Source organism: Rhamphochromis sp. 'chilingali' (assembly GCF_963969265.1).
Source record: "Rhamphochromis sp. 'chilingali' genome assembly, chromosome: 10".
Lineage (NCBI taxonomy): Eukaryota > Metazoa > Chordata > Actinopteri > Cichliformes > Cichlidae > Rhamphochromis > Rhamphochromis sp. 'chilingali'.
Window position 1 is genome coordinate 25,743,256 of NC_137937.1, and position 121,314 is coordinate 25,864,569.

Below are 121,314 nucleotides of genomic sequence, written 5' to 3' on the forward strand. Positions count from 1 at the left end.
ACACATCTTACACATTTCAAACTTTTAGTTTGGGATATAAAAAACTCCTTTATTTGAACTTTTTCTACAAGTTTCCATTATTTCTATAGCAGCTTCATATAAAGTATGCACCAGGCTTTTAATCTCAGTGTGGATGCATTGCTCACAGCTCTAAAACTAGACATTAGTCAGTGCCGCTTAGCTTGCTGTAAATGATGGTTTAAGAAAATCTGTGTTTATTACATACTTCTGGTCCACTTTCCCCATACATTTCAATTTTAAATTATTTAGATCAACTTACATTGCATAAGGCTCAGAGACAAGTGTTTTTAGCTGGTTTCAGAGCTGCTAAGAAGTTGATTGCCACAAGATGGAAACTTCAAATGCTCATTTGGCAGCAATGGCTGCTCACTTTCATGGATGTGCTTATCTTAAACTCTCCATAGCCTAAATCTGTGGAGCTAAAGAAGGTGTAGTTAAACTTTGGGCCCAAGCTGTGGAGAATCTTAAATCTTTACTGAACTGATTGCTTCATTGGTCTCTGCTCTCTAGCCGTTCATCTCCCATTTTTTGTCTTGCCTCCTTTTGGACAAGTTTTTTTTTTTTTTTTTTTTTTTTTTTTTACATTTTTTGTGTGTGGCTGTTATGGTTCTCTTTGGTTGTTTGTTTTTTGCTGAACTTTTACTGTAGTTGTTCATACTACTGATATGTTTATGGGTTTTTGTTTGTCCGAAAACATTGATCACAAAAACTTACTTTAAACTAATTGTCACTATACAGTAAATATCACAAACTAATTCTCTGCCTTGCCTTTTTTGTGCCACTAATATATGTGATTGCGTCTTCAACTCCACACGCAAGTCTTCCTTTGTGTTCATGGTAATGCATGTCAGGAAGAGCACTCCATACACATTCACTGATTTATTCACAATATCTGCTGCAAACTTTTCTATTTGTGGTTGTGAAAAGCAAGGAGAGAAAAGCACTCATCAACAGCCAGTAATTGATTCTGGCACTCTTATAGTAAAGCGGTGCCCATGCTGAAATAACGTATTTCCTGGATGATCTTTTGTGGTGTAATCAGACACACACACACACAAAACGTTTATTGATCAGTTACACATCTATATACTCATAATATATATAGTAAAAAAATAGTTTGTCTTTGTGCATTTTTAACTTTAATGTATATCTCAACCCCAACTGTGTTTTAGGGTCTGATGATAAAACTGCATTTTTATTAGTCGAAACGAAGCTAAATCTTGAACTATCCAAAATGTAAAATAAACGATACACTATCTACAAGCTGAACGTGCACTTTTTTCCAGTTAAGTAACGGTAATATAGCTATAGCCCACCCTTTTCATTCTTTATGTTAATTATATTCTTGTAAAGGTAGACGGACACACATGTAACAACAGAAACTTAAGCACTTGTTAAGTTAACCTGCATGTGAGTATAAACGCAGTAATAATTTGTGATATTAAAAACTAAAGAGAATCACTTTAGGCTCATTTTTAACGGAAGTGTTCAATTCATTCTTTTTTGTCTCCACTCGGTACTTGTGGTGGAGGTAAAGTGGCCAGTGACCTCAATTTCATACGTACAGGAGTTGATATGTCAGCATGGGGGAGGAGGGGGGTTGAGTTGATGGGCCCTATTAGTATTCGCGTCCTTTGGGTGCGCAGTGTTGCCAGCCACGTCAGGCCTGTAGCAACTGTTCTTCTACTGCCTCTCCAAGGTTAGATATAGGCCCTTCCTAATAGCTGGAAACACTCAAGGAAACAGACTGGGAGCCGACTTGAGACCGCGAGAGCAGGAATTAAGTTTTTCGACGTTTTCCGGCACAGTTGTACGCTGTGAAATTGTCGCCGTGGACACTGGCCGTGTTATTTCGTCTTAATAGGAGGTTGTATAGCTAAGAAAAGACTGTTACCGTCCGTCTTATTGGTGCTTAATGGAAACGCGCAATCATAAAAAATGGTTGCATTTGGAGAATATCCGTGAATGCGATCGTTCCCTCTTGACATCGGTGCGTCAGAAAAGACACCTCAGCTAGCTGGAGTCCGGGTTGGGTGTGAAGTCTTCACTGTGCACCGTGTGCTGCTGGAGTGAAGGTGACTTGCGCCCCGTCGCAGTCAAGGCAATGCGGAGAGGAGTCACGGGCTCTCATCCGGTACTTTACCTGCGCTCTAGGGCTCTTCTTGGGAAAAAATTGCTACCTTTCCCACATTAGGGGGAAAGAACGTAAGACATAGAGCAATAATAGCGTTCGAGTTTCAACACAGCCAATAGCTGGCGAAGGTGAGCTGAGCGTAAATCGAGGAGAGAATAAGGTGAACAGTAAGGTGCAGGGTGGTAAGGCAGGAAGAGAGAAAGTGGTGGAGTTTGGGGGGATAAGACCAAATCGTTCTGTCTTAGGGCTGTTTTAATAGTGGATGTGTATGCATGAGTTCTGCATCGAATGGGCGCAAAAATCGCCCCAGATCCGCCGGGAACATCTTCCAGATCGGCAAGCCTCCTTATCGAGACTCACAAAGGAGGGAGAGCACCGAAAGTACCCGCAAAGCCCAGCGCGCCGTGGCCGACTGCAGAATGGTAGGTTTGCGGCACGTTAGTGCCTGCATGGTGCCTCTGATAAGGAGTGCTGTGCTATTATCGCAACCTTTATTTGTTTAAGGATGTTCCAATACCCCGTGCATGCACGCCGCACAGGCGACAGCTCTTAATAGCTGCAAAAAAAAAAGAAAAAAAAAGATTCTAACCCGGTCTAGCAGCCTAAAAATAGCTTTATGCATTTGCATTGCTTTGTCGGCAGTGAAGCCAAACAGAACACCTCGGCGTGCAGATTGACTGTGTGATTTGCATTTAAAGTGTGGAAAGCTGCTGGTGATTTGGAATGATTTCAGCATTGCCCGAATGACAAGATTACCCATGGTGGAGTGCATGATCTTGGCACATATGTGCTTTGACAGAAGCTGACAGGAATGATAAAGCCTACTTCACCCTTTCATACATCAGTGATCGTCATGGAGCCTCGCTGTTCGTTTACAGGACTACAGCAGGATGCTATGCAGGAGGTGCACAAAAAGAGCAGAATACTTGTGCCCCAAGCTCAAATTTCGTGGTTGTGCAGACAACCAAATTTAGCATGATGGAAAACCAACCAATTCAACAATCAGCTGGTTTATCGTGCAGTCTTACTTTGCGGGCTGTGCTTCACTTTCCGCGTTTTTCGCAAGGATCGGTGACTGCACATGTGCAAGGCTGCAATTTTCGAAATGAAGCACATGACAGTCTAACTGCACATGGAGCATTATTTGTCCCCATTAGTCTTTTTTTTTGGGGGGGGGGGGGGGGGGGGGGGGGGCTGTAAAATGCTGCTCAGCATTTCCTTCTTGGCTGACGCGTTTTCATGTTGACAGGTCGGACTGAGGATAAAGACTATCCTGCAATTTATTTGTGTGATGCTTACTTGTCTGGTTCGTTAGGTAATAACTTTTTGTGTCTGTGTGACTTATTATCGCACTGTAATGCAGATCGTCCAAGAATTCAATACACTTGTGGCTCTGTACCGTGAGCTGGTCATCTCAATTGGCGAGATCACTGTCGACTGTCCTTCGTTACGGGCCGAAATGCTGAGGACCCGAACCAAAGGCTGCGAAATGGCGCGAGCGGCACACCATAGTCTCTCCTTGATATCGGGGTGAGTTGGCACAGACGCTGTCCGTGGTCCTGAAAATGAAGAGCCATCAGTGGCTGAACGCTCTGCAACACTGCAGCGCCGGAAGTTAAAAAAAAAAGTAGCTAATTTTACCAAAGTAAACCTGCACAAGTATCAACATTTGAGCTGCTGAATATTTTTTTTGTGTGTGTTTTTATAAGAATGTTCTTTCGATAGGCCATCTAATGCTTGTCCCATTAAAGGACTGATTTTTTTTTTTTCGTGGTGGGCAAAGTATGTGGGAAAACAGAACATGAGATCAGCTTTTAAAAATCATGACATTTCTAATTTGTTAGAAGGAGAGCTTTACCAGGAAGCAATCACAACAACATACTGTAACTGATCACTTCCCATTAGCTGACCTAAAACGTTAATGCACAAAGTGGAGGGAAAGTGGAATGCTTCCCGGGACTAATATCTGAGATAATAGTATCAATAATGTGGAGCCAATGACGTTTTTTTTTCTTCTTTTTCTTGTAATTTATTGAGAGAGTGGCTTCTTCAGTACAGATTTTTTTTAAGAATCGGAATCCTTGGGAGTTTTTTTTCTTTTGCTCATCAAAAACAAATGATATCACAATGAAACAGTAAATTAAAGTGGTTGGATCCAAAGTTTGTTCACTGTTTAGTGATTCTGAGTAGATTTTCATGTTAAATTAGATTTCAAGTGGTTTGTTTGTGATGAAAGCTTTGATTCAAGATACAGGAAAACAGCTGTTTTAGGAGCCTGAAAGGACTGCTGTTTTGGCCCACAATATCTCCTCTACAATAGCGCCAGTAGAAGAAGGGCAAAGGGAGGCTTGGGATTTTAACATCCTCAGTGAGGCTAAGATGCCAGCCAACTTGGCACACTCAAACTTACTTAAATAACAATCGGACAGACTGAAGCCAGTGGTGAGAGAGATTTGGAGGACGTCTGCAGTGCCAGCTGCTTGCCAAAGCCTGGGTGCTGCTGGAACAATAACAGCATCATGATTTATCTTGCAGAAGGGGCAAATTCCTACCACTGGACATACTGTATATTTAAACCACGAGAGATCCTTTTCTATTAGAAATTATTTGTCACCATATTTTTTACAAGGTCCAGTTTTAAAAAGTGTTAAGCTGAATTCTTTTCTATTTTAATTCACTCTAGTGGGGTTTTAAAACTACATGTTTGATGCGTGACACTGAATATGTTCAGTGCACATCTCTCATCGTGCACATGCATGAATCATGAATGTAACTTTATTTGAATAGGAGCATTTAGTTGCTTTAAATAATAATATACCTTAATGCAGCAGGGCAGTGGTGGAAAATGAACCATTTCACTGTTGTTTTTCAACTGCATGGCTCATAATTATACACCTAAATACAGTTATACCTGTATCTGCAGAAAAAAGACTATTAGCCATTGAAACTGTGCTCTTAAATGTTCCAGCTTCTGCTGCTAAATGGAGATGGTGCAGTAGCTTTAGAGAGAACTCTTAAATTCTCACTGATAACAGCATCTGCATCATTGCCATTATTATCACCAGCACATATTCTAAAAACTCCTTCCCTAAAAGCTCTCTCGGCCATCTAAGTGTCTGTCTCCGCTACTAGAGACAGAGCTTGAATTAAACCAGTTCATTCCCCTTTAATAAAATAAACCCAGTGTGTCAGAATGGTTTGAATGATGCGAGGTCCCTCCGATGTGCAGGGGGAAAGCTGATTAGAGGGATAGCACTGGTGACAGCTGTGCTTGAGCAACAGTAAAGCGGCACTGTGACAAAACGGTGATGGCAAGGAGAAGCTTGCTGTTGGAAGAGGTGAATTCTAGAGCATGATTTGTGTGAGAAAGATTTGTACCAAGTTTCACGCCTTTTATCGCTGTCACTTTCCCATGTGATATTACACCCACTGGATATCACCTGCTGTTTCCCTTTGAAAACCCGATTAATATAGTTGTGAAGCTACTGCGATGTCTCATAAAAGCTAATGATCAGCTCCGGTTGAATGAAAAATATTGTGACGGGCTTTTGTGTTGCTTGAATCTCTTCAGTGCATTTTATTTATATATTCTCAGGGAGTTAAGTAAGCACTACATATAGACGCTTGCACAATCACAGAGACAGCAGCAATTTGAACTTTGCTGTAAAAAACATGGATAAGAAGCACAGTATGTTTATTATCATTGCAGACTCTATAGGCTTACTTTAAGCTTTGATTAGGAAACACTCTGCTCAAACATTTTAATGCATATTTGAGTTCATAAACCTCTCTGGCCTTAAAACCTGGTATTAAGAATTTGCTGTTATTCTTCAGGTTACAGATTTTCTGTAATCACGCACAGAAAATACCACGAGTATCACCAGGTCCAGCCCTCACTTATTCTCTTAAGTAAAGATATTTCCAAGTAAAAGCATGTGACTCGCATTTGTCACAGATGTGACACAGATGTGCACCCTCAAATTACAAGAACAGGCAGTGCATAAGTTACCAATGTAGGTGATCATATTTCTTCAACAGATATTGCATTTACAGTTTAAATGAGTCAAACAAATTAGACATGTCAGTAACACATCCTTAGAGTGGAATATATTTTTCTTCGTTTTAACTTTTTGGTTTAGTACTAATATTTATTTAAGCTGCTGCTGGTTTCAGACTCAAGATTAGCACATACACGGATGAATTAACAACTACTGTAATGCTCATAGAGACTTGCAGAGACTATTTTGTCTACCAAGTTCCACCTGGCTGGTAAGCTTTGTTCTCTTCATGTGCCATTTCAGGCCAGAGGACGGGGAAATCCACCCTGAGATCTGTAGGCTCTTCATCCAGCTGCAGTGCTGTCTGGAGATGTACATCACAGAGATGCTCAAATCTGTGTGCTTGCTGGGATCGCTGCAGCTCCACAGGAAAGGTTAATACACAGACAAGCCTCATGGATAGTTTATAGATAGTATGCTTTGTTTTGTTTTTAATTTTTTTAAAGAAACATGTGGACAAATGGGATTTTGTATCTCTAACGTCACCGTCATTCCAGTAATGCCATCACTAAACCGATCAGTAAACTCAAATAACTGTGTACAAATGACATAAATAATTTAGGTCAGTATCTAGTGAGGAAACACGATTAAGGCATTTCTCTGTGTGCTTTAGGTAACGACTCGTGTGGCCCTCCCGGCTTAGATGGTAAAACGGAGGAAAGCTCAGACATCCCCATTCTGGAGGACACCTCTTCCTCCCCCACTGACTGTCCTCAGCTCTGCTGGCTGGTGGCCACTGACATAGAAAACATAGAAAAGTAGGTAAACAAAGTGTGTTCTGTTGTGTCCTTCGGGATGTACGTAGGTGCTGTGTCTGCACTTGCGTTTTTATTATGATTTAACAAATATTTCACATATATTTTGGTGGGTAATCTGTTACATTTCCTATAAGAACATAATGCAAAGTATCGTATCACATTAAATTGCATTTTAATACACTGGGAATACATGTTGTATTATAAGATTCATTGGGATGTTTATATTTTTTTATCAGCTAAGGCTTTCTTGAAATTACATTTATGTAGTTTGTGTGGGTCTATAGTTTTACCTCACAGTTGGATTTAAGATTTGAGTTTACAAAACAATAAAAGTATACCAAAAATAATCAGATATTTGTGTCAAAGCTTCAACATTTCAAAACAAAAAGTATACACACTTATTTTACTACTACTACTTATTTTTCTAGACACCGTGTGTGTTTACGACTCCTGCTATGAAATACATTATGAAATAAATTGAAATACAGTCCCTAGGTTAACATTAAGTTAAGAGTTCGAGTTAGGGAGGAAAGTCTCCAGAAAATCCAATAATGGAAACCTGATTTTGTGCTTTTCTGAATGCGAGTATGTACTGCATATATTATGGATACTTTATGTACACAACATAAAAAGCCATTTGCCTTACTGCAGGGATATGAGGGAGATGAAGAACCTTCTCAGTAAACTCAGGGAGACAATGCCTTTACCACTGAAGAACCAAGGTGAGAAAGAAAATGCAAAAAGCAGTAACACTTTCAGAATTATTCATTGTGAAGCAGAGGTACTGGTTTAAGTGGACTGCATCGTAGCTCAAATGAGGAAAAATGCATGACTTGGCTGTGGTGTCTGTGTGTTCTTTCGCCCAGATGACAGCAGTTTGCTGAACCTGACTCCCTACCCACTAGTCCGACAGAGGAAGAGGCGGTTCTTTGGGCTCTGTTGCCTGGTAACCAGCTAAGGGCCCCGCCTTTGTGGGTAGGAGGCGGCAACAAAGACACCATTACCCACTGTCCTTCACCACTTGTGTCTCCCACCAATCTATTACTGCCATTTTCAAATAAATTGTCTCTTTCTCTTTTTTTTAACGGCTGCCCATTTTATAATTTTATTTTGTAATACGAAGAAGAATTGTAACTGCAGTGTAATGAAAACAAAAGTCATGAACATATATTTTAAGATATTTTGCAACAGATTTTCCCCTTTTTTGGTAAACGAAGTGCGATATCTGCTTGTCTGATGTAAAAGGGAATGAGAGTTTGTCTGAAATGATAATATCAATGTTCTGTTACTTCCACAAGCCTGAGTGAATGATGTGGATTTATGTTTTTATTTTTTTTTAAAAAAGGGAATCTAAATGTCCATTTTGTCAGAAATAATGTGATAACTTATGAACAGATGCCATTCACACATCTGAGGACGGCTCTTGCAATGACAAAGTTTTACTGTCGTTTGTCTAAGCTGAAATGACAGGTTTGTGAAGAATACGTTTGTGTATTACAGTCTCCGTTTTCTGTTCCTTGCTGTTTTTCTTCTCAATGTACTTAATTTAGTCTTCCATAAAACAAGAACCTGTACCCAACTTAAACTTTCCAGCTTCAAAATGGAATAGAAGATACAATAGTCAAAAGAAAACTTCTTTGCACACAATATCTATCTATAAATCGAGACATTAGACTTGTATATACACATACTCTTTACGCAATGCTCTCTGAATTATTTTCAAGGTTGCAGGTGGTTAGTAAAGAAGCTGTTGGTATAAGCAGAGAGCATCTCTCTCTCTTGGGCAGTCAAGCAGACAGAGCGCAGCTTATTAAATATAGTGATCACTGTTTATGGCAAGCTGAAGGTACAGTAGTCAAAGCTGATATAGGTCATTTTACATTGTTAATAAAACTTTTGTTATTGAAACTCATCCACCAGTGTTTGTCATTGTCTTGCATGAACTGAAATGTCCACCGGGTGGAGACAAACAATCAACAGAGACAAACTTGTCTAGCACGTTCTGGTAAAGCTCAAACAGTAAAATTACACTGAATTAATTAGATAAATTGACTGTGTTAAATGCAAATTAGGTGGTTTGCATTCAAAGAACAAACATGTATGCCATTATTTGTGCTTTTTTTTCTCTCTGTCCTTCTTTCATAGATAGATAGATAGATAGATAGATAGATAGATAGATAGATAGATAGATAGATAGATAGATAGATAGATAGATAGATAGATAGATAGATAGATAGATAGATAGGAATTTTTTTTTTACCACATCTCACCCAAAAACCATCAATTTGTATGCATTATCCCTTCAAGAATGGCAGCTCAGATGCACTTTTAACACCTTTCCCCCAACTATCAGTCTTTGTGATCAACATCTCAAACCTAGAAAATCATTCTGCTGACCATAAGTATTTCTTGAATTGATGATAAAACATTAAGTAGTTGGTGTCTTCACAGCTATTCACGGACAGGTTCAGACACACATGCAGACGTGCATTCACACTGTGCGAGGGCTGCAAGCCAGAGGCAGGAATAGACTGTCAGCAGGGGTTTGCTTCGCAGGATGAGCTTTGTCGGGTTTAGTAAGCACAAGACATCTTTTGTGAGAAGCCCTACACTTTCTCAAGCCTGAAAAACAGATTTCCAAACATTACCTCTCAAACCCAACCAACAGTCCATTATGCTATGTTTGTCTGTGAGAATATTACATATCTCTTGGTCTCAATATTAGTAATACAAAAGAAGAAAGATCAAACATGACTGATGTGCTTTTTATTTATTGTTAATACAGTATTGTTCTATTTTTACGCATGCAAAAAATGTGCCTTTAAAGTGTGCTAAATCTTAGCATAAAAAAAACAAAAAACATTGGCTACACAAAAAAATTTGTGGAATATTTCAAAGTGGGATAATAAAAGAAGACCAATAAGAGAGGTCAGTCAATCAGCTCCTGCCCTGAATGCTCAGGAGGTGCAGGGCTGGATACTGACAACAAACACTTTTTCTCCCTTACATCGCCGAAGTCCTGCTTCACATTCACTCATGGTCTGTGTGGCCGCAGTCTCATCCTCTCCAACACGGACACACACGTTATACCCAGGGTTCGCACAATCTGCAGAGTCCTTACAGCGACAGTCATTGGCTTGATCTGAGAAAATCGTGTGAAGACAAACAGCATGAATTACTACAAACTGCTGTACATTATAATAGATCATTTGTCACTTCACATGTTCATACCATCGCAGTTCTCCCACATGTGGCAGCCGGTGCAACCTGTTGTATCACGCTGTGGCCAAATGCAGGTGCTGTCCTCTGCTGTCATATATTTCTTCCCCATACATTGCAATGCATTCATTTTGCACACATCCAGAAGGACCGATTTTCTACCTACAGCAGCTGTGGCACACAACTTCAAAGATGAACTGGCCGGTGGGCACAAAGCACAAAAAACACAGTAAATCAGTATCATTAGCCAGTTTGCCAAAACTGACATGACCAAATTATTTATTAGCAGAATAAACATACCCACACTCAATAGGCATTTTGCAAACACATTTTCCTCTGGAAGGCTTCTCCCACAGTTTACACTGCACTCCAGGAGCAATGCTTGGTTCTGGTGCGCTGTCTGTGGAATACACAGAAATCACTGTTCCACATTGTCTACTGATTCTCTACACTGAATGACTAAATATAGAGCTCATCATATTTCATTTTGTTACATAGCAGTCCAGGACAGTCCTTTAGCAGAGAGCTAAAGGATTATAAAGCTTGATGTAAAATTTACCTTGGATGCACCTGACGTCTGCTGGGTTTGGTGAAAAATCCAGACTGGGATTGCAAATAGCCGTGGCTTCGCCTGTTAGCCGTTTACCCGCTGGGCAGGAGAATGTTACTAACTCTCCTATGCCATAGGTCTCCTTTAAAGGAGAGGCTATGACACCATCTGCAAGGAGTCCAATCTGGCAACTTGTAACTTGAAGAAAATGTGTAATTTTACAATGTGACACAGCAATTCATTATTATGATACACTAAATGTTAAACTTTATTTACTCACCTGTGCACAATCCAGGCCGGGCAGACCAGGTTTGATCAGCAGTGCACTCTATGGTGCTGTGACCAACAAGATAAAAACCTTCAGTGCAGGTGTATTCAACTTTACTACCCACAAGATAAATGTCCTTTGGATCCTGTGACAAATGTAATAAAGATAAGATCATCAAGTTCAACTTCTTAGCTTTGATGTGGGTATGTAACTCAGCTCGGTTCAGTTTTATTTATGTTCACAACAAGGGTTGCCTCAAGGCACTTTATAAGACAGTACCACTTGTAGTTCCCCTATGAGGAACAAGTGGCAGCAGGAAGAGCAGCCATTTGCCAAAAATGGTTGGAGGATGAGCACAGAGGAGAACATAGAGACACAAGGACAAAACACATCTCTATTATGGGGAAGAGAAGATATAAAATTCAGCAAAATATTTAAAGATAACTAATAAACTCAGTAACATTGAGGCAGACTCTCTTTCACTTAGATAGGAGATACTAGAGCTTCAGTTTCAAGTCTCTTCCCGTAACTCTTTTTCTAACACTGTACTGTGACTTTGTGCAAAACACTGTTCAAGCACTACAAAAGTAGCAGTTAGTCTGGTTAATAAATACTAAATGTTTGTAATCATTTGTTCCACACCATGGTGAAAATTTCTATTTTTACCAGAATGTAGCCATTGATCAGAGCAGGTGGGGTTCCACACTTCTGACTTGCTGGGAGAGTATAGTCGAAGCACTGAGGCTCCATAGTTCTGTAGAAAAAGTATGTGTTGCATAACTACATATTGATGAAAATCAGTTTGACACTTTCTCTTACTGGAAACTCAATGCAATGAACACAGTGCTTGTTACAAATATGTCACTAAATTCACGCAGCACAAACAAACAAACAAAAAACTCATAAAACCCACAAAACAAACTTAAGCTCTCACCTTAAGTATTGCAGCTCTTCATCTTCGCAGTCGGACGTCTCAGCTGGTTCTCCGATACAGTGCTGTCCCCCATTCTGAGGGTAGGGGTTAGAGCAGGAACGACTACGAGACCTTCGGCCCCCAGAGCACGATGACCAGGCAGACCAACAGGTCCAGCTACCATGGATCACTCCTTAATGACCAGAAATGGAAAATAAGAAATAGAAAGAAATTAAGGACAATAATAAAGTCTGTCTGATATTAGCCTCGATTAAATCCTACCCCCACCCATGATAGTGACTTAACCCAATTTAACAGTTTGTTAATTTCCTTGTTTTCATCCTGAAAGTAAGCCTGACACCAATCTCACATCTGCCAGCCCCACAGGGCTATTTTGGCATTTCTAAGCATAATCACAACACAAAAGCTAAAAGGAAAAAGAACACTTGTTTTTTAAAGGGGGTTTTCACTGCAATGTGCCCCTTTTAGACTTTAAAAGTAACATTGGTGAGCTTAAAAAACTACAGTAATAAAGATCCTGTATGAAAGACAATACACACCCTGCTGCCCTTCTGCTTCAGTTCCTTGCTCACAGGCTGGTCCTGACGTGTTAGGCTTGCAGATGCACTTACATTCATCTCCATCCATGACAACCATTCCATTGTTCCTGCATGGCCGGCAGTGGCAGGGGGCACTTTCAGCAAGGTACTGATCTATGGCCCTGCGAAGGTAGAGCTTCTTCAAACCAGGACACTGAACCTCCTTCACCAGCTCTGACAGCGGCCGCAGCTGGAGAAACAATAGTAAAATAAAAGCGATGCAAGGTTGCATTAAGTGATAAGATGAAATCCATATAAGATTCATTAAACATTATGATCTTGCTTTTTAACATACAAATAGCTTATTTTACGTTCTCTTTACCTTTTGTTTTATGACCTTTGGAAACGACCTAACAGACTCTGCCCAGTTTGAGTACATTTCCCAGTTTCTCTCTGGATTATCTAGGTTCATCATATTCAGCGCTGCAATATGTGAGACACCTCCTCCCTCCACATCCACTTTTTTCAGATTATTGCTCCTCCTGGTTCCTATTTTTAAAGGTTTGAAGAGATAGTGGATGGCAGAAAAACTTATAGAGGTAAAGTGCTTTTATAGGTACTGGTATCTGTAAAATTATCATCCAAATTGTACCTGTGCCTGATGAGTGAGTGCTCTGGCCTCGCTTACAGTTCACTGTGGTGATGGGGAATATGAGAATCCAGCGTTTAGTCCTTGAACATTCGTCATACTGCTCACTTTCGCTGACTTGAAAACAAAGGAAAACGTAAAGTCAGTGTCAGAAAAGTGAGGCAGGACTAAAGCAGGGCTTTATGGCAGCATTTTTATCAGCCAGATGTTTTACTTGGCATTGGAAAAATACTACCACTACAGCTGTGTGATATAGTTAAATCCAGCTGCAATTACAACTTGGATTTTTTTTAAAATAATATCGGACCACCTTATGTTATAAGGAAAATACATATTAATACATACATACATATATATATATATATATATACATATATATATATATATATATATATATATATATATATATATATATATATATATATATATATATATATATGTAAATTATATATATATAAATATATATATATATATGTAAATTATATATACATATATATATATATGTAAATTATATATACATATATATATATATGTAAATTATATATATATATATGTAAATTATATATATATATATATATATATATATATATATATATATATATATATATATATATAATAATTTAATTACATTACAAACTGATTACATTTAAAAACACATTTTGGAAATTTTTGAGCATTTTTAGTCAAATGCATTTTTAAAAAATGTATATTACAACTATTACAAGCAATAGACACATGCAGTGGCTTGTTGTTTAGCACCTTAAAACACTGGGTAGAATTAACCACTAAGACCATATTTTTAAATTCTTCCATTACACTAGTGTTTTATGAATCCTTACCCATATTGTTTTCAGTTTCTTCATCAATTGTGGCAATAACTTTGAAGGAGCCTCCTAAGCTTCCAGCAGACAGGTAGTGCGTTCCAAACCTTTCCAAAATCTTCCTGTAGGCCGAGTAGTCATAGACAGATGGCAGTTTGACCAGTGCCTTCCAAAACGCCTCGGATATCGGGATGTACCGAGGAGCGTTAGTCTGGAACTGAGCTACCTCGATGTCATTCTTTAAAACTAAAAGCTTTTTGGTCTGTAAGAAGAGGAAAAAAAGGTTCCGTTTCAACATGAGATGACTTGTCAAAGGCATTTTTTATTTAAAGTGTTAGGTTTCTACTCACTTGAGTCTTGTCGTGTTGTTCATGAAAATCATAGTTGCGATATCCCGTGGTAGTCCCGGTTACTGTCTGCCTCTTGACAATATCCTTTGCATAGTGCCATTTGCTGGTGTACATCTCATCACTGAAGTCATTCTGGACTTTAACCTGGAATCGGGACAGGGGTTACAATGTCTGGTTTCCTCTAGTTTAGAGATATGAAATGCTCACCTGGACAACTTAACTAGATTTAGGGGAAGACCCTACAGGTGAATAAGATGAAACAGGTGAATTTTTTGTGTTTACAGAAATCTTATGTTAAAATGAGTCATACAAATGAGTCACTGTATGTCTAAAAATGAGCATAAATCTGAACTTTGAATAAAAACAGGTTTAAAATTATTGTTTCAATGTGTTGACATATATATTTACACTTTGTTAGTTTGTTTTTCCAGAGAGGACTTTGGACATCTCTTTTCAATCCACAAATCAGAAAACACCATCAGCAGCAAGACAAACTCTAATGAGCTGATTAACTTTATAAAGAGAAGATGATGAGATGTTGCAGATGATGTGAATGTATGTCAAGTTGAGGGCACCAAATGTGAGTCAATGGCCAAATGCCTAATGCAACAAAAAAAAGAGCAAAAGGCAGCAAGCCAATGGTAATAATGTGTGATTGAATAGATTAAAAAAGTAGAATAGGTAGAAAATATTGCTATATTCACTCCTTAACTCTAGAATACAAATCCAAGGGGTACTTTAAAAGAAATTGTGACCAAAGAAGTATCAGTATGAACTACAGTTCAAGTTCTTCCACAGGTACCAACCAAAAAGCTGTACTGAAGAGTACTAAGGGGCAGTCGATAAACAGAATTGTGAACGCCGCTGAAGATGGTGCGGCACTGGCCACCAAAGCTCTTAGTATTGATGACACTTTCTCTGCTCTTTCCTGACACAGCGTCAACCCTACAGAAACATAGATTAATGTCTCAATGAATCATAAAAAATAAACATCTAGATCAAGACTTTTCTCTTACCCGAGTCCTAGGATCTCAATGTTCGGCGGAGGAACTGAGTTTGAACAAACAATGTATTCTGAAATGTCGCAGTTACTCTCATCAAGTCCATCTTCCTCACAGTCCTGATCTCCGTTACACACCAGAGACTGGCTAACACACTTCCCTGCAAGTCAAAAGACAGATAGATAGTTATTGTTTAACCACTTCAGTAGGATTAAGGAAGTGAGGGCAGTTTCGATTCCTACCCGATCGACAGCGAAACCTGTTTCCACATCCGTCCTCTATAGGGCAGCCTTGTGTGGTTTCACAGGGCCTCGTCTCGCTTCGCTCTCCATAGCAACGGTTTCCACCGAACTGAGCGTAGACAACCATGGATCGGGTTCTTGTCTGTAGCATCCACAGGATGACAAAGAAATATTTATATAAAGTAATAATAATTTAATTAATGGCAAAATATCTTCACAAGTTTTAAAAATAACATAATCTTGAGTATTTCTGATGGTGAAAAATCTTTATTATGAATACACTTTCTTGTACTGTACTGTATACAGTACGTGAAAATGCATGCAAATTTGTATGGGTAAGAAATTAGTTACCAATGAATCTCCCTGACCTGTAATTTGGTGCAGCTATCACATTCTGACCAACTGCCAAAAGGACCCCACTGGCAATGAACTTCCTGGTTACACATTCTTGAAAATGACGTTTAAATCAACATAACACGATATAAATGACAACGTATAAAGTTCAACAAGCACAATATATTTATGCTTTAAAGCACAAAACGAAAACCAGATTTACCCCTTGGCAGTGAACAGGAAGAGGAGCCATGGTAAGACTCTTGCACAGAGTTGTGCAACTTTCTGAGGAGGAAAATGAAAACACAAAAAAGCACAGCAAAGAAAAGAAAGTTAAAGAAAGCAAAACAAAAGAAAAGCTTTGGTAATAGCAGTCACCCACGGAAATATCACAGCAATGACAATACAAAATTACTCTTACTGAAATCACATCAGTGACATATTTTACAGAAAACTGAAAAATGTATCCATGCAAAATCTACTTGCCTTCATGTTGAGAGAAGCACAGCAACAGATGGATAATGAGCAAGATTTCTATGTTTCGTTCTTCCTAGGGAGTCCAGCTGTTGTAAATACAACACATGGAGCTTATCAGGTTTCAAGGGAAAATTTATGAGCATGTGTGTGTTTGAGAGAGAGAGAGAGGAATGTCTTCCTGTCCATATTGTGAAAGAGGCAAGAAAATAATATGTTGGAAGTTCATGCCAAAAAGTTCTTCCAGAGAAGTCATTTTGAAACTGAACAAAGCTTCCTCTACTAAGAATGACCTTTCTCACAACAGATGCTTTTACTCATCAGTGGAGGAAAAACAAGGGTTTAATACAAACCGTCTTCAGAAAACCACCAAGTTACATAATAGTTCCACATTACCACAAGATTAATTAACCATTGCTTAGTCTTCCTTTAAGAAAATGCTTCATTACTTAAGGCAACACATATTAATTAATGAAACAATGATGAATTACAGTTTTGTGCCATTCAGAATTATTTAGTCATTAATCGTTTAATTGATGCCTGAGAATTTAGATTTATTCGTTGATATTTATGAAACACTGATTGACCAGTCACCCAATAATATAGCATCACCCTTTTGTGTTGTATTACGATTTACAGCAGCATTGATTAATGACTTATTGATTTATTTATCAACTGTTCCTTAGTTACTAACCACGCTTCAGTGTTTCTCCTTGTAAACTGTTATCTAAATGACTACTATCATTTTTAACTTATTCAGATGAGTGATTTTTTTGCATCTACAGCTCTGAAACAGTAAAAACAGACATACAGTAGTGATGCATACTGAGATGTGATTTATCCAACCAAACACTGGAGGGCAACAGAGATTTAAGAACTGTTTCCTCTTGGGTTAAATTTGATTCAAGCAAATTTGTGACTGTTTCTGATCTCCACAGTATTTATCACCTTTGAGGAAAACTGCAACACAGCCATTCTGCTTGAGCTCGATTATATCTTATATCTTCATATCTTAATATTCCTGGCATATATGCATGGTAAGGGAGACAGAGAGAGGTTGGGTGATGTCCATCACAGTCAGCTCTGCAGCTTCAAGGAGACATATCTCACGGCCAAACTTGAGATTTTCTACTGTTTATGAAAAGCTGTTCCTATATGTGTCAAGGTTCTCACTAATGATGAATATATATTTGCTGTCTCAGGCAATCACGGCTTCATATTCATCACATAGTGGCAGCTCAATAGCAAAAACTGAGTGCTGCATCGAAATGCTTTTTAGCAGTCGCGGGGCAGGCGAGGTTGTGTTGCTGTGCATTGATTCCTGCTGCCTATCAATTCTAGCAATAACCAACCCACATTACAATTTAAGGTTGTCAAATGAACGCATAGTGTGATTGAAACTGAGGTAAAATGACAGGAAAGGGAAAGACATGTTGGAGATGAGAATATAGCAATAGCAGAGGAATAAAGCAGAAAAAAAAAGCTTGAGCAAACACTTAGTGCCCAAAATCTCAGCCCTTTATCCACTCAAAAGCTCCCCCAAGGTAACCTCCTTATTTAGAAGTCATTTTCCAGGTGCAGCAATTTTAGAACAAAGTAGAAATTGTGTGATATTTACCTACTGAAGTCAGGACCACTAAGTCCTGATTGCTGTTTCTCTGTTGTGAGGCCTCCCTGCATTTCCACGTGCATACTGCAAAGCCACAGGCAGGGAGAGCAGCAGCAACAGGACAAAGCAGAGCAGGCAGCGGTGACACAGATGATATGTTTTACGGAGCCTTGTATTACTTTATCTGCAATAGCATTACAGATTATTAGCCATGTGTAATAATGCCCGATCATTAGGTACTGTTACAGATGAAATGTTGTCATTTAAAACACACTGTGGGATCTTTGTGTGTAAAGGGATACTTAAACTAAGTTTCCTTTTTGGAATAAGTCTCGATTCTCTGTTCAGGCAGGGAAACACAATTTTACTGTTATTTGATCAGAGTGATCTGCTCTTTCATCATCAGTTTCATTTCAGCCACTTGTTTCTTGTTGTACTACTGTCTGGACATTATCTTATACCGCAGCAGTTCTAATTCTGCTTTAGACATCAAATTTCTTCTGATCCGTTTGACACCTGGTCCCAGCAGATTCGCAAACCTCTTCCACTTGTGATGTCGGTCTGATGTCAAAAGCAATTTGTTCCAGCAGCTCACCAGTATCCATTCTGCAAATGTATCCGAGATATTTAAGATTTTGTCTCTATGATTGCACCTGGTCAGTATCCAAAGAAGCTAGTGTGTGTTTTTGTTTGTGTTTGTCAGTCAAGAAGTCACAAGTATTCCTCTACATATTTGAACTTTTCCTCTAGATCCTAAAACTGGTTGCTATGGAGGAGTTTACATCAGTTTTTAAAAAAAACAAACACCCTCATACAACCTTGGTAATTATTTCATTTAAAAATCTAATAATGTTTTTTTTAATCTGCATGTCTATGCAAATACCATACCTACAGAACTATGCAAAATGTCTTACCCTCAATTAATGCTTTATTAATTACATGTGATGAACTGATCTTTATTATATATTTTCCCTGTCATTTGAAATTTATATTTATTTATGAAACAAGTCTATAGGACTACCTTATTTCATCTGATCAGTATTGAAAAAAAGAAACATCCAGTCTAAGAGTAATGTTGAAAAACTAGTCCATGCTTTTGTCATTCTTAGGATGTAGTTTTAAGATGAAGGTGATGGTTGTGGCTAGCAAAGGTGAAACATCCATTACAAATGCTGCTATAGCCTCACTATCTGAATTTTGCCAACTCTATGCATAGAAGGTTACTGCAGATGTGGGCTGGATTTAAACTGACCACCCAAGATTTTTATTTTTCACGCACAAGAAGGTGAAATTATATTGGGTAATTATGTAGTAATAACCATTAAAGGAAATATATAATTAGGAGAATACTTTAGTCTGAGCGTGTCACCTCAGTTTATGATATAAACTCAAGGCAATCACACTGAAGTCATGCATATCTTTCCCCTGGACTTCAATAATGGATGTAAAAGTAATTTCCAGTATTTCTGAAATGACCACCTAATGCTAAATGACTCAGCTACTGTACAGCAGCAAGCCAAATCCCAGCACCTCAGGCTAGAATAACATTTGGCTCAGACAATATGCCACCAGACCATGCCCTCCTTCATTAGTTCTGCTTGTGTGGTTTTCATGATGTTCAGAGAGCCATCTTTGACCGCCATCTGCCCTGGAAGTTTGGCTTGCCAGAGACGTTAGTAAGCTGCACACACAGGGTGTATCAGTCAATGAATATGCAGCTTTTATCCATACTCATCTCCAGATGAATGTCCAAATTGTGTTACAAACATATTTAAGTATACTACAAGATTTTGAATGGTCAAAAAACCCCAAATCATCCATAATTATTTCTATTTAAAAGAATTAGGCCCACTATACATGTGCTGGAGCTTCCTAGCCTGGTGCTTTAGTGACTAAAGGGGTCATCAGATAAATCCAAGGACATGTGCGGTAATAAGAAACTGAACACCATCCATCCATCCATCATCCATCCATCATCCATTCATCCATCCATCCATCTAATGTTAACCAGAATTGTTAAATACAAATAAAGATGGAGGAAAAAGGCAAACACCCTATAGTATATGGGTTGTCTGCTGATGTGGCATATTTATATGCAGACTGTTTAAAAATGAGTTGTGACTAAAAAGGTCATAAACCACCAGTGGCCACGGACCAACTCTCTCTCTCTTTCTCATGCCCCCTCTCTTGGTTGTCACAAGACTTTTAAGAAAGCTTTGCTTCCTCTGTCTCATTTCAAAGGTCATTAAGTTCTCTGAAACCTGAAAATTTGTGTTGAACATTTATTCATCTGTCCATCCAACCATCTGTCTGGGGAAGAGTTTGGTCACACCCTCCACAGGTCACCATCTATCAGAGGGCTAACACCAAGAGACACACAGTCATTCAGACTTACATTCTCATCTACAGCACAGCTAATTTAGAACCACCAGTTAACCTAACATACCTGCCTTTGGGCTGTGAGAGGGAGCAGGCCCCGGCTGGCCAGTGGATTCAAACCCAGGGCCTCCTTGCTGTGAGGCAACAGTACTAATTACCGTCCCGCCATTGCCCCAGTGTTGAACTTGTTCTTTACTCCGTTGCATGTTTTACACTGTAGGGTGAAGTGCATCTCAGCCTCACCCATAAACGATTGACCACATATTCTGTTTCCTTTTTTCAGCTGTGAAAACCGAGTTAGGATACATGTCTGCTTTTATCTCTGAGGCTAGAAATATATCTTCCAATTCCTAATTCCTTGCGTTTTTAGGACAAGGAAAAATTGTGTTTAGTTTGTTTGTAGCATTCCAATTACTTTTCTTCATTCTTTATTTCCTCTTCATGCCTGAGAGAACAGTTTCCATTCAAAGGATTTACTATACATTACCATATATATATATATATATATATATATATATATATATATATATATATATATATATATATATATATATATATATATATATATATATATATATATACACATACATACATACATATGCCTCAGAGAAACAGCAATCAGGACTTCAGAACTAGAAACAAGAGTGGCTGGTAAAATTATTCTTCCTCCTCCACACATTTCAAACTTTTCTGAAACTGTGCATTTCACTGCTGCCCCTCTTTAAACTGTCTGAATGCCATCATCTCTACCTCCTACACCTCTACCTCCTCTTCATCTGTCTATTTGCTTGTGCGTGCGTGACAGAAAAAAAAAAGACAGACAGACCCAAACATGCACACATTTTTAAGCACAACAACACATTGGCATTTTTATCATTTCTTCGGGGGAAAATGACTGCAGCAATAACATCCAAGACTATTTCCGTTCATTTTTTTTTCTTGGCATGTCATCCATCAGTCCATTAACATGGTTTAGAAAACAAATAAAAAGCACACTACAAGAACATTTAAAGAATCCTCATATCACATAGAAAGGAATATAAACAGAGAAAGGGAAGTAGCTGTGCCATTCCTTCCCAAAACTACTGTAATGTGCAATCAAAGCACTTAATATCCATTCATTGAGCTAGTCTGTGGCTATCAAAACCACTCTGCTATTGCACACCGCAGCTTCCAAAGAAGGTTGATGACTGCTCACAGCAGTGAGTGCACTCAGTCAATTAACCTCTGTTAATAAGAGTAAAACAGCATTAACATGAGAACTGCATCAAAACGAACCTTTTTTAAGCAAATAACTACATGCTTAAAAACATTAACCTAACAAAAAAAGATTGTAATAACTAATAAGTGCATCATATTAGTCATCATATTAGATACTCTCGAAGGTGCACAGATGCAGGGGGCTACTCTCCACCCGAGTTATCTTTATTTCCTCTTCATGAGCAACGCCTTACTGCAGAATGGCAGATGCTGAATTACAAAACACAGTCTCAGTAAGGTCACCCTGGGTGCCGCTGCCCACCCACCTCCATCCACATCACCCTGGAAACAGGATGATTTTAAGATGCTCCTCTGCACAAATCGAGTAAAAAAATGCAGCTATGCTGGCTTAAAAGCTGAAAATCTACATTAGATCTAGAGTACCGCCATTTAGTGATTGAATTAGATTAGAATTTTATTATAATGGCCATAATAATGATTTTGTTTTTCAGTCAAGCAATTAAGCAACCAAGCAACCACTAACCACTCAACAAGCCAGACACTCCTGAGGAAATGATACTTCACTTAATAGGCATAGAAGCTTTATTTGATCTGCCATTTTCCACTTAGAACAGAGTCACTTTGAACAAAGGTTTCCGAGTTTTACAACAGCAAAGGACTCTTCACATCAGAACATAAAGGCAGTGACAACAGTTTGGACCAGGAGAGACACAAATGTCCTTACAACACGGTTTGCAAGCATTTTAAAGTCTGCTCATTTGTGTGGGTTCATTCATGATCTGCATGGGCTAGTAAGAGTGCAACCTTTAAAAAATAAATTAATTTAGACATTTGTCTTAAAGGGAAGGAACATTTCCAGCTGAGATGCACGCATGCTCCTAACAACAATATGCAGAAAATAATCAAATTTATGCACAAACCTCATGGACCCTCTAGGTGTACAGAAAACAGTATAGTATGTAGAAGATTTCAGTTCATGCAAAAAAAAGTAAAGTGTAAAATAAATATGACAAACGCGGGCGGTGTGGTAGTTCACTAAAACGAAGAAAATGTTGTTAGTGACGATATAATAATCTAAATATCTTACAATTTATCGGCAGTATACTATTTGCAGTTACAGTATGTAGAAACTCTCCACGATATAAAACATTTTAACATGAAACCACATCTTTAAACTCTAAAACTTGAACTCATTTTCACATTGAAGCATAATAATACAAACATGACTTTCTAGCTGAAACTCAGTCACTCACATGAAACTTTTAGAAATGGCACAGATACGCACGAGACACATACATTCACCAAGCCAAAGAGTAAAGTTTTCTGTTTTTGGCTTTACATTACTGAACTTCTTAACACTGTCCTGGCAGAATACATTCTCTACAGAAAATACCACACAGACCATGAGGTGTGTGGATATTTGACTAGTGTGTGTGTGTGTGTGTGTGTGTGTGTGTGTGTGTGTGTGTGTGTGTGTGTGTGTGTGTGTGTGTGTGTGTGTGTGTGTTTTCCATGCATAAAACCTTGCAACAAAAGATGTCTTTTTGAATCTCATTTCTTTGTACTTTTCCATCTTGATTTAAACCCGGGAAGTGAAAGAATGACATGCACCAAATATAAATAAGAAATTAATGTATTGCCCTAACATTGACACAGCAGAAATTGAGGGATTCATAAACATGAGCGATAAGAAGATGCTAAAGAGTTGCACATATATCTCAACTGAATATTTCTTGTATTATTTTCCTAGTGATAAAACATCATTGCCAAATCAGGACCCCTGACTCTAAATTATGATTTTTTTTTATTTTATTTTTTTTAAATACAATAAGTCTCTGAGTGGCTGTGAAGCAGTCACCTAGTATTATGAAATACATGATATAGTGATGGAGCTCAGGGTGACTCATTCATATATATATATATATATATATATATATATATATATATATATATATATATATATTAGGGGTGCAACAATACTCGTATCGATATTGAACCGTTCGATACGGTGCTTTCGGTTCGGTACGCATATGTATCGAACAATACAAAATTTGTAATTTTGTTGCCTTTTGTTGTGGGCAGTCTGAGGTACACCTGTGCACTACTCATGATGTCAGATCAGCATCCTGATGTGGCACACCTGTGAGGTGGGATGGATTATCTCAATATAGCAGATGTGCCCACTACCACACATTTGGACTGATTTGTGACCTCTGTTTGGGAGGGATGGTTATATTGTGTATCTGGAATGAATTTTAGGTCTCTACATCCATCCCATGGGGAATGGGAGCAAAAACAAAAGTGTTGCGTTTATATTTTTGTTCAGTGTATATATATATATATATATATATATATATATATATATATATATATATATATATATATGCAGACATATATCTGCAGATACATGCAGACTGGGGGCAAGCAATGAGCAAAGGAAATGCAGACGGTGGCACCCAGATATACTGTATTTTTATACTTGGCTATCACGACTCAACACCCACGACAGAATGCAAAAAAAAAAAAGTCACACTGAATGCCTTCTCATTAGAAATGTCTTGCTTCATCAACTTCATTTCCAACAGTGAGAACTGATGCTTGTCTTGCAATATGAATCAAACAGATAATGTGAAAATTACTGTTTTAGTGCTCATGCACAAGAGACCGCTGTGTATCCATCTTACATGATTAGAACACTTGTCGGCCAGCCAAGCTGCACTCTCACTCTCTCTTGCAATATGGTTTTGAATTACTGCATGAATCATTTTAATCTATCGATAAATAGTTTTAGAGTACACAGGTGTCTAATAAACGCCATTGCTGCAAGCTGGCTTCAGTGGAGACTAACTGGGTGAAAATCCCACGAGGGAATACAGTTTCAAAAAGAAATGGGAATGATTCGTTTTTGTCTATGTATTGAATAAACACATTGGAACAACACTTTTTAATCACACTCTGCATTCAAGCTGCTGGAGGCGTTTTCAAAAACACCCGCAGTGATCTGACCAAAGATGCATATTGTTAAAAACAAAAGAGAGAGAATTCACTTGGACAGATTTGCCAAACAAGACATACAACTGCTAGCTACTTACACCGGCCTAAAGTTTGAGATACACAGACTTATTATAAACAGCCTCTGAAAAAACTGTCACTGTCACTAGAATACCACGATTGATGTACCAATACATTTAGCAGACGGTTGATATGCTCTGAGGAACCTACCCGTGATGAAGTGGTAAGCCTGAAAACAGTGCATTTGATCAGTGGACAAAGCAGGGATTTTTACAGCACAGGGAGTAAAGAAAATAAACATTTTACCTGAAAAAACAAACAAACAAAATAATCAAAAATCTTTTGGATCCCCTAAAACTGGACACAAACAAAACAAAACCTCACTCTCAAAGTGCTCCAACCGAACATCAGCGTTATGTCTACCAGTCTCAACTTGAAATTCCTCAATCTCCTTTTTCCATTTGACCGCTCATCTCACTATAGCCCTAAATAAAGTGAAAGGAGCCGTTTAGCTCCCCCTCCTGAAATAAATGCCAAAGAGAAAAGAGTGAGAGCACAGACGCAACCACTAGTATCAGTGGTGGTGACTGCACTCCTTGACGCCTGCTGCGGGTTCTCAGGTCGCATCGTCGTCTTCGTCATCCAGGTGATAATTGAGGGTGATGACGGCGCTGATGAATTCTCCAAGCTCCACGAAATCAGCTGTGATGATGTTAATGCCGCTCTCCCCGGGTCTTTGAGATCTGATCCACTGCATCATACCTGGTAAAGCCCTGGGAGAAATGAAAAGAAAAAGCATGTTAGTGGAAAGAGTGCAAGGGGAAAAAAATGATGTCAAAAAAAGGAAGAGAGGAAGGGATGATTCACAGTTGGTTAAACACAGAGAGGGGCGTGCTGAGATAAAAGATCCCTGTGATGCTGCATGTGATGTCTGCGAGCCAGACACCAGCTGCGTGAAGGACACTCTGAACATGCCGGACACGTGAGCTGAGCAACAAAGAAGAGCAGCTTTCTGCATAAAAATTAAAAATAAAATCTACGCGTTGTCTCCTCGTTGTTTGCTTTCTTGTTATGCTGAGTCCAACGCTGGCAGTCTATGTGCAAAACGCTTGGATGGGATTCTGAAGGATGCCTACATCAAAGTAACTAAATGCCTGGTGAGAGAGGCTGATAGTGGAATTATCAAATGAATAATTCATGCCAGGAAAATTGATGCTTTTGCTGTTGATGCTTTTAACAAACTGGGGACATTAAGAGGGAATGAAACACAGACAAAGCTAAGGGTAAATTAATATAATTTAAAAAAAAGTTGTGTACCATAACTGAAAAGAGGAGACATAACGTGAGGAAAAATTGCCTCTGGTTTATGGCAGTTGTTCCAGACAAAAAAAAGATGAAAGAAAAACAATAACTCGAATTAGGCCAGTGTCAAATGCCTGGGGATACCTGTAGAAACCACCATGCCTTTGGTTGTAGTTACAAAATGCCACAATGACTCACATTTGACTCCTAAAGTGTGTATCTGTCAGGGTACACACGCTTGTGATTTTTTTGTTGCGAGCTGTTATGGCTAAATCACTTCTGTGGGCTCTGGTGCCTGAGGTGTTTCCATAACTCTGGTCACAAAACTGAGCGTCTGTGTATGTGTGGAAGAAGACTGTGTGCCACCACTGGTGGTAACAATGCATTTTTTGCTAGGCCTAGCATAATAGCGATCATGAGCACAAAAACATGCACATAAATGAGCATGCACACCTTTCTGTAATTGTCTCTCTCAGTCCACTAGCCACACCCTTCATCACAGTGCTGGCTTTTGGTGTCAGAACCACCTGGGAGACAAAGAATGTCCCCTTCCTCCTGCAAGAGAAACGTTGAGGGTTTACATGTTATCTTTGCTGTAACTTTCTTCCTTTTTAATAGTCACCATAATATATTTGCTTTACAGAAGTGCTACTTCTTATATAATTCACTGCTTTACCTTTGAATTAATTACTTTGCATTAACTGCAATTAATCTTTTTAAAGCCTGCTTACTTGTAGCAGCATGCTGATGAAATCAGTAAGTTAAGCAAAGGAGCCAAAAGCAAGTCAAATTATTTGTACAGACCTCTAAGCACTGCAATATATCTACATCATGATAAAAAAGATCCATTGTGTTTAATCCTTATGGCTCATTTGCAAAGTTACAAAACATAAAACCAAGTTAATGAAACATGGATCATTAATTAAAGTGATTAAAAAAATTTATGCGGGGAACACAACAGATTTTATCTGATTTCTTCCTCTGTGTAGCAGACACTGGATTCATGAATATGAAATGTACCTGCGGTCAGTGATAGATGCCTGCAGAAACTGAATCAGCTTCTCCGGGTCAGTGGTGTTGGCCCAGGGAGAAGGCATCATCTGGCCTGGCCACAGGAAGGGCACCTCCAGGGCCATGGGATGGTGGTAGAAGACAAGCACCTGGTACTCCTTCTCCCATAGATACTGAAGACTCACCTGAGTGAGGGAGGGAGGTGTTCATAGTAGCAAGAGGTTATAAACTGAGGAACATAAAACAACCTGAACAGGTAGCTGATTTATTGACAGCTTAGTTCTGAATTAATTCTGAATGAATGAATTTCTCTCAGAGTGATGCATCTTCAATATTTAGTACTGACTTATCACAGAAGGTGTCAGATGTGTTATTTTTGAAGTCAGTGGCTCAATAAAACACCAACAGAGAGCTGTAAGTGAACCAAACTACATATAAAATCTATTTTAAGTGAATTGCATTGACTCTAACGTGATGATACATTTCTGAAAGCATTTTTGCAGACGTAAAAACAGTGAGACTGTCTCCCACAAGTTGCATTCTTACAAATACATGCTTATGTGTATAGCTGGACATCAGCAGCACATTTTGTTGGCTACATCCGATGAAAGAAATGCTGGATAGCAATATTAATTAATCGTAAGCAACCGGTAACAGCAATGAGCTAGATGATCCTCAGGGAGTGTCAATTACAGCAAAAATACACCTTTTCATCAGAATCCCAAGACACATACACTTCACATCTTCTTTTCCAGCTGATTATTTGAGCTGATTTATTTTTTTGAAAAATGGGCTTGCAGCTGAATATTAGTTCTTAAAATAGACCAAACAAGTGCTGGAAAACAGTGCTGAAGTGGATTAACTTTGAATAGCAAAGCAAATGTGGGCTATAGAGATGACAAGGGAATGGCAGATAAACTTACAGTCTCAGGTCTCCGTCTACAAAATTAAACACTGAGGAGAAGCTCATTGTTTTCTCAGAACCTACTAGTCACTCTTGGCCTTTTTGCCCTCTTTTTCTTTCACTCAGCTGCTGCACCTGACAGGAAGGTGCTCATCTTAGAGTGGTGTCAGCGACTGTGGTAGTTCATGAATTGCAGGGCTAACTGGTACTGCTTATTTTAGGTTATTCAGTTACAGGGGAGGGTGGGAGATGAAGATGGGCCACAATTGGATGGGAAAAAAGACAAAAAAAACCCTGAAAAACCTTCAAAGAGCAAAGTCTCATCTTAGGGAGACTTTTCTACTTGTCTCCTAAGCAAATGGGCATGGCGCGATATGGCAGCCTCGCTTCTGTCAGTCTGCCCCAGGGCAGCTGTGGCTACAACCGTAGCATGCCTCCACCAGTGTGTGAATGCGAGAGTGAATGAATAGTGGCATTGTAAAGCGCTTTGGGTGCCTTGAAAAGCGCTGTATAAATCCAATCCATTATTATTATTATTATTATTATTATTCTGAGTGAAAAAATGAACTATGATTAGAGATGTAATAACCATAATTCTACATCGGTACTGATCAAAACACAAAATCACTGTTGTGCGGTGCTGAGAAAACAATAATTGCTTGAGGTCTTTTGAACTCAGCTAAATAAGATGTTCTTGGTAAGACGAAAGAAGCATCAGAAAAATGTTCAGCTGCTCCTACTTCACGTACCCCTCCTCCTCCCTGTTAAAAGTTAAGTGTATTTATACCTCCTGAGCAAAAACAACAGGGCAGAGCTTCTCTCCAAACACCTCCTTTAGCATGGTCACCAGTTTTTCATGGTGCAGGTTCTGCATGCCGTAGAAGTGGTTGAAATCCAGGAAGACCACCTCTCTGGCATGAGCTGACAGAAAACTGCTGATCTGCTCTAGGCCTTCTCTGACCTAAAAAAAACAACAACAAAAAAAACAAAATATGCACATTATTAAAATCTTTAGTGATGATATTAAATGTAGACATACAGACTGTGAACTGTGTACTTCAAATCTCTGAAGGACCTTGTATAATTAGGCTCTCAGTCTACACTCAAATATAAATATGTTGCCACACACACAGAGATGGTTAGATATCACTTAGCAACCACAAGCATTGCTAAACAGTCATCACATCAAAAACCATCAAAACTCTACTCTTTTCTAACCGTGGCACTGAAGAGCCCGTGGGCAAAGTACAGCTCATTTTCAGGGTCACGGGGCTTGGTGGAGATGCGCAGGTCAAAGAACCGGATCCCAGCCTCCAGTTGGCTCGTGAAGTTCATAGTCTGTGTAGCCAACCACTTCCTCATTAGCTTCTTGGCCACCGTGCCAAAAACAGAAACGAAGTTCTGCACCGTCTCTGGCTGCTCGGGGCCCACTGGAGACGCCTCATCGATGTAAAAACTGAAGGAATCGTGGGATCCTGGGGGAAACACAAACATGAGTCTGCATACTGACTACTGCAGGTGTCGTTTCTGGTGGGAGACGACTGAAAGTTGAGGTCATTACTGAGAAATAGCCCAAAACCAAGGTAACAAAACTAACTACACGAAAAACAGCATCCAAGGTTGCAAATCATGAACTCGGACAGCTTGAAGAAGAAAATATATTTCCTTGGGATTCTGACAGGTGCTGTATATATATATATATATATATATATATATATATATATATACACATATACATACATACACACATCCATCTTACTTATACTCTAATAGTTCAAAGTTAAATCCAGTTATGTCCCTGTCAGAATCCCAAGGAAATCAGATTCCTGATGGTCATTCTCTAATAAAGTTTTATCGTTTACATATTATCCTTTTCCGATAAAACTGAGTTTTGGTGTAAATTAAAGGCAAAATAAAGAATCAAGAAAAATTACAGCCTTTGACTTAACAAATTTACAACCTGGATGACAACTATTTTATCCACTCTGGATATGAAGACTTTAAACTAAGCTTTAAACTAGGATAGACCTCTAACTGTGAAATGCCTGGTTTTGGATTCCTGCTTAAATTCAGACACACTTGCTTAACAAGTGAACCTGCCATTAAATTGCTTCCACACAACTACGCTTCTCACCAATATCTCTGAATGATCAAAATTTAAAGGTCTATGTCTTCTGTCAGAGTTTTCCCGACAAGCTCTGGAACCGTATCTGAAAAGATACATGCTGTGAAATTTTCCAAATGTCATCTTTGGAGCCTTGGGGATCACAATCATTTTGGAGTGGCAGCAAAAATCTTAGATACAGACATCTACAAGCCTCAGGAAATAAAACAAGTCACATGAATACAGGCAGTGGAATCTGTGAAAAACCTCTAAAAGCATATTTATTTTGTTATTAACAGTGATACAGTTGATGTTTTCTTAGTTGTATTAAAATTGAAATGGTGAAAAAAATACATTTGTGTAAGCCAGTCTGTACACTGAATGGTGATTCCTTTGTGACATTTAACTATTTCCTTGAGACAAACTCAGGATCAGCTGTAGAATAGACCTGAAGGTTGTGTGTTCTGCTTGAGCAGTTAACATCTCCTGCTCCTCTCATAATCACTGAGACTTCTTCATTATCCCCTTTACATTTCACATCCTCACCTTCTACCACCACCACCCCTCTGACACAGAGCCTGAACTGACCTTCAGCTATCTATATAGCGGTGCTAGGTCTTCACAGTCAGCACAGCGAATGACCATAAGCTGAGTAGACAGCTGAATCCTGGGGCAGGGCAGCAGTCGCATCACTACTGGCTAAGCCGCACCACCAGGGTCACAGCGTAGCAGAGCATGACCTTAACCGACTCCAACAGCTGCCTCTGCAGAAAATCTTTGCTTTTTAGGGCTCAAAGTTGCGCAACAACAAATCATAATCATCGCAAAATTATTTTCATTATCCAGTCATTCAGTCAATGTTGAAAACTACGCTACTGCTGATGCCTTTAGGGCGCTTGTTACTGAAATGACCCTTGCAGTGTGGTGAAAAAGTCAAACAATTTAAGTAATTTATTTAAGCCCCCATCTTGACATCTTTTTTTGGCATATTTGTCATGCTTACATGTTTCAGATCATTAAATAATTGTAATATTACACAACAATAACCTGAGTTAATACAATAAGCTGTCTTTAAATAATGATTTCATCTATCACGGGGTAGAAGCAACCCCTACCTACATGGCCCCATGTGAAAAAAGTAATTGCCCCCTAAACGTAATAACTGGCGATGCCACCCTTGGTAGCAAGAAATTTGATCAGCCACTTGTGATAATAGACAATGACTCTTTCACATGACTGTATGGTTGGTTTCTGAACATGAAACCAGGGTCATGCCAAACATATCAGTTAGATTTAAATCCAGATTTTGACTAGGCCAAATTTGGTTTTTGAGTCTTTGAAAGAAGTGTGTACATTATTGTACTTTATTGAGCCCCGTGGGGAAATTGCTCTCTGCATTTAACCCATTCACTCAGTGAAGCAGTGGGCAGCCATTGGGCGCCCGGGGAGCAGTGTGTAGGGACAGTACCTTGCTCAGGGGTACCTCAGGGTAGCTGTTAAGGGGAATCGAACCCCCGACCTTCCGATCATGGGGCAACCACTCTACCTACTGAGCTATCCCTGCCCTGAGAGGTGGACTTGCTGGTGTGTTTCAGATCAGTTCAATTCAATGCAATACTTTATGGTCCCGCAAGGAGAAATTAGTTAAGCAGCAAGGGCAACAATACGAATAAACAAAACGATAATAAATTGTCCTGCTCCACAACCAAGCTGGACATTCTCCTTCTGGATTTTTCTGGCAAAGAGCATAAACACTGACCATAACTGAGTCTTTACATGCTGTTCTGGGTTCTTTGTGACCACTGGATGAGTTGTTGATGACCTCTTGGAGTAATTTAGGCTGGCCAGTCTTGGGAAAGTTTACAACTATTACAACTTAATTTTGTCTAATTAACATCTGTTTGATAAATATGAATAACAGAAGAAGAAGACATTTAGGAAAGGGGGCAAATACCTCTTCACAATGTATACAAGTAAAAATAAGTAAGCAAATCTTCACATATGAGATGTTTGAAAAGGTAAGTTTGGCCTTCTTTAATTAAAAAGAAAAAAAATCACTGAAACAATTAATTTACACTTGAAGTGGCTGCTGCCCTTTAACCAATAACCTGAATAATTGTTTCAGTTTTGCAACACACACTTCTAATAGCTACACACCCATCAAGCTGCATAGGCCACTCTCCTTGAGATACGCGTTGTTCTGTTTGGGGAAAGAAGAACAGTTATAAGATATAAATTAAATCTAACAGTCCCCAAGGATCTAGCAACAAACTATATTTTATTAGTTTTTAATGAAAGCCTAGCACCTGAGGGAAACTAATGAGGTTTGTTTTGCATTGCTAACAAATACTTCTATAAATATGTATGACAAAAAGCCCATGGTTGATGCCATGTTGCAGAGAGAAACAATCTCACAGGAAAAGCTGAGACAGTATCAACCCTGGAGGGCCAAATCTTTTGCCAAATGTGCAGAACATCTGTGAGAATTTGCAGAAATGTGAGAACTTCACTCCAATACTATTATGATGCCTGAGCCCTGAATGTGATTAATTATTGTTTATGCTCCACCTTGATGGTCTGCCATTTCTCAAGGGAAAAACATTCATTTGGAAATGTGTGGAAGCATTTCAGTTTTTGAAACATACAATCCACACAATTAGTTTTCATTCTCACAAAAACAAACAACAGCAGCTCAGAACTGAGTCATTTCAAACTTGTCTACAGAGACAAAAAAACTTCTCCTTTCAAAGTGTAAGATTTTAAACTTCTTATACTTCTCATTTTAGCTTTAGAAGCAAATACAACATAACAGGTTGTGACTGGGGTGGATTGTCTTATATAGTTTATCATTTATGTTCCATAGATTGGTACTGGTGACATTCGGAGCAGTATTAATCACCTGCAGTTTCCAGGTCTTGGGATGTGCACATTTCATGCCAGTTCCTGATTTTTCCAGTTACCAGGCTTTACACTGATCCTCTGTAAATGTTATCAAGAACTTGACACAGGAATTCAGCCCACTTAAGTTTGCTTAAGAAGTACAGCTGTTTCTTAGCTTTTACCAGAGTGCAAATGTGCGGTGACTGTGATACTTCTATCGAGTGTCATGATGAATGAAAAAAAAGCAGCAGGTAAATCAATAAAAAGACCACTGACCGGATAATCTTTGTCACCAAATGCAGACAGTAAATTACAATAATATACAAATGCGCAAAATCTTCATGCTACTGCCATGAGAATGAACATTCCTCTCTGTATTTAAAATATGCAATTACTGGGAAAGGCATTAATGGGGAATAGAGTCCAGTGTTTGATATGAATTACCTACCGCAAACAATATCCAAACAAACTACTGTCAAGCTGTTTGATCACTTTAACTTTGATAAAATTGAAGATGTGTACACAGAAAAAACTAAAGCACCCTGAAAAAAAACATATCCCAGAATAATACAAGTAGATGTCACTTGTGTAGCACTTTCATTGGAAAGCAAACTTAGGGAACTCTTTTCTCCGACATGTAAATATCAGCCGCACACAAGAAGAAGAGTCTCAAACTGCAAAGAGAGAAGATGAACAAGAGTGCCACAGAGACAACAAAAAAGACTTAAACAAGGTGAAACAGAGTGATGATGATGACAATGTTGATGACAGTGGTGCTGGGTGCTGCTACTGTTACCTTAGAGAATTGACCTTTGTTAACTGAGTCATTCTGACTGAATGAGAGCAGAGCATTCAGAGAGAACCACTGGTGGTTTGTGCCCTTTTTCATTACAAAACATTACCACTCTCCACCCTTTTTAGATCTATTTTAGGATGCTGAGTAGAGGAAAGAGGAGAAGAGAAGAAAAAAAATGAGAAGAGAATGAAAACTGACAGGATGGAGATGAGCTAAATGTTACTACAAGATAGATATAGGCTTCTGACTCTACATAATTTTGTCATTTACACTTCTTTTTTTTTTTTACAGTAATTCTGCAAGTGTTACTCTTTGCATCTATTTTTCAAACTCTCCAGTTCCTTTTCTCCTGTCTTAACACTTTATTTTCTCCATCTTGTTTGAGCATTAGTGTGCACACTGTATTTCTGATGAGGCTGAATTATTTGACTTTGAGACTATGTGACTATTAAGATAAGTGTCTCTGCTGGAAATGCAATTAACTGCAAATGGTGGGAAAACGAGCCAGTGGAGAATTCCACACTGAACCATTTCTTTTGGATTCTACAATATTTTTTTTAATTTTCTTTAAGCAACTTATAAAAGTGAAAACTCCACAAATATATGATGTTGGCTAATGAGTGGCTAATTATGAGTATCATGCATCAGCATAATACAATACTGCAAACGAGGGAATTTTTTGCAAAACTGCTAACTGTAAAATCCTCATGAGCTCCAAACAAGCAAGATGCACACAATATCTTTGGCAAAACAAAATTTCACTCAGATTAAGGAGGGTCTTGATTCACAGATAACGAGCCATAGCAGGAAATAGCTCTAAGATGGGCATTCTCTCTCTCTCTCTCTCTCTCTCTCTCTCTCTCTCTCTAACAAAGACCCCCCTTTTGCTTTTGTATTGCACATTATATCCTGTTTTTCAGTGGCTTTGAGTTGACTGACTCCCCCTCTTCAAACATCCGCACTACCAGTGTTTATCTTGGCATCTAATACCATTCATCCATCTTGCTCTATAGGGGTTTAAGTGGCGTCAAAGTGATCTAATCAGGGGACTAATGGCCTTTTACAGCTAAAAGTCCAGGGCAAGCCTTTTTCTCTATCCAGAGGGAACCACTGAAACTCAAGATGCCTCTTCTTACAGTGGATTAGTTGTTATTTCTCGCAAGACTATCTTAACCTAATACCACTGCCTTCACCCATCCCCCTTGGTAATTCATGCTATTCATTGCTTACCTAAAGCCTTGAGCTGTTACTCAGGAGGTGAAGAATGGCTCCCCTGAGCCTGAAAATGTAGTATAGAGAAGTGTAAATCAGCCTTCTTCCCCGGTATTAAAATAATCAATATTATCTGCATGGAATGGAATGGGACGGCACGGTGTTATAGTGCTTAGTACTTTTGCCTCACAGCAAGGGAGGACAAGATTGCATGTCCTCCCTGTGTTTGAGTGGGTTTTCTCCAGGCTGCCTCCCACAGTCCAAAGACGTTAGGTTAATTGGTGATTTGAAACCGGCCATGGGTGTGAAGTAAATAAAGTACTTAAAAAGTGTGTTGACCAAATTATCACAATAGAATGATGCACCATTTAATCATTGTACTCTGAAATAAGAAATAAACAGTAAAAAAAACCTAAAAGTTGAGATTGCATCGCTTTCTAAAGTAACTGAGAAAGTCTATGTAAACGGGTTACAGCTGCTAGTTCTAAAGTCTTTGTTTAAGGCAAAAATAATATAAATAATAAATGTATAATGTATATAAATTGCATGCTAGCAGTCTATTTTGCAGTTCTTCTGATTCATAATCGCTGAATATTAATTAATGTAGCTTTAACGATCCAGAACGATATGGTTTCACTCACCAGTTCAATTTATTAAGACAATACATTTGAATATTTTAGGTGCTTAAATAAACCCATAAAAAGCATTTCATAATAAGTGACTAATACTGTGTTGCCACTATAGTGCTGATTCATTTAGTTGTCATGCACACCTGCACGACACAGATATTGTACATGCCAGTGAGCACATAGTTCAAATTATACACCTACCACCACACAAAGTACTGAAAATCCATTTAATTACTATGGTAGTAAAAACGTGACAGATCTTCCCTTCCCCCTCTTAAGCTCGTTTCATGGTGACAGAGAAAGAAATTCACAGTATCTCTGGTGGCACACCTTTCTGCTGACCGTCTTGCTGAGAGGAATGCCAGCCAGTCTGCAGCCCTCACCTGGCAGATTTAACAGTAGCCACAGGAAAAGAGTCAAACACTAATCAGCCTGGGTAAAACAAGAAAGGTAGCTGCTCCCTCTCCATCTCTCCCTTCAATGACCCAAATATTTAATATTCTACTACGTCTTTCTTTCCTCTCCTGCACAGCCCTTCAACCTAGTTCCAATTAGTATAGGCACAAGCCATTTGACTTTTATAGATGCGATATGTCGGCACAGCCGGAGGCCAAAGTGGCATGTAGGGACAATGCAGAAAGCTGAGTCATGCCTAAGTGCTACCATGTTCTTAGGTCTCAAACAACGTAGTCTGCAGTGGATTAGCAGGATTAAGAAAATGAGAGCATGTATTATTCTCACATAATTAATCAAACAGCCACAACGCAACTGTGCTCAGTCATGAGTCATAGCATAAAACAAACAAACAAACAAACAAATTAGAAATGTGCAGTTATTCCAAATAAACTGGACAAGAGCTGTCCCAGTGTCATCCAGTTAAAAACATCTAAATCTGACTCCCTCAGATAACACCCTTCCTCAGTACTATTGTTATATACTGTAATTCTAGAATGAAAGAAAAAGCTCTGTGCACAGCTCATTTCTTTTTTCTGGACAAATCTTCTCCAGGTTTCACAACCACACTGAGTCAGCTCTCCTTTAAGTGTCAAATGATTCACATGTGTTTTTGAACTCGGTAAATCATGCAATTTCAATTCAGCTGGGCCTGCTAAGTTTGACAAAATTGATCATTCCTCTATTTCAGATTGTCTCGACCATGTTGTTGGCATTCAGGATCAGACTTTGCAGTGTTTTGCCCCTTACCTGGAAGAGCAAAACGTTAAGGAATACTTTCCTTTGCAACCATCTCTCAGGATAAAAAAATGCTGTGTTTTTTTCAACCCTCATTTCTTACTCTGGCTGCTCTGAGAACATACACCTGATATTTTGTCCAAGATTCATAGTATACAACATCGTTTATTAAATATGTTGGAGGCTCCTTATGCATGGGAATACGTTGCACAGCAAAATTCATTGGATGACACTTTACAGTGCAGATGGACAGAACAAAAATTGTGTCTGTGTCCAAAACTATATGGATCTAGCTGTGCAATCTCATTAAGTGTCTCTAAATGAAAACAGATTTTTATCTGTTAATATCTCTCATATTTAAATACTGTAAATAACCTGTATTTAAGTTCACTTGACAGAGGTAGGTGACATTGCTAAGTTTACCGTCACTGGATCAGTCTCATTGTAATTTTTTGAATTGTCCATCAATCACACAAAGTAACAAGAAATAGCAGGAATTTAAAATGAGTGAACAACCACAGTCAGCATCATATGTACTGTAGCATATAAACTGCTTTCATAACAAGATTTTGCAGGTTGAACCACTCAAATGTAACAGGTAAGCACATGCAATCTGTTACACATCTGTTATACAGCTGTTGTAGCCATCAAACACCTGCTACTTTGAGTATCTTTAATGTGCTATATGCACAAATAATTTGGCAGCATTAGCTCATTAACTAGTTACTTGAAGCACAGCAAATGCTGTTAAAACATTATATATATATTAAAAAAATCCGACAGTAATGAATCTGCCACCTCAGTACCCTAAAATAAACTGTCAATCATTCAGATGGTTATGTGTGCTAACAGCTAGACTGTGAAGTTTTCTGGCAACAGCGGAGTAGCAGCCATCACATTATCCTACACTGTAAAGTACTACTTTTCCCTGGATATTTCAAGCTCTGCGGTAGGTGAATTGCTATTTTGAAAAAGTGAGCACAGAAAAACAAACTAAGAAACAGGCAGCAGCGGTTGTATAATAAGTTTTGTACAGCAGCATTTTCCAGTAACATCCTGGAAATAATATTCTTCCAATTAAGTGGAGCTATGAGACTTGTTTGAGGAAATGAATCGCCCATCCTTTTTGTTTCTTGTCTGTCCCAGTTTTATTCCTGCTTGAACAAAGGCTTAATGCTGCGTTCAATGATGAGACAAAAGAATGTGATATGAGATGCACACTTTTGAAAGAACTCGGACGTACACTCCAATAGGAACACATGGTTGTTGCTATAATGAGCTTGGATAGAAATCCTGTGTGTTCTGGAGTTTCTTGGCAAATATGTGCAGGCAAACACAAGAAAGTGCAAAGATTTGGTGGATGTTTACAGAATCTGTATCCAAATGAAGGATAAACTGAGCTATCCTCAGCTGAGCTGCAGGCCACAGAACCAATGAGAGATATTAATGCCTAATTAAAAGGGACAGAGCATGTTCCCATGCTGTCTTGGCATGGATGAACTGTGATTCCGCACAGCACATGATTCAGCAAAATTACAAGCATAGATTATGCATACTATGTTGTTCCAGTCCTTATTTGTATTCCATTACATCTAATTTGACTGCATGTGTCTTGGCATCCTTAAAAGCTGTGATCATATTTGGTCATATGCCGTGCCCTGGACATCAACCACTAATCCATCTGCATGTGAAATGCAATGTTGCACATGCCAACCAATAAACACCTCAGGTATTGGGAGTTCAGCAAGAAAAAGACAGAGAGCGGAAGAGTGAAAGTGAGACAGAAAGGAGGGGGAAAGGGAATGAAGCACAAAGGATTAGAAATTCACAAGAATGAAGAATCGAATCGCTTTGTGTGGAGGTGTGATAATCGCTAGGCAGTGAATATGGATTTAACTGGCTGCTAATAAGACATTCTATCAGTCAGATCAGTGGTGGGCTATACAACCAGCATTTCCCATTTGAATGGAGTTAAAAAGACCGGCACACTGATTGGATAAAGGTCCGACAGCACATTTTCAATGGGATGCGCTGTGATCATCTGAGTGTGCAGACGGCACCCATCCCACTCCGTCTCCCTGTGGCCACCACCCCAGCATAAAAGCACAAACAGAGCAGCGTGGCTCATCTATTCTGAACCTATAGAGTGGTTCTAGATGACCCTTTTCTTTATTATCATTATTTTCTAAGTGCATACTTACTCGGCCGGAGAACGAACACGACAGCTGGGTATTTTGATAACCGTTAGACAGGTGATCGCAACACAAGCAACTGAACTATTATAAATACATAGTACTTCTTTGGTTGCGCAACAGGTCTTACCCTTTGTTCCAACGAGGTGCAACGAAAGTGACGGTTGTATTAAATGCACAATTCAAGTTTAGGAAGCGGTAAAACACAAATCTGAAACTGTCAATTTGTGCATTTCTAATCTACTAGAAAAGCTGTACGCAATGCGCGAGGTTAAAAAGACACGGGCATCCTCCTCATCCGATTACACTTGGACAAGGTCTTAAAAAAAAAAAAAAAACACTTACCGGGAATAGCCAGGTTGGTGAGCGGGATAGTGTGCATGCTCTGCGGTAAACTTGCCATCCAGTCTGCGAACCGCAGGTCGCTTCTCCCGTGAGACGAAGCCATGCTTCCACCTTGCACAACGCTCCGTTCTCCCTGACCGGTGCCTGCGCCAACCTGGAGCGCGCGCTCTCTCTTTCTCTCTACACACAGACACACTCGCGCCCTGCCTCACTTTCTCTCAGCATCCCTATCTCACGCACACACACAGACACAACTGCGCGACCGAGAAGTCAGCCCCCCCAGCAGCACACATAGGCGTGTTGCACATTTATGAAAATGCGGTTGGATGGATCTAAATATGGCAACATTCGGTGGTTAGTCGCCCAATAGTAACATAGCCTAAACGCCGCAATGGGTATGTTTCAGTACTAGTCACTTACAAAATAAAAGGCAACATATAATCATCTCATGTTTTTAGCATTAATGCACAGAGCATGAATGCTAGACTACACAAACCCATAAGGTTGCCAGAACACCCCCACATGAGGGCAGCATGTTAAATATTTTGGAACCACATAGTTGGATATGAATAGCCTATGTAAAAAGGTCTGCCAAGCTGATTCCATAATTCAAGACATGCTTTTACTGAGGTTAGAACATTTTGGACATTTAAAGCCATCTTTTTAGAGGACTGGATATGTGCATTATCCAAAAAGGTTCAGTTAGTGTAGGGTTTTAACATAAGATGGTCACAGATTAAATTCTAATTCCTAGTTAACCTATGTCTGAGCTAAGGTCATGCACTTGAATCACTGAAAGCTATATGAAAATGACCCATTCTGCATAATCAGTGTGATTACAATCAGCTGGCTGGCCAGCTTAACACGAGTCATTCAGAAAATAGGTTGTAATGGTATAAAGATGGAGAATATACAAAACCTTTTCTTTCATGGTCTGTATCATGTCCAGACACTCCACGGAATTTATTACCTAAATGACAGCAAAGTAGATGACTGACTTCTCTGCCAAAATCAGGTTTTTTTGTTGTTGTCGTTTTCCCATCTGGTTGTGTTTTCTACAATTATGTGTTTGGAGGAGTGTCACGAGAGGAACGGTTTATCAAACCATTGCCAGCAAAAGCACAGAAAAAAGATCAATATTGTCATAAATACTGTGCATAATCACTAATCACTGCCATGTCTCCCAATATAAACATAGGTCTCTCAAATAATAGGCTTTGCCTTGGTTGACCTTAAACCCAGTGTTCAAATGAACAATATACATATTTAAAAAGAAAAAAAGGGATCTGAATTGCCATCATATAAAATAAAATGTCTAATTCATGACAGCTGTTAATGTCAGAGTCAGCTTTCAACAATATTTCGGGTTGGTTGCCACAAACCGGGTTGGTTGCCACAAACCTGAACCTTAAAAAAGGACTTCTGTCCCTTTAATGATGATGCCGTCATTCACCTCCTACATCGTTCCCTCGCTCACCTGGAGACCGCTGGAAGCACTGTGAGAATCATGTTCTTTGATTTCTCCAGTGCCTTCAACACCATTCTTCCCTCGGTTCTAAAGGACAAGCTGGTGAACTCTGGAGTGGACCATCACCTCACTACCTGGATCCTGGACTACCTCACCGACCGACCACAGTATGTGAGGACTCAGGGCTGTGTGTCGGACAGGGTCGTCTGCAGTACGGGGGCCCCACAGGGAACGGTTCTGGCTCCGTTCCTCTTCACCATCTACACTGCAGACTTCTCCCACAATTCCACCCAGTGCTTCCTGCAGAAGTTCTCTGATGACTCTGCAATAGTCGGCCTCATCACTGATGGGGACGACAAGGAGTACAGAGGTCTGACCCAAGACTTTGTGGACTGGTGCCAGCTGAACTACCTCCAGATCAACGCCAGTAAAACCAAGGAACTGGTGGTAGACTTCCGCAGGCACAAGCATTCTCCACTGCAACCACTGAACATCCAAGGTATGGACATTGAGGCTGTGGACAGCTACAGGTACCTTGGTGTTCATCTGAACAATAGACTGGACTGGACTCATAACTCAGACGCCCTCTACAGGAAAGGGCAGAGCAGGCTGTACCTGCTGCGGAGACTCAGGTCGTTTGGAGTGGAGGGCCCACTCCTGAAGAAATTCTATGACTCTGTTGTGGCTTCTGCTATCTTTTATGGCGTGGTCTGCTGGGGCGGCAGCATCTCTGCTGGGGACAGGAAGAGACTGAACAGGGTGATCCGAAGGGCCAGCTCTGTTCTAGGATGCCCTCTGGACCCAGTGGAGGTGGTGAGTGACAGGAGAACGGCGGCTAAGCTGTCATCCCTGATGGACAACATCTCCCACCCCATGCAGCAGACTGTGACAGCACTGAGCAGCTCCTTCAGTGGGAGACTGCGGCACCCACGGTGTGGGACGGAGAGATTTCGCAGGTCTTTCCTCCCCACTGCTGTCAGACTCCATAATAAAGACTTTAACTGATCAAGCACACACATCCACACATGTGCAATAACACTAAGTGCAATAATCCTTTCTGTCATCGTTGTATTTTTACTCAGTTGTATATAGTATTTGTATTTGTATTCTATTTTTATCTTATTGTATATTTATTTTATTTTATTCTACTGTATATAGTATTTTATTTTATTCTATTCTGTACAGTTGTGTACTGTATTTATTCTTATTGTATTCTAATTTTTGCCTCATAACTTTTGCACTGTCCACTTCCTGCTGTGACAAAACAAATTTCCCACGTGTGGGACTAATAAAGGTTATCTTATCTTATCTTTAACTAAATCTTGAAAACCCATTTTAATATCCCCTTTTGAAAACCTCAAAAGCAAGGTCATCCATTTGTATTTTTCAGAAACATGTTCCTACTAAAACCCGCTGCGTTCTTCAAATTCCCTCTTCAGTGAATTCAAGTACAAGTATGAGAACTAGGTTACAAAATGTAGGCTTATGGAGTATTGCTTTGGTCTGACTCATGAAGGAGTGTGCTGGATTAACATCAACAGCCGGTGGCTGGAGCCCCTGTCACTTTCTTCCATTTTTCTGCTTGATGATCCAACCCAGTTGATCTCCTTGAACCCAAAAGCCTACTGGCTGAATTCGCAGGTTATGTAACGGGCCTCTGGTTATGCCAGCACCTCTCTGCCCGAGTGGAAAAATCAAATCGAGAATGTAAACATTAAGCCCACCATCCATACACACAAAGCTTTAACCTGTAGTGCGTCAAAAACTCTCGATGAGCTAAATCACTTGAAAACACATCTGCTGGTTTCAAGATTCTTATTCAAAAAGAAAGAAAAACGTAGTTTGCTTCACTCTGCACGCCAGCTTGTATTTTATTTTACACACAATTGCATCTGAACAGCAAATGTCTCTGTAAAAATTATTAAGGCTTCATGTTTTCTGGTTGAAATATCTGACAAGCCCACCTGCTTCAAAACACCTGAAGTTGAGAAAAATAGACAAGTCTACATTACGGCAGAGGTTGATAGTAAAATAATGGCTCATCATCTTCATTATTAAAAAAAAAAAAAAGACAAAACATATTCAACACTGGAAGCCTCATCTACGAACTTTTTTTTCCGTTTCATGTCACAGCACAATTTAAAACAACTCCATACATATTTGTTCTACGATAAATTAATACTCACTTGACCTATAGGACATTGGTTTTCATTCATTACATTTCAGTGAGACACAGGCATGCCTTTCAGCTTATCAATCATATTCAAGTTACAGTTGGATAATATGTAGTCGTTCAACCAAATAATAAATGGTGTCGCATATTCCACTGTTGTTCCTTCACCAATGAAGCAGGCGGGAGAGGTCTGGAGCTGATATAAAAAGTTGCAATGTTTCATATTATATATTGTGATTCTTGAATTACTGCTTGTTTCCACTTAACTGCACACCGATTGCTACTTTTAACATCTACTGTTATAGTGTCGAGAGCCAAAACACTGGAAATTGTCTCACGGTTCAAATATTTGACCTTTCTTATTTATTTCCCAGAAAATCTGATTCAAAAGAGTTTTTGCATCATTTCTTTTAAAAATAATAGTAAAGTTGGAAAAAACAAAATAATATCAATATTTTTAAAGCAATTTTCAAACTGATGATTGCGTAAAAGACTCGCGTAAGTAAAAAAAAAAAAATTAATAACTTAAATGTGTAATAGGTAACAATGCAATTTTCTTCATTCCTTCTAAGAGCACGAAAATAACAGTGTAAAGGGACTTCTGTTAATCAAATTTAGTTAATAATACAGAGGTAAATATTTGACAGCTGCATGCTGATTGCCAAGAAAACACTGGCTGAACCAGGTATGTTTTTTAAAAGCTTATTTGACCCATTTCAGGCTGTTAAATAACCTGATGTTTATCACAGAGAAATGAAGTGACAAACCAAAAACACATCTCTGAGGCCAGTGGAAGCTCCTCTAAATTTGCTGCATAGGCTTCAGGTTGGGAGACACCTAGAAAAAATTAGACAGAGGACAAGTAGAAGTTTCATGTTTAATAAACCCAAGTCCAAAAACACTTCATAGTGCTAGTAGCCTAACTGTTACATTACTCACCTCAAAATCTGTGCCAGTGCATCCCTTGATATCTTCGGGAGTAAGTCCCTCCCATATTTCTACCAGGGTCAGACCTTTTGTCTTATCGACATCAAACACAGCCTGGCAAAAAAAACGAGAGAAAGAGGATAGAAATGAGCGAGAGGAATAAGGGGGGTAAGGGAAAAAGATGGGACATTTAGAGGGAGAGAGATGAGAGAGGGTGATGAGACAAACGCAAAACAGGCAGAATGAGCACTTCTGTGATAGACAGGTTTGAGCCTTATGGCGTCCGGTCACTGGGTCACAGTCAAGGATGTGGGGTCCTCATTTATCAAAAAGGACCCAGAAGAGACAACCTCCAGAAAAACACATCAGTGCCACAGGCAGAGGGCCAGAGTACCACTTTAGTGTCATCCATTCAACAGATGACAAAATAGCTGCAATTATTGGTGACACATCTAGGAAAGGCCTCAGAGAGCGGTCCTCAGCTATCTGAAGCTGGACTACTACAAAGCAGTAAGCAGTTTTATTTTAATTGGTGCATCATTTTTAACAGATTACTGTGTTATTGATTAAAATATGAATTTTGCTATAACGTTCAAAATAGTGGTTGCTGTGATGATTTTACATTGTACTTATGCCACTTGTCTACATTTAGGAATTTGTGAATGTGCACTTTGAGAATTTGTGAATAGACACATAAAAATTGATAAACAGACTCCAGGCTTCGAAACAAGCCAACACAATTTGCGCACACAGTGCACTCATAAATGAGGCCCTTGGAGATGTCAATATCTGATTGTAATGAAATACAGTAACAGCCAAAGGCATTGGCCCTGCAAAACAGAACCGAAAATAACCATGTTAAATCCCATCAAACTTACATGCCGAAGGGAAAAATACAGTAAATGTGAATATTTAAAGAAAATTTGACTAATGTTCTGTCTACCGAAAAGTAGCCAAAAGAAGACCCATTAATAGCTTTCCTTCTTTTATAAGCCAAAACCCTTTTCACACATGCACTGTAGCCAAGTTTCCAGACACTGCTCATAACAGGTGCATGCCACAAAGCTAATGAGAGTGGACATTAGCCAGTCTTTAACCTTCCAGCAAGCACAAGTCTGGATGATGTCGGATTACTGTGATGTGTAAGATCTCACCACTAGGTATCAATAGATTGTAGTCAAGTGAATTCTGTTTTCTTACCCCTCCTGTTCATCTGTCAGAAAAATATGTGTCCATGTCTAAAACACATGTTAAACTTTGTCAAAGTAGTCTGATAGAAGTCTATGAGTCAATAAAAATCACTTATATCCTATAAGAGCGATACTCAGGTGAGTTGTTGAGGATATCCTGAACTTTTTTGTTGTTATTGAAAGTGGATCTAACATAGTTGGACTTGGACACTTTGTGCATAAACTCTCATTCTATATTTGGATGTATTCAAACTGGTTACTAGAGGTGAAGTGTGATTTTAAGGACCCTCAAGCCTACATAATAATAGCTTCTAACCAGGTAGTAATTTTACTTAGCAGGTTCATTGTCAGATATCTGGAGATGGAAAAGTCGAATGTCTAATCTGCTGACCAAAAGTATGACAATCAGGAATAAATCAGCATATTTATGTTTGTGTTAAAGACCTGACTTCGTTTCTGGACATGAGGTTTGAGTTTGGGAGGAACAGGTGGAAATGAGGTCGGAGAGAAAAGAATGGTGGAGGAGGCAAATTAAGAAGAGAAGAAAGACATAAATAGAGAGAAAGAGATGTACAAATGCTAAATGGTACAGTTAAAAAGAGCTATTTATAAGGTCTACCACATATGTGGCCGTATGTAGCCCATCTACATGTTTTTAAGATGGTGAGGCAACATGGTGGCTTCCACAATCTGGCGCCCACTCCTGTGTATTTTTAATAGATTAATTTATTCGTTTATGAGAAGGCATTGGTTTGTTGGAAGATATAATTACACACTAAACAATGTATATTAATGAGTAAATTTTTTTTAATTAAACAACCTAACAAAAACATATTACTGTTCTTGCTATTCTATTCTTAAGCTTTTAGGCTAACTTCATATACTTGTGCATTCTTTTGTGTGTACTACAAGCTATTTTATAAAATGTGTCAAATTTGTCTTTTCAAATTGAATGTGACATTATCGTCAGTTAGCAGACTGCAACTTCTCAACACATGTCTAAGATGACAGCTTAAGTAGGGGTTCGTACTGTACCGTTTATATGATAGCTATTAAAAACTGATGCAGGGCAAAATGCCATTATCCTATGCCACTATTTATGCAAACAACGCAAAAATACTTTATATAGACACGCACACTCTTCGAGGCTGGCCCTGTTACTTCCCTAAGCAGGGCCTGACAGACTAAGTCATATTCACATTCAGGCTAAGCCTGTCAGGACTCTCAGCTCATTAGAACTATACACACAGTAACAGGGCAGGAGGAAGATATCTCACTCCAGTATTAGCAAGACAGATGGAATGTCACAAGGAACAGGGGTCTATGGATAACACAGACACTGACATGTATCTCTAATTGTGACACATGTCGCTAGTGATTAGGGCAAATTAAAAAATTGTCAAAATGTGCCAAAGGGTATAATATAAGATGCAGCACTAATGTACTCGTATGATAGGTGCTGTGCTATGTCAATGTGAAACTCCCTGTTTGCTTTACAATGCAAAAAAGCTTGCCACATAATGGCTTGGGTAAGCACATTTTAAAATGAACTAGGAGCTGATTTCATTTATAATAGCCACACTATACTAATGAATAACCAACCGTGCCTCCATTTGCAAAGCAGCCTTTTGTTATAAAAATGTTGAGTCACCTTTCTTCACAGTCTTCAAAGCCAGCACCATCATTAACCAGATTGATGCAAGTTAGTCATTAAGAAGCCGGTAGTCTTCCCCATGTGCTGTCTGGCGAGACGTGGGCTGAATGTCATGCAACAACACTAAGGCACACTCTCTCGGTCAGCTTAACGTTTTAGACAAATACAAGAGAAAAGGAGGAGAAATTAGCACCTGACCTTCCAACAAATAAACAACAGCTTATCCAGCATCCTGTCAATATACTGCAGCAATTACAAGAAGTAGCTTTTGAGATGTTTTCAGACAAAAGCTCACAGGAGGACCATAAAAGAATTTCAATTTGGTTGCTGAAAAATAATTGCCATCACTGGTATTTCTGTCATTAGGTAATGCCAAAGGTAATGATTTTATGCTCCCATTAAATGATTGAATAATTCAGGAGTCATTGTGTTTCATTGGTAAATGAATGGGCAATTATTGTTTTTTTACTTCCTCATTTTTAAAGAAGGATTTAACTGATAAGATGAGAAAAATACTCAAAGCTAGTGTGGAGACCTTTGTTATGGCAGCATGTAAAGCAACAGTGGGAACAGAGGTGATAAGAATTACTCACACAAAATCATTGCAATAAACTCCTGTAAGTCAACTAACTGTTAAATGAAGCAAAGTAGTAAAGAGTGAAGAAGTGGCAACATGGGGTACAAAAATGATTCCAGCAGCAGAGACACAGCTTGAGGCAATCGATTTCCTACCACACTTAGCTTTAAATCATAACATCACTATTTAGGACAACACTTGAATTGCTATCCCTCCTGGACATGTTGAGCCAAGGAGGATGCTGTGTTTGTGTGAATATATGTGCTAGGTCAGCATGTGTCTGTGCGCGGAGTGTATTTGGTTTTAAAGGTTTTAGTTTCTGCTCTTATTTTAAAAACAATTTGGAGCAGAATCATGCATGAAAAGAAATCAATGGACAATAAAGTACAGATGAGCATTATCGGCTTTATTAAAGATACTATGCATTACTTATGTCCATATCTTCTATCGCCTCTTGTGATCGTCAGATTTTCTTACAGTCCACAAACAGGATTATAAAATCTTCTGGGCTAAAAAAAAAAAGAAAAGAAAAGAAAGAAAGTCCACCTTTTTACTGGTTGGATGCGGTATTTAATTTACCCAACCAATGGTTACAGCTTACATTCAGGTCTGTAAGTATTTGGACAGTGATATAATATATAATTTTGCAAATTCTGAGTAAACTGCAGAATTTACTTCACAGGGTTTAAAAAATATTTTATGAACTATTTAGGAATAGTCCTCCAGACATTGGAGTGACAATCAGTTTCATGGCCAGTTCTCTCCTTAGATAAACACTCTTGAGGATGTAGGTGCATCATTTTCTCTAATGCAAACTCTAATGCATTTTCTCTCAAGCAATGCTTCCATAAATATGAATAGAGAAGATTTATGACAAGTTGCACAATCACAAGCAGGAAGGCCAGATTAGACTTTACCAATAAATATCGAAGAGAGTCTGCACAGTTCTGAAAAAACAAATAAATCTTTGAAGAGATTAAATTTAGATTATCTCACACCATTCTGGTAGGAAGAGAAAAGTATTCAGAGGGTTAGGAACAGCTCATGATCTGAAGCTGTCAAACATTATCTGTCAATTATAGTGGAGGCAATGTTATGGCATGAGCATGTATGGCTGCCAGTGGAAGCGTTAGTTGGTGAGGTGAATGCTGACAGAAGTAGCGGGATGAATTCTGAAGTGCACAGGGCTATATTCTCTGCTCACATTCAGCCAAATGCTCCATAACCCATAGCCCTGGTGATTCACAGGCAGTGTTGGGGAGTAACGGAATACAGGTACCGCCGTTACGTATTTAAAATACAAAATATGAGTAACTGTATTCCGTTACAGTTACCGTTTTAAAAGGTGGTATTTAGAATACAGTTACTTTGTTGAAATACAGTGGGGCAAAAAAGTATTTAGTCAGCCACCGATTGTGCAAGTTCCCCCACTTAAAATGATGACAGAGGTCAGTAATTTGCACCAGAGGTACACTTCAACTGTGAGAGACAGAATGTGAAAAAAAAATCCATGAATCCACATGGTAGGATTTGTAAAGAATTTATTCATAAATCAGGGTGGAAAATAAGTATTTGGTCACCTCAAACAAGGAAAATCTCTGGCTCTCACAGACCTGTAACGTCTTCTGTAAGAAGCGTTTCTGTCCCCCACTCGTTACCTGTATGAATGGCACCTGTTTGAACTCATCTGTATAAAAGACACCTGTCCACAGCCTCAAACAGTCAGACTCCAAACTCCGCCATGGCCAAGACCAAAGAGCTTTGGAAGGACACCAGGAAAAGTATTGTAGACCTGCACCAGACTGGGAAGAGTGAATCTACAATAGGCAAGCAGCTTGGTGTGAAAAAAATCAACTGTGGGAGCAATCATCAGAAAATGGAAGACATACAAGACCACTGATAATCTCCCTCGATCTGGGGCTCCACGCAAGATCTCATCCCGTGGGGTCAAAATGATCATGAGAACGGTGAGCAAAGATCCCAGAACCACACGGGGGGACCTGGTGAATGACCTGCAGAGAGCTGGGACCAAAGTAACAAAGGTCACCATCAGTAACACACTACAACGGCAGGGAATCAAATCCCGCAGTGCCAGACGTGTTCCGCTGCTGAAGCCAGTGCATGTCCAGGCCCGTCTGAAGTTTGCCAGAGAGCACATGGATGATACAGCAGAGGATTGGGAGAATGTCATGTGGTCAGATGAAAAACCAAAGTAGAACTTTTTGGTATAAACTCAACTCGTCGTGTTTGGAGGAAGAAGAATACTGAGTTGCATCCCAAGAACACCATACCTACTGTGAAGCATGGGGGTGGAAAGATCATGCTAGGAATGGGCCAAAATACCAGCTACTGTGTGTGCAAACCTGGTAAAGACCTATAGTAAACGTTTGACCTCTGTTATTGCCAACAAAGGTTATGTTACAAAGTATTGAGTTGTATTTTTGTTATTGACCAAATACTTATTTTCCACCCTGATTTACGAATAAATTCTTGACAAATCCTACCATGTGGATTCATGGATTTTTTTTTCACATTCTGTCTCTCACAGTTGAAGTGTACCTCTGGTGCAAATTACTGACCTCTGTCATCATTTTAGGTGGGGGAACTTGCACAATCGGTGGCTGACTAAATACTTTTTTGCCCCACTGTAAATGGATTACACGGCGGTACTTTCCTGTTTCATATTGTGGCGGGTCAGGACTGTTTGGTTTTGTTTGACAGCTACGTTCTGTTGTTCCAGGCGGCAGCGTTACGGTTGCCATGGTTACAGGGTGACGCTCTCTCTCTCTCTGTGTTTCCTGGGTGAGAGAGAGCTTTTTGTTGTTGTTGTTGTTGTTGTTGTGCTAAGCTAACAGGCAGAATGCTACAGGTATAGCTCTAAAGAATGTAGCCTCATGGGCAGTGTAGTCCGTGCTGCAGGGAGAATGGACTGCCACACTCTATATGTTTCTGTGAGCGCGAGGAGGGAGAAAAAGGCGAGTGGAAAAGTCGGAGCTGTCACCGAGCAGAAACGGGAGCTGGAAGCATGTAAATATAATAATAACCACTGCAGCCGAGAAGAGTGCCTGACGAGCCCAGTTGTAAGTAAGCTATTAAGACTCGACTTACGCTGTGTTCGTGTTTATCTCCGAAACAATAAGTTCCGTTGGAGCAGCCTTTCAACGCCTCTCTTTGCCTCTCGCAAGCAAAGCTGACCCAGACAACAAAGTAAAGCTATTTTTCGGCTACGAGCCGACAGGGACCCCGCCGTATTAGTCAGAGGTTCCTTTACTACGGTTCGGAGCCGTGGACCTTCAGTAATAGTAATAAATCACAACAATAGTACAAATATGTAGTTGTAAAAAGCATGATAATATATTAGGTAATCCAAAGTATTCAGAATACGTTACACTCACTGAGTAACGTAACGGAATACGTTACAGAATACATTTTGGGGCATGTATTCTGTAATCTGTAATGGAATACATTTTAAAAGTAACCTTCCCAACACTGTTCACAGGGTAAATGCAATATGACCCGAACCTAAAAGAGGATAGAGAGACCCACAAACAAGTAGCAACAGAAAGAGGCGGCAGTAAAGGTCTAGAATTTGTTGAAGTTGACAAGTTCTAGACTTCAGGAAGTCGTCAGCTGTGAAAGTTTTTATACAAGTACTATATTAAAAACAATCCTTATATTTATAATTATATTAATTTTTTGAAATATCTTTGAGTCTCTAAACATGAGGAACTACATATACAATTGGTGTTTGCTGTTTTTAACCATTGTTATTATTATGGAGAACAATGGCAGCAGAGCAGACTATTGACCTACTTTTACAACTATTGCTGGTGAAATTAGATCTCGTCTGTCCTGCTTGGTGCTGTTCCCAAACCAGGTGCAGATGTTTGACGTCAGGACGCTCTCGATGGTGCAAGAGTAGAAGTTCTTGAGCACCTTCAGTGGCAGATGGAAGTCTCTAAGTCTTCTGAGGAAGAAGAGACGCTGACGGGCTTTCTTAACCAGGGTGTTGATGTGACAGGACCATGACAGGTCCTGAGTGATGTGGACACCCAGGTATCGGAAACTGTCCACTCTCTCCACTGGCGTGCCACTGATGATGAGGGGTTTGTAATTCCTCGCCTGCTTTGTAGTGAAGTCCACGATCAGCTCCTTAGTCTTGCTGACGTTTGTGCACGATGTGCACGATAATGGATGCCCTTTAATATACTAACTCATGCAATCTGCCTCTAATGTAGGATGTTCCACTTCCCTATATGCACCTCGAAGAGACAAGAACCACGGAGGTCTATAGACGAGTTTAGTGAGAAGAAACACAGGTATAGACTAGAGATGGACCGACCCGATACTGACGTAAATTACTGGATCGGATATCGGAGAGAAATAAAAAAAATGTAATCCCATCCATTAAATATCAAAAAAGCACCTCACAAAACTTGCGACACGGCGTAACTCTCCTCCTAACCGTAGCACGTCGGAGCAGTGTGCTCACGTGATAGAGCGGCTGTGTGTATTTGTAGCCTCGCTACCAATCCGGCATTTCATCTCCGAGGAAGTGATCCCAGAGAGAAGCAAAGCAAGTGTGTAAGTTCATCTCTGAATGTTTATAAAGCATTCCCGCGTTAAGCTGAACAACCGATATATGGAGCGACTGCCTCTTCTCTCCCCCTCCGTCTCCTGCTGCTACTTCAATCATGAAACTGATCAGTGATCAGCTGATCGGCTTTTCTATCGCGAGTCCATCGCTCTTGTTTGTTTATCTCCCACTTTGCACCAGAAAGAGGAAACCAGCGGCTGAATAACAGCAGCACATTTAACCTTGATAATCTGTTGTTAGAATTTATTAAATATTACTTTCTAGACCAGGATCCTTTTCTACGCAGCTGACGGCTGGTAACTGTGCAGGGGCGGATCTAGCAAAGTTTAGCCAGGGGGGCCGATAGGGCATGAATAGGGAGAAGGGGGCACAAAGGCATACTTTTCTTTCTTATTCTCATTAAAAATGTCTAGCTTTTAATAAATATTTATCTGAATCTTACACCCAAAGTTTTAATCTGATGTAAAATGAATAGAAGTCCATTACTGTATACAGCCTGTACATACTTATAGTTATAGAATATTCACAACATACTTCATACCGTGTACATTATAACATACCATAATAGACCCATTTCTGTAATATACTTACATATCTATACTATTGCTAATATATATTGTAATATATCTATATCACTAAAGCACTTCTGGATGGATGCAAACTGCATTTCGTTGCCCTGTACCTGTGCATGTGCAATGACAATAAAGTTGAATTCTATTCTATTCTATTCTATTCTATTCTATTCTCTATAGTAACTATTAAGTCTAACATACCCTAGTAAGCTATAGTACTTTTTCCTTTGGGAAGGTACCATCTGTGCAGTCTGCAGTTCTGTTGAAGAAAGATGTTGAATCTATTTAATTATTCTTGAAAAATAATTTATTTCTGTGCATTTTTTCCCCCACACTGCATCGAATTAAAGTTGATCACATCGATTAAGCATCATGAGGTGGTGGGTGGGGGGGTGGTTCCCTTTTTTCTTTTTTTCTTTTTGCTGGGAGTTTTAGAGCCCTATTAGTTAGGTTGCTTACTCTTTAAAATACCAGAATAGGGAGGATGGAGTAGGTTTAAGTTTATTAGATTGATCAGTATTGCTGAACTATGAAATATTTTGGGTGCAGTGCATTTTTTTTTTCATACAGATATAACAGAATAGCTTTAGTGTTTTTTGGGGTTTTTTTTTTAATTTTTAATTTTTAACTTGAGTATGAACTTATACAAAAAGCAGCAAGATATTAAAAAAACAGTTTTATTGATTAAAAAACACACTATATCGGATTCCTATCGGTATCAGCTGATATCCAAATTTATGATATCGGTATCGGACATAAAAAAGTGGTATCGTGCCATCTCTAGTATAGACATCCTTCAAGATGTACAAATACCACACCTTGCAATGTGGGACACATTTTAAGGTCACTTAAGACTGATGTTCATTTGGTAGTTGCAGCACCTCCATCCTCACATCATCACTAATCTCACCCTCTCACAATCTGTTAGCATGTAGGCATAAGGAAAGTTGAGTTACTTTGGTATTATTTGGTCCATAAAACATAAAAAAGGAAAATTATATATAAACTTTGCTTTCATGGTTTCAGCATGGCCAAAATGTTCCATGAAATAATAATAATAATAATGGATTGGATTTATATAGCGCTTTTCAAGGCACCCAAAGCGCTTTACAATACCACTATTCATTCACTCTCGCATTCACACACTGGTGGAGGCAAGCTACGGTTGTAGCCACAGCTGCCCTGGGGCAGACTGACAGAAGTGAGGCTGCCATATCGCGCCATCGGCCCCTCTGGCCAACACCAGAAATCTAGAGATGAGGCTTGTAGAAATCTATAACATGAAGTTACACACCTCATCTACTCTAGTCTGATCTTATCAATGTGAACTCAAACAAGCCAGACTGATTTTATTTTCTTCCGTCTCAAAAAAGACAATGACGTATATAAATGTGCTGATATATGTGTGTCAAATAGGAAGGAAGTTGAGCACTGGCTGCAATTTTGCTAAGAGGAATGGATGAATGCCACCATATATTGTTTTCTTTCATTCTATTTCTGAGAATATAATACAAGAGTACTTATGTACAGAGTGAAAGAGAGAGCGGCATAAGTTAAAATGAGGAGGATGAAAAGCGGTTAATGTTATGCTTGATTCATTTTTGACTTCTCACTGGAGTCTAGTGTGCCAGCTCAATTTTGGGTATAAAATGTGGATTCAGTTTCTTATAGGCCTAATATATAATAGTATAATTTAATTTTTTTTAAAAATAGGTTTTGGGTAACATTTGTGTTTTCTTGTTTTTATGTTAAGCACATTTTCCAAGATCATGCAACGCATATAGCTTGTGCTTTGCGGCACAGCTTTAGTCCTTTGGTATTAGTTAGTTAGTGTGTGTGTGTTAGTGTGATGTAATGCACAGTGTAGGCACTTGTGTTTTATTCGTTAAGGACTTCTGTGTACCCCTCGTTGTTACTAATACTAATTAGCTGTGGTAGAAAAGGAATTGAAATCACTGCCTGCCAAAATGATAATCACTTATCAATGGTGAATAGTTAAATTTCATCAACACTCAGCTTCTCCTGGGAGAAGATCTTCTAGTTTACGTGTGCTTTGTGGACTTTTGTGCATTATTATTTTTTTCATTATTGCTAATGACACAAAATGTGATTCCAACCTGTGTCTGCAACACTATTTACACATAGTACATTTCTGTTCAGTCAGACATTGTATTTGACATCAGTAGAGGTGGACCTTCTTTTTACTCTGAGTAACAAGCGTGGCGTTTACAGTTGTACCTCATGACATCATCTAACAAATAGATTCTGAAATAAATCTGTGTTCAGCTGCAGTCGAGCAGGGGATTTAGATGGATTTTTGTGGGTTGACCATTCTGTGGCATTAAAAAATGAATTTTACATTATTCTATTAACATTAAAATAAATTCAAATCACAGGTATCTAATTCATATAATGCAGTATATTCCAAAACCCCAATTTTTAGAAGATATACTAAAAAACTAGTTCTACAAAACACTCTCATGTCCCCCATGTAAATCCTTTCTAGGCCAGGAGTCCTGTTCAGTCATAGCTTACTCACTTGCACCGTCTATGTAGCAAACCTTAGTAAGCAGTCGAAGTTTATGACGAACAGCTCAATCATCCATTCATCTATCCATCCACTATTCACATTTGCATCCATGGAGGCACATCTGCATCTATTATGTACATATAGAAACAAAAAGATAAAAGTGCACCTTTTCTGTGATGATCCGATCCACACATTGTTTCCCTGTCAAAGGCAGGCTGCACTTGTCCAGTATCTTGTGTTTTCCTCCCTAAAAAGAACAGGACAACATCATTGCCTTCATTTAGTATCTGGATGTTTTTGGAAGGGATCTTTTATGTTGTACATATATGTGTATATTCAGTGTTTCAGCTGGGTATGTATATTGATCCTAAAGGACATCCAGCACAAATACAGTGTGTGCCTCAGTTTCTCCATCAGACATCTTCAAGGAAAAGGAGGGAGAGAGAAAGAAAGAAGGAGAGAGGGAGAGAAAGAGAGAGAGAAGCCTCCAACGATGTCTAAGAGGCATACATCACACACCCTCTCTCACTCTCTCACTCCCCTTCCCCATCATGAATGAAAGCAGCCTTCAGGGCAGTAAATTTATGCTCACCTGCTGCACCATCTGGACTTTAGCTGGGCGCCAGACAGAGTCCCATTAGCAAAAAACAGCATGCTTTTGTAAATGCAGAGTGTTACATTGCCCTTGCATCACATTGGTTTGGACTTTCTAAAAGTAAACCAATTCAGCTGGATTGCGTACTGCAAGTGTCAGAACCCCTGTGGGATTAGTCATCTCTTGCTGCAGTCCCGGTCTAACTATCAGCTCGTCTCAAAACACTAAGCCCAATTCTAGACTTGTATTTAAATTAACTGAAGATGAGCAAACAGGAGGTGGATTGTGTGCCTCACTAGAATGAGCCAGCCCTCTCTAGTAAAAGGATATTAAGCAATCCATTAGCAGAATTATCCTTAATCAGCCCTAGCACTCACATTCATTACTGTAGGAAGCAGATACAAGTAACGCTGGTGAAGATATAAACACGGGAAAAGGACGCTGTTAATTTAATTTCACTCACAGAAAGGAAACAAGTCTCTTGAGTGACTCGTAAAGGCAATGTTAGCTAGAAAAACCACAATAAGAGTTCATGCTAACACACCCTTAAGGCCTCAATGGTCGCTTCTATCACCTCCGCAACCTCGTCTCACAGTCACTTTAAGCCACTGCAGTATTCTCCTGAATGATAGGTGTCGCCACTCGGACAATATCGCCACATAAGCGCTGATATAGGAGGAAAATAAGTCAAAACCAGAAGTCAAGGGGGGGGGGGGTTGCAAGTTTTTAAACTGTTAAACTGTTCTCCCTCTGTATATCTGTATATCGCTGAGCTTAAATTGGCGGTAAAAAGTGTCACGATCATACACTCGTGTCTTCAATCCAGCTCCTACTGCCAAAACGCAACACGCCAAGTTACACAAATCTAGAGGTGCACAGGCGGCTGACAAACCACAAAGATTGTGTCACACGACACGCGATTTGACTTAAAAATCACTGCGTGACACAGCGAGCATATTGGCCCAACTACATGTTTACACACCTTAGCTGAATGCTCCATGGTGACCACCACCTTAGTTCCAGCGCTTGCCACCAAATCCATGGCTCCTCCCATTCCTTTCACCATCTTACCCTGAGAATAGAAGAGAAACAAACAGACTTTAGTTATTCCATCTAATCTTGGACAGAATGATATTTTCACTTGACTGATTTTTCACAACATTAGCTAGAGAGTATAGTACAAAATTATAGTCGGTCTAATCCCTAGTTAGGATTACCAAAACATTTTACATTTAAGCTTAATTGACAATAGACCATAAAACAGCTACACATACGTTGAAAAAAAAAGAAAAAAAGGGAGAGAGAGAAAGACCATTTAGCTACATTTATCTATAGGATCACACCAGTTAGTGGCACCAATGTGTTTTATGCTGCATTCCATTTGAAGTGGGAAGCCAGAAACCCTTGATTCTGAGTTTGAAGTTTCAAATTCAAAAAAGCCCCGCAAACCCTGACTTTGCAATTCAAGATGGCAGAAACTGAGAAGTAAAACCTGCAATCTGTACTACTACTGTTGTGTATTTGTGACTCTGTAAATAAGTCATAAACAAAGTACTAACACGCTCCATCTATAAATGTGCTGCATTGGTGTTTGTAAGTGCGAAAACCCTAACATTATAGTATATTGCTAGTGATGGATAAATGGCTCTACCTTCCAAGGGCGCAAAACAAAGCCTGTCTTTTCTTGCGTTCTTGACTACTACTATTGGAACGCATACCTGACTTCCAACGTAAAAGTAATGCAGCATTAGAGAAAAAGAAACAAAAGAAAAAGAAACACCAGCAGAGTACTCCAAGCCACCTTTTCTGATAGTCCCACCTACGGCATGTGTGTCCCCAGAACTCCATTTTGTATAGACTGAATCACAAAGTAAAAATAATTCTACCTTTAATAATGATGCTTCTGTAGCCCAGCTAGAAAAAAAGAGCAGTGGAAAGTAGTTTTTTTTTCATGTATAATGTAAAGAATTTAGTCATTTCTTTTTTCTTTTATGTTTAAAGGAAGATGTGGACCAATAAGATTATCTGTTGTCATTTAACTTGGCCAATCAGCAATGAGCTCCCAGTGACCCTTGCTGTTGACCTTGATCACATGATTTCCTGTGTTGCCATTTCGTTCCTGTTCATATAATGCCATGTGCCAGAGAAACTAATGTTCCCGAAGTCGAATCGCTAGGAGTTAAAAGCAAGTCTGCTGCAGTTGTTTTTGGTTGTTCAGAGTTTCACCCTGTCAACGGTCAGGTTTTTTTGTTATCTGGTAAAAGGATGACTCGACAGACGGACCCAGTCTGAAGCAAGCCCCATCGAGGAGCAGTGATTCCACAGTTCCAGTTAACTGGATGGCGAGCCTCGCTAGGAGTTAAAAGCAAGTCTGCTGCAGTTGTTTTTGGTTGTTCAGAGTTTCACCCTGTCAACGGTCAGGTTTTTTTGTTATCTGGTAAAAGGATGACTCGACAGACGGACCCAGTCTGAAGCAAGCCCCATCGAGGAGCAGTGATTCCACAGTTCCAGTTAACTGGATGGCGAGCCAACCCGAAATTGAAAAGGATTTGCCAAGGTTTTATTGAAGCCAAAGTTTCGTTCCCATTGAAGCTTCAGATACCTGCAGGACTACGAACTTTCTTCCTTCATCGGAGTGTGGTAGGACAAACATTAAACAAACTGAACGGGCCCCAACGATCCATCAGTTATCAGACATTATCCACTCATATAATTGACTCAGAGAAAGCTGTATGCGTGCACTTTTATTTAGTTTGTTATTTTGGGGGAAATATTTTGTATTTTATTTTATTGTTTTTTTCATTACATTGTTGCAGCTGCTGTGTGTCAAATATAACAAATTTGTGAACAGTATATTGTGGTGTGGTCTCTTCTTATTGGTGTTTATACCTTGGGCTCCTGCCGATCCTAGATCTTCTGATACTGGCTAGTGGGAGTTCGGTCATTCTTAATAATAATTCACAAGTTGGGTTACATAAGTGGCGAGCCAGCCAGGAGCCTAAGAATTTTTAAACATCAGTAATGAGAAATTGTGTCTGACATGGATTTTGTCCAGCGCTCAGGTGTAAAAATTCCCAATGCAGTTATTGTGAGTGGGATCACGAAATCAGAGAAAGATGAAGAAGTTTTAGAGTTTTTGAAAAAGTATGGTGGTGTTAAAACCCTTTTGCCAGTGGATGATGCTACCTCAGAGTTTCATCAAAACCTGATTGTTGAGTACTCAAGTGGCTCAGCTGTAGAAGCTTTAGAGCCTCTTATGCCATACAAGTATGTTGCAGAGGGTGAACCAAATGTCTCTTACTGTGTGAGGGCCTTGGCAAGCGTTTACACTGCTAAGGTGGGTGAAGGTGTCACGAAGTCATACTTGGCTGAATTAAAGGGCTTGGCTAAGCTCAGTGGCAAAATCTATGAGGAAGTATTGAAAGAGATGATATCACAAATCTGTGAGACAACTGAGAATACAGATGAGGCACCTTCTGTCTTACATGATAGCATTGTTGATGAGACACCAATACCACAGCCCCAGTTGCTTTCAGGTCCCTCAAGGGTAAGCAGTGACCAAGGTGTCTCAACTCCAGTTCCACCCTTGCGTGTACAGAAGCCTTCAATAGTGATTAGTGATGTAAATCCCCCTGAAGTTCAGAAGGTCGTTGTTGAGAATATTTTAAGGAAGGATGACATTGGATCACAGATCCATTCTTCAATGCGCATCCGTTCCTTCTCAGGGAAAACTCCCAGGCCTAACAATGAGACAGACTATGAGACTTGGCGCTCACACATTGAGCTGCTTTTAAGTGACCCCAGTATGACCCATCTGCAGGTGTCCAGGAAGATTTTAGAGAATTTGCTTCCACCTGCAGTTGATGTGGTGAAGTGCTTGAGTCCCAGCGCACCCCCAGTAGCCTATCTGCAGTTGCTCGATTCAGCCTTCGGCGCTGTAGAGGATGGTGAGGAGCTTTTTGCTCAGTTCATGAATACCCTTCAGGACCCAGGCGAGAAACCATCAGCTTTCCTCCATCGTTTACAGCTAGCACTAAATTTAGCAGTAAAAAGGGGGGGTATTCCACCTGATGATGTAAACAAACATCTCCTCAAGCAGTTTTGTAGGGGGTGTTGGGATAGTGGATTGCTCTCCAGTCTGCAACTTGAACACAAGAAAAACTGTCCACCGTCATTTTCAGAGCTCTTGCTAATGTTGCGTACCGAAGAAGATAGACAAGCTGCAAAGGTTGATAGGATGAAAAAGCACATTGGTTCATCAAAACGAGTATCTGTCCATGCTCAGAGTTCCTGTGTTTGTGCAGGCGTAAGAGAAAGCCCACAGTGTGGTCCGAAAGCTATTGAGGAACTTCAAAAGCAGATAGCTAGCTTGCAGAGTCAGCTAGCCTCATTTGCATCACAGGAAAAGCTAAGTGAGCGTGCCAACAAGAAACCGGTTAAAAAGACAACCTGTAAATCGAAATTGGACAACACACATCAAGAAGTGCATCGATTAGCCGGAGTAAAACAGACAGGCAGGCCCAGGCCTTGGTATTGTTTTCACTGTGGGGAAGATGGGCATATTGCCACTTCTTGTACAAACCCTGCAAATTCTGCACTAGTTATTGAAAAGAAGAAGCAGTTGGAGAGGAGGCAGCACGCGTGGGAAAGTCAAAGTTGTCCCAGCGACTCCAGTTCACCTTTAAATTAGATCCAGTCTCTGTTGTGGGACAGACAGAGGCTGAAGAACATGCGCAGCGTCCCACAGACGTAAAGATTGTCAGCAAAGCAGGCAAGTGTGTGGATCTAGAGCACTCCAGTAGTGCAAAGCAATCCTTCAGGCTTCCAAAGGGTCTGATTGGTACCAGGAGCACTGCTGAAGTGATAATTGAAGGTAAAACATTTAGTTGTCTGCTAGATACCGGCTCGCAAGTGACTACTATCCCCCAATCCTTTTATGAACAACACATGTCAGTGCAGGACATCAAGCCTCTCTATGACCTCTTGGAGGTTGAAGGGGCGAATGGACAGGCTGTACCTTATTTGGGCTACATTGAAACTACTGTCACTTTTCCAAAAGAATTTCTTGGTATGTCTATTGAGGTGCCCACATTAGCTCTCATAGTTCCTGACGTTCGAGCTACCTCAGGGTCCTACTTACTCATAGGGACAAATACACTTGATGTGTTGTATGACATTTATTGCAAAGCTAATCCAGGAGATCCCAAGACATTTCCTCACGGCTACAAAGCGGTCATTAAGGTGCTTGAACTCAGACACAATCAGTCTAACGTCAGTCACCATGGTGTTGTAAAACTGAAGGGCAGAATCTCTCAGGTTGTCCCAGCAGGGGCCACAGTGGTTTTGGAGGGTGTCTCTACTGCCAGCGGTCTTCAGCATGAACAATCAGTTGTTGTTGAGCAGCCTTCCAGTTCCTCTCTACCTGGTGGTCTGCTAGTGAACACTTGTCTGGTTGACCTGTCCAAACAACGACCCTTTAGGCTTCCAGTTGTGATTACCAACCAATCTGAACATGACATTGTCATTCCTGCTAAATGTCAAATTGCTGACATTAGCGCTTACCAATGTATTTTGTCAAAGGAGCAGAGTGTGGTTAACTTGCAAAAGGCAGATCTCACTCAAGAGGCCAATTGTAACTTCAACTTTGGAGAGTCCCCAATCCCTCCCGAGTGGAAGGGTTGTATCACACGACTCCTTAACAACATGCCAGATGTATTTGCGCAACATGACTTGGACTTTGGAAGAACCGACAAGGTGACTCACCACATCAAGCTCTCAGACGAGGCTCCTTTCAAACACCGTGCTCGTCCGCTACACCCTCAAGACATTGAGGCTGTCCGTAGGCACATTCAAGAGCTTCTTGATACAGGTGTAATCAGAGAGTCCGAGTCTCCCTTCTCTTCGCCCATTGTGGTAGTCCGTAAAAAGAATGGCCAGGTCCGGTTGTGCATAGACTACAGAAAACTCAACCTTCAGACAATAAAGGATGCTTACACGCTTCCTAAGCTTGAAGACACCTTCGCGGCTCTCTCTGGTTCCCAGTGGTTTTCTGTGCTTGACCTAAAGTCTGGATATTATCAAATCGAGGTAGATGAAGTGGATAAACCCAAGACGGCCTTTGTCTGCCCTTTGGGCTTCTGGGAATTTAACCGCATGCCGCAAGGCCTGACAAATGCGCCAAGCACATTCCAAAGATTAATGGAGAAGTGCATGGGGGATATGCATTTGAAAGAGGTGCTAGTTTTCCTCGACGACTTGATAGTGTTCTCAAAGACCCTGGAAGAACATGAAACAAGGTTGTTGGAGGTGCTCACTCGGTTGAGAGAGTTTGGATTAAAGTTATCACCTGAAAAGTGTGTGTTTTTCCAGACCTCAGTGCGGTACCTGGGACACATAGTGTCCAGAAATGGAGTTGAGACAGATCCAGAGAAAATCTCTGCCCGTCGTACTTGGCCAGTTCCTCAGACCCTCAGGGAATTGCGATCTTTTCTTGGGTTCGCTGGCTATTATCGAAGGTTCGTAAAAGACTATTCCAGCATTGTGAAGCCCCTCAATGATCTGACTCAGGGCTATCCTCAATCAACCAAAAGGGGTAGATCAAGAGACAGCCAAGAGCATTATCACCATCCCAAAGAGCCGTTTGGGAACCGTTGGACATCAGCTTGCCAGCAGGCATTTGAGTCAGTTATTGAAAAGCTGACAACTGCCCCTGTCCTAGGGTTCGCTGACCCTCAAAAGCCTTATGTGCTCCACACTGATGCTAGCACTACAGGCCTTGGTGCTGTCTTGTACCAGGAGCAGGAAGGGCAGTTACGTGTCATAGCCTATGCAAGCAGAGGGCTGTCGCATAGCGAGTCTCGATACCCAGCGCACAAATTAGAGTTTTTGGCGCTTAAGTGGTCAGTAACAGAAAAGTTTAGTGACTACCTATATGGGAATCACTTTACTGTTGTCACTGATAGCAATCCCTTGACGTACATATTGACGACTGCAAAACTTGATGCAACGAGCTACAGATGGCTCGCAGCTTTGTCTACGTTCACATTCAAGCTGCTGTATCGTCCTGGGAAGCAAAACTGGGATGCGGATGGGTTATCCCGTAGACCCCACGGAGCTCTTGTGGATGATCTGAAATCCCAGAAAGAGAGGGAGCGCATTTTCCAGTTCACTCAGGGTCATCTCGCTGATCTTGAAAATCTCGAGGAAGCCAACCAAGCGGTTGTGAAAGCCATTTGTGAAAGACAGTCAGTGTATAGCGCCAGCTCTGTTAATCCGAGTTTGGATGGCTGTGTTACTCTTGTTGAAACTCTTGCTATGTCCTCTGATGCTGTGCCTGACTGCTATGGACAAGAAGATGAGTTTGGAGGATTGCCTGTTATTCCTCAACTGACTGAGGCTGAGTTGATGGATAAACAGAGAGCTGACCAATGTCTAAGGCATGTCATATCCCAACTTGAGCATGGGGTAAGCCCACCGCCTACTTTAAGGGGTGAACTTCCAGATCTTCCACTCCTACTTCGAGAGGTTGGTCGGTTTCAGCTTATAAATGGCATCTTATACCGGAGACGCCAGCTCGGGTCTCGGGTATCTCACCAGCTAGTACTGCCCCCAGAGCTCAGAGAGACTGTTTTGAGCAGTCTGCATGACCATATAGGTCATATGGGCATTGAGCGCACATTAGATCTCGTTAGGGCCAGATTCTATTGGCCCAGAATGGCCTTGGATGTAGAGAGGAAAATAAAGACCTGTGGTAGATGTGTGCGCAGAAAGGCGTTGCCTGACAGAGCTGCACCGTTAGTCAACATCAGTACCACAAGGCCACTGGAACTGGTTTGTATGGACTTCCTCTCTCTCGAACCAGACAAAAGTGGAGCTAAAGACATCCTTGTGATCACTGATCACTTTACTAAGTATGCAATTGCTATACCAACATGCAATCAAAAGGCTCGCACAGTAGCTAAGTGCCTATGGGACAATTTTATTGTGCATTACGGGTTCCCAGAAAAGTTGCACAGTGATCAGGGACCTGATTTTGAGTCTCGCACAATAAAAGAGCTCTGTCAGATGGCTGGCATACAGAAGGTTAGAACTACTCCCTACCATCCCAGAGGAAATCCAGTGGAGCGGTTCAATCGCACATTGCTGGACATGCTAGGCACTCTTCAAAACAAAGACAAGTCTCACTGGCGTGATTTTGTGAAGCCCCTTGTTCATGCTTATAATTGCACCAGGAATGAGGTGACTGGATTTGCACCGTACGAGCTTATGTTCGGTCGCCAGCCTCGCCTGCCGGTGGATTTGGCTTTTGGGCTGCCGGTGAAAGAGGAGCAACAGATTTCACACTCACAGTACGTGCAAAATCTGAAATCCCACTTACAAGAGAGTTACAAGGTAGCTACTGGAAATGCTGCCAAGATAGCAGAAAAGAATAAATCCAGATTTGACAGGCGTGTGACTATTTCAGATCTGGAGGTAGGGGACAGAGTATTAGTCAGAAATGTCCGCATTCGTGGAAAAAACAAGATTGCAGACAAGTGGGAGGCAGCCATCTACATAGTCGTAAGCAGAGCAGGATCCCTTCCAGTGTATACTGTGAGACCTGAGAAGAAAGATGGTCCACTGCGGACATTGCATAGGGACCTATTACTCCCTTGTGGCTATCTCCCCAACGAGAGTAGTGACAAGCCTGTAGGGCAGACACAAAGACGCAGGCCAGCAACACGTCTCAGTCCAGTTGCAGACTCCGATCAATTCTCAGAGGCTGAGGATGAGATTTTCCCCAATTACTGGTTCAGAGACGCCCCCAGTTCTGAGATACCTACGGTCACCATTCATCAAGAAACGCACCCTTATTTATCAGTGTCTTCTGGGGAAGATGCACAACTTCCAGAATTTTGTCCCTCAGTTAAAGGTTCTACTGCTCGATATCCAAGCTGCAATCCACAGACTGACCAGTTATGTAACTTACCTGTTGACAGTCCAGATTCAGCAACTCTTCCAGTGTCTGAGAGTCACTGTCATGACACAGAAATCGTGAGCGATGACCACAATCCACCAGCAGAGATGGAGACCGAAAGGATTGCACCTGGAAGTGATTGTCATGACTTGAATCCCGGGTTATCTTCTCTTGCTCCAAACCTGTCTACGGATGTTGAGGCGGCAGGTCGAACTGAAATGGGATTGTCAAATGAGTCACCAACAGATGAATCTCCTGAAGAGCTCTCAGTAGACCAGACACTGATTGGAAGCCAAGACCAACCTGGTTCTGCTAGACGATCAAATAGGGAGCGAGAACCGCCTAAACGCCTTCAGTATGTGAAACTTGGGCATCCACTTATAGCGGTGGTGCAATCTCTGTTCCAGGGTTTAACCACGGCTTTTACAGACATTTTGGATGAGGGTTATCACCCATTAGATTGCCCTGTCCAGACCCATCAGACAGTAATTACCCAACCATTGCCATGCAACGGGGCGTGCATGAGTTCAGTGGGGGAGGTTGTAGCCCAGCTAGAAAAAAAGAGCAGTGGAAAGTAGTTTTTTTTTCATGTATAATGTAAAGAATTTAGTCATTTCTTTTTTCTTTTATGTTTAAAGGAAGATGTGGACCAATAAGATTATCTGTTGTCATTTAACTTGGCCAATCAGCAATGAGCTCCCAGTGACCCTTGCTGTTGACCTTGATCACATGATTTCCTGTGTTGCCATTTCGTTCCTGTTCATATAATGCCATGTGCCAGAGAAACTAATGTTCCCGAAGTCGAATCGCTAGGAGTTAAAAGCAAGTCTGCTGCAGTTGTTTTTGGTTGTTCAGAGTTTCACCCTGTCAACGGTCAGGTTTTTTTGTTATCTGGTAAAAGGATGACTCGACAGACGGACCCAGTCTGAAGCAAGCCCCATCGAGGAGCAGTGATTCCACAGTTCCAGTTAACTGGATGGCGAGCCTCGCTAGGAGTTAAAAGCAAGTCTGCTGCAGTTGTTTTTGGTTGTTCAGAGTTTCACCCTGTCAACGGTCAGGTTTTTTTGTTATCTGGTAAAAGGATGACTCGACAGACGGACCCAGTCTGAAGCAAGCCCCATCGAGGAGCAGTGATTCCACAGTTCCAGTTAACTGGATGGCGAGCCAACCCGAAATTGAAAAGGATTTGCCAAGGTTTTATTGAAGCCAAAGTTTCGTTCCCATTGAAGCTTCAGATACCTGCAGGACTACGAACTTTCTTCCTTCATCGGAGTGTGGTAGGACAAACATTAAACAAACTGAACGGGCCCCAACGATCCATCAGTTATCAGACATTATCCACTCATATAATTGACTCAGAGAAAGCTGTATGCGCGCACTTTTATTTAGTTTGTTATTTTGGGGGAAATATTTTGTATTTTATTTTATTGTTTTTTCATTACATTGTTGCAGCTGCTGTGTGTCAAATATAACAAATTTGTGAACAGTATATTGTGGTGTGGTCTCTTCTTATTGGTGTTTATACCTTGGGCTCCTGCCGATCCTAGATCTTCTGATACTGGCTAGTGGGAGTTCGGTCATTCTTAATAATAATTCACAAGTTGGGTTACACTTCACATTTATTGAGAAAACCCAAACAAGTGCCACAAGAAAACATTGACCATTTCTTAAGCCTTTTCAGTCACGGCATAAGTAACGTTGAAAGCAGTATCAATCTGTTGAAGTGACAGCATTTTAAAATTCAGACACGGGTCACATTTATGTTAATGTTTCTAACAGTTTCATTCACACATTGCCATTTACTGACGCAATGAGTTCTTGGTATAATGCAGTGCAGATCTCTGCTGGGGAACCACGCCAAAATCTAAGGTCTGAAACCTCTAGTCACAGGCTGGTGTGCAGGTTACCTAACAAACCTCTGCCTGAGGACTGCAAATTCCATACCTGGGTTTAGAGTTGGAGGTCTGACACGTGCAGAGAACTAAGGGGCAGAGAAGGGATTAAGTATTTTAGGATTTTGCACAAGATAAAGGATTCCAGTGTGACCCTTTGAAGATATATAGGGGCTAGTTGTGCTGTAGTAATGTACTGAAAGACAGAGCAACAACAGGATTACAATGTTCTGAAGTCAGAACCAGCATAAGAATTATTCTGGTGTAGTGAATGGAGGATTCTCTCAAGACAGAATGTCTCATTAGTAGTACAGGTAAAGACTTGTGCTGTTAAAATAATTCAGCCATAACTGCTCATGACCGGTCTGTTATTTTCAACAGAAAAACACAATGACAACTGCAAGGAATGTAAGCAATGCAGAGAGCAGGAAGAAAAAGCATTCTGCATTAGAACTGCACTAAACATAACTGAATGATTCTGTGCAGGAATCCAGTGTACTGAAGCTTTGTCATGTCACAATGGATATTTTCTTCAATAACAAATAAAACCAAAACTGTTTTTTTTTCTTTCTTTTTTTTTTTTAAAAGGTGGGAAAGAAAAATGCTAAAAAAAGGAATCTGAGATCCGCCAGCCGGGGAAAAAAAAAAAACTGTCTTCAAGTTAAACATTGGCCACAATAAGGAAGGTTTCCGAATAAGGAAGGTTGATGTGCACATATGGCCGCAGGGTGACGGCTCAATAACTGAATTAGAATCCCATTTCCTCATCAATCATGTGTAGAGCGTGGTTTGCTTTTTGCTCAATAACCGGAGGGTATGTATGCCAAGGGTGACACATTGTAAGGATACTGTTTGCCTGTGGGAAAGGCCAGCTGGGGAGAGAAGATATTAACTGAGAACAGAAAGGAGGTTTGGGAGACAGGAGGTGGGTTAGAATATTGGATATTGAAGAGGCAGCATTTAATTTCATTTACTTGTTTGTCGTCCAATTGAAAGTGCCTGCTGTAACAGCATATCAATACCCCCAAATAAACTACCAATATCAGGTTTAATACAACTGTATCCATTTTGACTTTTAATCTCCAAACTGTCTCACCAGCTTTTTTCCTTCAGCGTTTTTATTTATTACACAGACACTTGAGATTAAACAGTGTTGTTTTTCATATAATCAATGTTAATGCACTTTATGACAGCCAGTGGGCTTAGGTGATGGGTACACAGGCCTAAGGGGATAAGACTGTCTGACCTGCTAAATGCAAGTTGTGATTTACAGCTACCATCCAGAACTAGACATCTGCTAATGTACTCCATTTAACAACATAGGCTGTTAATCGAAAGGGTGTGTCTTTTGAGATCATAACCACACAAGTATTAACATTCTAGTATGGTTTTGATTAGTAAAAATCAAGACAATGACTCCGGAGGAAATTATAAAATGGAAAAATCAATTTTTTATTTTGCTATGGGGCAGTACATTTATCCCTAACTGCGAAAATGATTTGATGTATTTTCTTGTAACCAAAAATGTAGCAGAGGATCAACAGCTTTCTGTGGAAGTAGTCAAATGTGTCACAAATGATTGTAAGTAAGTAAAGTTTATTTATTAAGCGCTTTTCATAGACAGGTAGTCGCAAAGCGTTGTACACAAAGATTAAAATAAACAGTACGATAAATAGCAAAATGTGACCTTGTTGTATATAAATTGTGCAAGAAAATAAGATTTGATGTGGAAAATTAACCCTCTGATGCATGAATTATGAAAGCCTTGGTCAAGATTTTTTTCTTAAGTGCTTTTATTCTTCTCAGGACATGAAAAAAAATGTTCAACTCTTTTTTCCCCAAAAATATGTTTTTTTATAAAGTTATAAACTTGTCCACTCCAGTGGACTACATGCGCCTGAGCACTTAGCATGAAATACTGTGAATTTACTATAAAAATTAATTACCTTGTGTTCTATTGTAAATATACAAACACTTGTTTGCTTGTATCCTTTGAAAAACATCTCAGCAATTTTTTTGGAACTTTCAACTCATAAGGCCCCAATGTTTAGACGTAAATAACAAAACCAATCAACAGTCCTAGCTGTGAATCCTACACCTGAATATGGCAAACTATCTCCAACAAGAGAAACATTTTTGAGTCTACACAGTTCTATAACGATGCAGGACAGTATTACCAAGCCCTTAGTAGCATGCTGGAAGAAAACACAAACTGACATCTTAGTCTCTGCATCTCCAAACACTTCTGTGTTCATCACACCTAGGCTGTCCGTAGTTCCTATGTCTCTGTTCTGCTCTGGCAGCCACTCTCATCATCACTGGACTTATCACTGAACTCATCATCACTGCACTCATCAATGAAATCATCATCACTGGAGCTGGATGGAATTTCCTGGACTATTCTGTACGCTGCCTTATTCTTTGCTGCATTTAAAGTCTACAAAATATGATAAAATAATTACTATAGTAACTCAAACTACAGCTGATCTGCACAGAAATATACATTTTAAATGAGTAGCTTATAAATGTAACAATTATATGCTTACTTATAACCAAAACAGTCCCAAAAAACAGTGAGACAATTTATGACTTATGTTAAAAAAATATAGTGGGTAATGCATGATGTCCACTACAGTGGACACATGGTTAATCGTAGTTTTCTACATATTAGACATAACAATTTCTTATTCCAAACAGATAATATCCTTCCCTAGATGTTACTGCATATCATCATATTTTTTTTACCTGTTGGGCTCTTTTAGCATAGAAGGATTGACAGGATATGCCAGCAGTGGTCGGCAGGGGTGACAGTTTGTCTGCCATCTTTGATTCAGAGGAAATTTACTTGCAGTTGCACTAACTGAACACTGAATTGACCTCAATGGAGCATGGCAGCAGAGAGCACTCTAGAGGCTAATATGCAGTTCCACCATAGAAACCAATGCATTAAAGAGATATGTACGTTTTAGTAGCTGTCCACTCCAGTGACCACTATGCATCAGAGGGTTAAAGAAAGGTTGATGCTCTGTTTGTCAGTGACATATGTTGCTAGGAGGATTGGCATTTACTTCCCTCTCATTCACAGCTTTGCACGAGGTTATCTGAGCCTACTTTGATCTAAACTGCTGCATGCAGCAAAACTCAAAATTAACATGATCTGTAAGAGTGTAAAAAAAAAAATCAAATTAATGGAGAGTTATGATGGGAAAAGCAAATCTATTCCACCCAGAAGGCTGTATTATCAAGGCATGTTGAACCTTGTGTCATGAGGCTGGCTCTTTTACTTACTTAGCACATTCACCATGTTAACAGGGGTCAGCCCAACCTTGTCTGGAACAGGTTTTCCTTAGAATTCAGTTAAAACTTGCCTCTGAAGTTCGACATTACATTAATATATATGCGTTAGGTTGACTTATGTTCCGGTAAACTGCCTAACCTTTGAGTGGCACTCGAATGTTGAACTCTCACAATAACTTGCCTCTCAATGTTAGACGTCTTAAAGACTTGTGTTTTGCAAAATCAACGCTATGAAGATGACAAAGCTACACACAGCATTGAGCCTCTGACCAGCAGATGCTGTAAAGCATACTTTCAGAACAACACCCATGGAAATATCCTCTTTTTAAGCAGCCAACAAGAGCAGAGTAATTTAGTCATTTAATTAACAAAGCTTTAATGATATTAACCTTGTTGGTCTGACTGAGGCTGGTTCCTTTTAAATTTCCTCACCACTCTTACTGTGTCCATTTGTCTGCTATAATCGTAGCACCACAGGGCCACTAGGACACTTAAAAGTATGTCAGGAAACAATTCAGTAGCAGAAACACACAAAAACACGAAACATCTCTCTTCTAAACAATGTTCAGCTCCCAAAAACCCTACAGCTGTACAACTGTATATAGAAGAGAACAACAAATTCTACATAAATGAACATAAGGAACAGACTGTGTTAGGTTTGAGATTTTTAGTAGTTCTACATTAATGGCCTAGTTCAACTGTAGATGTTATTCATCATATAAAATCCAGGCAAAATAAAAGCTACAGCAGCCAGTCAGCCTGGTTCCAAATAACACACAAGATCAGAATGTTAAATAACATGAATCTTCCTGATTGGATGTGTACAGTCATTGAGGTTGATAAAAAATTAAACAGCCAATCAAAACTGACAACTAATGTCACATGTAGGGTGATAACCAGAGACTGGTTTGAATCTAAATGTGTAAGAAAATAAAATAGACAGGAAACATGGAGAAAACCTGCCATTCATTTCCATTGCTGCATAATACTGTTTGCCCTATATGAACAAACTGACAACTCACTTGCAAGTAAGTTACAAATCTACCAGTAAGCACACATGCAGTATTTACTGTATAGTGTAGCTGAACCCGACATATTGATTTGTTTCATCCCTCAAAAGGTTTGTTGTGCGTTTCTCAAGTTACATTCAGCATGAAAAGTTTGAGAACTTCAATCCAACAACAGATGGCAGGTTATTTATCTTGTTCTTCCCAGTGCAGTGGGAACAGGCTTTACGGGAGTAGGTGGGCTAATTCATTCATTCATTTAATAATTTACTTAACAAAAGACCTGGTAAAAATATTCTAACACGAGATAGCACACAGACTCACGAAAACCATCTCACAACTATAACAATGAGTGATTAATGGTGGGGTGGAGGGTGTGGGGCTGCCGGGAGCAGTATAACTGGTGCAGAAACCTGATAAGACCTCTTAAGTTGAAGCTTTGCTAAGATGACACCTATCACAATATGTAAAAGCATAGACAATGACAGTCTATCTCACTAAACCACCGTTCAAAGTGAGCCCCAGGTGCCAGAGGACTAAGACTATTGCTGTTTAGACCAAGTATGGAACAGTTTGAAATGGCTATATATTCTATTCTAAAAAAAACTAAATAAAAAACAAAACGAAATATAATTTAATTGTACATGTAGAATGACAACAAAGGGCTATTGTATTCTATAACATTTTTACACTGTGATTTGCTGTACATTCAAAACTGTTGGTCCATCTCTCCAGGAACATGGGACAGCAGGGCATGGGACAACCTAGTACTTAATGTCATCTGTCCTGTGAAGACATTAGATTCTTCCCAAAACAGGTGTAAAAATATTACATAGTAATATTATTTTTCAACTTTGAATGATGAATTGAAAATTAATTTTAATTCTTTTTATTTTAACTCCTTATTTTTTCACTCTTTAAATGCCATTATGTTTAGATATCTCCACTGTTTTTTTATAGAAAAAAACAACAACAAATAATGTCTAAAAACTTTATTTCAAGGAGTGTTTGACTATTATTTTATTCTTTTTATTAGGCCCGGCATCAACGATTGGCAGCAACACTGATTTGAATGCATTCTTATTTTTTTCTACAGTGTCCGATATTTACAAAAACTCAACCCAACACCAACGGCTGTAAAAGTACTGTATAGTAATACTTTAAATGACAGTCTTTTAAAACTGCTTCAGCTTGAAATATAAATATAAAATATTAATTATAGCCTTTGGATTATAGCTGTATAAAGAAGAGGGACTCCAGCTGAGCTAGAGCACAGTTTGCAAATGTACAGACTGAGGTCTTTGAATCTAAGCTTCCCACATGGTGCTGCCAGCTCTTCTTTTTTTGTCCGTGCAAAAATCACTGCCCTTACATTTGCTGATGAGAGGGGCTCATCATAGCACCACCCTACAGATTTGAATTAATTAATTAATTTTTTGACCTGCAAAAACTGTCCAAAATGAGCACTGTGATGACCCACTCCACCCTGCCGTCCTTTTGGCCTCTTTGTGTGGCATGTCTCGTTTGCAGGCATTGGAGGGATGGAGTGGTTCATTCCCAATTAATGACACTGGCAACACCTGGGCCCGGTGTGCCAGTGCTCTATAAAAGCTTTCAGAGCTCAGTTGCTGGGTGGCGTTTTCCCCTGAGACATCCCTCTGGATTTTGCTTGCATTTGGTTTGGTTTTGCAAACAAACAAACTTTGCATACACAATCCTTCCAACCATGCACTCATCTACACCACTGATTGTACTGACTACACACACCATGGTTTGTATAAGGTTTCTTTTTTTGGTTTTATTTATTTAAAATAAATAGATTTTGGACAATCCGGGTTTTTGCCATGGCTGTGTGATCCGGTTTGTGACAAGCATCCCTACATAAGCCTGCAGTTCCTCTGTGTCCATAAGCCACTAAGTGTTTCCCATGCAGGTTTGTGATGGCCACAATTTGCTGCAAGATTTCATCCATCAGCAGCAGTGCATAGCTAGTGGCAGGGTGTGTGTGTCCCAGGATCAAAACTCATCAGAACATGTATCTAGTGCCTAATGTAACTTTTTAGATACCATTTGTTACTTTTCAAATTCTATATTTATTAAGTTATGCAGGCTTGTTTGCACAACAAGGCTAAATAATTACATAAACTTTTCTGAATCTAAATAGTGGACTTTGGTAGAATTAAAAAATAAGCGTAGTGCAGGTCTATGATGATTTTTAGTGCTACTATCATCTAGTTTTTATAGTCTGTCTTGGTTAAGTCCCAAATACTCCTGATTTTGAACTGTTGTAGTCCTGTTTTAATTCCAGATCAGTTCTTGGTCTGGTTGAATTGGGGTTTAGTCCCTGTGTCTTGATACAGCCCTGACTTTGTTCTGCCTTGCTGCTTAATTAAAAAAGTAGTTTAAGGTGTCCTGCATATGTGATATATATATTTTTTTCTATATGAAGTCATTCTTTTTTGAACAAAACTCAAAACAGAGCCTAATAATCTTTCAGTCATTTCTACCCTCACTTAATTTCCTTTCGCTTCTAACAATGCAGTGCAACTGCATAGTCTACCTGAGGAAGAACCACATTAAATTCCAATTATTGTTTTATTTTATTTGCTGCTGAGATATCTTTGAAGATCTGAAAGGTTACTCATCATTTATTATTACTGAATTACTTTATAACACAGAGTGTGGCCTTCTAAGGGAAAAGACTTGAAGGTGAACATCACACACATGCACACACACACTCACACAATTATCCAACATCAATAGCTTCGCGCATTTATCATTTTAGCAGAAAACAGAAAAATGTAAAATTTTGGTACATGCCTTGGATAACAAAAAGAAGCGCCACCTGGGAGACAAATATAAAAACTAAAAACTGAGGGTTAGGTTATCTTAAAAGAATGAATTAGTTGATGTCATGATAAATGTGTGATAAAAAAAATGCATTTTCAAAGATTTTCAATGGGGCATTTTTTGGCCTTAGGATAAAATGTGGAGGTTTTTGCATCGCTTAGGATTTTTCAGCTAATTTAAGGAACTGGGATGACAATTTTATAATAACATTTTTTTTAAATGAATATCCTCTGGCAAATATGAGCCATACTAATTCAGCAAAGCCAAAATAGCATGAAAATAAAAAACGCAATGACACAAAAACCCCAGGATCATCTAAGGGTTAAGGCACGCTTGCATTTTTTTGTGTTGCCATGGCTACAGCATACAATTTTCTCATTTGTTGTGCGAGTGTTCGCTTTCTAGTCAGTGGCAGAAACACCACAGAAAATGACCCCCTTCACAATCCAAGAGTTCCCACTTACCAACTGGCTTCCTTTCTCTCCCTTCCAGTTCTCTGACAATCTCCACTGTCTGATACAAACGGCTCTCTATTTAATAACATAGCAACAGACTGCCACAAGCCTTCGTTACCCAGACAACTAATGACAAGAATCAGAGAGATGGAACTGACAGCAAGCTGAAATTTTAAGCAGAGAAGCCCAAGTAAAGTAAAACTTAAAAAATATATACACAAGAAGACACAGAGAGATTACAAATATCCATTAGGACATTTTTAACTTATAAGCCTTCAGTCATGTCTAAAAAGCGCTATACAAATGCAGGCCATTTATATGTCTAAGTTAAATTGTTGTTATAAATATATAAAAAAGAAAAATCTTCTTAAGCAGCTTCATTAAAGCTGCCACCAGATCTTATGAGCACTTAGGAGAGTAACTGCATTTTAATAGTAAGTAGTTTGTAATATTGCTGCACTTAGCTGCACTTATACTGAGCCTCTGGGGTTTTGGAATATATGTCTGAGGCAGCGGCTGTTTTCTCCATTTAAGCTCAACAATGATCAATTCTAATTCTGTTCTGTAAAATACAAACTTCAATGAACAAACAAAGGAAAGGATAAATCATAATCATAGGCTTTTAATAGACTCATAGTTAGTAACAAATAAAATGAATATTTAAAAAAAAAATAGATAAATACAATTAAAACTTCACTTCTGACACAAGGTTCTTTTCCTACGCTGCCATTGGTTCCTTAAATTAAAAAAAGAGTTTAAAAACATCTCTGTCAAACAACCATCTTAGTTACTGTAACAAGATCGTAGTGTTCCAGACAAAATCACAATAACAAAATTACACATTTATCATTCTACCAAAGCACCTATTTTCAATATGAAGACGCAACATAACCTACCATCACTTGAGTGGGCACGTTTTTAGTAAAATAAACATATGTAGCATCACAATAAACATGAAACTGTAACTTACTCTAAACCTTATTACTCTTTCTTGAACTTATTCACATACTCAGAGAGATACAATTTATCACTTTGAGTGAGAATTCTTCTTCAACTCTATACTTATAATAATAATAATAACAGCCAAAGTTGTGCATAATAAAAAAAAATCTAATAAAAAAATTGTTTCTCTTGCCTTATCAATTAAAAGCTATATCAATTAAACTATTTAATTTAAAAAATCCAATTAATCTTCACACTGCAGTAAAACCCAGAAAAAAACTTTCTGCAAATACTAACAGCTTTTTTGTGAGTGATTTAACTTTAAAATGTTTTTGTTGACCAGATAAATGTTTATGCTTTCGTTAACCTTTATACGATTGCCTTGAAGTGCTTGTTTATTCATTTCAGTTTTAAAGGAACGAGTAAAACTAACGACAGAGTTTGGTCAAAATAACATTGGAAAAAATAAGTAAATAAAAGAGAGACATGATTCTCAGAATGGGCTCACTGAGTGCAGCATGGTTAAGACCTTGGAGAAGCTTACAGCTGCCGTGAATACTCAGAATAACACCTCTGAGCGTATATTGGGTTACATCAAGGAGAGGTCTGCTCAGAGCAACACCTCTGCGCGAAAGCTGGATTACATCGTGGAACAGCTCACTGCAGTCGTGAGTTCTCAGAATCGGCTCTCTGAGCACAAGAATGATAAGACCACGGAGCGCAAGTTTGATAACATCATGGAGAAGCTCGCGGTTCTCCAACAGGAGATTGCGAGACCAGTGTCGGAGTGTTAAAGAACAGCTTTGAAATTCTCATGAGCTGCTCGCATAAAAGAAAAATCAACAACATCAACATCATAATGCTGATATCCCCTCGGCGCCAGCTATGGGCTCAAGGCTGGAGCCGAACGAAAACTCCCTGATAACGACTGTGTTTGACTGTTCTTCCCACTCTATGCAAGGCCACCTGGGTTGGCTGGTAGACTTTACTTAGCCTGATAGGGCGAAGGACACTGTCTCAGCTGAACTATGGACACGCACACACATACACTTACACTGATAAGCACTCACTCATCCCCCCTCCCCTTCCAATGCCTTCGATGCTTGTTGCCTCCTGGGAACACGAGGCGGGTCTGGGCCCGCGCTGGAGAGTCGGCGCAGTGGCAGGATGGCTGCTGTGTTGCCTGGGATTACTCCTTATCCCCTACCCAACCCTGTTGCTGGTCACGTGCTCTATAATGTTGTACTGTGGACATTTATGTGCTTTCTGTGCAGAGGAGTTTTTTTGTTTCCTGTTCTCATGCTGTCCTCCTATAGCCCAGCATGAGTAGAGGTCTCTTTTTTTCCACTTGTACTTTCCCATTGTAGTGTACATTTCAGTGTTTTTTCTGTAATGCAACCGTTCTCTGACTTGTAACCCCATGTGATGTCTGTGTCGTGTGTGTAAGGTTGGGGGGCGGGTTCATTCCACTGCAGGGCAACCTGCCACTGCATGTGGCGAATAAAATTTGAACTTGAACTTGATTCTCATTTTGAAACCTGGAAGGATGTGCATATAACAAGAAGTATTTTGTGTATCTCCTGTGAAAGACCTCTCCATGTAGGACAACTTGATAAAGCTCTCGCAGCCAAAGATAAAATAGCACAACAAGTCCGAATCCTGTATTCTATTACCCCTTTTCACTTCATCTATTGTTTTTCCAGATGTTTCAGCCTGAGTGGAGATGTAAAAGCGTTTCAAAGCCCTCAACTGGAAAATGTTCATCTGCATTTTGCATATTAAAGCATTTGAAATCAACATAATCTCACTGAGAGTACTGCATCCCCAACTCCTACGTAAAACATTTCCAATTTCACACTATGCACCCATCTTTAGATAGTGAATAATTTTCATTATTACAAAGGGTTGCAAATGTAATTCTCGTCATCCATCCTTTCTAAAGAGGGGATAATGAAGATTGAAGCGTAGGTGAGGACAGAAGTATGTGTGCCAATGTTCCGCATTGTTTCGCTTTTCAAAATGTCCAGAATTACACAAGAGAACAAAATAAATAAATTCTTTGTCTATGAGCAGCTCCACTGCAGGGCTTCAAAATCTGCATAGCATACTTAATCAAGCACTGGTTAATTAGCAATTACCATGGACAAACAAGTATGAGTGAAGTGGTAAAAATTAAATTAAGTTGCAAAATTTACAAATCACCATCAACAACAGTATTCTATTCACCAAGCTGTTATGCAGTCATTTACACTGTTCAAAACAATTAAAGGAATACTCAAATGGACATCGGCTGTTGATGAATGAAATATTGAAACTCAAAATCTTTACTGATATACGTTGTTTTAGTTTGAAATGATGTAACAATGGTTAGTGGAAACCAAAGCCATCAACCCTTTGAGGGCTAGACTAAAGAGGAAAAACTAAAAAAGGAAATAACACAAGAAATTGCATGGTAAAATTGCATGTCTCCAAGATTGTGCCCGTTTCTAGTTTGTCGCTTAGAGGAGATGTGTCTATAAAATGATGTACATGCTGAAACAACTCTGCACGTACACGTCAGCACTTCAGTGCAAAAAGACAAAACAAAACAAAAAAAAACTGTGGCCAGGGGGCATTCTGGTTGAGGACTCCCACATGGCAAAGAGGCTTTTAATGGGTTCTTGACCTTAGTAATCATTCCCAAGGTCTGAGGCCACTGTGGTCTTAGTACCAACTGACCTGATGTAATATCTAATAATAATGTTGTACACCCATTATGCTGCAGCACTCACAAACAAGAGAGTGAAAGGCATTTCCTCGACAGTGCAGTCTAGGCGGAGTAGTCGAACACATATCCACTGAGCTCTCAACACAGACAGCATCGTCAGAAGAACAGTTGATAAAGTAAATTAAAAATTTTGTATTGTTCGATACATATGCGTACCGAACTGAAACCACTATATCGAACGGTTCAATATTGATACAAGTATCGTTGCAAGTATTCTGAAAGAGAATTCGTAGTAGTTACATGTTTGAACTAATATTACAACAAGTAATTATTTATATAGTGATGGATTATTCAGTGTTTTAGATCTTGAAAGCCAGATAAAGACAAAGAATGAGTATGAATATGTACTATACTGACAGAAGGATGTATGTATACAGTTAGAATAATGTAACAATAAAACCGTACCACAACTTTTACATTACCAAACACCCACCTGACACAAACTCAATAAATAAAAATAATTAAATAAAATGACAAAAATATCAGTAAACCCTATCAGCAAACCCTCAACAAATTAAACATTTGGAGCACGCTCATTATACTGCTGTGCTGAACCACAGCAGGTGCTGAAGAAACAACAAATGTGGAAAAAAGTTAACAGCTGTGGGCAATCAAAAGCAAACTTACTGGGATCATCCAGTTGGCTAGATCTCCATGTTTTGACACCTGCATGGCGCCCAGCATTGTCAGGTTGATGTGACCCCTGATGAGAATGACACAACAGAAGAAGACAGCTGTCAACTCCAGAATCACTTCCACTTATGAACTCACAAATCCGCCCATCAGATATAAAATAAAACACAACAGTACTGCTAGAGTGACTCCATTTTTGTGACAAGACACCATACAAGCGTATCAGACTGATTCTCACATTAAATGCCTTCACAATAATAATCTTCCCATCTCAGCCTTTTTTTGATAGCAGTACTTGTCATAGATAAAAGGTCTGTTCCAATGTTTTATTCACATCTTTTTAAACAAACACTTATCTGCTATAGCAGGGGTCGGCAAACCTGGACACGCGTGCCACAGCTGGCACGCAAAGGGTTAACTGATGGCACGACCATAGCTGGACTGGCCATCGGGCATACCGGTGATGGTGACTTTTTGTTTTCATTGGCCGATGTTTTTGTTTTTGTTGTTGTTTTTGTAACGGTATAAACAATGAAAGGTGGTGGACTGGCCGGATGCTGGTTGATGTGTAGAAATAACTCAGTTGTTTGGTGGTGACTGTGGCGGAGCTTTTACAGAAGCCAGCAGGTGGATGAGGGAAAGGGGAGACAGGAGGAGGAGAGATCCGAGGCGGCTGCCGGTCCGAGTGTCAGGTGAACTGAACTTCAGGTAAGAAGTTATGACCTGCAGTCTATCTGAGTCAGATATAAGCCAAGTTTAGGTGGAGTTTATTTTCGTTATACTGACTTTTTACAGTTAGTTACAATAACTCGTACTAACTAGCATGACCGAGTTTCTATATAGCCAATCGCTGGGTGGGTGCTATGATGTTACTGATAGTGAACTTTATTTCATTCATAAGGTTAGTTAGTAGAGTTGCCAACTGTCCCGTAAAAAGCGGAATCGTCTCGTATTCAGAGAAAATATTACGGGTTTCGTACTTCGCATTTGTCCCGTACTTCAGCTAGAATGAAAAAAAAGACACAAAGCTTTAGTTATTTGTGTTAAACAACAGCAGCACGTTTAAGCTTGATCAGCTGTTGTTAGAATTTATTTAATATTAATTTCTAGTATCAGCTGATGTTTGCTAGAGCCACAGCTGTAAAAGCTGCTGGTCATGATATCGGCTTGGATATGTGGTGAGAGGGAAACATGAAGATGAAACCAGGAGATGTCCTTACTGAATCATCAGAGCTGAACAGGTGATGGAGAAACAGGTTTACCTTTTAGGTGACATGAATGAGTTGAAGGGAAGTTATGAACTGTTTCTGAGAGACAAATAACACCAGGATCCTTTTCCAAGCAGCTGACAGCTGGTAACTGTGCAGGGGCGGATCTAGCAAAGTTTTGCCAGGGGGCCAGGTAGGGCATTAGCAAGGAAAGGGGGGCACAAAGAAATACTTTCTTATTCTCATTTAAAATGTCTAGCTTTTAAAAAATTATTATCTGAATCTTAGAACCAAAGTTTTTATCTGACGTAAAATGTATAGAAATCATACATATACCAACAAGACAGTGTACATAACTGTCACAACAGTGTTTGGTTTCATTCAAAGGCTTTATGGCTTTAATACCTGGTGGGCCGGTCTCTAGTCAAAATGCCCGGGCTGATTTTTTGTCCCAGTCCAGCCCTGGGCACGACACGCAGTGAATTAATCTGAGAAGGTGCATTAAAAAAATTAATGGCTGGGCCAGCGGTGCACATCGCAAATTAACTTTCATACACACATTAGTTGTGCTGCTTCTTAATGACGGTATCTTAGCTAACAACCCCAACTATCAGATTCAACTTGTAATTGGCTAAAAATAACTTAGCTTACCGGTGAGAGGGACACTGCTAGCTGGTAGTTTTTTCAAGCAACGTTGAAATTTCTACATTCCGACACTTTAAATTCTTCAGGAGCTGTTTGCCCAGCGCAGCATCAGCACCACGGAAATACAATGATACATCCGTAGACTCACACTCTGTGGGGATCAAAGTTTGCAGAACGACGAATGCAGCTGGAATCCATAGCTGTGCGTGTTCACTGAGCTTGCATTTTCACCTGCTGGACATCACTACCTGACAAGTTTAACTTTCTTCAGAACATTGCAGAGGCCTTATTGACAATATTTGGTTCTACATGTCTGTGTGAGCAGATTTTCTCTCACACGAAGAGTGTCCTCAGGTAGCCGTCTGAACGCTGGACACTCGGAGACCTGTGTCTCTGAGTGGGAGACCAGAGATCACATTAACATGTGTATCTCTGTATTAACAAACATGCCATATTGGCCCAGTTTATTTTTCTTATCATTGTTGTGAGGAGACCATAAATAGCATTTGCATTTTCTGTTGTACAGTTCATTTGCTGTTATGGAGTTCTTGTTATGGATAAAAAGTGTCTTTTTTTTGTTTCAAAATAGCTGATAACTATTTGCTGATAGCTGCCAACATCTGCGGACAAATATAATTCTATAAAGTTGGTCTATATAGTGTGTAACTGTTAGTATAGAGCGTTATTAAATTTATTGCTAATGCAATTATATGGCACACTGACTTCTGAGGAAATTTTAGATGGCACTCATCATCAGAAAGGTTGCCGACCCCTGTGCTAGAGGTACCACTATAATCCACTATATTAGCAAATTAAGTTTTACTTGTCTCTTTATGTGTGATACTTTCTTCACTAGAAGCAATCTCTGCTTCAGAATAAGGAGTTTAAAGTCCAAAGTAAAGTCCTGCAACAGGCAGTTAGGGGTATCACTAGGATGTCTACAGCTGCACGGATTAGTGCTGCTGCCTACTGTATAATCATAAAGCACTTTAATCCTTTTTGTTTCTGCAAAAGAATGTAGCAGCTCATGGTGGGTGTTGGCCACACACAAACACATACAGACTAAGAAGTGATAAAGTCTAAATGCCCAAGTGTAACATAATAAGTGTGGTGTCTGAGGTAATGTGGCTCACAGCACACCATATGTTGAGTAATTCTTTCCCAGCATATCTGCACAATAGCAGACACACTCACACATGGACAAATTTAGCGTTGTTCCATTCGGTACCTGCCAGTGTGACAGGACAGTATTATTTATGAGCAATATTGAATTCTTGCTGGGAGGACAAAAAGAATTGATACTGCAGGGAGTCTGGGTGGGCAATCACAGTGAGCTGGCAAATCAATAAGAACCGAAGACCTTGGGAATATTTGGAAGGCTGCTGTGTAGTTGTACTGATGACAGTGTTGTCCAGCATTGTGAGTCATGGTTTTGGCCTCTAGTTACAGGTGTTTGGTGCAGGTGATAAGCAAATATGAAATTATGACGACTCTAAAATTCAGTAAATAATAGATTAGAAATGATGTTTTTAAAGGTCTCACTTTATGTATACCTCCAAGCTATAAGTGACTCAATAATTTTTAAGGGACTTACGTTTAAGTCCACCACTGTTAGGCATATCTTACTTGAATTCAACAAATAAGTTTTGAAAAGCTTGTGTGTTATGGACTTACCCTCGGATCATAGCAAATGAGTCATCACTGGAAAAATACGCTGCCCCAGGGAGCACAGTGACAGTCTCCTTCCCTGCAGAAAAGCAACACAAAGCATTGCAATTCATTTATCATAGCAGTGAATTTAACACTCAACACATCAAAAAGCAACGCACTTTAGAGATGAACATGAAGACAGTAAATAACAAAGAAAAACATACAACAATGGCATTAAAAAAAATTAATGGAAGGCTGAATTCGAGAGGGAAAAACGATGCTGGATAACTGGACACTTGTCAAATGTCAACAAACAAGTATTATCTGAGTAAGTTTGTGCCAAGCATGAAGCAGGCAGGGAAAAAATGGTAAAATAAAATGCTCTTATTTTCCCTAATATTTTACCAGACCAGTTTTCATACTTAACTCTCTGAAATAAATTACCTAATTTTGTCAGAGGACGTGGGAAATTAGATGTTCATTAGGATAACCCTTACCAGCATTAATCAGGTCTGCGTCTACTGCATCCTCAGTGGGGTAGGGACCCTATAAAAAAAGAAATTAAAGGTAAAAAGAAAAAAATGCACACATGCAGGCAGGACACATGTCACTCAGCCTGACTGGCCATGGTCTTTGAAGAAAGAGGCACAATCACATTTCTCCGATTAGATGAGGCATCGATTTTCTCTGCTTTCAACAAAGAGAGCAATCTTTTGAGACTGAGGAGGTGGAGAGATCGGTACCTTTTTGAAACTGGTAGTCATAAATATAACATTGACAAATAAGAAATTACCATAGGCGCCTACATTCTGTCAACACAACTGATTGGAGAGCCACTCTATAGCAGCGGCAGCGGCAGCCTTTGTTAAAAGGCTCAGCCGGCAAATAATGAGAAAGAAAAATGGACGAAAAAAAGCGTCAAATTGCTACAATCTCTTACGTAACAATCGAAACACATTTCAAATGAGGGCCCCAACTAGGAATGATGCTGGTTAAATAAATGGCTATTCAGTTTGAAACATGCTTACTGCCACTTCAAAAAAAACGTCTCTGCAAAGAATGAAGAAATATGTAGCTCGTTAGCTTGTTTAGTCAAGATTCAAAGCACTGAAACCTGAGGGAAGGCAAAAAAAACTAAAACGTAGGTGTCTTACCAGCCCCAGAATCCCATTTTCACTCTGGAGGTGTACAGTGATGTCTGGTTTTATAAAGTTGCTGGCCAGCATGGGGATACCAATACCAAGGTTAGCTTGTATTATTCTTTGTTAAAGACAGTAGCTTCGATATTTGTATTTCTGACAGGGGAAAAAGGTGTTAAGATTAACAAATGCATGCATTGTTTAAACAGTCACTAAACAGTCATGTTAAGTCCAAAAAACACTGAATGGTTAATCACAGATCAGTCGATCAAAAACTAAAGATGATTTCACAAGGAAGGGCAGAAGCTGTCACGATAAAATGTAACTAAAGACCACAGGGAGAAAAAAAAAAAAAAGCATAGCACATTATGTGCATCATTTATTATGCAACTTGATGATAAAGGAAGCCAAGGTAAAGCATTCTTCTGTGGCAGCTGGATACTTTTTGGTTTGGTTTTCCTGGTGGGCGTTAAAAGTAGGCCACTGCTTCACAAATGTATATGATTTTTTTATCCTCTCACTGCTTGCATTTCCATCAAAGGATACCATACATGCCATCTTCAAATTCCAGAGCAGCCCTGCGAATGATCCTCTCTCGAACAATGTCAGATTCCTTCTTTGGCTTGGGCTTCTCTTCTTGGCTTTTCCTTACTGTGCGTTTCTGGAAACATATGGAAATATAATATAATCTTGAAAAGTTCATTCTGGTTGAGTAACACGACACATGAATAAAACAACAAAGGCTATTTCTGAACAGTGAAAGAAATGCGAAAAGGCTTGGGAAAGGTTCATCTCTACAGTTCTATCACTGCAGGATTGATCTTTTTTTCTTTTTCCATTACAATTTCATAATCCAGAATGCTTTGCATGCCTTCCAAATGTAATGTGTCTACTTCTCTGAACTCTTTAATGTATCATTTTGTACCTCAATCCTTTTTTCACAACTGGCGCCCTGGACAACCCTGTGGACATAGATGCTGGGTATGTGGATATCCTCTGCAGCAAAAGCCCCGACATCCACCACCTCTTCCACCTACACAGAGACACAGAGTGATGAGCTCTGACTTCACTTGCAAGGTGTCCCATGATCCTTGAGATTAAAGTTCGGATAAAGAAACCATGCACAGATGGAATTACACCACCAGAAAATAACCTTTGCCTACCAAGCTATGAAATTCAAAAGGTGAAATGATAAAAATCCAGTAGATATTTTCGCACTCTGCAGGCAAATCTGAAGATTTCTTCTTGATTTTTGGGTTACTATACAATTTCTTAAGGCTTTAAAAATGCAAGTACTGTAAATAAATGTAAAAACAAATGAGACAATTTAAGTTTGTTACTAATATAATTCATAATTGAGCTTCAAACATCAGTGGCGTTAATGCTGAAGAAAACATTTGTCCTAATATGGCCTCAGAGGTTTTGAAATTATTCTACTATCATGTCTTTCACAGGGAAGAGACAGTAAATATTTGTGGAAAAGTTGCATTTATTCTTCTAGCAACTCCACTGAGCCCAGTGAAAGCTGTCTGTGTACCCAAAGTCAGCTTGGCTAACAGAAAATAGGAATCGTCTGACACACCAAGCCCAGGGGATGCAGCTTGATCCTAAGATCAAAAGCAGCGAGAGTAGGGGTGTATGGAGGAGATTGTATTCATGCTGTGGGTATGCTGGCCAAACTAAAAATAGAGGTCAAAAGGAACCTTTTCACCATTACGTGGAAAACAATGGTTAGTTCCAAAAACTTTTTTCCAAGGGTTAAATTTCAGATCAGTTTATTCTGATAATATGGAATAAACCATCTCGATCATTGTCGTACTTAACATGACAGCAATATAAAAATCGTGTACATGTAGCAGGCAGTATATTGCTGACTGTGACAGAAAGTGCACCACCTTTATTTAGAAAGTGTACAGCAGCAGAAGAGGAGTATACATCTGGGATTCTTTCTGTCTGACTAACAAGACAGTGATGGAAATGGCTACTGATTTCAAAAGAGTTGGGTCATCATGACTAGGATAGGAACCTAACAACAAACCTGCTTCCTCCTCCTTGCTATAAACTGAGCCTGCAGTTACACAGGTGTTCAGGGAGACTTGTACGGCATGTGTGGGATCCATTAAGCCTTGCTGCCCATGCAGGTCTTCTCTAGGTCTTTTTGCAGTATCCATATTTACAGTAGGCTGTAGCATTAAACACTACAGTCCTAGAGATTTCAAATAAAGGACTCAAACAAAGCTGGGACTGACAAAAAGCCTTTTTTTGAGAACCAATTTTCCTTTATCAAATAGATGAGACTTCAATGGGACGGATGTGCTGTTTCTTTCTTCCAGGAGATTCTTCAAGTGGTTGAAATAATAAAATTAAAATGAAAAATGGAAAAAAATAAAAGTGTTCCCACACCTCTGGGAACCAAAGACGACTCAGCCGTGACAACATAATTCTCGCCCTCATTTCTACTTTTCAGTGCTTTACTCCTGTGTAGTTCAGAGTGTAACCTGCTCATTCTATTTACATGAGGGGCAAGCAGCCGTTCAGAGCAAATTGAATTGAATCTTTCCTTATCTCTATTTCCTCCCTCAGCACTCAGCCCTGACTGAGAGGAGTCAATGGCTGAGAGTGGATCCCATCTTAGCGTTGTCATGGATACACAGGCTTTGGTCTCTCATGAGCTAGGGCCACTCAGGACCATAAAGTGATTTTAGACTCTTTTGCTGGTTCTACTCTGGTTTATGGTAAATCTCTGATGCTCCAGAGTGGAAACGAGGCCATGCAAGATGAGACTGATGCAGCAGTCCCACACACTCACCCACATCTTTCTCTGGGGGCTTGATCTGTCTTGGTGAGAAGCATGATTTTCTTAGACATCTTCATTAAGCAAGATTGTGCTTGTCATGTTATTAAAAAAAAATGTTTTAGTCTTATGACAAGGGAAACCTGGGGGAGGAGGATTACAAAAAATATCTGGGGTGTAAATTTCTAAGAATTTTAAGATGCATATGAAAACAACATCAATCCCTTAATTAGAAAAGTATATACAATTGTAAGACCCTGAAAAACAAAAAACGAAAAACAAACAAACACAGAATTCACACCCAAGAGGCTGGCTTTCCTCATATTGTTTCATTGGTCTCACACATGCAAACAAACCATGTATTCAGCTCCATTTTCAATTACCCTCCCAAAGCTAAGTCAAAGCACAATAACAAGCTCATACAATTTAAATGTGCTGTGTACATAAAAAAAAAAGCCTCTCTTCTTTTCATCTATGTGATGTGTCCCGGCTACACCACTGCTCAGATGTAGTTCAGACAGAAGGTTCAACGGATGTGAAAGGATAAAGCACTAAAATAAAATAATACACACACACACACACAGACACAAACACACACACAATGAGCAGGTGCGTAACACTAGCAAGCAGGCACACATGGACAGACATTGATATTCCCGTATCTGTAGAACGATTTTCACATCAATGAGAGCGGAGCGAGGCATGAAGTGAGCTGGCAGGAGGATAGAGGGAATCAAAGTGCCCTCTGGGGACGTGGCAAGCGTTTTTTCATGAGTTTGTGCTTTTTTAGGCTGTGAGCTTTGTCAAATCTCGTTAATCTCACACTGATCAGTGTGCAGTGCTATCAAATTCCTAGAATAAACCATAAACGGTGATGTGGTGCACACCCCTCGCTCTTCATTCACTAAACGACACTTGAAATACTATGCCAAGCTAATGAAATATGATAAACATTTAAAAAGAATAACAAAAATAAAATAGATGGATCACATTTTTAAGTTGATTGAACAAAAAGTACTGCAAGATAAACTAAATATAACAGAAATGATTTTACGTTATATCGTTTTAGTGGTTACAATAGTTGCAGCAAGTGAAAATATGTGCACAGTATTAAAAAAAAGGTTACACAATAATAGGTCCGAGACGCTACAATGTTCATCACACCCTTGATTACAAAGGCACTGAGTGGAATAAACAAAGAGCACTGGTAATTGCCTCTTTTTAATAGCCTAAGTGATGAGTGCACAAGTACAGCTGCATTACCACTCCTCAGTGTACACACACAGCACGGTCCAATTTCTCCATTTAGAATACCATAAGAGTGCAGACAACACTCCCTTCTGTACTTAACACATCAGATACCTGTTGCTGCTATCGTGGAAATTTTATACTACTGAAATAAAAATCATTAAATAAATAAAAACAAACAACAGATATTATCGTATATCCTATACTACTGAAATAACTTGTAAATAAATGGAAATTCCTTATATTGTGCCATTTTTATAGAAATTGTTATGCAAATACAAATTCTTACCGGTATATACGAGTTACAACAACAGCATCTACAGACATCTACAGCAGAGACAGTAATTCCGCTGTGTAGTGATATACTGTTGTTTAGTTGTTCCCCACATAGTGAAAACTTACATTTGGAGTCAGTATTTTTGCCAACTGAACACACCTTGTGAATATTGTCTTAAAGCTACGTCCAAACTGGAAGCAATGCTCGTACTGATGGCTGATCGCTTGCAGACATTCCAGGCTCCTGTTGCCTAGGTAACACTTAAATGTTTTTATTATCGGGTCGTACATCAATCAACAGTATCCTGCGTTGTCACCTGGAAGTTGAGGGAAATTCATCTGGGTGGGTAACACCCACTTTGCTTAGCCAGTGGTTATTCACCCTGCAGTCACTGAATATCATTCACTTTTTATGGTCTTCCAGTGTGACTCTAGCTTAAGACTGGTTCCAAAGGTGAATTTTGATTGCATGGTTATCCTTTCTTAAACCTCAACTTGACTTCCATTTTAAAGATAATGACTCGATTTAATGTGTTATTATGTTTTGGGGAGTTTTTTGTGGCAGAACTTGCTAATATATGTAGCAAAACTATAGATAAATCACTATAGTTACACAGTAAACTGGAATTATCAGTGTCATTTCAGCCAGAGTTCTAAATATTACACTCAAAGAAGTCACCAAGACTTTCTAAACATGGGATTTGTGGCAGCTGGAGAAAATTCTGCAGTATATGCTCCTTCTGCACCAGGGAGCAGCTGCACCCCTCTGTGACCCACAGTGCTCTCATGCACTGCGAGACCTTGAGGGAGAAGATTCTAAAATTGAATGTCTAATGTTATTTTAAGAAAAAGACAGATCAGAGATTTCGGTGTAGCATGTGTTTGTTAACTAGTTAGCATACAGGCTACTGTATACCTAACTAACTTCCCCAATCAAATGGCTTATCAAAACAACTAAAAACAAATTTGGCATTACATTTTTTTATTTCGTTACATCTCTTTATTTTATTTAGGGATGCAAGAACTGAAACGTGACAGTCAAAAGGTCAAGGGAAAGAAGGTGTGGCTACAGGCAACCGGCAACAGGGCATGATGATGACAGTGACACCACACTCTCATTACTGTGTTTATTTATAGCCTCTCAATCTTCCTCCTATTGTGCACTTGGCCACGCATGGTTTCCACTTTCAGGGCAAAGCTCCGGCTATATCCCCTGACCTAGTGCACTGACATCACGAGCAATCTGTTTCTCCTCCGTGGAAGCTTGCCTTGCCTGTGACAGATTTTATGCTATCCAGGAAATGGCAGATAGCCAGCCAATGTAAACCTTGACAACATTACAGAACTAAAAATACATTTTTCAGATGCCACACATTGCTCACCAAAGCACCTTGTATCATTTGGAATGGATTTCTGCACTCACAGCTCAAATGGCAATGTTTACATTTCAACTAACACATAAGCCTTCTTGCAATGTGCTTCAGATTCAGATGACGGGCAGTTGCGAGGAAACTTTAAACTTACAGTCAGACATTCGGTTTCTGCATATGTTCAGCAAATCTGTCTTCTATCACACTTTCACAGTGTCTCCCTCTGCTTTTACATTCAACCAGTTCATCAGACCCTATTGACTGTCAATCAGTAAAGTATATTATAGACTGTCAGTGACATTTTCTGATGCATTTATATAAGCCATGAAAAATGTCAGCAATGTTCTTGAAGTAATGTTTATGTCAAGCAGACCTACTCCTAGAAATGTCAATGCCAGCCTTTAAAATGAGGCATGATGTATTCTCTTATGTTCAGGAGAAAACTTCAAAATTGGAACAATAACAAAAAACTAAACAAAAGACACTGCTGGCCAGCTGCTATTGAGCTGTGTGCAATATGTTTTGAGATATCAGTTCAAAACAAGTATGACTACAACAATCTACATTAAAGATTTTTAGTCAATTAGCATTCAAATAACACATTTCACCTTGTGGCAAATGTATATTCTAAATCCCCATAAGCTGTGCAAAATGGGAATATAAAGAATAAACTGCACATCTTTGCACATAAAATTCAATTCATGAACCTCCTTAGGCAGGAAATGATGGAGAAAACAAGTGGTTTCTAATTACTAGAGAACAGTAGCTTGAGTAATGATGTCAGTGGAGGGCACAAGTCAAGAACAAGACTAGAAAACTCAACAAGGCATTAGAAGTTATGCAAAATAGCTAAAAGGAATGTTGCCTGTATCAAGTAATCGAAATTTCAACAGTTACTAAAGGAGACAGAAGGCATTCTGATCTACAGAAGACCACAGCAGCGGCTTAAGATAATACCCATCATGCATCCATCGATCAATCTTTTTCCACTTATCCAATTCAGTGTTGTGAGAGAGGGGGACCTGGAGCCTATCCTAGTTGTCATTTAGGCGAAAAGGCAGGTTACACCAGCAAGTCCCCAGTCTATTGCAATAATCCCTATCATTTCAAGGAAAAACACAGTAGTAAACTAAAACTGACACCTTGCAGCTTTGTAACTCTCCAAAAACAGTAAAGCTGCAGTTTACAACCATGTTTGTCTAGAGCCTCCAGTAAATAAAACAAATCACTTTATCATTTAATTATAAAAGATATATTGATCATATCACAAATATGAGGCATATTTTTGAGTTATGGCCAAAGACATTTTATAATCAGTGACTTTTACCTTTAACCAACGAATTCTATACCAATCACCCTCGAATCCAAGTGAACGATTTCCTGAATTAATTGTATTCACAACAACAGCCAGACATGAGGTCACAGTGACCTTAATCTCTGACCTTTAACCGCCAATTCATCTTCATTCCAAGGGAATATTTGTGCCAAGTAATTTAACAGATATAGTGTTTACAAAAAAAGGGAAGGATAATCACAAAAAATCTAATTATCCAGCCAATACAAAACATGTTCCCAAACTATGATTGAAACTAAATTCCTTTTTTAATTAAAAGGTAAATTTCAAAGAGTAAAACAATATACACAAACAATGTTTAAACCCTTAGTTATTGCAATTTTTGTTTCAGCAAACATCCAGTGGGAGGCTGACCTGGAAATCTGAGCATGGGGGTTATTTATTACCAATTAGACCTCTTGCCTGGCTAAAAAACAAAAAAACAAAACACACTTCCAAATACCTTAATTTAATTCATGCATGATTGGATTGCTGTGCGTGCATAATAACACCCACACAACTACACTGCGCTGCTACAAGAGAACATCTGAGTCATTTACTGTGACTGATGATCGAACAACTGCAGAAACCACTGCTTGATTCAGTCTCTGGTGCACTGAATCCCACAATGCACTGGGGCCTTTCACTGTACCTGTGATAAGGGAATAACCGGACCAGCTGGACACCCTGGAACACAGAAGAGTTTGGTTGCCTAGCAACCATGGAAGGAGCCAGTGATGATAATGGTAATTTTTCTTTTTTGTGTGTGTAATTTGCTTTTGTGTTATCTTGTTTACTGGCACCCTTCCAATCTCCAGGATTATAAATTCCATTAAAAAAAGTAGACGGCATAAACTGGCACATAAACTACAATCGTCGGTCAACGATCAGCGTGGAGCACTAATGTTAGCTATGTGTGAGACGGAGTTACAATAATGTGAACCATTAAAGAATATAACAAGATGTTAATCAATTTATCTCCAAGATGCGTGAAATGAACTCAGCCGGGTACCACCGCGGGATTATTGATATATACCAGGAGATCATTTGAACTTGCTTTCCATAACTGCCGTTAATTTCTAAAAAATAAAAAAAATTGAGCCTCAGTAAATTTGACTTTGATGACTTTGATTCCTGACAGTATGTAAATAGTTCAAAGAGATGCTTTTAATGAAAGCTATAATTTTATGTGCATATTAAGTATAGATATTCCAGATACTTCAGGTTTCTTCTTTTAGCCTGCGAGTTAAACGCCGTTCAATCCCTTTCAAGCACAGGAAAGAAAATTAAAGAAGAACGGGTTAGCTAAACAAAACTTTATTCAACAATTTAATGGACATAAGCTTTTTGCTGAAGAAGAAAGTCGCCTATGCTTATGAAACTCATTTTGAAACACTTAACTGTGTGGATGTTCTAGTAACTAATTAAAGCCAATGACCAGAATCACATTAATAAGATTTGGGTTTTAGTCTGGCTATGATTACTGGACTTAATTTCACAGATGATTAAGTATTTTCAAGACTTAAACTAATATAATCTAGCTTTCATTTAATAAAACAATCTAGTTGTTTAGGTATAGCTACAACTGCCAGAGTGTGGAAATTATTTCCCTGAAGTTCCCCGGGTTTTGCCAAGCTCTTGACTGCATTTTTGCCCTTTTTCATCAGTAATTGCTTAACAGTTTGGTCTTTCTATACACCAATAAGCCACAACATTAAAACAACTGACAGATGACAGAAATAACACTGATAACCAGTGTAATATGATGACAATCCCACTCCCCCTGCGCCAGCAGGAGGCCCCATACAGACAAGACACTCCCATGCACCACAGAAACTGCTTGGGAAATACAGAAAGAAGACTACAGAGAGCTCAGAGTTTTGACACAGCCTCCATACGCACATATCTGATCAAACATCTGTGGCAATTTCTAGAATAAGCCTAATCCCAAAAAGTCCCACCTCGTAACCCATAGTTTCACTGTCATACACCCCTAGATCCCCTGTGTCCATGCACCAGAGCTTAGAGCTATGGGGGCAAGGCCCTTCACAGTATTAGGTGGGTAGTTTTATTATTAGGTAGCTCAGTGGAAAAATACAGTAGTTGATGTGCAACACAAGCTTGGTGAAATGGTGTGAGCTAAAAAGCTGACCAAGTTAAATGAATGGCTTGAGAAACGCCTCACTCTGTCTGCTCCTTACACCAAGACAACAGGGTCAATATTGATTCCAAAAATCACCAGATTTATGATCAAATATGTCCTGAATCCTGAGGAGAAATGTATTGGCATAAGACAAGTAATTAGTCTCTATGCCAATATGCACTATGCAAGACAAAAAGGCTCTTAATAGGGCCAATCACTTTATAGTCCTCAATAAATTGTCATAATGTTAATATGTTACCTCCACTGCCATAAAAAATGGACCATAAAACTGGCCATCTGACAAATCACTGTGATAGAACGAAGCAGTCAGAGAACCATAATGGGATTTTAAGTTAGACATTTATTTAACATAAGGAACCTGTTATTATTTATCACTCTGCACACTCATTTTAAAGTGGGTGAGCAGAAATGAGGAAGGGGACTCACTTTAGGTCAGTGTCATTATTATATTATAAAAAATTTAAAAAAGAAAGAAAATCAAGTGAATCAAATGGTTAAACAAAGCAGGACTAGACTCAGATTCAAAACATGTAAATTCTATTTGATATCATTTATCAGACCACATCACAAATTACAATGAATGCCTCTTAGATTAAAAAAAAAAGTTGATATGTGGATGACTCGTTTTGTAATTAGAGCACAATATGAAAAAGGAGTAAAGTAGAAAAAACTTCAAAGACTAGTCTGAAACTGGCAGTTGTTTGACACAGTCTAGTTGTACTACTGGCAGGCAATGTCAAATTCCATTTAAAAAAAAGATTAATTAAGTTCAGATGCAGATGCGCAGTTTTCTGTCCTAAAGTAAAATTATTTGTGTCAGATTGGAGAAAGCACTTTAGGAGAGGTTAATTGACTGACATCAGTTCTTTACCTAAATAGAACACTTCAAATGACATTTCTTTAGCTTACCCATATATGTCAAGTACTCTGCTGAAGAGTAAAATATTAATAATTTAGAATAATCCCATTCTAAACATTAAGAGTAAACTTTTTTTTAAAATTTCTCAATTCATGACAATTAGCAGATGCCATTCATGTTCATAACTGTTTTCAGATCTTGCAATGTGAAGTACATCCTGCAAGCTTATGTTGTGATCCAAATCCCACATTCAATTTTTCACGTTGATCAACCTGTCTTTCATCCAATGCCTGCTACTCATCACTATAGGTAAGCAAAAAGGTTGGTAAAAATGTCACAAATGTATCTTATGGAAAACACTTCTATTGTAGCCTGGACCTATAATTGCCAACAACAGCAGCTTCATACATGACTCGGGTGATTCTAGGCTCAAAATGATAGTCGCAATATTCGGTTCAACCAATTATACTTGGATCTTAGCATTGTGATTATTATTATTTAAATTATTATTAAATCCAATAGCTGTAGTAAATTTCTTAGTGGTAATAGGCCATCACAAACATGTTTCAATAAGTAAACCAGTCATACCAGTCAATCCGTAAGTCAAGAGTGCGACCCTTTAAAAACCAGAAAATCCCCATGGGTCACACTCAATCTAAACTCTTCACTCTAATCAAAATACAAGAGAAAGTGATTTTTCTTTCCAAAACAAACAATAAAAGTTGTTTGCTATACATTGCTAATATTACCCAGTAATATCCAAAGTGTTAAGGCCAATGTTTGACCCAACTACTTTTTATATAACTAAAAAAAATGTATATAAATAAGAAAAGACCATACTTGTAATTTCAAACTAAATATCTGTTATTACTGCGGCCCATCTGCAGTACTTCTGTTGCCCAACAGGGGGCTTCAGCTCGGAATTTTATATAAATAAAATTGAATTGAGTTGAACTGAACATCGGTAATTACTGCATTATACCAATTGTCAAGAATTAACTGATATTTACACAATATTAGGTCATTATTCCATCAGTTCATTTACCATCATATATCCAGATTTTGGTCACCACATCTACTCTTCTGGGTGAATAATAGGGCACCCAAAGCCAGGCTCTGCATTGGATTGAACATGCCTAAAGCATGACATCTTGAGATGCATGAACAATCTTAACTCTACCACTGGATTTCTACCTTTCATATTTGTGATTCTATTCTTTCAGTCACTACATGCAGCACATGCCCACAGGTGACAGCAGAAACAGAGATAAACCTGTAAAACCTGTAAAACGTCAGCTGTGCCTGCGCCCTCAGCTCTCTCTTTACTTTAACAAACCATTACAACATCTACACTACTGCAGACACAACCCGCTTGTCAATCTCCTGCTCCACTCTAGCCTCACTCCCCAACTCCTTCCCAACCTGGAGCAGGTAGTTGGCTGCTTTTCATCAGATGTTGCAGGAAAGCTTAACGGCCAGAGTGTTTCTGAACAGCATTACTCATAAATGGATAGTAAATGGTTCAAATGAAATGGGTTCTTTATTATCAATACTCAAAGGTTTGGCTGGTCACTGAAATTTGGTCTGCAATGGTAAATAGAACACATAACAGCTCCATAGTGATAAAAATGTACCCCTATGTTTTCAGACATTTCTAATCAACAGCAGATTAAATCTCCGGTCCAGCAACAATGGAATAATTGAAAATGCACTCAGATTTATGAGAGACCCTTTTCTAGCAATTTATTTTCAGAAAGTGCCAGTTTTTTCATGGTTTTTCACACAGTTTTTCTCCCTGCTGCTCTCTGAAGCAAGCCATGTCTATATGCGAGGTGTGAAGCTGTGTGTTAGATAGGCGGAGAAAGAGACAAACGCACATACACATGGAGGGAAGAGATACGCAATAACATTTTTCTAAACAGTTAAATGCTAGACAGGTGGGTAACCAGACAGAATTCAATTTCACTTCAGTTTTATTCACAGCAAAATTCATCTCAGGGCACCTTGAAGACCGTACCATATTATACAGGGAAACTACGTATGTCACAGACAACCCAGAAATAGGTGGACACACTCTGATGCTCGTCACATAGCTCTAAAAACTGCATTTATTTTTAATGCCAGGACTCTAAGAATATCCCCTGTTCAAGTGGACAATTTCAGTTCACAAACATACACACATAACCTTTTACCTCTATTATACATTTTTAGTTGTTTTGTTTCTACCCAACACAACATGAAGCATTTTCTGCTGGCGAAACTTATTTCAGTGGTCTTCAGCAACATTCGATTTTAAATAAATTATTGACCTAAGCACTAGATTTTAAATAACCAATATACTGTAAACTAATAACACTGTGATTACATAACACTTAAACTGATTTAGAATTTAATTAAATACATCTGATCTAAACTGGCTTCTCTCATATTGGCTGTTATCCTCCCCACTCTCCTCCCCTCGTCTTACTGGTTAACTCTTCCCGGCCCCGTTTGTACCTCAAGAGCACTTGGCTAGTTTCAAACTATTTTCTAATAACCTGCTAAGTTGATTCTAGTGAAGAGTTAATACTGCCATTAACTTATAGTTCTGGTTTTTACTGACCAGGCTCCTGACATGCATACTATTAATAGCACGTTGAAGAATTGTGCCTCTGACACTGACAGCACACACAGAGAAAGACAGTGAGCGAGAGGGACAGTGAGAAAGGGAGAACCAGAAATATTTTATGCCATATCAAATTTTTTCCTTTTCTAAATGTTGTTTTTGTTTATCTATTTTTATTTTATTTTATTTGTTATTGTTGATTTGTGAATAGCCCAAAAGGGTTTGAGAGTCTTAATTTGGACAGTGTTTACTCATCACTGTGTTTGATGGTTGATTTGTACAACTTATTTACAAGTTTACCTTTTTCAGCTAGTGGGCCTAGAAAATGAAAACTTAAACAATGGATGCAGTAAAACAATAAAGTAAAACTTATGTGTATATTCCACTCACATCCAATCCACTAGTGGAAATGTTTGAAGAGGAAGTTTGCACATGCTTTAAAAAGCATGTGACTGTGATGTTGCAGTTACATACCTCAACTATTGTGGTTTTGGCTGCCTTGCACATGGGCTGGTTGAAGTTCCTAGCTGTTTTCCTAACACAAACCAAGACATACATATTGAATAAAATGTAGTGGCAGCAAATATAATATATAAACCAGAAAGTGATTTCAAAATCTCTCAATGTGGTGTCCATTATGTTATATCCTGTTTAGACTCAGAGTACCAGAGGACACTGCTCTCTTGTGGTGAAGAATTTTACTACATTCAATTTGGACATGCACTGGATTGGTTCAATGTTACTCATGTAGGGACCTATGCATAACCTAAACTTTGCTATAACTAAAAACAATATCTAAACACAAGAGTAAATTGAGAGCATTATTTAGATTTTTCTAACTTTTGCAGCATCAATGCATATAATTGAACAGAGCTATATTAGTAGTAATGAATGATAATCCCAGTGCAGTTCAAAAATATTCTGTCTGAATAATTAAAGACGACGTATGCGCCAAAGTAGATCTGCAGGCTGAGAGCAAACAAGAGCTGACAAAGTTAATAAAGGCTTAAAATGCACTATGGTTTCATATGTTCAAATATCTCAAACTTAACACAACTTTAACACAACAATCCATGTCATTAATTACCTGAAAACAATGTTCCCGGCCTTGTCAGCTTTCCAAGCTTTGATCAGTGCAAAATCTCCAGTGATGGCTTTCTCCATGACGTAGTGCCTGCCACCAAACTCCCTCACCTGTGTACAACCAGGTGAGAAGTTACTTACAGGATGAACTAAACAGTGAGCTGTTTTAAAGTTCTGTTTTTAATTTTAGACTTGGTCTTTGTAGTTGTCTAAACTTTGTCATGCTATAGATTCTGTGGCATTTAAATAAATCTGCAATGGCTACTATTCAGGGTTACACATTACACCACCTGTGTGAAATCTCCAAAATATTTTTTACACTTAAAATATCAATTTTGACGAGGCTCTTTTCCTCAGTCACAAGACATGTGTCGCATGCCAGTACCTAATGGAGATTTATTCAACTCACTGTGTAATTTACTGTATAAAGAAACTGGATTTCAGTGCTGCTGTGCACTATAACAGATCAGACCAGAGCTCTTGGGAATCTGTGCATTATGAGGACAATTCAAGGCTACTATCATGTAACCCGCGAAGTTCAGCTACAGCACTTAATTCCAAAACTACAACAGGGATTACAGCACTCTCACCTCTCTCTTTTCACTGGCAATGGCAATGCTACCATCTTTGTTGTACTTGATAGGAGAGCCACCCTCTTGGATAAGAGTACCATAGCCAGTAGCAGTGAAGAAGGCTGGAACCCCAGCTCCCCCTGCCCTGATTCTCTCTGCAAGAGTACCCTGTGGGGGGAAAAAGTGACAGATTATGAGAGGCGTACAAGAGAAATCCAGATACATGTCCACAGCATGTTTGTTAAAAACTGTATAAGCCTTGTCACTTGACTTTTTTTTTTTTTTTTAAACCAACCTGAGGCGTTAGTTCCACTTCCAGCTCCCCTGACAGATACTGTCGCTCAAATTCTGCATTCTCTCCAACATATGAGGAGATCATCCTCTTGATCTGCTTAGTCTGGAGCAGCAGGCCCAGGCCAAAGTTATCCACTCTAAGGAAAACACACACAGCACTAACTTACTAAGCTTTGTTTTGTTTATTAAATTAACTTAAGCAGTTTTTTATAAATATAAGCTGATTTAAAGGGTACACACAAGTGTCTTGTTGTGTTTTATTTTACATTTCATGTTATTATATTTCAAATGAATACATTTTCATTTTTTATTTGACATTAAAGCACTTTTCTGTCAATACTCATTTATTTCTAGCAACTATGCTTCTTTTTCCTCATAAGAAACTATCAACGTCCTATCTTCCTGCAATTTCCACCATTTCTTATTGTTAACGTAAACGCTTAGAGAGGTTATTCAAGGTTGTAACTCAGTCAAGCTGAAACGGATATGGCTCCCTTTTCTGATCTTAAGACAAAGCAAAGACAGTCACAGTCCAGCTGTGGCCTATTCACAGCCATAATCACAGTACATTTGATCAAACACAGCTGCTGAGCCTGGGGTTGCCACTGAGTCAGATTTTTCTGAGCATGTCTTTGTTTATTGTCTGTCAAAACCGCACGGAATAATTGTGCTTGAAAGAAGCTGTGAAGCTCACACTGGTCCGAAGTGTGTCTTACACCTGCTGCACATAGGGTGTCACGTATTTAGACCACCATACCTGGACAAATCCTCATGACTCAACAGTTGTGAATACATTTTTCTAGCCTTCTTTGACAAACATAAATTGCCGAGTCCCTCAAGCAACTGTTTGATCAGCTATGAGAGGACTGGCTTTTTGTGGCTTTAAAGCTCTTTCATACCAAACAAGAAAAACAGATGGCAATCGAATCAAGTTAGTTTCAATCTGTCCAAACTGTATTTTTGCAACACAAAACACTTTAAACATGTGCTTCATGTTAATGCACAGGCAACTAAAAACTCACTTACACTGCTCTAATCTCTAACTACCACTGCTTTGTTCTCTAATTGTAACTCTAATCTCGGGTTATCTTAAAGTATATAAAGGCCATGCCTTATCAGAATGCAAAAACAGATAACTGCAAAGTGCACTTTCACATGCACACAAACCACTGGTGATGCAACACACAATGGAAACACTAAAGAAAGGTTTTGGCACTATTAACTCGTGTTAATGTTTTGTGTGTGAAGCTGGTGTGTATGGAATGATGTTTGAGGACTATAAGCTCTTCAGGCAAATACTCAGTGCTCATTCATGAGAGCAGATTCCAGCAGTGATCTTGAGCACAAGTGTCACTGCCTTTTATACAGAATCTATTTGGTTTGTGTCAAATTCTGAAGCAGCTGATTACACAGTACATATAAAGCTGCAAGGGAAGGCGGTTCTGTAACAGCCCAATAATCTCCTTTTGTACAGCTGAATCCTTCTCAACTCATCGAGGGCATAAAGGGCCAGCTGTGTCAGTTTCATGAGAAGTGAAATATGAGGGTCTCGTTCCTCTCACCCAAAAGCAGTGAGACAAAACACTTATGTGTTCTATATTGCTACAAAAGTCAAAAGATTAAAGATTTATCCTTGATTAGGGATCCCTTTAAAGAATAAAGTGACACAACACAACCAATATTTCTGCATGTTAACTTCTTACACTTTCTTTCCACTGCTGCCAAAATAAGGTTAGCAATGCCTAGTTGTCAAATAGTAAATCTAGTTTTCATTCAAAAAATAGTTTGTTCACACTGCTTTACAAGCAAACACACTTATGCAGTACTGTCATTTTAAAAAAAAAGGAGTCTTTATTACAGTACTTGATTGCCTGCCACTGATATAATTAATTTTCCCAAGGGGTAATATGAGAAACTGGGACTGTTGTGCAGGGCCGAACCATAAAAGCTGAACTCAATTCTGTTCAATATTAACTTTATCTCTTGATATGCTTCCTGGTGCAGCCCAGATCCAGTTTCTCATGTGGCCCCTTGGGAAAATTGATTTCCCACCCATGACTGGGATATATGATCACCAAGAAGGCTTTATTATAAAATGATCATACGAAAACATACACATGTAATTCTTACCCTTTAATAGTTTTGTATGTGGCATAAATACAAAGACACAAAAGGGTAAGAATTACTCAAGTTTCACTATTTCTGCATAAGCACTACAATTAAATGTTTACTGGATTGTGACACGCCAGGTTTTGATTACAAAAGAAAGCTGCAATTTTCTTTTTCCTTTTTTCTATCAACAGTATTAGAATTTTATTTGAGTTAAAAGACTGAACGCAACCTTCAGTTAGTTCTTGCTACTGTACAAAATGTACAAAAGGACAAAACGTATAATAAAGGTAATTAAGGTCATCAGCTGACTGTTATGTGTACACTGAATCTGCACTGAGACCAAATACAAACATCACACACAAGATCACCTGACCACACACACCTCTTCCTTGTACCTTATCCAATGACTTATCTACTAGCCTCTGGGCATCTCGCGAGCACAACACTGCCTGTCTGGCGTTACAGTCATAAGGTTGCCAATGCTGCAATTAGACACCATCACAGGCTCAAATCAAGACAAAGAAACACTACTATTCAAGACAATAAGCAAAACGTTCAAGTTCATATGCAAGGATGTGGTTTGGTTAAAAGATTTAAACCAAAGTAATAATTCTAATGTTTTTGTTTTTATTTAATTCTACCAAAACAACCCAACAACAATGAATGGTACTATTCTAAAACAGCACGTACAAATCATGTACACTTCCACACATACCCTGCATTGTTACTGACTGCAGTGATGCTCTTAACGCCAGTCTTCAGTAAACTGTTGATGAGATTCTCCGGAATTCCGCATAATCCAAAGCCTGAGGTGGAATACAAAAAAGTAAGCGTTGCAAACAAGAATCACTGTGAGAAAAGAAAAACGATACACATTTAAACACTGCTTTAAATAAAACTGCCAAAAGTATGTATCAGTGTATTTACGTTGTAAGTAAATGTTATGACTTTGTGTTTTATCTTCACTTGTTCAGCTGATGCCTGTGCATTTACTGCCATCGCTAATTTCCTTATATTTTGCTAGGAAACAATAAGAAATGTCTAATCCAGTTAATTGGCTTAAAGCATAAAAAACATTTCTCTGAAAATGCTCAGAGAAATGAAAACGAATGAAAAAGCAGCCGATGTCCAAAGAAAACTTTAAAAGACCTTCAGAAAGCCTGGAGAACAATTGATTAAGACCAGTTACAAAATTACAATTAAGTGCTGTATGCTTAAGTGGTTAAGTGTTAACCAGATATTTTAGGCCAATTCGTTCATAGCAATGTGAGAATTAGGTTGTGATTTGAACTGTGATTCAGTGCTCTCCTCATGGACTTTGGATCAAAGTCCAAAGATACCCCGGCCTTTGATGACACAGTTGAGCTACATGGTGTGAAGGAATTTTATTCGCAAACATATATTTAAGACATTTTAAGATCATATAAGGACCTTAAAATGTCTTAAATACACATTTATATCTAAGGATTAGGGACATGCCAGATTTGGACAGTAAACTAATACAAAAACAATGATCTTGTTAACTATGTCAAACCACACAGAAAAACCAAAGTGCAATCAGCTTGGATCAAGTCCAGGTATTTCTAGACTTGTTTAGAAATATTCTTATATTGCACTGAGGGAAGGTTCATCTGCTTTTCTCTTAGACAGAAGTGCGTCACAATGGAAAACATTTAACAATGTCACTGTGAACAGGACTATAAATAAGATCAGTGGATTGCACTCAGTGTGTGGATGATACTCAACCAGCATTCTACAGACAGTTTGGAATCACTTCATTGCAAATTAGACATTACATTTATTCTAATGAATTCACCTGCCACTTTCTTACGTGCATGCGTTCAACCGCTCATTAACACAAATATCTAATCAGCCAATCAAATGTCAGCTGCTAAGTGCATTTAAGATGACACACTGAAGTTCAAACCAAGAATCAGCCTGGGTAAGAACGGTGATTTAAGTGATTTTGAATGCATGGTTGTTGGTGCCAGACAGGTTGATCTGAGTAATTTAGAAACGGCTGATCTACCATCTACCAGTATTGTTCCACACAACCATCTCTAGGGTTTAAAGAAAATATCCATTGGTTGCCCAGTGGTTCAACAAAAGCTGGATAACAGAAGACTGAAAAAACATTCTCTAGTCTGATGAGTCTCCTAACAATTGGATGGTAGAGTCAGAAAAAAAGATAACCATGGATCTATCCTGTGTATTAACAGCTCAGGCTGGTGGTGGTATAATATTGTGGAAAATATTATCTTGTCACATTTTAGGGCCCTTGGTATACCAACAGTGCACCATTTAAATGCCACAAGATACAGGAATATTATTGTTGTTGACTGTGTCCACCCCTTTACGACCACAGGTCTTCTGATAGCTGCTTCCAGCATGAGAACAAACAATGTCACAAAGTTCAAATGACCTATAACTGCGTTCTTGAACATGACAATGAGTACTCATCACTGTAACCAAATAGCCTCCACAGTTAGTAGAGCACTTTTGGGATGTGATGGAATGAGAGATTTGCATCACGGATGTGGAGCATGTTTTTGTTTCCAGCACCTTGATGAGTCTATGCCATGAAGAAAAATGAAGCTATAAGAAACAGTAATACCAAGGTGTACCTCATAGCATCCAGTGAGTGTATGTAAATATAAAGCATAACATACTGTTAGGTGAACAAAATCATCATAAACCAAGAAGTCCTATCTGACATTGTTACAACATGTTTGTGAAAGTACTATACATTACCTCCCACAAGAATGGTAGCTCCATTATGGATATCTTTAACTGCTTCTACAGGATCCGAGTAGAACTTTGAATTTTTCTGACTTGATGTGGAAAAGTAAGAGCCACAGGTCTGTAGAAAGCACAAGAGCATGAAATACAGCAAATTTGCATTCATAAAAAATGCTGTTTCCGCAACACCAAAACAAACAAACATGTAAATTCTAAATAGAAGCACAAAAAAATAAAGGCTTAAAACCTAATGACCTGCTTGCACAGTTCAAATCCAATTTATTCTGTAGAAGAAAGGAAAAGTAAACCTAACTGCTGAACAAATCCTGCAACAAATGCAGGCGAGATTATGATAGCGCACAGCCAAGAGCCAAAAACCAACAGTCAGCAGAGGATTCAGGTTTAAAATCATGTGTTTAAAACCCTGTGTCAGGCCAATGCGAGCTGCTGTCTTTTGTAAATTCTCATATCTCAGACAGTAGTTAAACGCAAGTTCAACCATGAAGGGCAGTTAAAATCTAAGCTATCACGCAGATTGCTGCAATCACACTGTGTGGGTGATAATTAACTAGCATTCAAGAGAAAGCTTAAGTTCACAATGTTCTTGTCATTACACACAAATACATTGTTACAAATAATCTTTTTTATTAGTTAACAAAACGAGCTTCACATTTAACGACTCTATAATATTGGAACATGTTTTTGAAAGTTTTCCGCACTGAATAAAACGTGTGGCAGGTGTTTAGACCTAAATCTATGATTACTTGGTGTTGAGTTACGCGCACTTGTGATCATCCAACTACACATACCTTAGTCAGATCAAATAACCTGATTCGCTTTATTCATGCATTTCTAGATCTTAGCAGCAGTTTTTGAAAGGATTGGCAAATGTGTTGTATTGCGCGTATCCGCAAGGTTGTGCGCCCTGCAGGCTGAGGTCAGCCCACAATAACACATAAACGCAAACTGAAACAGTATAAACGACGCGAAGCTTGGTTCATAGTTTCATTCCAAATGTAACCAATACTTTAATGACAGTTGAATTATTATATTTTACTACTGTCGTCTCTTTTTTTGCAGCAACATCATCTCAACACTCCTACAACAGGTGTAACGTCGCTGTTGTTATACTGACCTTGCTCAATTGGTGGATGGCGAAGTTTATTTTGGTTCTGTGGTGGGTTTTCAAGAGTATATTTTCCGCTCTGCACAAAGCTTTGAGGGCCGCCATGATTTGGAGCTACAAACTTGGGGTGGGCGGAGATGCAGGGTGAGCGCTGACTGGATCTTTAACCGAGCTAGCTGAGGGTCACAAAATATGGCTACACGCAAGCCCAGCTCGGCGACACGACGCTATTGGCTGTTTTCAAAGAGGATGAAAGGAGAAGCTCTTCTTCGTTATCTTTCCCCCACCTGGTAAGCTAGGCATGTTTTAGTGCATTGCCGCCTACTGTTGGTGTTGTAGCGTCATAGCGTTTGAGAAAGCCCAATACTACCCTTGTTCTCTTGTTCTTTTTTAGTAGGGCTATACTGTATTCAAAGGTCCACGAAGAAAACATTAATTTCCCTGACACAGCTTGCAATGCATGAGAGCAATTTCCAATCTCTGTTTCCCCACTGCATCCCATTATCACATTGATGATTCAGCCTCTCACTAAGGATGCAGTGGCACAGCATCCTGCCAAATGGCACATGCAAATCTACATTTTCTACCTAATCTTATCCACGCCATCAGTGCTTTCAATCCCAACATCTGCTAGCACACAAAGACAGTTTCACATTTGATTAAATTTATTTTATTTATATCGAAACCATATTTCAAAACAGGAATTGCCTCCTGGTGTTTAATATTGAAAGGTAAAAACCCTACAATAATGCAGAACAACCCCAACAACTCACAAAAGACGACGTGCTATGAGCAAGTACTTTGGCGACATTGGGAAGGAAAAACTCCCTTTTAACAGGAAGAAACCTCCAGCAGAATCAGGCTCAGGGAGGGGCAGCCATCAGGGTTGGGGGTGAGGGGAAGGAGACAAGACAAAAGACATGCTGTGGAAGAGAGACGGAGATTAACAATAGCTCATAATTAAATGCACAGTGGTGTTGAGAAGGCATTCTCTTTTTTTTTTCATTAGAATTTTGACATAGAAAAAAAAATCATGATGCATTAAAACCCAATTCTTCTGAATTTGGAAAGCCTATATCGACTCTTTAGAAACTTCCAGAACTCAACTGCCAAAAAGGCTAGGCCTTTTAATTTGATAAAACTTTAGTGTTTAATTTGCACAAAGCAACCTAATTGCAGCTACCTATATTTCCACCAGGAGAATTTTTTTTCTGAAGCTTTCAACAACCCTATTGATCATTTGCTACCAAATATCAATATCAAATCTGTATGATCAGGTAAAGGGGAGTCTGGAGAGGTGGAGGTGCGTGCTAGAGGAAAGAGTAATGAAAGTCAGTAGATGCAAGACTGAATACGTGTGTGAATGAGAGAAAAGCATATACAAGAGATGGAGCCAATTGTAGACAAAGTTAGAGAGGAAAGGTGAGATGAGATGGTCTCGACACATGCGGAGGGATAGTGGATATACTGGCTAAAGGATTCTGACTATGGAGCTGTCAAACAGGAAGAAAAGAGAAAGACCACAGACAAGGTTTATGGATGTAGTGAAAGAGGACATGCAGTGGGTTGGTGTGACAGCAGAGAATTGGAGATAGGGATTGAAATGGATGATGAAGATCCACTGTGGTGACCCAGCTCAAAAAAGAATTTAGTTATTAGTTATTTCCCCTTCTGCCCCATGAAAACACAATGTTGAGGAGGCACAAGGCAGATGTCCTACACCAGTTTGCAACACACTTCTTGCAATACCTGAATTTTTCCCAGTCTGCCTCATGTTGCACAGAATTTCCCCTTCTATTTTCCTCATTTAATTTGTATCCACAGGTTCCAGCAATATGCCCCCTCCAACAAACAGAAATCTGTAGCTCATCCCTACACTTCTCATATCTTTCCTCTGCATGCATCCCTGACATTTCAAGCAAAAACCCACAGATCATTTTTTTCATCCGTCCTTTGAAATTTATCTTTCCACTTTGTGTAGAAACGGTTTCTGGCATAGGACTCATTGCACTGGACTAAATAACTAAAAACTCACTAACCCCCCCCCCCCCCCCCCCCCCCCTTTTTTTTTTTTTTTTTTTTTTATTCTAACCGGCTACCAACAGTTTGTTTCCTACTGTCTGAGTTATTATTTTCCAAAGTCGCCTCAGCGGACGTCTAACTTTATAGCACGCACGCTCCCTTCAGCTGTCAGCACCACCACACTATCTAAAAGTACACGTATGTTTACAGGTTAAAGTTAACGTTTTTGCAAACGCAGGGACGACTTACTGATATAATCCTATGGCCGTGCGCGTGCATGCACAGAAACGGAAATTGAAAATTCTTTGAACACGTGAGTAAAATCCGTAGCTCCCGTGACTGGTACTTTTAGTCATGGCCGACGACTACAGACGACAAGGTTTCGAGTTGGAGAGAAGAATATTTGAGTTAGACATCAAGTGTTCGAGTCTCAGAGCTGAAAAGCAAGGTACCGATTACACTGTTTATTTGTTTGCCTTTCGGCAATTCATTTAGTACGTGGCAAACAGTCTTGGTTAAGGAATCGACTAGCAAGCAAGCAATCAAGCTAACTTCCAGCGTACGTTAGCTTGCAACCATGACAACAGCTGCTGTCTAATGAAATATTGCATTTTGGCAAAAAACAAAACAAAACAACCTTTCTGAACACATCAGTGCATATGCAGTTAGTTAATTATAATTAGTGGTTAGCAACGTTGCAGGAGAATGTACATAACTCGCGGAGTTATGTTTGTATTTCACTAGGGTTTTTGAGTTAACTGCTAACGTTAGCTAAAATGCAGTATTGTTGACATATGTGAAGGTATGACACATGATGGCTGGTAATGCTAGCTAAACGACTGTCATCAATAAAGCAACGAAGCATCTACCTTGTCCTTATTGCATGTTAAATGGTGTCGTTAACTTTTTTACTTTAACTTGTATCTGAACCTCAAACGCCACCGTGTTAGTGCGCATTTTTGGCCTTATGTTTATCTGTGAATGCTCGCATGGGCTAGTCAGCTTATGTTTTATGCTAAAATATTTTTTTTCCTGTCATGAGTCGAATTGTGGATGATTATAAAGTCCCGATCAACAATCGCGATAACTCGGGATTTTTCATGAGTTTAGATTTGTACTTGGGTAATATGTTAACATATGGTTCTTCCGTAGATGATGACTATTTACAGAATGCATCTGCCATACTAGACAAGTTGAAAAGCTTTTACAGACAAGGAGGAGAGAGTAGCAACCTATCCAAGCTGCTGCAGGATTACACACAGGTACTTCCTTCCATCAAATTGTATTTACTCTCTTGCGTTTCAGTAAGTTATTTTATTAAGTAGTCAGTAACATGAGGGTTTTTTTTAAACTACTAGTGATTTTTGTCCCCAAAACCACAGAAAACAGGATAAAATACCCAACTAAGGTGCTCTGAACACAAGGAAATTTTTCTTACTTACACTGCTTAGCAGTATTAAACGCAAATATAAAATGTCTAAATCATCTTAGAAGGTGGAAGCAGAAAGTGACAGGTTTGCAGTAGGTTACTGTTGTATCTACATTTTAATAAAAACCCTGCATATCTTAAAGATGCTTTCAGTTGTTCCCATTTTCACAAGGGGTCACCACAGTTGGTTGCTCACACATATAGTTTTTACTTTTTTGCAACCCCAAGGGGATTTGTGTCTCCTCCCAAAATCAAACCAGGGATCTTTTATTTGTTAGATGGATGTGTAAACCACTACACTATGCAGCCACTAAAAAACGATCATCTCTACAAAGTAAAAACTGAACACATTCCAGTCTCTTTACTTTTACAGTTTAAGTTTAGCATTGTACACACATGTCCAGGGGATTGAATACCCATATTTGTTGGTTTAGTGTCTGTGTAACAGACTAAATTGTCATGTATAGCTAGAAGCAAGTTATAAAATGCAGCTGTACTATAAGGGAGTTTATATAAAAAAAAGTAAATCTGTCTGCACATCTATATTGACTCTGGCTTGAGTAAGTGAACATAGAGCAGGCAAAGGCTAGTTACATGTCAAGAATTGTAGCTAAGTTTGTAAAGTAGTGTAACATAAATGTTGTGTCACAGACATAATCACAAAATTCACCGTCTATTCAGTAATAAACGCTAAGAAATTTTCTATACTCTCTGAAAATAATTTCCTGTGAATTTTAGGGCTGCAACAATTCATCACCATAATCATTGCCATCGACTATAAAAATTTGTTGACGCAGAATTGTATTTTCTTAACTGTTGAGCACAGGCATACGGGTGACTTTGTCCAATAAAGAGGCTCATGCACCTGTCAAATGGCTAAAGTCAGGACAGAGAACATCTTCAGCATGGTTATTAACAGCTGGGAACATCATCTCAAAGATCTCAAAGCTTTATTTGAACTTATGGATAGAAACTATTTTTAGTTTCCTACTTGCACATTTTTTCTTTGTTTAAATGCTACTAGCAAATTAATTTATATTACCTAATTTTTTGATTTATTTCATTTTTATTCTGATGGTTCTATTGAGTAATGTTAAAAGAACCATTTGATTATTTTCAAATTCATATGTCATTATTTTTGCTGTGGGACAAGACAACAGGGTATTCATAGGTGGGCAGACTTGAGCAGGTAAGGTACTGGAGCCTAGAATAAGAGGTTTGCCTACAGGAAGTGTAGATAAGAGTTACTGAAATAATCGTTGACTAATCAAAGAAAAATGAGGCACATTAGTCTGCTATCAAAATAATTGTTATTTAGCAACTAATGTTGCTAACATAGTGTCTTCTATAATGAGTTCATTGAAAGGGCCGTCTTTGCAGTTGCTGCTGTCTTCTGTTTAGCTCTTATCTAAATTTTGACATAATTACAGAGCTCATATCAGGAAAACATGGAAACTTTGTCTGAAATGAAAACCCTCTAATTATGAGTGTTTTAGTTCTGTTCCTTTAACGATTTACAGCCTCTGTGTGACATTGTAATAATGTCTAATGCAAACTGGTCTAGATTAACTTTACTAAAGATATTCTGAAGCGTATTGCTTTAAAAATTTAGGAGTAAAATGTTTGCCATAAACTGTAAAACAAAACCTCTAACTCCACACCAACCCACAAGAGATGGTTCAGTTAGGGAAGAAGAAATGTTGAAGATGGTGGTTTTGTTTTACATTTGTTACAGTTGTATCAATGTGATTTTGGGGTGCTTTCCATTCTGCGTACTGTACTTCCTGCCATTCTCATCACTCTATCCTTCAGCCTTTAGCCTATATTTTCCCCTAAATGTATCTCTGAGGAGGTTCAAGAACCATCATACTAAAGCTTTTTGAAAGACAGAAAAAATATTTTTGAGTAGGCAGCTGATCTGATGGGACAGTAAAATCAGTGACTGCATTATTGGAAATTGCTTTACGTGATCTAAATTCAATTCAGTTTCATTTATGTTGTGCGTGCTTATGTTGTATTACAGCTCCAGATTAGATACAGATATCTCTAACCGTTGTTGTTGTCGTCCCCCCCCCTAAATAGTTTTCTTAATTGGTTTAAAGAAGGAGCAACAGCTGGCAGGTTTATTATAGGCCTTTATCCTATTTTGCAAAGTTATACATGGTGCAGGCAAAATGTTTAAGACAATTTTAACACATCATTCAGTTTTACTTTTTTTTGTAAATTATTTTATTTTTCATCATTTAGGTGATTCTAGACATCACTTTTTATGAAGAGAATAAACTGGTGGACCAGGAGTTCCCTGAGGACTGTTCACCATTTAAAATTCAGCAGCTTCTTCAAGATCTGACTGAACCTGAAGTTTTGGCCGCACGGCTTGCACCAGCACAAGAGGTTTGTGTTTGTCTCAAACCGATTTTGGTGTTGTCTTCTACTCCATTTTATGAATAGTGTACTTTGTATCAAATCACAAACTGTCATGTAGTCTGGTTATTACAATATAAGACTATAGAGGTTACTAGGACACAAACCCACAACCCAAAGGATATAAAAGAGGAGCAGACACTCTTTTTTTTTTTTTTTTTTTTTTTTTTTTTTTTGTGTCCATGTGTTTCTTTCTTGGTCTGGTTAACTATCCAGTAATTATCCTACTTTCAGTTGGACGTCAGTTCAACTTTAATTTTCCCTTTGATTTGTGGTTTCGCTACTCACACTTGGACACATGCTTTTAAAGTGCTTATGAAATAAATATGGATGAGGCATCATGGAGTGTCTGATATTGATATTCGTGTCTTTTGGTTTATGTTAGGTGCAGTCTGTGTTGGGTTTAGAGCTGTTAGAATGTCTCTACTGGAGACGTGGAGCTCTGCTGTATATGTACTGTCATACCCTTCATCAGCGAAAGCAGTGGATCAAGAAAAACAAGGAAACATTCCTTAAGGTAACAAACAATGCAGAGATCTAAGGAGTTTCATTCATTGTTAGCTGTACAACTTTACTTTGATTAAAACCAATAGTTTACCACTTTTTTATGTTTCTTTTTTAACATTAAAAACATTTTTGACCCAGTGTATTCAGGAAGGTGTGCGATACCTGATGCGGATGCTGCAGGTGAGAAACTCTGTAAAGCTCAATGATGGTGTGGTGCTACATGACACTGCTACAGCAAACATCTTATCTGAAGGTAAATGTGTTATTTATTATAGACGTGATAAATGAAGGAATACACTTGAACCCACAACCTCCACAGTTATGTGATCGGATGTTTGTGTTATATTGTGGTAGGGAGAAACCTGACAGCTTCGCTGGAATCTCTTCTGTCCTTGGAGACAAGAGTTTTGGCAAATAAATATAGTTACTGAGAATTACATCCCAGAGTAATCATTGGCAGGGATCATTAAATGTGGTTTGGGGGCTGAACTCCTTAGTAAAGGAGCTTTTTACTTCTAATTTGTTACCCATCTTTGAAAATCTTAGGAGAATTTAAAAAAAAAAAGCAGCTGACCTTCATTGAAGGTCAGCTGCTTTTTCTCTCATCCCAGAGGCTTTTCAATTCTAAAACCAAAAGGTGGAGAGTCCCATACGTAATAATGGGTACAGGTACAGAATTAGGTGTATAGATGTGAAAAAAGGCGTGGACCATTACCACCAGAAGTTTCAGGTGACACTTCGGAAAAAACTTGCCCCAAAAACTGGATATGGCTCACCTTGGCTTGTTTGATGATTCACATGATTAATAGTGGTCAGCAACCACCTCCTAAGGGACAACCCCCACTAGGGTTTAAATACCTGGGGCTCTACATACAGAAGCCAAACTGAAGAAGCCTCTGGGATGAGAGGTGAAAAGTCTTCAACAGAGTTAAAGAAATCCATCACTTTTTGTTTTTCTTCTTCTAATACTACAATGACCTGGATAACTGAAAACTGACACAGAAATTTTTTTAACAATCTGTTCTTTTGTCGCCAACTGGTCTTACTAACTACCGGTTTATCTTTTGGGTCAGGCATTTTCTCAGACACACACCTGTTGACAATGATGTACATTGGCGAAATGTGTTTCTGGGCAGTCAAGTACGAGGACTGCAGCGCTGACACTACGGAGCACAAAGAAGATCGCCTCCAGTTTCGGGACATTGGCACACAGATCCTCAACAAATATGTGCTTGCCTGTGAGGGCCCTCTCCAAGGGCAGGGCTGGAACACAGAGAATGCCAAGGAAATCCTCAGTATTTTACAGTGAAAAATATAGCTTCTCTGTTACAATTGCCCTCAGGAACAGATCAAAGTTCAATATTCAAATGTGTCAATCCCAAATAAAAATGGAGCCCATCGGATGGGGTGCAGTCTTGTGAAAGTTTATGGGGAGGCACAGGGAGAGAGTGAATGTGAAGAAAGGAGATGCTGGAACAGTGTCTACAGGCAACCTAATCCTATGCCAAACAGCCCAGGCCAAAGCAGATGAATGAGAAGTTAGAGTATAAGACAAGCATTGTAATAGAAGGGCTGCACAAGAGGCTGTTGAATAATTATTTGCCCCTGGCCTGCTGAAAAAGCAGTGGCCACTCTGATTCCAGACTGTTGATTGGGGCATTTGTTTTGCTCTAAGAATGTGTCACAATAGCATTAATATTACTAAAGAGGTTATGAATAATAAAAAAGAAAAATTGACTTTTCATTTTAAGATTGTAACAAGTTTAAAGATAATACAGCTGGAAATGAGACATTGCACATTAACATTTATTTATTGTTTTGTTGCCATTTTGTTATGCTTTTAATATATATTAAAATAGCATATGCATTATTTGAATTTGTGTATAAAGTATACACACAGAAGGCAAAGAAAGGTGTTCGAACTGTTTGTCAGTGACGTATTAATGACCAATTCAAAGTATGTTCAGGTTTGTTCATACCAGCTTTGTAATGCACCACTTGTATTTTCATCTATTGCAACTTCCATTTTTCTGCAACTTGAATAACATTGATAGTGTAACTATTAATAGAGAAACTGTGTTGTTTGGGCAAAAAAATCTATCATTTTGTTTTTTAATGTCCTTGTTGACAATAAACGTGCTTTGTTTTAAGAAAAATTTCCTAGTTTGCCTTCCAGATTTTCTTTTACTACGTATTCCTGTTTTGTTTGATGATACTGCACTACAATACCCACAATGCTCCACTGCTATGAGGAAGTGACAGGAAAACATCGGTGTTGGCATTTCCTTGGTTCATAGTGTTTAGTTGTACACAGTAAATATTCGCATATGACACAAATTAAGACATGGCTGAAAAGATCCAGCAGCTGGAGTCTTTGGTGATCCGCAGCCTCAGGCGGTTTAGAGACCGCTATTTCCCTGATAAAGTTGTTGAAGCCGATTTGACAGTTGGAGACTCGGGAAAAGAAGAACAACAGTATGGATCTTTGGATACCTTACCGGTAAGTCGAATCATTCATAGGAGAATTCTGTGTACGTCTACCTATGTAGCCTATATGTCACTCATTCAGACAGGACAAGCCTAAAAGGATAGTGTTGCTCTCTTCAGGTTCTACACACACAGTCTGAAAGCTGTTTATAGAAAAAATGATAGATGCTCAGTCTAAGTGTCGCGTTCAACTTGTAGGCTTCCAAAGTAGTCGTAATTGCCTCCCGTCCCCGATTTGGCATGCCTCGACTGCACTATTCTGAGCAGGAACACTGCCATACTTTGAGTTCCTTTGACTTATCTTTGAAGTATATCAGCTGATTATAGAATTGCTTGTATTAGTGATTGTCCATTATCCCCTTCCAATCTGTATTTTTCCTACTTCTTAACCAAATACACATAATTGGTTTAACTAGGAATTTTAACCTCCTAAGACCCGAACTCTTCCACGGCATGCATTTGCAATTTCACTTTGATATTTGGACATATATTGGGCAGATATTGGGGCCCGATGAATGTAAAAACAAAGAATTACCAGATTTTTTTTTCTTTTTACCTTATTTTTGTTTTTAAGAAAAATAAGAGCCACATGAGGATATTTGTTTAAAATTTTGATAGAACAGTAGCAGTATAATGTCCTCCTAAGTGGATATCAGGCCCTTGTAGAGCACAATTGAGTATTTTGGTCTAGGAGGTTAATCTAGAAATATTTATTGTTGATCTAGGAAAATCAAAATAATTGTGCTCCGCCATTCCTCCCGAAGGTGGATGTACAGTTTCTGATCATGACCTTTCTGTCTCCTGCGGATCTCTGCCACCTTGGAGCCACAAGTCGTTACTGGAGGGCCATGGTTAGAGATCCATTACTGTGGAGATACTTCCTATTGCGGGATATGCCATACTGGCCCTCCATTGATCATGTGACCATACCCCATCCAGACTTGCTGGATGCACCGCTAATAAGTGAAGACGAGAGCCTGGATGATAGAGAAGAGGGAAATGAAGGAATAAAACTAAAATTTGACTACATGTCAGAGTGAGTATCCCCCTGTTATCCTGCATTACCGTCAGTTTCCTGGAAAAATTTCTGAGCAAACCTTGTGTATCAACAGATACCTGAAAGGTTGCCCATCCTCCAGACAGCAGTGGCTTCCTACACGACCAGCATATGAGGTGGTGACCTCATTTTTTCAGTCCCTGGTACCCTCGTCTGAACCGCGTTACGCCATGTTTGGTCCTGGCATGGAGCAGCTGGATGTCTCTTTAGTCACAAGGCTTATGCATGCTCCAGATATACTTCCTGTGTCAGGCACTCCGCACAGACAGATAAATGGTAAGATAACACTGATCTAAGGATAAGCTTCTCATGGTATTTTTCTCATCATAATGCATAATATAGTGGCTGATTTTCCCTTTTAATCAATTGTAAATCATAGTTTGTCCTTTAGATAAAAGATAAAACTAGATAAAATGTGATTATTTTAAAGGTAACGTGTAATAATGATGTGTTACAGAAATTACATCAGTGCATTTTAATCACAGAATTAATCAACAGATAAGTTTACTTGCTATGTGTATTGTCTACCACTAGATGGCACTAGATCACTACATACACACAGCTTATCTACCCAAAGAATACAAACAAACATACGTAAACCTTTGTTTATTTCAGGTATTGGCTCGGGGATAAGTTACATGTTCAATAACCAACACAAATTTAACATCCTCACTCTGTATTCAACCAACAGGTGAGCACTTTGTTTGTTGCTGAATGAGTCACAGTTGTTTCTCATCCTTTTTGCAGTTATTAATCTTTGTGTTTTTGTGTCTGTAGGGCAGAGCGAGAAAGAGCCAGAGTGCAACAGGAGAGCATCAGCAATAAACTCTTTACCTTTGAAGGAAATGACGACTCAGGGGACCCAGTGTGCGTTCCTGCTCCTCAGGTTCAGCAGGTGTGCCAAGTGGTGGATGGGTTCATCTATGTTGCCAATGCAGAGCTTGAGAGAGGTAAAATAACACATCTTTTTTTGTAGTGTAGTACAATGACACATCATACTCAATGACTGATCAATGCAGAACATCTGCAGTAGGTTCATGGTTCATGTTGTGAATAGGTGGTGAGAAGTCTGAAGGAGTCCAGATTCGAGCTGTGCTAAACTGCAGTAGGGGTTCCACATCCAAACCTCTGCTGGTGCTCTCATGCATCTCAAGAGAGGAACCAGAAACAGTTCGGACTCCCAGCACCAGATCCATGTGTCGAACTCCCTGTGTTGACATGGCAAAGAGACTTGGCCTACCCCACCTGCCTAACCCCTGGATGGTAATTGCTTGATATTTGATCAGGTGAAAGCTTTTCCATCCAGAGTTCAGCTTGTGGAGCTTTTCAGCCTGTTTCTCTCTTTCATAAACAGGTACAGGATACAGTGGCAGAATCCCTGTCTGGGCTTTTGGATGGCATTTCCTGGCTGCTGAGATGTTCTGGAGTCAAACTCTACTAACACCTGCTGTTGCACGATGGATCAGAACTGCAGACATCGGTCTTTTTTTCTTTTTTTTGACACCAATACACACTAGGACATTTCCTGAGTCCTTCAGGTTCAGGACTGAAGGTTTGCCAATGCAGTTTAATTATATGGACTAGAAGCAAAAGAAAATATTGGGTAAATAGTGATCTTGGACACCTAAAAGACACTTTGGTATTATTTGCAGAAAGATCAATATGAAGGAGCTGTGCACTAACTCGACAAACTACTTTCATTTAACACTATTTTAAGAGCGATGCATAAATGAAGTTGCATTAATGGTTTTGTGGTGGATGAAGGAACAAAGCAACAGGAACGTACAGGCAGACAGACTTTATTTGCAAAATTGGGAAAAACATTCAAATCAAATTAATTACCACTTAATCATTTAAAACCATAAATGCTGCTTTAATTTAGGCATATCATGAGTGGCATAGTGAGTTACCACTTAGTCATGTGGCTGAATGCTTTAACATTTGATAAATGGTATTTTTAAGGCTTTTTTGTGATCTTAATGGAGTAAAATGACTTTGGTGTAAAGGTAATTTCTGTTAACTTCCTATAGAATTGTCCTATAGAAAATCTGCTTATGCAACTTTCATACAAAATATTTTGCCTACTGATCAAAGGTTTCTAGCCACCCAATTTACATCAGCAAATATTGGCATACCATTTATTTTGTTACTACTCAGACTCAAATTTTGTTAATTCTCCATAATGTAATGGCTTACACATTCGCTTAACTAGTGAAAGATCACTTGAAGTGACTCCTTGTGAATAATGGAGCACTAACAATAGCCTTACTTCATAAGAATATTTCTGTCAATGCAGCAATATTTTTTTTTCATAAAAGCTGTATTTATTATTTTAATTGTTTACATCTTTTTTTGTTATTATTGCACATTTTGCTTTTCTTTTACATATAAGAATTGCCGGTGTTGTGATGAAAATCCTTCTTTTTCAAATGATAAATAAACTTTTTTGGGACAATTCTTATTAATCTCTAGGTCACATTTTGTCCTTAAATATTATGTAAGTGATGGCAAAATTGAATTTCTTTCTTGAATTGAATCATGACAGAATACCCTTTGGAAGCTAGGAGGTGCTACTGTAGCATTTCTTACTACTTTTGATTTTCATTTTGTTAGAATTTTAAATATCTTGACTTTTACCTGCTATCATGCCACTTTTAAGATTTCTGACAAACTAATAATGGATCCAGTTTTTAGTGACATACAGAACACAAGACAAATTTTTTCTCTTACCATAAAGTTTTCAATCCCAGAGATAGTTTGTATTATTACAGACAAATAGTTTAGATGGGCATCTCCTACAATGTCGATGGCAGCACACATATTGCTTATTTTGCTTATTTTGTGTCTGGTACACATGAAATGCATATATAATAGAATCTGCATTGACAACGTTGAGGTTTAAGCAGAAATTTCTAAAACTGAATTCCTTTAGAATTGCAGCACTTAAATCATCACGTCTCTCCATTAATGTGCTTAAGTTGTGCGCGCGTGTGTGTATTTTCTCTGAAAATTACCATTACTGTCATATTCCGTCTACCTGGTGATGACGTTCACACCTTCTGCTGGCAACAATAGGATCATTTTTCTGTCAGGTAAGGCCTGACAAGATAATGTGCTTCACTGATGCTCTTTTGTTCTAGTTAAGTCATGGACAAAAGTGCACCCCCCTACCCTTTTCTGCAGGCCTTCCGTCAAAAGTCTCAGTAGTCATTTTCATAGGCTTGCAGTGTTAGAATAAGGCTATGATTGGTGCAATTTGGGTGCATTAACCCGTGCTGAACGCAGTTGAAGTGCAGATTTATTTATTTTTTCTTTTTCTTTTGATATCTATTTTTAGGGAGATGATGGAAGAGTCAGCCACTGTATAAACGTGTAATTCATCTGTTTCTGGTGGTAATAGACGGACCCCTGACATGTTATCTTTATATACCTCTTGTTCTGCTGTTCTGGTCTTCATGCCACACTTATTTACCTACATCTCTGTCTATGTACTTCTCTGTGTATATGTGTGCTCATGCTTGCACAGTCTGCACAAGGGGGGGGGGGGGGGGGGGACAGTGCATAAACCCTGGGGATCTGTTCTGAGGGCAGGTATGCAGGGAAAAACTTTCCACAATCCTTTGTTATTGCTCTGTGATCCTTGTGTTGCCTTATGGAGAGCTCTACCACAGACTGGCTCTATCAGTGTTCATGACTCAGTTTGCCGTTGCAATCTGAATGAACGAAGAGGCGAAGAAGCTTTTTTCTGGTGATGAACAACTTTTCTGTGAATGCAGGCGAAAGTAAACGATTGCTTTAGTTTGCTGTGCTTTTGCTGCCAAGATGTGTTGGATCTACTGTCGAAACTTGCTTGGAAAGGATATTTTCAAGGTTTGTTTACTCAAGCTGCAGACTGTGAACCATTAGTACACATCTCTGCATAATAGTTGGTTGGTGGGGGAGTGTTTTGGAAGAGTGAATGAGTACCAGACCTCCAGCTGCCTCTTGTCTTCTACAAGCACATGTGGCCTCGGGGATTCCATGTCATGAAGAAGAAGCCTCTATTGACTGACCCAAGACAGTTTACAGATGCAAGACAGACTCTGCAACACTACTAGGGCAGTTGAGACATACTACACGTGTGAAGAGTAAGATGTGAAGAGAGATAGATGCTGAATGTTTTGAAAATACTGTGCACAGAGAAAGGGGAAAAGTCATGCATGTAGAAATGGAGTCACAGTTGGGGTTTAAGCTTGGTCAAATGCCAAGTAGAGAAGTGTGTCTTAGTGTGTGTCAGTTTTATAGTGTTTTATTATATCATAGTCTTAAAAAGGAAAAATGGTTGGAAGTAATTTAATTTCATGAATTGACAATTAGCTTATGTAACCTAGTGCAATTTAGTGTTCTGTGTTAACTGTGGCAGAATTGTGGACCACTTTTCTTTGCAGAATTGTTTTCATTCAACCACATTTGAGGGTTTTGAGCATGTATAGTCTGTTTAATGTCAGCCCAAAGCATCTCAAACTGATTCAAGTCCAGACTTTGACTAGACCACTCCAAAACCTTCCTTTTTATTTTTATTTTTTAAGCTATTCAGTAGTGGACTTGCTGGTGTGTTTCAGATCTTTGTGCTACTGCATATTGCAAGTGTTGTTGAGCTTTAGGACATGAGATGCTGGCAGGATATTCTCCTTCAGGATTTTCTGGTAGAGTGCAGAATTCACTGTTCCATCAATTACAGCAAGCCATCCAGGTCCCGAAGCACCAAAACACTGCGGTTTGCTGGATTCCCAAAGCTTTAGAAATGACTCTGTAACCCTTCCAAGATTGATATATGTCAGTGACTTTGTTTTTCATCTGATCTTGTGTTTCTTTAGATCATGGCATGATGTGTTGCTTTTTCACAATTCTGTTTTAGTGATTTCTTGATTCAGCAGGTCTGGCAGCAATCAAGCCTGGGTGTGGCTGATGAAATTGAACTCATCTTTCCAAGAAATGCGGTTAATCACAATTAATTTGCAATTTAACAAGGGGGCGATAACTTTTTCTCTAATAAATGAAGTCATCAATTTAAATCTAAATCGTGCATACACCATGGGGATCTGTTTTGAGGGCAGGTATGCAGGAAAAAACTTTCCAGAATCCTTTGTTAGTAATCCTGGTGTTGCCTTATGGAGAGATCTATCAGTGTTCATAACTCAGTTTGCCACTGCAATCTGAATGAACAAAGGGGGGGTGGGGGTGGGGGGGGAAGCTTCTTTCTGGTGATGAACAACTTTTCTGTGAATGCAGGCGAAAGTAAACCATTACTTTAGTTTGGTGTGCTTTTGCTGCCAGGATGTGTTGGATCTACTGTCGAAACTTGCTTGGATTTTGCATTTTGTATTTAACTGGGTCATCTTTGTCCATTTTTAAAGTTCTTTGATGGTCAGAAACTAAATTTGACAAAGATAAAAACAAAACCAGAAAAGGGGAAAACTTCATTATTTAATTTGATAGAAATAGCACACACATTAGTCAATCACTGAAGTTTGAGAAACCTGTTTAGAACATGGTGGAGCTGCAAGATTGCTAATAAGTATTTCAAAATTTGGTGTTCATTATGAATTGAAAAAATTTGTTGTATAAACCGGTTCTATGGACCCACAAAAAGCAACACCTTTAAAATAAACATCTGACATATTGTATTAATCATAATGTTGCATATTTTGCTTTTCTGTATATTTACTTTCCAGTCTGTATATAGTGGTGCACAAGTAATTATTGAATTGCATGTTAGATGGTTTTTTGTCGTATTTTCTTAATCAAACTTAAAAACAAGCACCAATAATGCATTTTAATATAAGCACAATAGGTAACAATATAAGTAAACATGCCAGTGCAAACATACAGACTAATGTACAAAGTATCTATTATTACTATTAATTTGACTCAAACTGCAAATCACCGGGCTAAACACGCTGTATTTTTCCAACTTCTCTTTTATAGCAGCAACTCTGTGTTCTATCATCCCTCTTCTTCACTCTCTTCTCCTTTCATTAGAATTAAGTCCCTGATTTGTATTCTATGATAACAGCCAAGATTAAAGTAGGTTTAGAAAAAAGAAAAAACATCATTTGCATGATGCATTCACTGATTAAGCTAAGCGTCCCTCTTAATTGTGTTGTTTTGCACATGGTGAGGTTCTCATGCTGATACTCTGTGGGTTTTACTAAACCCATGCAATCTCACCAATTCACTTCAATTTCCTTCCTACTTCACTGTCCATCCCACCTACCTCCCGCTGTCATATGCATGGCAGGTTAGTAGAAGTATTAATAGTGAATTATTTGTGAATCATTTTGAGCTTGTTCAAATCATCATTCACTCTGTACCAAAGAAGATAAAGCACCAGGAACAGTGTGATCCTTCTGTATATTTTCTGTTGTTTTTAGTACGTGCGTGCGTGTGTGTGTGTGTGTGTGTGTGTGTGTGTGTGTGTGTGTGTGTGTGTGTGTGTGTGTGTGTGTGTGTGTGTGTGTGTGTGTGTGTGTGTGTGTGTGTGTTTTCCCCCTGTAGCCATCTCCTCTCTTTTATCCTAATCCAATAGGTGACAAGGAGCTGGCATAGTTGTATATAGCCACAGTTGGCTGTGAAACTATAAATGCATTACGGTTGACTTGAAGGGGATGACACAAAGGGCACACTTCCATTATTGGGAAAATAAAAACAGACAGCCAAACATACATTACATGGCTATTGAAAGACAATACTGCAGAAAAACGATCACAGGAATACAGCTGTGACATGCTGCACAAAGGTAGTTTCAGGCAGTCAGCGCAGATCGAACACAGTTTTAAAGCAACAGCCAGAAAAGGCAATCAAAGAGATCCAAAAGAAAGCAAAACATACTGTAGCTTTATTAATCTCCACATACTAAATGAACCATGTCATTCCACTAAGTGACATATTGGATTTCTGCACCGCACACTGTTTTCTTACGTTTACTTTTTTTTTTACTATAAATATTATTGACATGTCAAAGCAGCCACTGACATTAGTGCGCTACGGAAACAGACTCATCAGAGTTTGAATGCAATTTGGTATAGAGCTCAGTATCTAACTGTTTTAGGAAAGCTAAAGCAATTTGGGTGTAAAGTACAAACCTAAAATAAAACAAAACTCAACAGTGTTATTCTAACAACCAGTGGCAAATGATATATATTGTTAAAGAGTAACATCTCTTCGATTGCTGCTGTAATGACTAAAACTAAACTGCTCACTAAACACCCTGCAGAGCTTAGGTGGTTGCATGGTGGGAACTTAATTCCTGCCCTGTTACCCCCCTCCGGTGCCCTTGCAGTGGCATCAGTCTGTGGGACAGATGCATTGTTATCCTGTCACATTCACTACAGCGTAACTCCACATGATTCAGCAACAAAGCAAGTAATTCACTGAACACCCCCGATCTCCTCCAATCACAGCTCTTTGTCATATACTGTAACTCACCAATACAGTACATGCTCAGTGCCAGTTTTTTTCTTCTTCTTTCTGTTTCTTTAATTAATGTCACAACGTGTCGAGTGAAAGATCAGCAGTGAATAATGGCGCACAACACTTGCAAACCTCATTAAAGTTATTTCAGTTCGAGCTTTTTTCCTCTACTAGTTTATAATTCACAGTATTTATGTTGCATGGGAGCAGCCCTGGTCTCTCACTGAGTGTTTTTATGCGCACTGCAGTTGAACGACATGGAAAAGCCATAGCTATAAGTTGTGGACCTCATAAACAAGAAGAGGACAGGATATAAAAATAAAAGGCCAGCTCCGCTCTGTAAAGACAGGCCAATTCCATATCTTTCTCATCACATCACAAATTATGTCAACACTGCATCAGTGCATTGGCAGAAAGATAAAAAGCACTGGGACCAAGGAAATACAAGCACTCGTTCTCCTCTGTGCCCTCCTCCGTGTCTTTTTCTTTGTCTCAATGCCCCTCTTGCCTAGGTTATTCA

The 121,314-nt window shown here is 39.2% G+C and overlaps 6 protein-coding genes across 6 annotated transcripts; 3 read left to right on the top strand and 3 right to left on the bottom strand.

Annotated features, from left to right (window-relative positions):
• The first annotated feature begins 1,465 nt into the window (after window positions 1-1,465).
• rgs7bpa (regulator of G protein signaling 7 binding protein a) lies at window positions 1,466-9,037 on the top strand. The gene is made up of 6 exons (XM_080893947.1): window positions 1,466-2,577; window positions 3,519-3,685; window positions 6,457-6,587; window positions 6,827-6,971; window positions 7,623-7,693; window positions 7,838-9,037. Exons 1-6 carry the CDS (start codon window positions 2,428-2,430, stop codon window positions 7,927-7,929), a joined length of 756 nt encoding a protein of 251 aa, XP_080750073.1. The 5' UTR covers window positions 1,466-2,427; the 3' UTR covers window positions 7,930-9,037.
• Window positions 9,038-9,737: 700 nt separating this feature from the next.
• c7a (complement component 7a) lies at window positions 9,738-16,406 on the bottom strand. The gene is made up of 18 exons (XM_080893321.1): window positions 16,343-16,406; window positions 16,080-16,141; window positions 15,892-15,970; window positions 15,524-15,665; window positions 15,297-15,441; window positions 15,087-15,225; window positions 14,281-14,424; window positions 13,949-14,192; window positions 13,113-13,226; window positions 12,843-13,009; window positions 12,482-12,710; window positions 11,943-12,114; window positions 11,675-11,762; window positions 11,021-11,153; window positions 10,750-10,938; window positions 10,491-10,590; window positions 10,203-10,387; window positions 9,738-10,113 (listed from the first exon to the last, which is right to left on the bottom strand). Exons 1-18 carry the CDS (start codon window positions 16,346-16,348, stop codon window positions 9,929-9,931), a joined length of 2,523 nt encoding a protein of 840 aa, XP_080749447.1. The 5' UTR covers window positions 16,349-16,406; the 3' UTR covers window positions 9,738-9,928.
• Window positions 16,407-23,887: 7,481 nt separating this feature from the next.
• Window positions 23,888-39,327, bottom strand: plcxd3 (phosphatidylinositol-specific phospholipase C, X domain containing 3). Its single transcript, XM_080894817.1, has 6 exons — window positions 39,118-39,327; window positions 28,987-29,243; window positions 28,556-28,729; window positions 26,874-27,049; window positions 26,307-26,408; window positions 23,888-25,324 (listed from the first exon to the last, which is right to left on the bottom strand). The coding sequence occupies exons 1-6, from the start codon at window positions 39,218-39,220 to the stop codon at window positions 25,168-25,170; spliced, it is 969 nt and encodes a 322-aa protein (XP_080750943.1). The 5' UTR covers window positions 39,221-39,327; the 3' UTR covers window positions 23,888-25,167.
• Window positions 39,328-42,612: 3,285 nt separating this feature from the next.
• Window positions 42,613-103,630, bottom strand: oxct1a (3-oxoacid CoA transferase 1a). The gene is made up of 17 exons (XM_080893626.1): window positions 103,426-103,630; window positions 102,303-102,411; window positions 100,267-100,357; window positions 97,441-97,576; window positions 97,164-97,313; window positions 96,578-96,684; window positions 95,965-96,025; window positions 83,767-83,874; window positions 83,388-83,502; window positions 82,857-82,951; window positions 82,200-82,248; window positions 81,727-81,799; window positions 78,194-78,269; window positions 56,383-56,472; window positions 54,972-55,052; window positions 43,698-43,799; window positions 42,613-43,595 (listed from the first exon to the last, which is right to left on the bottom strand). Exons 1-17 carry the CDS (start codon window positions 103,519-103,521, stop codon window positions 43,560-43,562), a joined length of 1,575 nt encoding a protein of 524 aa, XP_080749752.1. The 5' UTR covers window positions 103,522-103,630; the 3' UTR covers window positions 42,613-43,559.
• Window positions 103,631-105,584: 1,954 nt separating this feature from the next.
• Window positions 105,585-111,938, top strand: rimoc1 (rab7a interacting mon1-ccz1 complex subunit 1). Its single transcript, XM_080893627.1, has 6 exons — window positions 105,585-105,886; window positions 106,591-106,700; window positions 109,115-109,261; window positions 109,677-109,808; window positions 109,937-110,051; window positions 110,872-111,938. Exons 1-6 carry the CDS (start codon window positions 105,793-105,795, stop codon window positions 111,105-111,107), a joined length of 834 nt encoding a protein of 277 aa, XP_080749753.1. The 5' UTR covers window positions 105,585-105,792; the 3' UTR covers window positions 111,108-111,938.
• Window positions 111,939-112,065: 127 nt separating this feature from the next.
• On the top strand, window positions 112,066-115,790 carry fbxo4 (F-box protein 4). The gene is made up of 7 exons (XM_080894330.1): window positions 112,066-112,298; window positions 113,050-113,321; window positions 113,398-113,618; window positions 113,958-114,033; window positions 114,120-114,292; window positions 114,400-114,605; window positions 114,697-115,790. Exons 1-7 carry the CDS (start codon window positions 112,143-112,145, stop codon window positions 114,781-114,783), a joined length of 1,191 nt encoding a protein of 396 aa, XP_080750456.1. The 5' UTR covers window positions 112,066-112,142; the 3' UTR covers window positions 114,784-115,790.
• The last annotated feature ends 5,524 nt before the right edge of the window (window positions 115,791-121,314 follow it).

Excerpts from the sequence above, each read along its gene's own strand:
- plcxd3 (XM_080894817.1), bottom strand. The coding sequence starts at position 39,220 with ATGGCTTCGTCTCACGGGAGAAGCGACCTGCGGTTCGCAGACTGGATG. Across the intron at positions 29,244-39,117 it reads CACCAACCTGGCTATTCCCG|GATCCCACGATTCCTTCAGT; the intron begins GTAAGTGTTTTT and ends TGTTTCCCCCAG. Across the intron at positions 27,050-28,555 it reads CTGTTGTTTTTGCTCAGGAG|GTGAGTCTTCAGTATCTATG; the intron begins GTATAAATACAC and ends TCCCTCACTCAG.
- rgs7bpa (XM_080893947.1), top strand. The coding sequence starts at position 2,428 with ATGAGTTCTGCATCGAATGGGCGCAAAAATCGCCCCAGATCCGCCGGG. Across the intron at positions 6,588-6,826 it reads GCTGCAGCTCCACAGGAAAG|GTAACGACTCGTGTGGCCCT; the intron begins GTTAATACACAG and ends TGTGTGCTTTAG. Across the intron at positions 6,972-7,622 it reads GACATAGAAAACATAGAAAA|GGATATGAGGGAGATGAAGA; the intron begins GTAGGTAAACAA and ends GCCTTACTGCAG.
- rimoc1 (XM_080893627.1), top strand. The coding sequence starts at position 105,793 with ATGGCCGACGACTACAGACGACAAGGTTTCGAGTTGGAGAGAAGAATA. Across the intron at positions 109,262-109,676 it reads GGCTTGCACCAGCACAAGAG|GTGCAGTCTGTGTTGGGTTT; the intron begins GTTTGTGTTTGT and ends GGTTTATGTTAG. Across the intron at positions 109,809-109,936 it reads ACAAGGAAACATTCCTTAAG|TGTATTCAGGAAGGTGTGCG; the intron begins GTAACAAACAAT and ends TTTTTGACCCAG.
- fbxo4 (XM_080894330.1), top strand. The coding sequence starts at position 112,143 with ATGGCTGAAAAGATCCAGCAGCTGGAGTCTTTGGTGATCCGCAGCCTC. Across the intron at positions 113,322-113,397 it reads AAATTTGACTACATGTCAGA|ATACCTGAAAGGTTGCCCAT; the intron begins GTGAGTATCCCC and ends GTGTATCAACAG. Across the intron at positions 114,606-114,696 it reads ACCTGCCTAACCCCTGGATG|GTACAGGATACAGTGGCAGA; the intron begins GTAATTGCTTGA and ends TTTCATAAACAG.
- oxct1a (XM_080893626.1), bottom strand. The coding sequence starts at position 103,521 with ATGGCGGCCCTCAAAGCTTTGTGCAGAGCGGAAAATATACTCTTGAAA. Across the intron at positions 96,026-96,577 it reads GCCGGGAACATTGTTTTCAG|GAAAACAGCTAGGAACTTCA; the intron begins GTAATTAATGAC and ends GGTTTGTGTTAG. Across the intron at positions 55,053-56,382 it reads CCATGGAGCATTCAGCTAAG|GGAGGAAAACACAAGATACT; the intron begins GTGTGTAAACAT and ends TGTTCTTTTTAG.
- c7a (XM_080893321.1), bottom strand. Across the intron at positions 14,193-14,280 it reads AACAACACGACAAGACTCAA|ACCAAAAAGCTTTTAGTTTT; the intron begins GTGAGTAGAAAC and ends CTCTTCTTACAG. Across the intron at positions 10,388-10,490 it reads AAAATGCCTATTGAGTGTGG|TTCATCTTTGAAGTTGTGTG; the intron begins GTATGTTTATTC and ends CCCACCGGCCAG.